This window comes from Phoenix dactylifera, chromosome 4 (genome assembly GCF_051530095.1).
Source record: "Phoenix dactylifera cultivar Ajwa chromosome 4, Ajwa_hap1_PhDact_Kaust_v1.1, whole genome shotgun sequence".
Taxonomy (NCBI): Eukaryota; Viridiplantae; Streptophyta; class Magnoliopsida; order Arecales; family Arecaceae; genus Phoenix; species Phoenix dactylifera.
The window spans coordinates 50597728-50740216 of record NC_143193.1 but is presented as its reverse complement, the minus strand read 5'-3'; the positions used below and the strand labels follow the sequence as shown (position 1 = coordinate 50740216).

Here is a 142489-nt window from a genome sequence, read left to right as displayed (position 1 = left end):
GTTGTGTAGAGATTGTTTTCTCGGACCAAGAACTTTTGTGGAATTAGTATCCTTATTTGTGGAAACCCTAATTTACAAATTCTATCATCTGGCGATGAGGATTGCTTGGTTTTAGATGCATCTCCCAACTGGCATGATGTTCTTGAAAAGTAGAAAATGTTTATGCCGAGTCTGTGGTTGCGAGTTATGGACTGACGCCATTTCAATTATCTTCACTGTTTATTGCGTTGTGTAGAGATTGTTTTCTCGGACTAGGAACTTTTGTGGAATTAGCATCCTTATTTGTGGAAACCCTAATTTTACAAATTCTATCATCTGGCGGTGAGGATTGCTTGGTTTTAGATGCATCTCCCAATATGATGTTCTTGAAAAGTAGAAAATGTTGATATTAAAGATCTTGGTTTCTTTGCTTGGTCAGGATGCTGATTATCTGTGGCCGGTGTGGGGATATTATCTGTCTAAATATTGGAGAAGTGGTTAAATTATGCTCAACTGTCATAATCTTGTACTGATAATTGTTTGCTTAAGGCTAGCTTGTTACTATTGATTTATGTCATCTACCTAATGCCTTCCTGTGCAATTTTGATTTATTCAAGAATAATATTAGGACTTACATAAAAAAAAAGAATAATATTAGGACTTCGTAGCTGCATGGCTTTTTCATGTTGATGAGTGTAATAAGGAAAGTAACCTCTTGCAACCTGAACTGTTATTGATATTTCTGTGTTTGTTGTTATACATTTAAGCTGACTTTTTTGTCATATGACAACAATAGCTTCCTGAAATCATCTGCTGTATATTTTTCTGCAGAATATTTTCTCTGGTATTCAACACTCCACTACATATGTGGCATACAAAATCTCACCGCAAGCATGGGCAACAAGTTACTTTTCCTTCTGGGAATTCCAAGGAATATAGGCAAACAGCAAACTTTATCCCTGACAATTTCAGCTCACTTGACCAGGTATTTACTTGGGCTTAGTATCTGCCCAGTTTCATGTTCTTTCTAGTCTGATAGAACTCTGTAACTATGAACTCAGATAGATTAAAAATTAGGAATTTGATAGATGGTTGACTATCTTAAGCAGTAGAAATTATCTGATCAATAGGTTGTTCCTTAATGAAGGATGAGTCCTCACGATGTCTCAAAGGCCTAAACATCTTCAACCCATTTAAGTGGAAACCTTTACATATCATAAACATCATTAGATTCAATTATCTGTGGTATCTTATGTCTTCTCCCATGCTTCTTATATGCATTTTTTTCCTGTATAAAATTCTTTTTTGAAAAAGTACAAGTTTGGCTGCCATCATTTGCAGTGTTGTCTTATATGTCTAGTTATCACCACTTAGCATGAAAATGTGCAACTTTGACATATCAAAAAAGAGAAGGTAGAACCTATAAAGGTTCTTTTTTGGTTCATCTCTGGAGGTGAATCCCTCAGCCTTGTGTCACAGTTGAGAAGTGAAGGTCAGAATCTTTCTTCTAACACAGGGCAAGTGATAAAGACATAACGGATTTGCTATGCTTTTTAATATAATGCTTCTAAGATATCAGCATTCACTCAAATATTATTGATCGACCTCATAGTGGTGATCGTATGAATATTTTGATTCATTCATATCATTGTTGATGAGCTTATGTGCACAGGTTCTCCAACAATCATTCTCAAGATAAATCTGGTTCAAGATTCACCTGGCTTTTATATTCCATTTCTAAATACCACTATTCATTGATTGACATTGAGATTTGCCATGCCAGCACCCAACTGTTACATTTTAAAACGTGGTTATAGTAATGTTAGTTTGACATTTAATGTATAACTTATTTTTCATTTTCAGGTTATTTCTGCATTGAGAGAAGCTGGACTTGAGTCCTCAAATTTAATTCTAGGTATTGACTTCACAAAAAGCAACGAATGGACAGGTGATGTGATGGATTTCTGTCAAAAAGTGGAGACCATTTTGTTTTCTGTTTTTTGATATCTTTTAAAAGAATTCATTGTTTTTTGTTAGCTAAGCGAAAGTAACATTATTATCTGCCGGTTGTAGGTAAGTATTCTTTTAGTAGAAGATCTCTTCATGCTATTGGTGATACACCTAATCCCTATGAGCAAGCCATTTCAATAATTGGGCGTACATTGTCTCCATTTGATGAGGACAATTTGATACCATGTTTTGGTTTTGGTGATGGTAAGTTGCTTTTCTCCTTTTACTTTCATAATTATATTTGAAGGTTTGTTCATGCCATTAGTTTTTCTTAGTTACTTACATAATTTACCTTTAATTTCATAGCTTCGACACATGACCACTCTGTCTTCAGCTTTTACCCTGATTGCCATCCTTGTAATGGTTTTGAGGAGGCTCTTGCACGATACAGAGAGATTGCTCCTTACCTAAACTTGTCAGGTTTGAATTGTTTCTTCCTTTCTATTGCTGTCTCTTGGGAATAAATTGACTATTCAGCATTTGTAGAAGTATAGTTTATAGTCATTCAGCACTTGCTATGGAAGGTTTTATATGTGAATTAAAACCATTCAGAATGGAGTATAAATGGCATAAAAATACAAATTGATATCTTACTGTTTAATAATCTCAAAGAATATATCTTACTGCTTAATGTGCACTTGTGCAACTATGGCGTCATGTGCTACAAGTGGTCCCACATGGACTTGATGCATTGCCCGACTTTGTGGACCATTTGTCATGTGCAGCACAACTACAATATAAAGAGCATAGGCACAAAGAAACGACACTCAATCTTAGTTGCAAGAAACTTCTTGGGTAATGTACCTGCTTCAAAATCCCGCAGAATCACAAAATCACACCCAATTCCTATGCACTTTCTTATTTCCAGTTTTGCGACATATTTGTGGTGTTAACTTTTTAAAGTTTGTGCTCTTATAAGTTCTTAGACCTTGTGTCTGTGGGCAAGAAAGTGCATGTTAGGAGGAAAAAAAAAAGGACGGGCTAGTGCATGAGGCTCCCACTATTATGGGATCTAGGGAGGGTCAAATGTATGCAGTAGTACCCCTGCATGTGGAGAGGCCATTTGCATATTTTGAAACCATGAACTGTGTAGATCACAATGGGGCAACCTAAAGATCAATTAGCAGGATGGGCTACCTTCCTTGATATTTACATAGTTTAAACTCACAAACTTAAGAGATACCTGTCAAATATTTCAAGACTTGGAATGGCAAGGTTTATACATAAAGAACTATATTCATCTTCGAGTCTTAATTATAAGCCAATACTAAATTAAGACATAACGGAAATTAAAATTTTTAATAAGACAAAGTATGCTGGAAATAAAATGTAGATAGATAATCAAGGAAATGTAAACTAGAAGAATCCAGCAAAAAAAGAGAAAAAAGTACAAAAATATGTCTTACTCTTGAAACTCATATCTAGATGTACTTAGGTGTTGCTCAACATGGCACATCATTTCATAGTATGTATCATGTTGGTGTGTTACAAGCAGATAACATTGGCATGGTACAAGTTGCATGCCAGCATTTGTCATGATGCGTGCAAGTATCGGAACCAAGGATTTAGATCACGCTTAAATGAGATAGTACCATCAATATTGTATTGTTATATCCGGAAACTAAGATCAGGACACTTGTGGGACACTAGTTAATTAATGGGCCAAGATATCCTATCCATCCAGCTGAAACTAGTCAGAATCAGTGAGTACCAAGGTCGGTTTGGCTGGTACTAGGCATGACCTACCTCATAGTGCAGACAAAGACCAAGAAATAGAGAGCAGGGGGCAGGGGGGAGGTCCACTCGCCTTCCCTTAGGTTTAGTCATGGGAGGAAATGCAGACGTTAACTGAGAAATAGAGAAGGGGGAGGAGAGAGGGGAGCGAGAGAGAGAGCGAGAGAGGAAGGGAGATGATAAAGGATGGGAAGGACGGCGCATCAGGCCATATAGAAAAGGTTTTCGACATTCACTCAAATTCTCGTATAAGAAAAAGTTTTTAAAGAAATTGAACAACAAAAATAAAAAGTTGGCATCTAGACACCATAACATCCCAAGAGTCGGAGTGGAAGCATCACAGTTCTGTCCTGATCCGAGACACAACTGGTACATGGCTCGATACTGGTATCTTGAACCTTGATTGCCAAGGCATGATATTAACCATCCATTCGACACACAACGAACAGGCGGTACTTCAATCCTATCTGATATTTGTGCAAGACTTTTTCCATGTTCTTGGTGAATTTATCTTAAATATGTTATGCAGAGCTCTTTTAGGTTTTAACAGTGAAGATAGTTTTTTTATAAGAAAAATTGTGTAAATATTTTTATTCATTAACATTGACTTGTTATTTTTCTTTGCAGCAGAAGCGTTTATCTTATTGTCTTATGTATATAGTTTATGCTAGTGATCCATGTTGATCCAGCAGTGTTGTAAATTGTATGAAAAATTACAATGCTTGGATGACTTGCGACTTTCTGTTATACTCCAACAATTTCATCACTAATTTGTTTGGCATTCATGCCATGATCCTTTCTTGCACCTGGTTTGCAGGCCCAACCTCATTTGCTCCAGTTATCCGTGCAGCTATTCAGGTTGTTGAAAAAAATAACTGGCAGTACCATGTGCTTGTCATTATTGCTGATGGGCAGGTAAAGAGATTTACATTATTGGATGTTTTCATTTGACTTACTATATCTACATTTTCTGCTTCATTGACAAGTATAGGTTACCAGGAATTCAAACGTACCACATGGCAAATCAAGTCCACAAGAACATGCAACCATAGAAGCAATAGTTGATGCCAGGTAAACCATTGAAATAAGCTCATCAACTCTATACTGTACTCCTGATACTTTATTCTAATGCATTTTGCTCATTCAGCTATTATCCCCTTTCAATCATAATGGTTGGTGTGGGTGATGGACCATGGGATGCGATGCAACAGTTTGATGATTGCATTCCTCAGCGGGCGTTTGATAATTTTCAGGTAACTGTACATCTGATAGTTTCCTTGTGATAATACCAAGTAGCTTGTTAAACTTTTTTAACTATAAAAATATTGAGTTTACGGATGTTCTTATGTTAAACATACTGCTTTGCTGGCTATCAGTCTGCTGGATATACATTATGCTTACAGAAGTCAATGCTTACCAACCATATGACCAAGAATCCTCTCGTGTTTAAAGCCAAGAAAAAGAAGGGTGTTTATGTTGTTATAAAAAGTGCATGAAATGAACAATTATTTTGTAAAAGAACCTCACTTGCTTTTATATGAGGAGATTACCTCATTATTTCACTAGTTACACAGTTATCCAGTCGTTTGTACAATATTGCAATGAACATAAATATTGAATTGTCTTCTAGAAGAGAACAAGAAAGAATTATAAATTAGCTAGGATGAGGGGAGGAAAAGTTGTATGCATTAGATGCATTAAGAGCGAGGGTAATTTGATTTGTTAAAGATAGAAAAACTAAATAAAGATGGAAAGCTTTCATTTTTGAATAGAGGTTCTACAAAAGGAATTCTTTTGGGAAGGGCCATGGTTGAGGAGTGAGGGAGTCACCTTTTTTTTTCTTTTCTTTTTCTTTTTGGAGTTGGGGAGGTTCACTTCAAATTCCAAATTAGAGATGACTTTGAGAAATGAAGCAAAAGGGTTGGGTATTAGGGTTGGATAAAATACCAACTGAGGCATGAACAAACATAGGAGAAATTAGATTGATTTCATTAGCTAGGTTATTGAGTGAGATATTTAAAATCAGGCTAATATCAAATGACTAAAGAACTAATTTGGTTCCCATACATACGAACAAAGGCAGTATTTTTTTTGAAAAAAAAACCCATCTATAACAAGTACTGTAAACCACACTATCACTTTGTTGGAAAGAAGAACAGTATAGAGCTCAAGGAAAAATGTTAAAGAACTGGTCCAAGTTTCTGCCATGAAGTTGAGCAATATATAACTTGAGCAATTTTTGCAAAGATTAAGAGACAAAAGAAAAAAAAAATTGTTTTCATCAACTTTAAGAAACATTTTTTCCTTATTTTCAATTTTCCATTTCTTAGGTTCATGTTTTTTCATAGTTTTTTTAATTTCTTAAACAATATCTGCCAAGGCATTGACTTAGTGCTTATAGCCTTGTATAATTGCAATGCTTTTGCCACCCATCTGCATAGATTAGTCGCCTATACTATGACCATTACTTATTTCATTCTTCAATATGTTCCTTTATTCATGGAGCCTATAATGGATATGTGCATGTACTGTTTGGATCATGGACTTATAGGAGGTGAAAACAAGACATACCAACTTAATGATAAAATTATGATATAATTGTTGGTTGCTGTGAGGCTTAAATCCTGTTGTTTAAATCACTTTTTTAATGCTCTAACCAATAAAGCTATAGGACCAGCATATTGTGGAAGCTGAATCTGTATGCTTTATTGATGGTCATCAACTTTCAAGATTTATAAGAAGTTAGATTATGCTTAAAAAAATTCAAAAATTTTACCTTTTTATTGTTTAAATCTTTATGAGGAATTGGAATGGATCTCACAAATCCTGTCTGCTCCTGCCCCCAGTATATATAGAAGTGTGATCCTGAAAATTATTTTAGACAGCACCTGACCAGTTGGATATCAAGGAAGCTAGGCACCTTGAAGACAATGACTTGCCTAGTAAATTGTATATAGGAGCTGAAATCTGCCATGGAAACTGAGAACTGCCCGTGCTACCAACTGAAAGCTGGGTTGGAGTATGATAAGTTAGAACCATAGATTTAGGAAGTGGGATGCAGGAAATGGTGGTATGAATTAATATAACAAAAGACAAACTTATTTTGTGAGTCTTAAAGGAAAAGAAAAGAAATGTGATATGTTTGTTCCATCAACATAGATTTGTAAGAGTTCCAGCAACTTCTAAAATGTAAATGGCATAATGTTTTCTGAATGAAACCGATCCTGTTAGATTTAGAGTACGAAGTCAATCCAAGAAGGCAGCTTTCCAGAAACCCAGGTTCTACAGGGTTAGCTATAAACACATACTGCTTTAGGATACTCTGAATTTCCCACATGGCAGATTTTGACCACGTGTGCAGATGATTGGGGTATAATGGCTACTTTGGGTGGAGCATACACTGCAGTGCTGGTCTCACATCTTTCCCAGTTACCCTGCCTGTGAGCAGTAAATAGATCAAAAGTTGATGAGAAATGAATTCATCTGCTAAAGTTTGTTTTGTGTTGCCATCTACAAGTAGTGCTGACTTATTTCTTCCTGAAGGAAAAATAAAATGGCCACATTTTGTGATAAAGGGAATTCAAGCTGACCATTGTCATTCATCATCTGTAACATACAAAACTTCAATATATTTCCTAAGTAAATTATTTCAGAATAGAACCTCATCGGTATTTTGCTCCTTTTGTTATTTACTTATTTCACTAATGCATTTTCAATGATTGTTGTCTTTTCAGTATACTTATGTGAATGTGGAAAGGGGCTGCATATTCTTTGTTCCCTCTTCTGATTCGAACTTTGGTCATTTCAGTTTGTGAACTTCACGAATATCATGTCCTCAAACATGGAAATATCAAAGAAAGAAGCAGCATTTGCACTTGCGGCACTGATGGAAATTCCCTTGCAATATAAAGCCACACAACGCCTCCAACCCACAGAGTAAGTCTGGGGAACATTCTATACTGATAGTTGTATGGTGTTGCCAGACTCTGTCAATGATCTGGGAGTTTCTAATACCAAGCTTCTGCTCTCTCACAGAAAGCAAAGGGATAAGATAGATGCCCCTAAGATTCTTCCTCCTCCAAGTGCTGTAATTGAACATGATAATGCAAGAAATTCTTATCATTGGCCAGAAACCTCCCAGTCTACTGGTTACAATGCTCCAGTAGAGCAGGTAGGGTTTTCTTCCCATCCATACGCCCTTTTTGGTTTTCAAATGGTTAACTGCCTTAACAAATATTTGCTGCTTTTCAAGGCCTGCCCTATTTGCTTGACAAATCCAAAGGATATGGCATTCGGATGTGGCCATTTGGTAAGCTTTACCTCAACCTACATGTCTAAACAAATCACATAAATGAAGGATGGTGTGGCATCAATTTATTTAATTTACTTAAAGGTGGAGATACTTTATGCTGGATCATTCTAGGTGTTCAAAATATAATTTGCTTGCGATGCTGAAGCAGTTGAGACCTGGTATAATAGTCCACAATATTTGAGAACAATCATCTAGTTTTCAACTAGAACCTAAATTCCATCTACTTTATTTTTTTTTAGGTGAAAAGTTGAATCATTATATTTCAAGAAGTTGGAAACTTTGAATAGCATTACAGGGCATTGGTATCATAAACCTGAAGTTAGGTGTTTTTTATTACTGTTCTATTTAACCAGCATCACATGACCTGCCTGCATCTTGTTGAAGCGTCATAGAATTTGTGATGAATGATGATGAAGCCACTAGTTTATTTGTTTGCTACATATGCTTGAAACAAAAAATTGATGCTATTCGGACAATAACAAAGCTCTCCAGATTCTGCAAAAATGACAAAACCTGAGAAGTATCAAATAATAATTCAGTATTATATAATAAACATTTTCTATATAATAGATATGTAATTATAAGAAGAGCAACATATTATATTGAATCTTACCTTATTATTATCATGGTGTAATGATGGAAATATATGAATGTACATATTCTCTAGAATATATGCCGATGCCAATTTTCTATACTTTATATTCACAATTATTGGAGGTACATCATATTGTATTAATTCAAGAATTCCCCATATAAAACATGAGAAAAATTAGTATAATGAATATCTCCCAACATTCTTGTTGCTGATACAACCTGTGAATTAGTTTTTTTCCAACTAAGATAATAGCATTACAGTTATAACGGTCGTATATGGAATATCTGATTTATTGCTTTGTTTGTCTATTATTAGTCTAGTCTTTGTTAGGAATTATCTGTTTAAACCTGTTAGGAGTTATATGTGGCAAACCCTATGATAATTCCCATGGTCCTAGTTAAAAATTTGATTTTTCCTGCTTAGATAAATTATTCACTAATATATGTCTGGCTTAGGAATTTTAGTGGTTCAAGTAATAAGCTGACTTCAACTTTGTTATATAAGTTGGACTATTCCAATAAGCCTTTTTATTCATATATTATGTTTTTACTAATAATGTAAATAAAAATAATTCTATAACAAGCCATGCTAGTGAAAAATGGTGCTGCCACATTTAATGTGTATGTGGGTGTGCCTTTTCAAGCTCAATCATGCATATAATCTTAAGACGATTCATTATTTTGTCTTCCAATTTCTTGGAGTGATTAAACTTGCTTCCAAGTTCCAGCATTAGTCTTAGCCCCGAGACTTTTATGGCAAATAGGCATGACATTACTCTTTTTTAGCTGAAGCATGACAGCTGAAGGTCATATTTGAAAAACTTACCCGAAAATTATTGGTACAAATTATACTTTTTATCATAGTAAAACCCTTCGTGTATGCCCTAAGATTATCTGTTGAAGCTTGTGTTGGAAAGGTGATTTGTCTTTCCTTTTTTAATTTGAGCTCATTATTTAGAATGAGGTCATAACTTTTGCAACTTCTTCCTTTCTTTGTTAAGACTTGCAAGGATTGTGGTGCAACATTATCGACATGCCCCTTATGCCGGGCACCCATAAGTACGCGCCTGAGACTCTTCGCTTGAGATGATCTGTACCAAATGATAAGGGTCATTTGTCTACCGTGTTGCTGCTAACGGGATTGGGCAGTTGTTTGGCAATGCATTACTAATTAGGATGCTGCTTAATCAATGTGCATGATACCATCGAGCTTGCTTTCTGTTAAAAAGGCAAAGGAAAGAGGCCTCAAATCTCAATGCCTAAATCAAAGAAGGCATGCTTGATATTGTAAATTATTGGAAGTGCAGAAATTGGTTATAGATTAATTAATTTTCAACAGCACCACTGTGGGGCTGTTTCCAGCTGTTCTGAATAAGTCAGCAGGTAAAAACTTATTTCGATATAAATATTCCAAGACACCTTATATGTATTATTTGTTGCATAAACCGCTTTGGTTTACAAACCTTCCTCTTCCCCAAGTTACAAGAGCTTTTGGGATGTCAAGTTTTTACAGTTTATGGGCTGATCTGAAGAGGTGTGTGGCGTTAAGATAGGTTTTCATATTTCAACCAGATTTTGAAGCCTGAATGGTAAACTACGTGCAAGACATTGAAAAGAAAAATACTTGGGTTATCATGACAATCATCCAGAGACCGAGACTGATGTATGTCTATACATCTCTATACTGTAACCTTGACCATTAAGATTCCTGAGTATTGGCCCCATCTCTATGCGGTAACTTGACCACTGAGATTCCTGACTATTGGCCCCTGCTATATTTGCAAGAATTGGACAGGTGTTGCATAGCTGGTAAATCAATTTCCCAGACTGCTTTGGCTATTCTATTTCCTGCAGATTTCAGCAGCACTTGCCAGGGTCCTTCCGATGTGTAAATCAGACAAAAGCATAGGTAATTTGCCGGACCAGTTTGGCTGCAACGACTAGCAGAACCTCTGGTTGATTTTCATGTGTTTCTGATAAATAAGGGCTGATGTTTTTGGCTCCGAATGTCTCTGTTTGATTTCTCAACAGCAATGCCAAATAATATCCTTCAAGCTGACAGCGAGTTAAGAGAGCATATTCCATTGTGGAAAGCCAATCGTACTTTACAAATTCATCATAACTACAACAAGAGATAAATAAAATATCAGCCTAGCTCCACATTAGTGTGCCCTGTGACCTGCGATTGTTCATCCCTCTTTTCTGTTGGACTAATGCACCCCAACAGACACCTTATAATCTAGCTCGATTTGCTCTTTGATCACCATCAGCAGGTGGACGTTACACTACTTGGCCGTCACACTTTGAGATGAACCTACAAATGATTGATTTATCCATCATATATTCTAACACGAGCTTGTGACTCATAACTCATAAGAAAACCTGAGGACGAAACACCGATGACTGCAAGACACTGCAGTGCTACTGCAATCCTGAAAATTGTTGAATTATCATTACCAAAAAGGTTGAAAATTGAAATTGTCAATGAACTTGAGAAAAGACAATAGCTAGTAGTTTGTGGGTTAGCCACGCGACCAACTGCAAGAGCCTAGAAACAATCTAAATTGAGAAAAATTAATCTGAAACTCACAATATCGAGGACGTACAACATTGAGAAGGGGCTCAGAAGTTCCATCGGTCAAGATGCATCTTAGCTTCAGCCATATCCTTTTGTGCTTTCTTCCTTCGATAAAAGATTGGACAATCACGACTGATTTTGAAACAAAAATTGTCAGTAACTGAGTACTTAATATAAATATAAATACGCAAACACAGAGAGAGAGAGAGAGAGAGAGAGAGAGAGAGAGAGAGAGAGAGAGAGGAGAGAGCTGCGTGTGAGACCTAGTGCACAGCACATCTTGATGAAGAGAACCTTGGCATTCTTGGCATTGTGTCCACAACCTCCCAAAAAGCAGCTCCAACTCGGAAACTGTGAAACAATGATAACAAATGACTAGAAATAAATGCACGAGCATGAAAAACAAATAGTGATAAACATTTATTAAGATGCATGACAGCCTTCTAAATAATAAAAGGGCCAGGTGCAGGTTCTAACATCTTCAACTGTAATTTTGCTGAGAAAAATATTAAAGCAATAAGAATCTGCAACGTTAAAAGGCAATACCATTAGCTACTGTTCTGCAGTACAACTCAGCTTCTCTTCCTTTGCAATGCGAGCAGAGTGTTTGTTCAGCATTACTGGCAGCAAAAAGATGGGTGACAGATTAAGATTTAAGCATATACTATGTTTCTCAGAAAGCACCACACATGTGTATGTGCTAAAGATCTGCTACAGAAGTTAAGAGCTGGATAAATAATTTATTTGCCGCCATACATTTTATTATGAAAGTATTAAAAGAGATCATGAGGAGTTTGCCGCATCTGCAAGAGTATGCAGTACAGACTTATAAATGAAAAGAAGATAATGTTCTTCGGAAACTGCAATCCAGAGGTCAAAAGAAATAACAAACTAGCAGCTTTGGTTTGCAATGCACAACAAAGGCAAGCACACTATGAAGTCTGAACACTTGAACTGAAACTCGCCACTAAAGATATTTTATAGGCCAATATCTGAAAATATTGATTTCTTATTTTTAAGGGAGGTAAAAGAATCTTGCCTGATCAGTGCTTTGCATCCAAGGCAGCTAAGTTGTCTATGAACATATTTCATCAAACCACTGTTTGAAGGAGTTGAAATAGAGACAGCTCTGGTGTGGCTTCCATGAAGAAGCTCTTTACTTGCATTCTTTAGAATTGGCTCAAATATTCGCAGAAGTGGCTGCCAACATTGAAAGCATTTGAACAGTTGAAACTTAAAAAATAAAAAGTAAAAGTAAAACCAGTTACAAAATGAATGATGCACACTGCACAAACCTTGCTGATTTGATTTTCAAGGTAGTATTGGGGGTCTATGGGGATGTTGTTCTCCAGAACATATATGGGATCTTCTGATCTTTCATAAGCCTGTTTCCAACAAACCAAATGCGTTCATTGCTCAAATAAACTCTATGCCTTCTTAGGCCATAAGCAAGACATGAATTACCTTGGCGCCTTTTGCAGCCTTAATTATAACATATGGAACACGATCTCCAACATTTGGAGCAGTTGCTGCATCTCGCTATTCACCGCCAAGCAATTCATTTTGATATAAGGCACACAGAAACATACGAGTTCTTAAAACATAAAATAAGCGGAAATGTATAGTCATATGACTATATTTTGTTACATTTCTATACATAACACAAACTGTCCAGTGGGTCTCATCTCTCTCCACCACGGCCATTTCTTTTTTTAACTCTGCCTCAACCATATTGAGGTATTGATCTCCACCAAGCAGACCTTTTTTTATAGGTCCCTTTCTTTTTCTACTCTACATGTACAATGTCAATAGTTTTATTACAATAGATACACTTATTTCTTATTCAGACTATAAAATGATTAAGAGAAAGGAACATACAAGAGAATAAGCAGGAGAAAATATCAATCTTGATTCCTGATTTACAGGCATCCAACAAACACTCAGTCTCCTACCCCAACCCATCACACCCACACATACATCAACCCCCCCCCCCCCCCCCAACCAAAAAAGAAAAAAAAAGTACAAAAAGACCTCTCGCTTGAGCATGGTGCCAAGGGGCACCAGTTTTAGCTCTTGAGACTGATCTTAACTTAGCCTAACCAATCAATGCCTAGATCTAGACGCCAAGACCATGATTATTGCACATGCATACTTTTCATGGTTATCCCAATGCCGAGTTCTTCAAGTCGAATCATTATAGTCGGTGGTACCAAAATACTTGGGATTATCATAAATTGTCCTGAATCATATGTTTAAAGACTTCCAAAGATAGAGTTTAACAGGCAGTGTTCGTCTAATACATAATAAGGTATAATAGTCTCCTCATAAAAGAAGGTGCAATAGTTCATTAATAAAAAAATTTAAATAAGTAAATATATATGAGAAAATCATCATATTGAAGCTCTTAAAACAATGGCAGATGCAACAATTAACCATGCTAAACTATACATTCCTGCTTTGGTATCATTCTGGGGAAAAATCAGAAGAATTTCCAAATCATGTATGACAAGTAAAGAGGAGGAATCTATACCTTCCGCATTCGTTCAGCAAGTTCAACATGCGCAGCTTTTACTGCATAATCATCTCCTGTTTTTGTCAAACCCTGTCAAGTGGGAAGGGTAAGTATATAAATTTCAAAGAATACAAGTTAACATCTTAAGGAAATGATTTTACAAGCCACTAAGCAGTTAATAAATCACCATTAGACTAACTTTGAATAAACAGCATTTGCCTAACTTTGAATAAACAGCATTTGCCTAACTTTGAATAAACAGCATTTGCCCTAAAAGATAACCTTTTTTTGATTGAAACGACCCATGGGCAATGAGCTACACAATGAAGGTAGCCCTCCCACAAATACCTCTAACCCCCAAAATCCTGAAGGCGGGATTCAGTCCCAGGACATTTGGTACAACTACCAAAAACTTTACCAGCTTGATAAAGATGACATCTCCTGGTAGGAAATTTTCTCAACCTTATAAACACCTCAAGAGAAAGGTTTATTAACAGGCAGTTGTCTCACCTTTGTTATAACCAAAAGAGATAAATCAATGCGGTTCATCAGAAGATCAGAAATGGTATTTTTGACATATTGAACTGCTCCAGGTACATCTTGATCAATTAATATTTTATGAAGGCACTCATTTACCAGGTTTTTTACCAATAAACAGTTGTCCCTTCTGACTGTCTCAATGCCTGTCAACCAAAAGATGATGAATTAACAACGAAAAACATAAAATGCCAGACTTAATGTAGTAGAACATTAGTTTTTACCTTTGGTATCCATTTTATCATATTTTTCAGGGTTTGTCCAAAACAATCCAGCATATCTCTTCTTGCTGATTAGTAAGTACGGATAGTAGACCTTCTCAAACTCTAGTTTGATGGGCTTCAAATACACAAAAACACTCTTTCACCAATTGTCAAGAATGATAAAAAATAGATGAAGCTAAACAGTTTAAATAGGACAACAAACTCTTATGTTCAAATCAGGTTAAATAGAGCAACAAACAAAATAAGAGATTGCATAGAGATGGCCCAAGAAATCCCAAGCATGGTGCAACGATACTTTCTCTAATTAACCGATATTCTAAATGATATGGTGCATATCAATAAAGAATTTGAATTTCAATTTCCAGAGCCTCAGAGTCAAGATGACAAGGTTGGCCAATATATTCTTTCACACCCACCAATAGCAGGTGTCTAGATAACTCCAGAAAAAAATTCCACTCTGATACCAGATTTGACATTCAGAATGCAGAATAATAACTTCAAACAGATTAGGAAGTCCGCTGGGCTGTGCATCAGATTGCATTATAAACTTGTAATGAAGCTGAAACAAACCATACAATAATTGTATAGCTGAAGCAGTAACAACTCAAAAAACAACCCTGATACCTTCCTGAAAGTTTCACTTATATATTCAGCTGCTTCTCTTCCCAATTTCATCGCAGCCTCCACAGTTGGCACCCCAAATTGCACCATAACTGAGTCAGTATCTCCATAAACCACCTAGCATCATTCATCAGTTAAATTATAATCAAGCACAAGGGTGTGTATATAGAGCATCAAAATCCAGATGAAAACCAGCAGCTTCTCCCATACCTACACATAAAAAGAAAAAAACAGCAGATTTGAGAAGGAAATCTAGATACTACAGAATCATGTGTCTTTCCCTCCATAACACTTCTCCAATGCCTAGGACGATACTGAAAATGTTTACATGGTAGATTTAAGTTATAAGACTAAGAGAAAGAAACTTGACTCAGGCTAAATGCATCAAAGATAAAGATCAAAAAGTTTTGGTTAAGGAAGATGACATTAAAGAAAGATGGAGAGGTTATTTTGATAAGATATTCAATGAAAGTCGTAGACGATTTAGGATAACTGACTAGTTCCATTGAAAAAAATGAAAATAGGAAAAATGGTTGGACCTAATAGAATCCCTATTAAGGTTTGGAAGTATTTAGATTATGTGGGAGTAACTTGATTGATTAATTCATTTAATAAGATTTTAAAAACCAAGAATATGCCAGACGAATGGAGGAAGAGCACTATAGCACCAACTTATAAGAATAAAAATAAAATTCAAACTGTCTAAACTATCTTGGTATTAAATTTATAAGCTATACTATGAAATATCAGGAGAGGATGACTGAACACAGAATGAGGTGTGACAGAAAAGTATCAAAGAACCAAGCTGATCTTATGCCCGGAAGGTTGACTATGGAAGCTATTTTCTCCACTAGAGGTTAGTGGAGAAGTATTGAGAAAAGAAACAAGATCTTTATATGATTTTTATTGATTTAGAGAAAGCATATGATAGTCCCTAGAGAAATCTTATGACAAGTGCTAGAAAAGAAAAAAGTTTCTATTAAATATATTAAAGTGATTAAGGAGATGTTCGATGGAGCAGTTACAATATGAGAACTACTCGTAGTAATACTAATGAGTTTCCAATCACAATAGATTTACACTAAAGATCTGCTCTATGTTCATTCCTTTTTGTGCGAGTTATGGATGAGCTTACTAGGTATATTCGGGACGATATACTTAATGTATGCAACTTGTGGATGATATAGTTTTTATAGATGAAACTAAGGTTGGGCTAATCTTAAGTAGGAATATGAACAAGTGCATTAGAATCCACGGAATTTTAATTAAGTAGGAGTGTAGGACCAAGACAGAATACATAGAATGCAGTTTCAATAAAATTAGAAATTGAGATGAAGGTGGAGTGAAATTGAGGATCATTAAGTTCCTAAGAGTGATCATTTTTATATTGAGATTGATTATTCATCAAGAAAGAAAGATTAAAAATGATGTTACCCATAGGATTAAAATAGGTTGGATAAAATAGAGAAGTGTAATTGGGATATTATGTGATCATAGAATACCCTATCAAGTTGACGGAAAAATTTTACAGGACAATCATACGACCAGCTACACTTTATGGTATGGAATGTTGGATAGTTAGAAAATATCGTGTGCACAAGTATACTTGAATGAAAGATAGATGTGTAGTAATATAAGAAAAAATAAAAGAAATAAAGTCATTCATAAAAAAGTGGAGAAAGAACTAATTAAGAACAACTTGAGGGAAGGATGACTCAGATGATTTGGATATGAAGAAGTAATTTGATACATATAGAAAGAAAAAAGGTAAAGGTAAACTAAAAATCACATGCAATGAAGTAGAAAGGAAGGACTTGATATCTCAAAATTTTTCAAAAAGTATGGCCTTAAACTGAGCAGAATGAAGGAAAAGAACTCATGTATCTGACCCCAACTATATTGGGTTAAGGCTTAGTTGAGTTGTGTATGAGTTTGAGTATATTTCATATCAAGGCAACAATGAGAAGTCCTATAAACCAAAAATTGTTTTTTTTATTTGGTGACATGCTTTAACAATAGAATAACCCATAACATCACCATTAAGAGACATTCTACAAGATCTCCATGGGTAAACAAAAAAACAAATGCATATCATCATACCACATCAGGATCAGACCAATTGAACAATATTGTTAATTTTCTTTTCCTTTCTTGAAAATTAGGATGGCGGCAAGCCTACATGAAATCAGGCGAGGGCGGGATTCAAACCTAGGTCACTAGCATCAACACCCAATGACTTTACCAATTAAGATAGTTGGAATCCTCAACAATAGTCACAATCATTTTTTTTGTCTATGGAGAATTTGGCTTTGGCGCTTTTGTCAAAAAGTCCTAAGACCGGCCGCATCTAGAGAGATAAGCGGAGTAAGGGCCTAAAGACTGTTTATTTTGAAAATCATTTATATCATGCTGAGCCACTTTACTTTCTTTTATTGATCTAGCCTCATAATTCTTATCTCAATTTGTTCCCAACTTTTTCTCAAAACATTTTACCAATATCAACAAAAAATTTTATGGCTGTTTCTTTTTGCAATTGTAGAACAATCCTGTGACATAATCACTTGGAACAAGTAACAAACTATTCTAAATTTGTTGAACCCTTCATTGATACACTTCAGTATCTTTCAACTATTTCTACCATCTTTTATCTTTTATGGGGTAATTGGATTGCTCTGCGTGCTATACAAGGATAACATGACTAGGAATAATTGTTCCATTACATGTAGGTGCTTTGTGGGTCAGTAAAGTAAATAGGAGATATAGAAGGCTAAAGATCCCACCATCCCTAGCAAAATGAAGCACTAACATAACCTCATGAAGATAAGATAATCTGATAGGTTGCATCAAAATTTAGAAATGAATTTGAGGACCAACATTAGGTAATTTAAGTTGACAATTGATGTACTTGTAAAGCATGCGTCGCACCTAAACAAGGACTTAATCTCTAGTATCTATGGAAATCTCTCCACAACTTTGGCCATATTATAAATAATTCTTTTTCTTAAAATATAATCTTGAAATCATATAAGCATGAGTGTCATTAAGAAAGGGATGTGCTAGATTTTTGCCTTCTACAAAAATTCCAACATATATATAGTAATGTAATGACTTGAAGTGTGATAAGGTTATTAGTTTGGACTTGTAATTTAGCTAGTTTAGTTATTCTCATGTGGCAATGCCAGTACGATCTGCACTTAGTATGCAAACTATGGTATTTTGGGCACATCTGGCAAATGTTATTCAAATCTCATGATTCACAATCCGGATCTTACGATTTGGATCAAAATGGCCCTAAACGGACCAGATACCATCCTCAGATCAGGATCAGGGGAGGATCACAAAATTTAGATCTATATGGACTATTCATTCGTTTTGATCATAGGACCAACTTGATTATGCAAGCTACATACTAAATCATGGGAATGTCTGTCTTTTATAATTTATTTGACTGTGTGGCTCTTAAATCATTTATCAACAATAAGTCCTGCGTAGTAAAAGTAGCAAGTCTGTTATTAAGGTTCATAGAGTTAAAAAAACGAGATACAAAATTTGGTATTTTATAGTCATATGTTAAAGTCTAGTCCTTGGTTTTTCTATAACAATTTATCTAAAATGGTAATTAAATTGATGGACTTTTCACAGCTATATGTTTTTCCAAAACAATTTATCTAAAACAAACATCTTTGTTTCATTAAATATGCTATATACAGGCCTATATTGGTGAAAACTAGACTTTTATATGTATGGTTTTGTATTCATTATTCATCTGCTTTCTAGTTGACTCATATCTAAAATTTCACTTTTTATGTTTTAAAAGTTTGAAATAAATGAGAGAAAAAATCTCATGATCTACAATCTAAAACCACCCATCCAATCTAGCCCCCTCTACAATTTAGGACTCAATCCCGAACTTACAACTAGCAACTTGAGAGGCATTTTTAAAACATTGACAATCTTTTGTTCTAGCAAGGGTAACTCGCAAAAAATATTCGGTGAATAACTACAATTACTTCTTTGGGAATGCGACTGACCCCAGCACAGATTCTACAAGTTAAAAAAGTGATATTAGTAAATATAAGGCCTCTAAAATCCAGTCTCCCAGCCACGCAAAACTAAGATACTAATTGACTCCCATGACAATACACAGCTAGGCCTGCAAGTTGGCCTGTTAACATCCCTAGTACCAAGCATGAGTTCAACCCTCAGTTTTTCGGCTTCATCTGCTTGCACTTCCATCCAATCATGTAACTAAGCCTCCAAACATAGAAATATCTGAAACTTCCATTGTTTGATTTATCTTTCCAAACTCTCTCTCTCTACTGACAATGAAGTGGTTACCACTATTGTGAAGATCCTATAGCAACATATTACTTCTTTTCAGGGAAAAGCCAGTTCAATTCTGCATCTGTTTAAATCAACAAGGCAACACAATACAACAGATAAGCTTTCTTTCAACAAAAAGAGGATTGATGCAAAACAGTGGGTGGCATCTGATCACTTTCCAATCTAGAAGGTAATCGATAAACACCCTATTCAATGTGGGCAAAGTCCATGAGTCCCTGTCATTAGCAAGGACTGAAGTATCACATACCTGTGGAGCACTAGCATGGCACATGTCATCCACTGCCATTCCCTGACAATGCTTTGCATGCTTTCCAAGCATTGGCACAGCAGGATGCCAACTGTTGGCACCCAGCTCAACCATGCAATTGCAGCATTCAGGTTAAGGCACTGGCATGGTATGTATCATGCCATGCTGTGCTGGGTTGACCCGCAATTAAATCCATGGGCACTACAGCATACATGCTTTGCTTCAAATATAAATCTTATGTTATTTTCAAATTTTATAATTAATAAGAATAAAAAATGTACCTCTGCATTATGATCATAACCTTCCGCTGTTGTGAACTTCTCCTCAACAAGCTTCTTTGTGTGCTCAATCATCTGCCGACCTTAACATTTAACAACAAGAAACTTCTTACATTTGGAAGCAAAAATATTTTTTTATTAGTTCAGCAGTTACTCAACAAGTCATTTGTTTGAGCTTGTAAATAAGTACTTTATAGTTTATACAAACTAATTTGTTTTTACCATAGCTTGTCACACTAGAAGATATCTCTAAACAAGGTAATTGGCCAACGGTAGCTCCGGTGAACCCATAAACAGAATTTGCGCTGATCTGAAAAAATGATGCACATTCAACAGAGCTCACAATCCAAACCGAGTACTGAATTCAGATAGAAGAATCTATATGACATAGATGGCATGTGTTTACCTTTAAAGCCAACTGGCGGCCATCTAGTACAGCCTTCTCAAATGGATCTTTGGCTTCCTGAAACACATCAGAATTTGCAGTAAAATTGGATTGAATATGCATAACAGCATCTAAATCTATTTATCATCCAAATGTAACACTAAGAAAATTAAAGTATCAGATAAGGGTTAACCTACCACCCAGCAAAAGTATGGTTGCATATTGTTCAACTTCTCAAAGGAATAACTAAATGGGGGAAAAGTACCTTTAGATCAGCTTTTGCCCTTTTACGAGCAGCTATAAGCTCTTCAAGGATTTCTGGAAGTATGCCCTGAAAATAGAAATGTTATCTTCCTGCTACAGTCACACCAATATTACCTTACAAAAAGTAATAGATGGTCTAATTGGCGTTTATGAATTCATACTGCAGTAATGAAGAAATTAATATACCTTCTGTAAATCAGGTTTAACAAAAATTTCGCCAGATGGAGTTTTATTAACACTTTCTGCAGGCAAGTTCAGTTTGCGAGCATCCTCTGGTGTCACCTAAATGGAATAGCAGGAATTTTCATTTTCAATGATCAAGAAATATCTTTTCTACTTTTGCAATTCATGATACTTTAATTGGATGCATAAAATATATAGGATTAGAAAGTTTTACCAAAGTGCAATAGCATAGATTGTATGCCATCATGATGGATGGATATAAAGAAGCAAAGTCCAATGTTGCGATGGGGTTTTCATAGAATCCAGCCTTGGCCTCCAAAACCTGCAAATTACAAAGGATAAGCAGCTATAGGTCACAATCTAATTCAGGCTTGAGTTATTCACAATCTAAAGGATAAAACATAAGAATTATTGCCCAAGCAGAATAACAGAATATGTGCCAAAACAGTGTATTCTTAGTCATATCACAAAGATGGAGTTTGGGAACAAGTTAGCCAGGTGGAGATTCAAATTTCAGGATACAGTGAAAGATATGACAAAAATAGACGTAAAGTAGGTGATATTTCTATATACAGGTGCATAATGAACAGAGAACAGCAACACAAATAAAAACCAGTAAAATAGTTATGAGTATGTGTGAAGCTATGGCTTGAAGGTAATGCTCGAAGATATTTAGTTAAAATAGCTGGCAATAGTTCAGAGGGTCCTTACTTTCCCTTTTTTTTATGACATAATGGAATGTTCCAGTTATTCAGAAACAAGTTCAACAAATAATTTGACTAATGTTAAGTTCAAGATTGGAGAATTCCGTAATATTTCAGAGTTATTGTGACTCTGGTTTCAAATAACACTTAGTCCTATGCTTGGATTTTTTTATGTCTGCAAACAGCAAATGATTACATGTGCATTTTCAGTTTATTATGTCAAGTATATCTACAATGTGTCTTGACATTTGTCAACCCAATATCTTACTGCAAAACTTAAGAATGACAATCCAGCTTCAATGGTGCACAGTAGCCAAAACAAAAAATGTTCATAAATACAAAATGCAGGGAAAAGGACCCAAACAACTTACCGTGTGGGTGAAGTCCAGGCCAAAATGAATATAAACTTAGGGTCTACCATTCATCCCGAGCCCATACTCACCCTACATATGTTCCTAGGAATGCTTGATAAGCAGATGTATACTTCCCCTCCAGTCACAAAAAACAGGAGACAAATATGATTTGTGAAGGCTATTTTCTTAATTGCAAACAAATACTACAGGCTCAAGGTTTGCATAGCAAACAGAACATGTCAATAAACCAACTGAAGAGAACACTACCTGCTGGTTGCAGTAGCCAAATTCAAGAGAAGATATATTACATTGGGAAAGACCCCACATTGTGGCACTTACAGAGGTCACTGCGGTAATGGGAATAGTAGAATGCAATCTATAATAATGGAAAACAGTATGCAATATGAGAGGGGTACCGACACTCGGTATGCCAAACCAACCCCCATACCGGGTATTATACCGACACTGTAATAGGATGGTACCGATATGGGGTCTGGCATCAAGATGGCGAACCTTGATTTAAATAACTATTACCCTTTCCGAAATCATATTTTCATTGTAACATCACAACTTAAGAAGATTGGGTTCTGCAATCGATGGTTAAGTTTAAAATATTATCTTTTCAAGCTGCAACATTCTCTCAACAACCACATGTATAGTCCATATCCAACTGCAAGCCACAAGTGACCTTTCGAACAAAAAAGAAATTTTGCATCCTCGCATACTCCTAACCTGTCAACACCCTTCGATACCCCATCCCACAGAAGGTAGAAGCATATTAAAAGCCATGCGTAAAAAAAGCATGGCTAGTTTTGACTTTAAGCATTTTAAAAAGAAAAAAAAAATAGGAATGCAAAATCTAACTATAAACAAATGGGAGAATCATAGTCGGCGGAACCGTCTCGAACCGCACAGTTCGGGGCATCTTGAGCCGTACCGGCGGCAGACCGGGACGGTTCCGGCAACGAAACTGGAACCGACGATGGAGGGGGAGAAGGAGAAGAAAAAAGAGAAAAAGAGAGAGAGGGGGTGAGGGAGGAAGGCAAAGAGAGGCCGGCTGGAGAGCCTTCGCTCGGAGGACGTGGAGGCCGAGGAGCCGACTTTTCACTTAAAACTCTGAAAAATAAAAGGGGCCCCCTTCGGGCCCCTATTTCAAACGAAACAGGAGCCTGGAGGTAGAGCCACGCCTCCGCCTCCTCCACACGGAGGCTCCCCGGCCCCGCCAGCTAGCTTCTCTCTTCCTTCCTCTCCCTCTCACTCCCCCCTCTCTCTCTCTTTTCCTCTCTCTCATTCTCCCTCTCCCCCGCCTCTACTATGTTGGTACAAGGCCGGCACGGTACAACGCGGGGCCGTACCGACCCGTGCTGCTGGGCAACCAGTCCAAAAAATCAATATGCAATATTATATCAAGTGCCTTAGTGTTTAGCCTTCTCAACCACGCCCTTTGAACCAAATTATTTCCACTTCTCCCAATCTTAATAAGTTCCACACAACTAAAAGCAATTAATTCTAACTAATTGTTTCCCTAATGATACTTTTAAAATTTCTTATATGTATTCCCTACAACACGTATCATTAACAATTCTTATATAAAATATAAGATAGTGAACTACAGATAAAAATCATGAAGACCACCATGACATTCTATCAAGTTCTGGTTTGGCACAAAAACATCCGGTCTCGATCCAATACATATAAAAATCATGAAGACCACCATGACATTCTATCAAGTTCTGATGATTGAGAATTAGGACAACTAAAAACCCAAAATTAAATCCATAAGCACAGTCCTAAGAAACAACGGTATATAAAAACCTTAGTTAACCAAAATAAGCAAATTAAAGCAATCTGTAGGGCTCAACTCATCAACCTATTTTGCCTACTCTGACCCATGGCAGATATTAGTTCAGTATGCAATGGATACCTGGACACACCAATATTCCTCAAGCCTGTCTCCAAATATGTTTTGATTTGAATTAACAAAAGTAAATATATGCAACACAACATGCTTAAATCACTTTGAGGGGCTTTTCGGTTATCAAGTTTCACTCAAATGAACTTATACAAAACCTAAATTAAATAGGTTTTAGGAAAACTCTTGCTTTGTTGCCTTCCACAAAACCTGTTTTGTTAATAATAATTAAAAAAACTGCCAGTCATTAAACCTAAAAAATGAACTTTTATGAAAGTCAGGCCTCACCCTGTTTTCCATAAACCTTCTTTTCAGAAAATCAGGTTTTTTAGAATTATCTGTTTCAAGAAACCTCACAAACAAACAAATGGCCCCTAAGCAACCAGCAGAGTACAGAGTTCCAAGGTCCGGCCAGCATACAGGTGGCAGCCCGGACCGGTACCGTACCAGTTCGGTCCCATACCAGTCTCGTACCACGCTGATCAAATGCTGATCCCATACCGGTTCCATACTGGTTCTCCAACGATAAGCTACCGGTACCGGATTCCACGCTAATCCGGTATTGGTCCCAGGCCGGCTGGGTCGGCCGTGATGGCTGGTACAGACCGGTTTAGCAAACCTTGGTACAGACAACATGTCAGCAGGTTATATTAACTTACAGTTGCACCCTCAAAAGTCTCTTGTCCAGATGCTTGCCCTTTAATATTTGGAATGACAAGATTCCTCTGCTTTGCCTTCCTGAGAAGTTGAGAAAGGACCTGAAAAAATACATGATATATCACTAATAGGAGCAAAACACTTGGCCTTTAGCAAACATAAAAACAGAACTAATAGCAGTGTCACCTTAATGCTTTGTCCTCTCGCAAGCAGAAATGAGATAGGGACACCAGTGACTCGTGCCATCTCCACATAGTTGTAGATGAACATCAATTTGTCTAAGAGCCTCTGCGGAAGATATGCATCCTGCAGTTTAAAGCGGAAAAAGAATCTGCTGATTAGGAAAACAAGGAATTTTTTTCATGAAATGTGGTGGCAGACCATGGAAGCATACATTATGTTGCAGCATATTCATGAAGCATACATTATGTTGCAGCACATTCATGTCAACTACTCTTTTATTCTTAGGAATCTGTATATGGATCATTAAGTTGTGTTATTAGGACTAAGCAGATAGTTTCGAACACATGCAACTGATATGGGATAACTTATATACAGCTAGGGAATGAAACACTTGCAACTGTATATATTTGATTTATGCCTTGATGAGAATCTTAACCCTAAGAGAAGTTTATAATTTTGGGTAATTAGTGAAGAACTGTAACTCAACAAGCATTACACTAGCCATGATTAACATGGCATCTATCACATAATATTCTTGCACATTGTTTATACTTTATAATAATTGATATGCCACTTCATGCTGCAAAGAAAAAAAATTGCTTGGCAAGGTCAATGTCTTCACAAATCAAACTTTTTGGAGTTTGTTTTTCATCCAAAAGCCATATTATATTTCTTCTTATAACGTATTGATTTGACCCCATAAGCGGGACCACCACCCACTAGCATGTTGCCACCAGAAGCAGAACCCCGTATTTCTTCCAAAATTTAAGTTTATTCTGCAATTGTGGGACTTAGTCCATGTATTTGTTATAGAACTAAACAAGGGTTTGAAATTTGAATGATATTAGATAAAAATTAGATTTTATTCTACTTAAAAAATTAGTTTCACTTACATTTTAAAGTATTATTAGTAGTGAACACTATTTACATCAAAAAACTTCAACACTAGAAACAGAAGCTATCTACAATATAAAGAATGTGAAGACCACCGATGCACCTTTAAGCAATAGACAGCGAGCCGCCTTCTTGTCTCCGAATTACCATTTTGAAGATCAGATATTATTGAATGGTGAACATCCTCTTTCTGCTCTTCAAACAACCAATATCAGCAATAAAACACGGTTATGCAAAAAGGCAAAAGGGATATGCAATTCTTTTGACCAATTTAAGGAACCAAATGATAACGTGCGAATGGTTTATCAAACAAAAAAAAACACAAAGCAATACATAAAAAAAGGGTGTCCTAATGCACAAGGCCCCCACCATTGTCGGGTGTAGGGAGGGCTAGATGTACGCAGCCTTACCCATACATATGGAGAGGTTGTTTACTTGTTTTCCTATTTCAAATCCGTGATACCTATGTCACAATGAAGCAAACTTACCATTGCACCAAGGCCCGCCCTCTAACAAACAAGAAAGACAAAGCAAGCTCTCTTATACAACAAAAAAGACAAAGCAATATGTAGGTATGAAAAATAAAGCTCTACAGAAAATACATCCATAACACGGATTATACAATATTTGTTAAAAAAAGAAATAATGGTGAAGAACTAGAAATTTGCATCCATGATACAAATCAAGATTCTAAAACTCAGTTTCAGTCTCAGCCACTGGGTTCTCCTTAGAAGACATTAACATATCTGTATGATAGGCTAGCTGCTTAGTACCAAGTATGATGGCATTCACTTGGACGACATATCTGTATCTAATTGAAAAGGTAAATAAATTTAAAAAGCCTGAGTCCACTTGATGAGTTCTGAGACATTCAACTGTCTCTATAAAAGTACAGTTACTAAAGGATGCCCAACCAAACACTGGAACCAAGAAACAAATTAAGCAAAGAATAAGCTCTCAAGAGCGAAATTATGCTCTAGAGGATAACCCTGTGCTTAAGAACACTTGATGCGTAATGGTTACACTCTAAGCAAAAGGTAGAATGTTTATTCTAAAATGTTAAAGATAAAGGGAGAAGAAATAGATCAAGATATTGAATACACAGTTTGCAAATAACTGATGTTATATAAATTCAACAGTCACAAATTTGAAATGTCACCATTCTTTGGAACTTACTGTTCAAATATTTACAGAACAAATGTAAAGAGTGTGGATTAAAGAGAAATAGTCAGCCTGTTGTAACGTAGCACAACTATGAAATAAACTCAGACTCCAGATAAGGATGGTATTAGAGTATCTATCAGAGTATAGAGCATAAAGCTATTCTCCTATGGAAAATTTGATTTGATCCTCCAATAATAATATGATATAAATATATATGGATATGGTAAAATCAGGAAAAAAAACTAAAATAAAATATAGATTCCAAGGAATCAGAGACATTTACTTGTTCTTGCAGAAAGTGTGCAGAAACAGAATTCAAAGAATATGAACTAAGCTTGTAATCCCTTTGCATAACCTGTACAGGTATCAAAAACGTTAGGTTTAACCAGATGAAGCTAACAGAAGTAAACTATTATAACGTTACGAAGATTGACATAATAAAGAAATGGTTTTATAGATCAAACCTGAAGCAAATCAAACTGAACTCTTCCCTCTACAGTTACTTCTTTACTTTCTCGCATGCCATACTGCCTGCATGACTCAAAGCGATAATGAGCATATAACGCAAAATTTAAATGGTGTTAACAGTCATTAAATTTAATTATCAAAAAGATGCTTCTTATCGAGAGTGTCACAGACCTATTATTTTGATGTAATGTGGTTCTTAGTATGATGGTAATTTAAGTAATATGACCAAAATGATGTTCAATAAACTTAAGTTCAGAGGATGACAAGAAACTTAACATCGATTTTAAGAAAATTTTAAGCAGAAGCCAAGTTGATGCAAGCAAAATGGTCTGCAGTATCACTTTGTGACGATAGATATTGTCATCCAGGTCTCAATCAGAGCACCCTTCACCAGTGACCTGTCATACATCAGTCCCTCCACCACATCAACAAATTATCGACCTAAATGCCAATTGGCATGGAATGGTAGTACAGCACATGAAGCAACAGTCTGATACGTATCGTGCCGTTGCCTTGCCTTAGAACACACAGCACGAGCATGATAACAGCTACATGTCATTACTTGGCATGTTGCCATGCGAATACATTCCAAGCACTGGTACAAAGTAGCATGACAGAGTACACATTACAGACTGTGCCAATGTCAAGCCAACACCATACTTCAATTCTTGCTAGAAATAACTATGCTTGTTCTTCTCACCTATTATCGAGTTCATTGGCAGCTAGTGAAGGTGCCAGCGTATCAAGATGGTCAAGCAGTTGGACCAAGTTACCTGAGATCAAATCCCACCTTCACTAGGGTTTGAGGGGTTATGGGTATTTGGGGGATGCTACCCTTGTTTTGTAGCTCATTGCCTACAGGCCCTTCTACTGGGAAAAAAAGGACTCCTTTCAATTAAGAAACCTACATATAGATGATATGATGCGTGCAATCTTCTAATCTTTTACAAAAGGATCACCCCACCAATACTAATTATTAAATGTTCATTATGCAGCCACAACATTAAACATATCTACATTAATCACGTCCCTACTCCTTATCTTACAAACAATTACATCTACTACTCTAAAGAGCTATTTTAAATGAACTAGTGGACCTACATGTTTAATTACAAAGGCAACATGGAAAAGTACAAGAAGTAATGATTAAGTAATATATGATGCTCCAAAAAAAATAATTGCATGAGAAAAAGGTTATCTCAATATGTTAATATGTTCGAAAAGAATACAACAACAGTGCAAGGACAATGGAAACAAATGGATGCAAGGATTCCTAGAAGGGTAAAATTAGATATGAGTTAATAATTGACAACTAACTTTTAACAGAATCAGATAAAGCAGCCTAAAAATAGGGGAAAAAAGGAGAAAAGCAATGAAACACACCATTGTTCCAATATAGGTGGTCATGGTAATTGACAAGCTGATCGTAAAGTCAGCAGGAATCAAACTGGGTAAGGAAAAATAAGAAAATCTGGAAAACAATACAGATCACATGGATATCATAATCCAAGATTCTGATATTGAGATGCTGCCTATATAACTCAGGAAAAAATTAAACATCACTACCATGCTGTGCCATGGCAACTTCTGGATTAACTTGAATAAAAAAATAATACAAAGCCAATGAAACATACACTAATGACATGGGAAATGGTTTGTATTAATACTGGCCATAACTGGTGTATATTTTCCCTGTCAACCAGCATTGAACCAGTTCATAGGAAAAACCAGTTCATACTGCTCCATACCCAATAAACTGGCCTGTAAACTCATGATACCGTTAAGTCCAAGATGGTACAAGCTAATTTGGATTGCTAGAGTACTTGAAAACTAATTAAGTGCTTCATTTGAGATCTCAATCACATTTTTTTAAGGTGAAAATGACATTGAGAGCATTCTGTGGTTTCTTTTTTATTTCAATAGAAGAGAGGCGAGAGACCAGAAGAATAGAGAGCAAAGAAGGCAATATTAGAAGAAAAATAGAACTATATCTGTTTTTTTTCTGTTAAAATAGAATTTATAAGAATTCTCATATCCAAAACATGTACATGCATAAGCATTACAACTACAAATTCATACAATTTGCTACTAGACTTGCTGCTGGATGGCTACAGAGAAGGGAGGAACTCAGTTGTTGTTTATCTTCCATGATAATTCCTGATTTCATTTTTAAATGACATTTTTGATTTTTTTTATTTTTAAATGAATTTGCCTATATGCCTAAAACAAATTTGTAGTATACCAACCAATACATGAGCATGTATCAATGTGGCATTCTGTACCATCCATTTAGAACTACCAGTATTGGTGTTGAAGATATTCAACCAAAAGCACCAAGAAACCAGCTACTTTCTGAAGTAGAATATGGTTAGTACCTTTCTAATCAAGCAATGCCTACTTTGACCATCAGAACTTTTTTCATCACTACATCTTGCATTCTCAATACTTGTATATCCACATACGTGCAACACAATATACACCTTAAATAGTTCTAAACATCATATTGGCATCAAAAATAAAAAATTAAAAAACAAAGTAAAGCATGCCAACAGTTTACATCTTAAAGAGTATTTCGTTTGATGAGTACTGATTGTGTTTATATGACCGTGCAAATCACTGGAGCAACTGATATGCAAAACATAGAGCAGTGGCAATTGACAACAAATCCATACATAAATATAAGGACATCACCAAGATATTGAGGTCTGCATCTGTTGGTATGTTCATATAGTATGGTATTCCAATCATGCATAAAACCACCATGATACCCGCTTAAGAAAATGATTCTCATCTAATCTAGGAAGAGCCAGGATGTGAAAGCCAGCAACATACAAAAACTTAACAGAGCCATTTTATCCCAGCCTTACAGAATAGATGATACTGAGCCAACAATAAGTTGATAGGCATGATGTGATAAGGCAGTCATCCAAAAGGTAGTACCTCTTACACTTAAGGTTCCAGATCGTATAGATATTAACCAAATGACAAGTATACTAGGTGGTGTAATTTTAATTGGATCAATTCACCCTGATGCATACATAACTTGCTCGTAATTTATACAGAATTTAGCCTTTACAAAGTTTGCACTTTGCAGTTCTAGGCAAATTATAATGTCACCTTCTTATTCAACTAAGACATAATGAGAGAGTTACACTAATTTAAAAAATAAAAGAAGTTCCAGGGGCCAAATTGGTATGAATTATTAAGGAACCATATAAATGGGAATGCCACATGCAAATAAGATGGACTAATCAACCTTACCATTCAAAGTTCAATTTAGCACAGGAGAGGAGATATTGCTACCCACAAAATATTAAATAAAAAAACTGATTTCATTATCATAAATAGGAAGCAAAGAATGTTAACAATTCAGTACCACTAATTATGCTCCAGCTATCTACCTTAGCACTTCAATAACCTGTTGTAGATACAATTGAATGTAAATTTCTTCTTGATGAATCATCAATGGCATTATTCAACCAAACGACAAAAATGAGGACTCAGGTTGGATCTTTCGCATGAAAGAAGGATGCACCTTCTCGCACGAATATGCCATTGGACCATCCACTGCTTGCTTTGAGATATGTGCAGGCGGATGAATAGCAGAGTTCAGAGCACTTCAATAACTGTGCGGTGGGTGATCCAACAGTGGATTCATGCGAAGGAAGGCGAATCCCAGAAATGAAAGATACAAGGTGAGTCCCAGAAATGATACTGAATAATTGTTTGCACAGATAATTAGAATTTATCCCCAGGGTTTACTAGGTCAATAAAACAGATGCTTAACAGAACCACTTGGAGGCATTCTTATACTGATAAACAGATGATCAATTTTAGATGTGTAATGATTGGGTTACGTGTTTTAGTTTTTCTCCTTGTCTTATGGCATGTTCCTTGGAAATAAATCTGTTTCCCATAGAGAATCTTATATTAATTCCTTTAAAGGGGACTTTTGAAGGGTTGCTACCCAATTGAATGAGTTTAAATTGCATGACTGATTTGGTAGGTCTCATCTTGCAACTGCAAACTGGCCTCTTCTTTGGTTTCACGTCAGGCCCTTCTCTTGTCAAATATTGCCTTGCAAGAACTTGAGGTCAAATAAAGATTGCACCTTGAACAATAAAGTCAAAACCCTATAAACAACAAAGGCATGTTTTTAAAAAGTTGAGGTTGAGGTACAGGCTACCATTCTAACACTGGTTGGAACAGCAGAATATAAAAGAGAATTTTATGTATGAGTGTAAATATGCATCAGCAGACCAAAAGAAGTGACATCAACAGGAGAAAAAGATGCCAACAAGCTTCAGAAAGAAAGCAGCGATTGTGAGAGAAAAATTTAAAAAAATATATATTGAAAAATGCTGTCGCATTCACATATGCACATGGTAACCTTGAGGAGAAAGTTGTATCCCGTACGCGAACCCGACTATTTCTGATGCGGCCAAGGATTGGAAACTCTGCTAACTTAAGGGCTTCAGCTCTCTAGAAAACAACATGATTATGAATTCTGTACTGCAACAGGGACAATTCTTAAATGAATATAAAAAAGAGATAAAGTACCTCAATGAGATATGGCAGGTCAAATTTGCATATATTGTATCCAATAATAATGTCAGGATCTATTTCACGAATGTAATCCTGAAAAATTACAATTAAACAGTGACTTCAAATATGGTCAGGTCTCTTAAATAAAAGATATCAACATTACAGACAGTAATCCATGCCAATCCATAAAATAAACAAACCATACAACAAAAAAAAACACATAACAACAACCATTAAATGAAATAAAATAGAAAAAATATGAAGCTCCCATTGTTTTCCAGGTCCATAAATGAGATAGCATGAGTAAAACATTCTGTCAATTAACAGAGTTTTCAGCATCGCAAGTATAGAACAAAATAAATGAGGTAACTAAGGAAAAAAATGATGTGCATATAAACTTAATCCTGATATGAATGAGACTGTAGTTTTCATCCAAATAAAACAAAAATCTGAAAAAGCAAAACTTATTTGAGATAATTTATGAAAATGTTGTAAGATCTTTAATAAACATGAAATTACAATCATGTCTAGCACGCACATTATACATGGCAATTCACATTAACACAAAGCATGTGATTACATACAAATTTTAAGCATCATCGGTTTGTGTGGATATTCTACGGTCATTAGAATTTATTTCTCCATAGTTCTTTCAAAGAATAAGTATGTGTTTTGATGATTTCAGAAACAGATAAATAAATAGACAAAGTGGAAATTTCTATTTAGTTTGGATTTTTTCAGTTTAGGAGATTTCTCTCCCTTCGGTCATGTTGTTTTTTTCCAACCAATATCTTCTGAAAATCCTGTATGCATCATGATTATTTTGAACTAAGCAAAAGCCAATTTTGAATGTAAAAAGCTTCCAATATTCAGACTAGTTGGTATCTGCATAGTTTCACTGCTGGCCAGCTTGTACCATGATGTGAATGGTTTTTACTCAAATGTACCGTCTTTTAATATATTGCTAATAAATTTCAGATCATAGGAGTGTTTGAGTGTTTACAATGTCATGTAGATGTTTCATTTAGATTTGCATTTCCTTATTTTTTGTACTGTGGTATGCTGGTATTCTTACTTCCATGACATGACACATACACTTTTTGATCAACATGCCTGTGCATGTATAGACTAGATAGTTCCCTGATGGGTAGAATAAGTAACACTCATGGTTAGCTTTCCCAATCTTCCTTTCCAAGTGACATGGCATTTAATCTGATTGGATTTCCTAATTTTTTTCTCAAAATAACCTGGTCTTGGAGCTGACAACCAATCTTGATCATCATCTTTGCCCAGAAGTCATAATTAAATTAGCCTAGAGACTCCATAAGTAGATACAACTATTTCAAGTGACCATCATCTTCACCATTGCAATATTTATCAACCCAGTAATAATTGCAGATCGTAAATTATTGCAAAAATAGGTATATTTTAAATTATAGAGGCATGTATTCATCACTCATATTGTAGAAAGACTGATATGAGACCAGCAAAACGACTTACCCTCCAAGCAAGCAAGACATCTCTTTCTGTGTCAAATGACATCACATCAACTCCAACTATTGGAGCGCATGATTTAAGAGTCATGACATTGCGTATAAAAGGTTTATCCTCGCCCTGAAGAGTGACTAAGTTGGCTATCTGATTTAAACAAAAAAAATATATATATATATATATATAAGAATAAGTGTGTCATGAGATATTTGCACACTAAAATAACCAAGAAGTACTTCATATAATACGACTTCTGTTTCCCCAAAGGCAATAAGAACAACCTGAATAACAGGATCATGAGTTGGCTCAGGGAAGAGTCCTTTACGACCCGCACACTCAATATCAAAACTTAAGATGCGAAATGGAGCCATTTTAGAGTATTCTCCTTCTGGAACATGGCTAATCAACTCAGAATATCTGCAGATGGACTTTAAGAAAAGAACGTAACTAATAAAGAACATGTTTTAATTGAAGATAGATGCAAGACAGCTACTCGTGATGAAAGAGGATACAAGCAATCTACTTCCAGCTGGCAATAAGAAATGCTCCTGGTTGTTTTCTTATACTTCCCTGCAGGAAGTTCAATCCAATTGCCTCCAACAATGTCACAGTCAATCATAAAACGAAGTGCAAAAAGGATGTTGCTTTCGTATGTAAGGAAACTCTTTGAACCAAGCCCTTCGATCGTTATACCCCTTTCTAGAATGCCTGCCAAAGTGATGTAACTTTAGATAAAATTTATGAAAAGCTATTTGCAAGAACATTACAGTTCAAAAGTACAGAAAAATCACGTAAAGGTGACATGTCATATGCCCAGTTTAATTTCCAATGATGAGATATCATATGTACACCAGTGACCTTGGCATGAAAGTCAGCAAGAATAATTAATACTAAAAACATCTAAATATTTGGCTTCCATCTGGCTAGAAAAAGTAAATTAATTCCTCAGTACAACACATTAGACTTGAAACAAATATTTTTATCATTTTTTTTACCACGGCAGCTAGCAACCATTGTTGGCAAAGCAACCACGATCTTGAGGAAAGGCTGAGACGGGTGCTGCTGAAAGTACATGATGTTCTTCTTCTGCACCAATTCAATCCTCTTTATAAACCTTTGCACATTACTGTTCCTAGTAGACTCCCTCATTCTCCCCTGACACAATATCACATCACGACGAGATAAGATCGCAGCAATCCAATCAAGAAGTGCATAAATTGAATTTTAAGAGCATAAAAACAACATCTGCTGTATAACCAAATCTTTATACAGCAACAGCTGTCATAATATTAAGGACCACCTCTAGGGTTTGGTGGAAACGTGAGATGTCGTCAGGGCCCATTCCCGCAGGGCAGCAAATGTAGAAATAGGGTTCAAACCCATGCACGTGACAGCATACACTATGACCTAACCAACACAAAACCCACGATTTCTCTAAATAGTTTGCATGATCAACATAAGATCGGATTGAATAAAAATCTTTTTTTTTTGTTTTTGTGGGCCGGGTTAATTACATAGATCTAGAATAGATTAAAAAAGATTACCTTCTTTAGTGACACCAAAGATCCTAAGAATTGCAGCAGGGCCAGAGGAATTTGGAAGGAATTCTTTATGTCTTTCACCGATCACATAGTCGATTTCAAGCTGCTGGAAGACTGCAATCAAGAACTAGGTAAAAACAATATCACATATCCAAGAAATTGGGACAAAGGGGGAAGGATAAAGGGGATTAGGATGGGGGAATACGGATGCTTTGGGAGAGGGAGAGGTAAGAAGGGGAGAGGGAGGGTCGCTTCCACTTGGAGAGGCGGGAGGAAAGGGCCTCATTGCGGAGGAAGAGGAGGGCCTCCTCGTCCTCCTCGTACTTGAGGAGGGTTTCCTCCAATAAGACGTCCTCGTCCAACATCTCCTCCTCCGTTCCCGCCGGCGGAGGCTGAAGGTTTGGGCTGCCGGCGGCGCTGCCCGCCTGGAGTCGCTTCGGGGGGTTGCGAGGGGCGCCCGCTGGAGGGCCGCGCCTCTTGCCGCCACCGCTCATCGTGATCTCCCGGACGAGGGAAAGAAAGGGAGTGCAGAGGATCGGAGATGGGAAAAAGAAAAGTTATAGGGGGATGGAATTGGCTTCCCGCCACTGGGAGAAGGGCTTTATTGGTGCCTAAATCACGTGACGAGCGCGTGCACCTGGGCGGAGGTGGCGCTGGTGGGGCGGTGGAAATGGCTCGGCAGGAGTTGGGAATAAACATAGCCTAAAGTTTACGTCAGGATTTCTTTTGACTGCAATTTTATGTTTAGCCTTTCCATAATAAATATTTTTTTAATTTAAAAAATTTTGAGATACTAGCTCATTAAATAGGTAAAGTTCTTGACCCTTGAACCAAGGGCCTAGTCTTTATAAGGCATTTCTTATATTAATGTGTTTGGATCATGATTGTTCATTAAATTTGATAAAATAATAAAAAAATAAAAAAAATATGGGTGCATTCTGTTTGCTCCATATCAAAATTCATAAAAAACATGAAGAATAAAAAAAGAATAATAATCTACATGAAGTTGGCCTTCACCAAAAAAAAAAAAAAAGCATCTACGGAAGATCATCACCACAATCTCAACACTATTGAAAACCATACCGGCTTTAGCATCAATGGCTATGGCAGCCATAAAATGAAGATAAATAACTACAATAATATTCCATATTTTGCTACTCAAGTAACTAGCATATTTGAATGATTTGTTTCGTAAAAAGCATTACCAAAATAGAGCTCAAAATTTCAAGGGCTTGGAATCACTCATCTAAAAAGGATAAGGCATAGGAATAGGCAACCAGAGGAATATTCTGTCATGCATATGTTCAATTCAATTGGAGCAGAGAGTTTAACCTTGAGATTATTAAATTTTTTGGATGGGAATAGGAGTTTGCTCTTTTCTATCAAATATTCCAAAGATTCAAGTATTTTGAAGATATATGTTGCACACTTATATAGCAAACTTTGAATAATACACCATACAAATATGTTGGTGTCACTCAAAGGATGGTATTTATTTTAAGCCCTTTTGAGCCGTTCCTGCTTATGGAGGGTCAAATAATATCGCGGACTTCTGCCTTAAAAAAAAAAATTTTTTTTGCATACATATCATTCTAAATATTGAAATTTGTATGAATACCCTTCTAAAATTAATATTTGCATGCATACCTTTATAAAATACTTAGTTTACATGTATACCCTCTATTTTACTTTTTTCTTGCATATATGCCCATCTCATTTAATGTCGTTAGGAAATTAGCGGTTTAAAATTAAAAATGACTAAAATACCTTTAATAGGTAGATGTGTAAAAAAATATTTGATAAAGATATATATGTAAATAATACTTTGTGAGGGTATTCATGCAATTTCACATATTTATAAGAGTTTACATACAAAAAAATCTAATTTTATTTTTTCTATTTCAACCCATTTTAGTTTTCAATGAGATCTATTAACATGTTATCGGCTTTAGAAATAAAAAGATATTTCATAATTTTAATTAATTTTTAATTTAAATAAATATAATTTTGGCTAATTATGTTAGCTGAATTATTATGTCAAAAGTATTCATATAAAAATAGTGTTTTGTGAAAGTAGGTAAGTAAATATCAATTTGGAGGGCACTCGTGGGAATTTTAATATTTCAAAGGGTATTTATCCAAAAATTAAAACAAATTTACGCACATATCCTTCTAAATATATGAAATTGCATAAATATCTTCCAAAATTACTATTTTCATGTATACTCTTATAAATATTTCTTTTTTTATGTTTATCCATTAATGGTATTGTCGTCATTTTAATTTTAAATTGCTAATTTACAACGTTAGATGGTATAGATATACACACAAAATAAGTATTTGATGAGGATATATATATATATTAATTTTAAAAAAATATTTATGTAAATTTTAATATTTAGGAGAAACTAGGTAAAAAAAACTCAAAAAAAAAAATCGGAATTCCAAGTTGAGCTGCCTACTCAGAACCGTGCGGGCTCAGATGTCCATTTCGGTGCGCTCACAGGTGAACCGAGGCACGAAGGGTCCAAGCCGCACTCGAACGCTACCGGAACAGCCAGTTGGTCTGGCCAACAGCTGTCAACTCGTAATCCACCGCCCGGCCTCTTTCGAAATAAATGCCGTATCTCGACGGCATACTTGTGAGGAGAGCGAAATCCCCCCAAAACCGCGAGAAAGAAATCTAAAAATCGAAGAATTGTTATGAAATTAGTGTGGAAGAATCAGGCCAATGGGGGGGAGGGGGGAGGGAAGAAGCGATCTCGATCGCAATCCATCTCTTTAAATCCTACTCTCCCGTTCGGAGCCGAGGAAGAGGAAAGAGGAGGAGAAGATGGAAGGAATTCCGATGGCCCGAAATCCCTAGCTATTGGTTCAAGAGAAGACGACCCGAGGAAGCTCGCCGAATCCTTCGAATCTCAGGGGAATCTGCTCGCCGAGGTATGTGCCCATCTCTGCGCATGATTTCAAGAAATTAAAAGGAAAATAACTATACTCAAGTAGAATATTAGCATAAATTTGGATTTTCCGTTCTATTATGCTGTGCTTGGATGATTGGAAGCTGAATGGACTGTTGCGAAGTGTTATAGTGAGCAAATCTCTGTGAACTAAGTTTATCCGATTAAAAAAAAGCGAGAAAACTGCTGCTTCGCGTCTCCAATTCTATAGATTTCCAGTTTGGTAACTGGTAACTCGAATAGAAACGACAGGATTTATATGGCAATCTTTGCAATCCAAATATTTTCCGGTCAAGATTTATTCCAACTATTTGGTCTTAGTTGCATCCTCAGTCCCTTCACACATTCCTTAGTGGCGATTCCTTGGTGTCAACTGGTTTCTAATTATCTCTTTTTCATATTCCCGTGTTTTTATTAATATTCTCATTCCTCTCCCCACACTGAAATACTTTTACTACATATGTTCTATTAGCTTATCTTTTTCTCAAGTTTCCTTACCTGGCAGTCTTGCATGTGTAATTGTTGTGATAAAATTCTCTTGGTGTATTGTCAATCATTCTTACTTATTGCAGCCAGCTCTTGTTATATCAAATATTTTGTCAATTTTCTCTTCACTTTTCTCTATAAGTCGTCTGATCCCACAAAGGTGAAAATTCGGCCATTAATTATACCTAGGGCATCATACTCATTGTCGTTTTCATATAATCTGAACTCATGCATCCCTCAAAACAATATCATTATCAAATAACATCCATATCGCCTTCTCCTAAATTATCAATCTCCCAGGTATCCTCGTCAAGACAAAAGATTCACTTTTTTGTTTACCTTTATCTTGACTTTTTAACACTTGCCACTACTTTTCTAACACATCTTTAAGAGTTTTGATGTGTCATTTAAATATGCATTTTTTGAGAAGAACCATCTCAAGCATCAAATGCATAAACAAATGCTGTTAATGCAAATAAAAACCTCAATGCCTGACTTATTTGTATTCGAAGTTTTGGTTAAGAAAATGAAATTTTCTTGAGTTTTATTCTTGTATCCATGAAAAGCTTATCCTTGGCTATTTTTTGGAATATTCCTGACATCATATTTTTATTTATACTGTTTGGATATTCATAACTTCTTCTCTCATCAATGCGTTAGACAGTTAAACCAAGGTTCACTGAATCGGTATCATGATTTGTACCAGTCGACTACTGGTATGGTACGGTATGGGTCTCTATAGTGTCATGTCAAAGTGTAGTTAAACAGGGAGGGAAAGAGGGAGAATGAGAGGGAAGTAAGGAGATTTTTAAGAGCCTGGAAGGGGGGGGAGAGAAAGAGAGGGAGAGAGGGGGGACATAAGAAGAGTCACCGCATGAGGGCTGCAATGGGGATGATTGAGAAGGGCTTCAACAAGGACATGGAGAGGGGGATAGGGAGAAGGAAAGGGAGAGAGGAAGAGGGAGGGAGGGATATAACCCTGACCATAGTAGAGCAAGAGAGAGGGGGGGCTTACTGGTGACCACCAATATCAAAGAGGGTTGAGCGGCTTCCGATGGTGTTGGTATCATCGAAGGCGGCACTCGGGTAGCGAGTAAACGAGAGAGAGAGAGAGAGAGAGAGGCTGAAAGGCTCTCGAATCATCAAACGGGTTGGGTTGGAGGGATTTTATATACGAACCGACCGAAGTAATTGAACCATCCCAAGCTGGCATTGTTACGATTTTGTACATGCCAAACTTCCCGGTTCAGACCGGTTCAACGATTACCGAGTTAAGCCTTAACAAATATAGCTGGGAGTAAGCAAATCAATTTAATAATTCATTATCTCTAGCAGTCATATTTCTTCTTTTTTCCTATTGGGGAGTATATTATATCTCGTGAGCTTTCCAACTATTGTATTTACCAAAATCTCTTTAAAATATTCGATTCCAGAATGGAAGGTATTGTGAAGCTCTTGGGAAGTGGGAGGCTGCACTTACCCTGATGCCTGAAAATGCAATACTGCATGAACAAAAGGCACAAGTTTTACTTGAGATAGGTGATGCATGGAATGCCTTGAAAGCTGCAACACGTATGCCCTACTTCTCTTTCTCTTTAGATTGATTTTTCATGATAATGTTTTGCACTAACACATATCTGATATCAGAGAAAGGAGTTGGGGGTAGGGGGTTTGAATATTGATGCTGGCTAAATTATTTTGTCTTGTTTTCCTAAGTCAATTGATGTTTTGTGTGTCTACCCAGATATACTCTTTCATACTTTTCTAGGAATTAGTACATGGAATAATGGACCAACATATGCAGAATATGTGTATCATTTTACAAGTGAGGTCTTACCTCTTGAAGGAAGTCACATGCGGTCTCCACTTTTTACTTTAGTGAGGCAGGCCCGACTAGATTACTTCATTAATTTTCTTTCATCTCTTTATAATGGATCCTGACATTTTCCTTTTATTTTTTCTTTTGCTTTTTTTTTTGTGTGTGTGTTTGGGGCAGGGAGGTTGGAATGGGGTTAAGAGGAGCTTCTGACAAGCTTTTTAGTACAGCTTGCATTCTATCGTATGAGTTTAGGGCTTCTTTATTTTATGACAATGGTTTTTTCATAATTGTGCCGCTACTAGAATTTGGAGACCATTTGCATGTAATACACAGAATTTTGCAGCATAAGTGAGAAACTTCTAGACTTGTTGGATCTTCTGCAATGGACAGTTGATTGTGTTTGTGTGTCTCCATCATGATTTCGGGTTAGAAATTCATCCTCTGTATAACTTCAGTTTATCATTCTTTTTAGTTATTGAGGTTGAAATTTAGATGGGAAAAAAAGATATAGGAAATTCAGATATTAATACAGTTCATTACAAAATTATTAGACATTGAAGCACTAAAAAAATCAGTGCTGATATAGAAATGTATATATGAAGATTGATTCTGGTTTAGATGGGTGTTGTCTGGAGTCTTGACCTTATCCATGATGTTGGAATCAATTATGCATATGCTGTTGGTAATGGCATTTTCAGATTCCTTTACTGTGTAAACTTTTAGGAGTGCTAATAATAGCAAATACCGATTGAGGAAAACAATTTTCTCTTGAATCTGGCCCATCTTCTGTTGACCATTATGGTGTCATATTATGAAAGATGATTTTTGGCAACGTTGTGCCATGACAGAAGGGAGCACCTGGACATCCTTATTGGATAGCAAATTAGCAACCATCCATATGTATGTATCATTTGCAAGAGAGAAACAGCACAGTCTATATAATTAATAAACTAATTTATTCCTTTAGTAGAAAGACACTAGCAAAGAATAAGTGCAATATACCAATTTGTCATTTGTATTTACAGAGAAATTCAGCACTTAGGTTTTTCATTCTCTTGCTTTTACTATTACTGTGTAATTAGGATTATGTGTTTTGAATCCTTTTTATACAGATTTGTACTTTTTGAATCTCTTTATGTAGATTTGGTTAGACCACCCAAGCATTGTGTGTCTTACTCTCAAGAGTTCCATACATTTGAGTTCCCTTTGTATATGCACTTAAAGAAAAATTTATGGTGTAGATTATGATATAATTCACCCATATGTGTTATCGTTATCCTATTTGTGTTGTTTTGCAGGAGCTACAGAGTTGGAACCCTCATGGCTTGAGGTCTGTTGATAACACTATGTCATCTTAAGAAGCTGGTGTTTCTTTTCATGATTCATCATTTATTACAATTACTACTATTACTAATTTACTATCATCATCATCATTTGTATGCATGCTTCTCTTCTAAATCTATTGATTTCAGATATTTTTCTGGATGCTAATTATTTGAACAAGGAAAAATTTGGGTGGGTTTGTTTAATGGATATTTGTTTCGTAGTGAATGGTCCATGGCCTTTTAAGTGGATCTGGTTAAATCGCTAAGCCTTTGGGTGGTCTAAGCTCAATGGCTGTTTGGTGAATTGCCGAGGCCTTCTGCAGTAGTTAACTCTTTCCTATGTCTAATAACAACTGCGGTCCACAAGAAAATAAAGTGAGTTGATTAAGAACTAAAGGGGAGTATAATGATATTCAGAACAACAACAACATATGTGAGATGATGAACTGACGAAGAACTACTAAAGTCACAGCACTGCAATAATTGATTATTTGTACAAGTTCAGATAAGTTTAAAATGACTACTTCCTGGAAAAGTCAAATTAAGTAATCCTAATTTTGATTTATTTATATTATTATACTCTATCTATATGGCTGAAGGCCATTACAGGGGCACAGCTTAATTGCACCCTACTAAATGTTTCTGCAGGTTTCTCAAATACTTGTGATGTTGCACATAACCCATGTAGAATGCCACCAGTCTTCTGTCAGATAATGAGTTTTGACCAAAGAGGCCACATTGCTGGTATCCCAATCAGTGTTCGAAATTGTTAGCCTTGTCTCCCTAATTGTTACGCTTCTGCGAGATGTACTCTTATTGACTAGCAGTTGCTAGATGAGTTTGTTATGCTATGATCTGACTCATTAGAAATAACCAATAGTATAATAAGGGTTAGCATTATGCATCAATTTTTCATTCAAGCGATCTGGGTGGAGGCATGCACAATGGTCATTTTTGAAAGAATCAGATGTTGTTGTGGCAAGCACGCACGCACATACAAAAGAAAAATTCTATGTATTTGCTGAGTTGCTGTACATGGACTCATTGTTGATGTTCAGGGTGAGATGCAATGGTGCATGTTATTTTTAAATAATATAATATTAATCAATAAGATGAGAACTGGATTGGTTGAATAATAAACTCTTTGGTAAAAATTACGAATATCAAAGCTGTAAAATCAGTAGATTTAGGATGGAGTATATTAAACGCAATCTTGGTGAAGTTAAAACAAGGTCAATCATTAAGCTCTGTCCACAAGATGCCTGAGTGTGACCTATTATGTTATCTTAGATCTAATATAGAGATTGAAGTAATAGATGTCTTAGTACTACCAGGGTAGAATGGATGAAGGGGGAAGATGCATGTGTAAGAAATCATTCTTCTTCTTTGTTAGAAGTAATCATTTTATGCCGTTGAAAATCAAGAAGGAAAATTTCATAAGATAGCAATAAGGCATCTATTGCTATATAATTTAGAATGTTGGGTAATAAAGGGCAATGAACAGAGGTCCAAGAACATAATTGTGTTTGAAGTTAAATATCAAGGCGAATGTTTAGAAGGGAGAATAGTAGGTTGAAATAATTTAAATAAAGAATGTGAAAAGTTGCATAAGATAGAATAATAGTGTTGAAATAATTTAAATAAAAATGTGAAAAGTTGCATCAATTAAGGATAAAATTGTGGAAACCCTACTAAGATAGTATGAGTATATCTATTTACTATATAACACATACTCCAAAGTGGAGTGTCTGTGAAGCTCCATGCTCCATGTTTTCACAGCCATGTGCCTCCCCCAAGCCGTACTCTTGGTGAATCTGAAATATGACTCGTCACACTGTCAAGAAAGGGAACAGTACATGGATGGTGATTGTGAGAAAAGGATTTGGAAACACTGGCAAAGATGGAGGATGTAATCTGAAAAGGAATGATGCAGAAAGGACTTGTAACTCATATGGTCTACCTTAATAGTTTATGGTCATGGTTATGGTCAATTTGGATGGAGTAGGATCTCATCAACGCATAGTTTCTCTGGAAAACTCCTTTTTTCATTTTGTTGCTTGTACGCATAACTGGATCTTCTGGAACTCTTCTACTTGACATTTTACTGATCCAGAATTTGAACAATGTTCAGTAAGAGAACTCTTAGCAGTTCTGATTTCAAATTTAAAGAATCTCAGAAATTTTCTTATCTTGATTCTTCAGCTCTTACGTCATGCCAAGAAGTAAGCTAGAACTCCATATGATTGATCCAAAATTTAAACAATGTACAATATGAAAACTCTGAGCAGTTCTGATTTCAAATATAGAGAATATCAGAAGTTTTCAGTCTTGATTTTTCAGCTCTTACATCATGCCAGGAAGTAACCTAAAACTCCATAACAAATTGCAGCTGTATATGAAGTTCCTTCAAATGTTATGGTTATATATAGCCTGGTCTGTAGCTCATCATTTGAAACATCTGTAAAAGGTATACAGTTGAGCAGAATTATTTCACATCCTCTCGTTGGCTACTTCTGCGACATGATATTATCATATATGATCTCCTCTGTATCAAGTTTTCATGTACAGCAGGCATTGTCTGGAAATAAATATCATCCATTTGTAGGTGGTCTTGCACTACTGCTAGACTATTTTCTGGGCACTTAGCATCCACAACCAAATAAATGTTTCCTCTGAGTTGCATCTCATCTTAAGAGTTTACTATCATCTTATCTTCCATTTTATCCTTTCTATCAGGGAGTAGGGCAAATTACACTAATTGTTTCCTCTGAGGACTTGAACTCGCACTCTTTTTAGTTGTATCACATTTCAATGGAAACACCAAGTGGGGGTTTGCTCAGGTATTTCAGTTAGCCATGCAAATAGACTAATTAGATGTATCATGCTTCCTTGCTATAGGCAGTGAAATTCTTCTTTTGCCTCTTCTTGTTTTGTCACTTCCAAAGTGCCTTAATGCTCCATAATGTGCCTCCTTTGTCATGCTAGTTGATAGTTTGCAGTGACATGATGAACCATTGGCTCCCGAAAGGAAATTTGCACATATCTTCTTGATCATAACCAACTTCTATGGTAGCTTTGTGACTCTATAGCCTTCCACCTTGGTGTCCCTTTCTCATAATTGTCTCCCATGCAAGAATATTAACATTTTGGTCACCATCCATTGTCTTCTTCATTTTCTATAAAAGATTCTTAGAGAGAGAATCGTTTAATATCAGGATATCTAAACATCAAAAGAGTTTAAGGATCTATATGCACAGTTAATTGCTTCCATGCTTATTTTGTCTCTGGTACTGAAAATGATATCACAATCATATTCCAAATACTACATGTTCTTTTAAATGCATGCCACTTGATATATTTAATTGCATTGCCAACTGTGCTTGGGATGTTTTTTATAGAGGCGAATAATTTAAAAGTTAACATATTGGTATTTCATTGCTCAACTACTGATGCATTTTTCTAGTAAAATATTTCATACATTGATTATAGCATCTTACATCCAATTTTTCGTATGTTGATGATTCGCTTTGTACATCTATTTCTTTAAAGTCTATGCTATTTGTAGTTATGCTTAGAATGCATGAATTCATAATTATCTTTACATCAACATTTTAACTTTATCCCCTACTTTGATGCAGTCATATGTGTATCTACAGGCTTATGGATGAATATATGTTCTTTCAGGCTTTGATTACGCTTGGTAGAGCACAGCTGAACTTTGGTGAACCTGATTCTGCAATCGAAAGTTTCGACAGGGCTCTAGCAATTAAGGTACAAAGTACTTACTGATCAATCATATATTGTTTAATTGACAATAGTGAAATTGGGAGAGTTTTTATACAAGGATTATTAATATTGTGATTGTAGCCCGATTGTGAGGAAGTTTGGATTGATCGAGGAAGTGCTTTACATTTGATAAGGAAGCGAAAACAACTACACTCATCAGGCTTGAGTACCGCTAATACCCGTTTTAAGGTTGGAGATAATTCTGAAACTTCCTGAGGCTATTCAGTTGTAGATATGTTGTGTAATTTGAGCTTAGTAGAGAGCCAAGTATTTGACTGTTTGTGAACCAAAATATTCTACAGACTTAGTTAATTAAACCTCAGTTTGTTTAAGCTAGTATAACTATTTCTGAAAAGTTTGTGCTGAGAGGCGGAACACTGCACGTCTGCACCCACCTTAAGCACATGCTTCTCATAGGCATTGTGAACACATAAAAGAGAGTAGTCTGATAGTATCTTAAAACTATTGTAACATTTGTGTGATTAAAATAAACTATAAAACCGTGCATCAGAACTTGAAGAAAGCTAAGCTGTTACTGAAGTTAATGAGCATCATTATGATGGTACTCCCAACAATCTAATCTACATGCCCAAATCTAATATTTGTAAAACCGTTATTATTCTCCGCTCCACTTTTGTTTGCTTAACTTCAGAACTTTCTTGTGCCGATTCGAGTGGAGGTCACCCGTGAACGTGGGGCTGGTCGACGGCCGGTATTGCGGCAACAAACGCCCGGACTTAAACCTAATTCCGCATGCATTGCACAGAGTCCCAGGCCCTGCAGGGCCGGCTCTCCATTGCGGCGTATCAGTCGCAAGGCAATGAGTACAGGTACGCCTATTTTCTCGAGCACCAGAACCTAGTAGTGCAGGGGGTGCCAAGGACCATATCCGTCTTCCAGAACATCGTCGTCGTGGCTTTCTTGGCACTTGTTTGGTGTGCATCTCTTGTCTCAGATCCAAACCATCGTCGTTTTGAGTCCTTTCTGGTGTTGGAGGAGAACCTAATATACTTGTAGAGTCACCGAATAAAGCCGGTAGCCAATCCAACTCGTCCAACGGATCGGTGGGAACACCCAACTCCTCCTCGGCTGGATCCTCTGTGTCTGGCTCCAAACTGTCGTCAAGATGCAGAGATTGGAAGAGACGGTGAGATAGTGTCATCTGCAAAGTTGCAATGGCTTTGGCGGTTCTCCTATTCCCATAGGGAGAGGGAGAGTGATTGACGGAGGGAAGAGAAACATATTAGGTTGGAAACCCTTCAAGAGGTATCAAGCTCAGCATGGCAAGCCACAAAATCGTACGAATAAGAGAGATGCCTGACTCGGTTTGGGTTCTATGTATCGGTCGTTATATCTTTCCAGAAGCTTCCGATGCACAGCACCCAGCCAGCACCGGATGTTACCATTTTCGGAAGAGCAATCCAAACTTTCCATGCATAAAGAACACGGTTTGGTTTGAGAGAAGGGGAAGCAAATCCCTATCGATGCACTCTATTCGCTATAACTGTATTTTGATTTTTCCCCTTTTTTTTATATTTGTAGCATATTTTTTTACGGGTGTACCAATAGTATGGCAACAACGAGCGTCGTATGATAACTACTAGCTGTACTGTATATGTAGTCGTCGAGTGTATCCAGAAATCTTTAGAAACGCTAATCCTCTTGAGCTTATTAGGTGCTAAACCGGCCCTTTTGGGAAGCCCGGATAAGGTGCAGCAGCGGCCGAAGGCGAGAGTTACGGGTTCGGGCTGTGTATTTCGCGCGAAAGCTGGATTCACCCTCTTTCGGGATGTCAGCCGTTGGATCGCACAATGGCCGCTTCGTGATCTGTGCAAGCTAAAGAAGGATGTTGGAGTGCTTTCGGATTCGTGCAAGAAGCAGGGTAGGGTTTGTGGTGCAGTTCTGCCCGAGCGAGAGGGTCATGGATCACATGCAACGATATTGGCGACCTTGTGATTCATGTGCGTGTGTTGCTTGGATATCTAGCAGGGCCAAAACGCCTGCTGTTGCACCACACCAGTTGATAGATGACCTCCAACATTTCCAGGAAGCATGTTCTTAGTTTAAGGCGGGACACTCTTTTTTTGGAGTGGAGATTCCACATGCAATGTCACCGACATGGAGAATAGAGTTAGGCACCGGATAGATATGAGATCAGACTGGCCAATAAAGGTACCGTTCGAAGGCCACAACGATAACCATGTTTTAGATAGAAGGTCGTCAGAGGTACAGTAGACGGCAAGTAGCAAGGGCCCAAGAAAGTGAGAATTTTCAGATTCTCAAATGATACCACAGTGTTCACAAATATTCATTTTTGACCTAACTTTTTTTTATAATATAATCCATAAAATTTTCACATTGAACCCATGAATGTATATATTTTTTATTTCTACCGAAATCATCAGATCTTCTTCTTATATTGAAATAACCAGATTCATGCAGAATGAGAATATACATCTCTGGAAGACCGAAGAACCGAAAAAGATGTTGGTATAATATGTGGTCTCCCCCTCCAGGATCATAAAAGGTTGTATTAAAGTTTCGATTGGTTAATAACATAGTAATTGTCCATGTCAGTACCGAAAGTAATAATAAAAGTAGGAATGTTGTCACTAGAACGGACTACATAAAAAGAGGTGATCCATGCATAGTCATTCCAGGTCCTCTTTTTTTTTTTTTCTTCAGAAGATCTACTTCAACGGAAATAACCAGTTGTTGAGTCTCATGAACCAGCAAAAATACAAAGTATTAATCTTGAGGCAGCAAACCCTTCCTAGAACAATCAAATTCATAATTACTGAGGTGGTTTTTTATTTGATTGAGATCATTAAGTGAAAAATAAGAGAGGGCCTTGCAATATTGAGGTGAAAAAGACCCTCTCTTATTTTTTATGTAACTATCTCAATCAATTAAAAAATTTCCTACCGCTGATTCTCCCAACATTGAGAGCAACAACACTGTTCTTTTAAAAAAAAATAATAATAATCTAACTGAACAATGATACAACATGGTGCCCCCCTCCAATTTTTTGGGGGGTTCAAAAAGAGGATAAAGTAACTCTGTTTGGTATAACCAATAAGCGTATCCATCTATCATATTATGTACTTGTTTGCTTGTCTGTGAAGTTTTCTGAAACAGATAACACTGAAACTTAATTTTTTATAAAACAAATTTTATGAAAAAAAAAGGAGGAATCTGTTTTTTATGAACCTCCTTTTTCGGGTTTTATGACTTAGATAGTTCTGGCAAAACGAGTTTATATAAAACAACCAAACTATTTTTGTAAAAGTTATTTATTTTGAATTTTTATAAACTATTTTAGTAAAATTTGTCAACTAAACAGTCTTTGAATAGCCAACAACCAAGAGCTCTTCATAGTCACCTGAATTTTCATGTGCCTGTATCTCATTACCATAGGTCTACTGCCGAGGATTATTCCTCTTACAATAAATGCCAAGAATGAACGAAACCAATATATCCAAAAGTTCGAACAAATGAATGCCTCCGCATTCTGTGGTTGCTAACTAAATAGCTTGGCAGAAAAAATGAAAAATCTGAGAGCATTATTTCCTTTCTCATGTAGGGTGCTCTGAACATAAAACAATAGAGGTGCCGGCTAATAATCACCTCAAATAAAATTCTTCGACGTAAGCTGACTTCAAAGTAATGCGAAATTCTTAGAGATGATCGCAGACTGCTTTTGTGAAATCAGTTGTTGATGAGCTGCCACCAAGATCGACAGTCCGGTACTTCCCTTCTGCAATGGTGCTAAGTATAGCATTGTGGATCTGATCAGCTTTATCACTGAGCTTCAAGTGGCGTAGCATCATAACAGAGCTCAGCAAGAGAGCCGTGGGATTTGCAAGATTCTGAAACAACCATGAAGAATGACATCAGAGAACTTCAATGTCAGTCTGCACAAGACATAAAAAGGAGGTGGTGTCTGAGAGCATGCCTATAGAATTGCATATACAGATCTATTAATTCAGATAAAGGATGCAAAAAAACAAGTGATGGCAATTGGATAGACAGCAACATCAGTACAACTGCACACGTGTGGACCGTGCTTCCGTATACATGCAAACGCCCACAAGCACTCGAAAAAAATCATACAACACGCTTGCAACCATACATCTCAACTCCTGTTGTTGGTGAAGAGAAATAAAATCAATGAGCAAAACTTGATGGAAGTTGGGGGGCGTCAATCACCTTGCCAGCAATATCAGGGGCTGAACCGTGTACAGCTTCTGCCAGAGCAATGCCGCCTTCACCAATGTTGCAGCTGGGGAAAGAGGAGACTGAATGAGTTATCAATGTTATTGATATCAGTGAACTGAAAAAAGGCCAACTACCTGGGAGTTAGGCCCAAGCCCCCAATCAAACCAGCACAGAGGTCACTGATTATATCTCCATAGAGATTGGGCATCACCAATACATCAAATAGAGCTGGATTTTTGACAAGCTGTTACAAGCAAGGAGAAATTTAAGCATGCGACAAGAAGTGGAAAAGAGAAACTAATTGGTTTCAAGATGTAGATTGTATTGAACAATAAAGCTTCAGGCTCCAGGTCTATTGAGCTAGGAGAATCTTATTTCTTAATCGCATTTAGATAGATTGTACCCAGAACAATTTTCACTATTTCACATTTGAGGTGAATACAACCATACCATCATACAGCAATTGTCAATGATAACTTCCTCATAAGTAATCTCAGGGTACTTCTCAGCAACCTCACGGCAACACTGCAGATAAAACAACAATTAAATTACTATCCCCAACTCAAAAAATAACAGATAGTTAGAATACGCAATGTATAGTTAGAATACGCAATGTACCTTAAGAAATAAACCATCAGTTTTCCTCATGATGTTGGCTTTGTGTATAGCGGACACCCTTTGTCGGCCATTAGTCTTTGCATAATGAAAAGCATATTTTGCCACCCTTAAACTTGCCTGCCTGGTGATGATTTTAAGACTTTCTACAACACCTCTCACCACCTGGAGCCATGCATTCAAATTTATAGCAATTAATCAGATTACGGCAATCACACATCAATAATGAGGAAAATGATAAAAAGCACATCCAGTAGAAATTTTACCTGGTGTTCAAGACCACTGTACTCCCCTTCTGTATTTTCACGAATTGTAACAAGATCTACACCATCATATCGGGTTTTGTAGCCTGGAAGGCTGTAGCAAGGTCTGACATTCGCATATAGACCAAGCTCTTTCCTCAGAGTAAGGTTTAAAGACCTGTGGCCCTTTCCAATTGGTGTAGCCATAGGACCCTTCAAGCCCACACCGTTTCTCCGCACTGACTCCAGACTTTCCCATGTTAGAAAGCTCTCTGTTCTAGGGTCTACTTTGTCGCCCACAAAATGTTCTTCCCATTCTATAGGCACTCCTGCTGCATTGAAAACCTGCACTGATATAAACTACATTACATATCTCAAGAAAAGTAATACAAACTACTGACTGCATCTTAGAATAATAGTCCAAGTAAATGGATGACTGCATCAGCATCATCTTCATGGTCTACCAAATTTGATGTGTCAAACTACACACATGCCTTCTTTACTAGTAAGTGGATGAAAGGGGAAAATTTGTAAACATCACCATCAAAAGATCCTTTTCACTTGAAAGATATGTCCTTGATGATGTATCTTTGAAGTGGGGCACTGAAGTTGGAAGGAGGTATAGACGAACCACTCCTTAAGTTTTTTTTCACCCATTTGTCTCATTAAAAATTCACACTGATGGAGGTTCTCTTAGTAATACAGATCCTTTCAGTTGCAGATTACACATTTTCATAGCAGACGTGGAAGAAAGGGGTGTTTATGAAAGCCAATTTACACCTAGAACTCAACAGGGGTTTACATTTATCAACGCCATGACACCCAGTTACCCTCTATAACTGAGGCAAACAATGATACCTCCTTTCTGATTCAATCAAGTCATTCAGATAATCTCATGGATTGAAGACGAGGACAGGTTTGAGGACTATCATAACAGGTTAAAAGGGAAACCGGTAAGTGCAAATGTGGAATTGAAATAAGTTATGCTTAATCTATTTCTGGATTAATATCTTACGAAGCTATGGACAAAAGCAACATACAGAACCATCAAAAACAAGTCTATCTGCTCGACAAGATGGAGAAATAGGAATAGATAAATCACAAAATTTTATAAATCTACGGTAGAAGAAAGTGAAGGCTATTAAAAAAGAACCTGCTTAACAGACTCCGCGATCTCAGGTCCAATTCCGTCGCCTGGAAAGAGAGTAGCTCGGATCGGTTCGCTTGGAGACGCAGCAGAAGAAAAAGAATGGCTGAAAGATGGGAGAACCCTGCTTGAGATCTGGTTGATCGAACTCCTCTGAAGGAGCCGACGGACCGCCATGACTTCAAAAGTAACGCTTAGGGTTAGGTCTGGCACTCTTTAAAAAGACCTGCGATAGGAATACGATACAATTAGAGAACTTGAGACGATTAATTGTCATTATCACCTAAACCACAAAACGAATCGGATTAAGAGTGCTACTTACCAAAAAAAGGCAACTTTTTTTTTGACTCCTAACTTTCAGCAAAATGATTCAACAAACGCTGAACCATAAATCAAATTAAAAGAACAGTTTTGCACAAAGTTGTTAAATAACGGATGAGAAATCTCAAGAAAGCACAAGAAAACAAAGAACTGGGCATAACGAAATGAACTAAATTAGCAATTTGTTCTTGTCAATTCATGGAAAGATTTCACCTTTAAGGAATTAATCTCGGTATTCCTTTATCCAAGACAAATTTAAACCACATGATCATTAAAAAAAAAAATTAAAGACCTAAATCCTAGACCTAGTTACTATAAAATATAAACAACAAAAAAATCAAAATAAAAAGAAAAAAAAAAAAGAGATTAAAAATTTGGGTTGACCTAAATCGGAACGCGAACTGGCGCATTTGAGAAATCCAGAGTTGGCCGATCGAGCCACCAGCCTTTGCTTTTACACGGCTCCAGGTCGCCGGAGATAAGCTTGGGGATGGATGCGAGCCGGGAGAGGGAGATGGGAGCCTTTGCTTTTATGAGGAACCATTTAATTGCTCTCATGTTTGAGATGATGGGCTGCGGTGAACCAGGGCCTGCCAAAGTGTGTCAAATTCTTTTATTGGAAAAAATCTTAAGTTTGAGCCCAAGTATAAATAAATTTCTCTCTTTTTAAAAAATAATTGTGTGTCTTCCGCTGCTAATATGGTTTTCTCATGGTCGTAGCAAATCTTTCAATTAGGGATCAACAAAATTAAACTTGTCCCATTTGGCGTGCCCCGTCCGACTCATACTAATAAAATTTTAGTTTTAATATCATATCATGTAAAATATAAAATAATTATATATATATATATATATATATATATATATATATATATGATATCATGACACCAAATTATGGATGAATAAAAGCGATTATATTTGTTTGCTCGTCCGGATCTGTTTTAAAAAACTCTCGGCTTCTTTTGCCCATCCAAGGTATGGCATGCAAACGGGTGGTTCTATATACACCCCCCCTATTGCTAAGGACACCCCCCAAAAACCAAAAAGAAAATACCCAAACTAACCTTTAATGTAATTACCATATTGCCTTTGAAATTTTCTCAGTACACCCCCCCTTCCTCCTTCTCCGTTTCGTTTTGAAAAGAAAAAAAAAAAAACTCCTCAAACCCCCCTTAAACCCCTCGATCCATTTACATCGTTTAGGCGATCTTTGAAGGAGATTTAAGCCCCATTCGAAGCATGGACAAGCAACTAGTGATTTGGGACGAAGAATCGGCCGCAAAGGTACGTGTTCCACCTTGTTTCGAAATTTTTTTTTTTTCACGGTTCGTACTCCGTTCGGCACTGGATCGCCGAACAAAAGGCTTCTGTTCGGCTGAACAGTGCCGAACAGAAGCCTTCTGTTCGGCAACCCTCAACCGAACTCTTCTGTTCGGCTGCACAGTACCGAACAGAAGGCTTCTGTCCGGCACTGTGCAGCCGAACAGAAGGGTTCTGTCCGGCTCTGTGCAGCCGAACAGAATGCCGGCGACGAGAGGGAGAAGGGGGAACGGGGGGGTTTGGGCGTTGGCGAGGTGCTTTGGGCGGAACGGTTCAAAGGGAGACGGAGGGGGTTTGGCCGCCGGCGAGGTGCTTGAGGCGAGGTTTTTTGGGCGGAAGGGAGAAGCCGGCGGGTGTTTTGGAGGGGAAGAGCGGGGTGGGGGGGGTTTGGGGGGTGTAGAGAGCAATTTAGGTGAGGGGGTGGGGAGGGTGGGGGGTAATTTAGGAATTTTTAATTTTTTAGGGGTGTCCTTAGCAAATGGGGGGGTGTAGAGAGTATTTAATTTTTTTTTAATTTTTGGGGGGTGTCCTGAGCAATAGGGGGGGTGTATATAGAACCACCCCATGCAAACACTATTGGCACGTCGCTTCGCTTTACCTCCTGCTCCTTTCTGGGCTCTCGCCCAATTCTACTACTCTTTTCTTGGCTCTCGCCTACTGCCTCCGGCTCTTGCCAAACTCATGTAAACCATCATTGGCACCTTCCTTTTTTTTCTTTTTCTTTTCCTCCTGCGTTCTCTCCCTTTCCTTCTGGCCTGTTCTTGTATGGTGCAAGTATTCTAAAAAAAAAAGGGTCAACTTTTTTATTGACCAATTTATATATATTTCCATGCTTCTCTAGGTACATAAATTATTTTTCTCGGATAGCATTTAATGAGAAGAAAATTTTACCCATCTAAAACATGGGGGAGTTGCTATGAGAACTAGTGTAGACATGTATTTAGTTACACATTGGCCATGCACTATATAGACAGATCTTGAGTACTTATATATGATCAATAAACTCAAATAAAATCTTTTAATTAGTATTTTTGGACGAGATTCTGCATTGTCACGAATGATATTAGAATAAATCTAGCACATGATTTATGTAGACAAGGACACTAAGGTACAAGTCCATTGGAGCTAACCACTGGCCAATCATGATGGTTGTAATTAGATTTAAATGAATTTGGACCCGTACCTTGATGAGGACATCGAGAGTTAAATAGGAGGAATATATGAGGACCAGTAAGAGTATGTGTTTAATCCCATGCAGGTTATGTACTAGGTAGAATTTGGATATTTATACAGAACCAATGAATTTAAATAATACATTTTGGCTAGCATTTTTAGATAGGGCTCTAGGTTGTTGCAACCGCTATCATAATAGACTCAACCCATATCCTATACGAACTATAGGTTGATCATGATCCATATTGGATTTGACTGGTTTAAATTTTTAGCCCGACAAGAATGCCACGACTTAAACGAAGAAAGCATGTAAGGATCCGTGCAGACGCGTGTTTAGTCCTACATCAATTATGAACCGAATAGATAGATTTTTGGTACTTATATAGGATAAAGAAATTCACATAGTACCTTTTAGTTTTTTTTTTTTTTTTAATAAGATCTTGAATTGCTACAACCATTTTCCCACCAACTAATAAAATAATTTTTTTATTTTATTCCTAAAATACCCCTAATCTAAAGACTGATGAAAATTATGGAGAATTCCGTCCTTTGATGAAAGAGGCATGCTTTATAATTCCATTTCCCTCGATTTTTCGAGGATACGATCCGACTTGGGAAATTTTTAACCTTTTCAGTTGATTATATATGAATTTACACCTTTTGAAACCATAAACAAGCAAAGAATCGGCAACCTGTTTTGAATTCATTCTTTATACACCTTCCAGAATGAGCTAGGCTAATGAAGTCCCAGCTGCACTGCTGAGAAATTACTAACATTTCTTGGATGCTTGATATTTGCTGGTCTCCTGGCAGACTTCCATATACCCAAACTTTACAGTAAATTACTATGCTCATGACTTTAAGGAATTACTACTAGCATAATGCTAATGCCATTACTATTCTTATAGTCCATCGAACATCCGGGGTTATGGACCGACCATAGACCCTGTTTCGGTCTATATTGCTAGAGCTATGTTTACTTCACCCACGCTCAAAAAAAGGGGCGTTCTACAAGATGCAGAGCACCGCGAAACCATGCATACTTTTGTTCCCTTCTTCATACAGGAAACTGATATCTTGGAGATTGAATTAATGATCAAATACATTTCTGTTAAAAGCTGATAATTTTATTGGTCTAGAACAATTTTGTATGGGCTAAAAATCTAATTTGTTACGAGAAAATTGGGCTTTAATTTCAAACATCTCTTCAAATTGGGCTTGGAAGCATAAAAATTACGATGAAATATATGGATGGATTCTAGTAATTTATCCAAGAAAGCAGTAATGCCGGTAACAAACTTCGGAGTCACTTTTCCATGCAAAAAAAATATAGATAAATTATTTTTCTAGCAAATGTTTTTAAAAATATTTATTAAGAAAAATATAGATTTCCCGCTAAGTTTTTTACCTCGAAACAACGGCGCGCCAAACTTTTTGGTCAGAAGGAATATATTAACAGTGGATTAGGTTAATCCCGTTAATATGGAGCCCAAGTTCTACCAGATATTCTACTTTGGGCCGGTCCACGTTTGGCTTGGGCCAATGTGTGGGCCTTCGCCGCCTTGCTGGGAAGGGACCTGACCTCGGATTTTCCTCGCTCCTCCCAACGGACGGCGCTCTAGTTATTGAAACTGGTCAGAATCTGAGTCTCCGCGATAGCAGAGAGATAGCGGATAGACATACTAGGGGCCATGCTGCTTCGCCTTCGTCCCATGACCGCCGCGACCACCACCGTCGTCCGCCCCCATCTTAGCCCTCGCCTTTCTTTCTTCTTCCACTCCTCTCCCTCGATTCTCTCCTCGTCGCCGATCGCCAACTTTCGCCCGCACCGCCGGAGAATCTTCCCGTCGAGATGGAGTCCTCACCGGAGTCTCACCACCGCCGCCTCTTCCGCCGGACAAGGTATCCGATTTCTCCTCCCCCCCCCTTTTCTTCATTAGCCTCTTCCATCCCTTACCATTTGCGGCCATTGTTCTAACCTTCAAGAATTTGAGAGCGAAGACATCGGGTTCTTGAACTAGATAGCATCTTGACAACGATAATTCTAGGGTTATGACTAGCATTGCACATATTCCACAGGCCAAGGTTTCATTGAGTTTTTTTTTTTTGGTGCAAAGATCACCCAATTCTTCCACCCTCCTTGGTTTCTTGGAAAATGCTCGAGATTCCAGGCTAATATTCTCGGAGTTGAATCCACCTCAGGCAGAGGTAGAAGCGATTCCTGCATCTGATGTCCTCTTGCATGTATTTCATGGGTCAAGAATTGCTTCAATCTTTTGGTAAATAGATTACACAAGTCTTCCATTTTCTTGACTTTCTTATAATTTAAATTTCACAATTCAGAACTTCACCCAAAAAGATTAGTCAGGTATTATTTGGATTCCTTAGTCCTGCGTAAGTACCTAAGATCTCTCAGCGAATAATCGATGTAGGACAAAATACACGCTCGCAGGGATCCTCACATACTTCTCCCGTTTAAACCCTGGCATCCTCGGCAGGCTAAAATCCAAATCTATTCAAATCCAATCAGAAACACCATAATCAGCTCTGATACCATTTATGAGTACCCGCACGAATTCTCATATTAAATATCCAAGTTTCGGCTCAGGATTCAAGATTGGAGATACTCTGTGATAACTGAGACTTCTTTTTTTATGGTCTAAAGAATGAAATCTACCAAACTAGACGTTAGATTCTAAGATCTTCTGGAGGATTTGGAAATGGCTCTATAGAAGGGCTACAACTAGAAAAATGAAAAAGAGCTTTAAAAAACAAGTGCCAGTAGGGAGTGCGCATAGGTTCAAGAAGAGAGTGATGGCCCAATGATTAGGAAAGCAATGCAGCCAGTCTATGTACTCTTAATAATGACTTGTAAAATTTCTTTTGGAGGTCTGTCCATCGAACTTTAGTGGGGTATTGGGTAAGAGAGCTTCAGATACTATTGGATCATTAATTTCAGAGGATGCTGACTTGCTCATATCTACCTCAACCTACATCTTATAAAAATGACGTGAACGTAATCTAGAATCAGAGGATCTAAGGGGATTGAAGGTAAAATAAAGGGCAGAAATATTTTTGCTGGCCTCGATTCTCCTCCCACTTCTCTTCTCTTGGCCATCAGAGCGCCAATTCCGTTTAAAACTCTGTCCCTTCAGTTGCTCCTTTAGATCTGCTGTTTTTCTCTAACTTCTTTTTTTTCCCTTGGCCTCTAATTGTGAGTCTTCTTTTGATGTTTCTCCTATTCATGATCTTAATGAATCTCAATGGCTTGCCATCATTTACATCAAAAAAAAGGGTAGAAATATTTTTGCTGAACCTTGCAAAGTCCATATGGCCCAAATGTCTATCTTAACACAGTTTGCATGGTAGAAGCCCGCACTAGTAGATTTTAGATCACAAAGGGCTTGGACAATAAAGGATGTACGAAAATGATTAATACTAAGTTCAGACATTGTCTTAAGAAATTTGTTAATTTTTGTGAAACCATTCATTGATCTGTTTAGCCCACCATGGAGATGGGACAGGGTTGAGTCCAAAATAAAGTATAGAAAATCCAATATTGTTACTCCTTCATAAATCTGTTCGTCAGAGTGCTGGTTCATTTATGAGATTCTTGCTATAGCATTTTCTCTGCATAATATTTAGTATTCACAAATTTCTATATCTTTGTTAATGTTTTTCACTCAATCCTTACGAGACTTGCTTCACATGTGAAGCTATTGTTTGTATGCTACCTTATGACATGCTTCAACTTCATTGCTTAGGTTATTCTTATTCTTGGCATTTGACTGCCTTTAAATGATATGCTTTCTTTGGATTCAATTGTTTTTCCAGAATTTTCAATAGATTAGTTCTGTAACATGTTGTTTGTCTTATTTTTCTTGACCAGTCAGAGAATTTTGTACTTTTCATCAATAATGCTCTTTTATATGATGTACAGACTGGAAAGATCATGCTGAAACCATTGAAGAACGATATGATGTCATTGTAGTAGGGGGAGGGCATGCAGGGTGTGAAGCTGCACTTGCATCTGCTCGTCTTGGTGCTCGGACTCTTCTTCTTACCCTCAATATAGATCGCATAGCATGGCAGGTTAATTTTTTTAGCTCTAATTTATGATTTTTCCCCCAAGTTTTCGGTCAAATTGTTAATTTCTTATGATTCCTAATTTCCTAATACCTCTGATTCCCTCTTCCTTGAGGCCCCAGAGTTTTTTTTTTCTGTTTCTTCCACCGAAAAAAGAACTCCACCAGAGTAAAATGGTATGCTTCCAATTAGGAGTCGTTAGTATTGTCGAGCTCTCATTCTCTTCTTCTGAATTAGGCGGACTTAATCTTTTCTTAGAATTTAAAAGTAAGAGATCCAGTCTAACTGTCTGACTAAGATTATTAGCTGCATTGCCTCACAAACCTATCCAAAACCCACTTTTGTTGTCACGGCGTTTCACCTGGCATAGGTATTTCTTTGTAAATTTACAATCTGAGCCTCAAATGCATTACAAGAATGGTTAGTTGCCCTGGTATCTTCACTAGTTTCAGCTTCTGCAACTACTTTCTATGTGAAGAAAAGTCGGAAAAAAAATCTGTGTCAAGCTTTTGTCTATATTGTTAGGATACTCTTTTCTCATGTTTTTATAAGGTTAGATTATCTTTTGGTTTGCTATTTCTTCATTTTCATTGTAGGCTTTTTAACTACAACTACAAATAGGTGTTCATAATGAAATTGCAATTACACTAATGTGTGGACTGGGGTTTGGGGTTAAAGGTTCTTCTTATGCAACTAAACCTGTAATGTTAGTGTATATCTTATATACACAAAGGCATATAAACATAGAGAATTTTGATTTGTTAATAGCAGGGATTTGGAGGCAAAATCAACATATTTTTAAAAGACAACACAAATAGCAGAAAATTGGATTGATGTAATTGCATTATAAAACACTAAATTCTGTCAAACACAGATTCTTAATCAATTGCAGATGAAGCAAAGCAATTGACATTACGATGGAAAAGATAATGATTTAAACTTGGGAAAAAGCATTCAGCTAGTAGGTGTTTCAAATTCCTGCCCAAGAAAACTCTTCCTTAAAACAGCATTCAGAAATTATTGAGACGCCTTAGATGGTTGGGGAATTTGTTATAACTGGGCTTTGATTTGATCATATCCATTTTGAATGCAGGCTTGAATTTATGCAGGAGAATACTGAGTGGTTCCTTTAGCATCTGTAGTTTTACTATGTTCATTCATTGTTGCAATCCTTCATAAAACCTTTATTATGATAATAGTAGGTTGGGATTTGTTCTAAATTCTAATCAGTTTTAACAGCTGGTCACAAGGTTATCTTCAAGAAATCTTAAATACTAGAGGACTCATGCAAAAGGCTTGCGGTTAAAGCCTCTTACACAAAGCCTATATTTGTGCTTCTTGGTCTTCACATTAAGGGTGACTTTTACAATTTAGAATTTTCCATATATCTTTGGAGTAGCTTTATTTGTTTTTAGTGGGAAGTCTATAAGAGCGTTATCTGTTTGTTTGATATATAATACTGCAGTAAAGATGTCTTGCACATTGGGATAATTTTGTTGATATTTAAGTCATTTTTGGTAGAAAAATGTCTCCTAGGTAGTCCGGGTAATTCTGGCATGGGGAAATTATAAGGATTGATGGAGATGAAATTTGCGAGTGCTATGCTGGTATGATGGATACTGCATAACTATAGTGGAGTGGGATAGGGAAATGAACTGTTTCCCAGTCACCACCTTGATCAGTTCTCTGGTTTTATTTGTGGAGTCTATCCATGTGCTTTGAGAGACATTGTGATAGGCTAATTACCTGCTCTGATCCTTCTGCAAGCCGTTATCTGATGTGTTTTCTTTAAGTTACATTAAACTGGCATTTAACTCCCAAAGGCTCTATGTTTGCAACATATATATGCTACCTCAAAATTAGATTTTGATTTTGTTCCTATTGTTTGAGCACTGCTTAATATCCTTAATGTCATGATGAAGAAAGCCTATTATTCTTCTGGAAGATGTAATTAAGGTTTACAATGTGGTGTATGATCTAACAGCTTTTTGATATTTAATTTCCATTTCATGGTACACAGCCTTGCAATCCAGCAGTTGGTGGTCCTGCAAAATCTCAATTGGTGCATGAAGTAGATGCTCTTGGTGGTGAAATAGGGAAGATTGCTGATAGGTAGAGTACCTAGAACTAGTTTACTCTGGCATGTTTCAACCATGCTTTAGATGGTCCTTACTCCAACTATTATCTCTGATTGCCACATCTTTATATCTTTGGTTGGATATATATAGTCAACTTATGCTGGAAATATATGGTTAACAGTGGTTAAATTTCTCAAGTTGTTCAGTTTTAGCGGAGACCTTGTTCATTAAGTTAATTATTGATTGGTTGATCATGCACATGATGATGCTTATTTCTCCATTGCTGTGTATATACATATCCAACAACCACATCTAATTTTCATATATTACTTTGTGAGAGAAATACTCTGTAGATCAAGATCTGCCGTACCGGTGGCAGCCCGGACCGGTACGAACCGGTCCCGTACCGGTCCGAACCGGTCCCGTACCGGTCCTTCAACAATAAACTACCGGTATCGGATTCCACGCTGATCCGGTACCGATCTCAGGCCGGACCGGTACGTACCGGCCTGCACCGGCCAGTACGGACAGGTACGGCATACCATGCTGTAGATATTGGCATTGTAAGTGGAATCAAAATACCTGATATACATCATCACCAGTCATCACTACTTTCACCTGCAAACTAGCATCTCCTTGTAATAATTGGTAATCAGGAAATCATCTCTAACTTTGGTGCTGCTAGCTTGTGAATAATTACTGCTTAATCACCCAAACATAAGGGGTGGATGGGAATTTTCTCTCTTTTGGTAAACATAGGGTTGTCAAGATAAAAAAAGATAAAAGTAGGTTTGTATATTAAGAAGATTATAGGCATCTTACAAAATTTGTAATACTATTCATACAAGAATATATAACTCCTATGAATAATCTAAACATTAAAAAGAAGCTCCACTCCATTGTGAATTAATGACACACTTGAATTAGGTTGAGCATGGCAAAATATTTAAGTGCATGAGATATAGCTGCATATAGTATCAAACAGCATAAATGTTTAAGGTACTGGTTTTCATATCTTCATTTTCTGGGTACGTTTATAGAAAAATGTCAATTTGCAGAGTCTTAGGTTTTGATGTGCCAATCACTGTTATGCCAAATATAGATTGTTGATACATTTCTTGTGTTTCCTTTCAGTGAAGCATGGGGTTGGTTTAGCTAAATTTTCTCTTTCCCCACTTTATTCTCCTAGCTTATCTTTTAATACATGCCAAAACAGGACACTAGATTATATCGTTCTTCCCAGCAATGAGCTGTATTTAATACTATAAGTTTTGATCTGAGATTATTGACACATATCTGCAATCAACGATATTGTTTTGAATTTGTCTCAAGCATATAATTCGAAGGAAACTTGTACTCATTTCCAAGTGGACAGCATCATGCTTTCTTCCTTTGTTTGTTTTCTCTGATCATTTTTTATTTGGGATTTACATATGCCTCTTTTTAGCTCACTCCAACAAATATAATGACAGATGCTACTTACAGAAGCGTATTTTGAACCTTTCAAAAGGTCCTGCTGTTCGAGCATTGCGTGCTCAGACTGATAAGAGGGAATATGCTATGGAAATGAAAAAAGTTGTTGAAAGGTTAGCATATTCACCAAAGAGTTGTTTTTTGATGTTGTATGTTACCATATCTATGTTGACCGCATATTTCCTACCTATGTATCAATATTGCGCATTTTGTGTTTGTTGCTTTGAGATAAGTTTAATACCTTTTTAACATTTAAATACAGATGATAAAATTAAGAAACTAAATTTTACGTTCCTTCTTGGAGGTGTCTGTGTACTTGAAAGTAATATAATGTGATTTTATGTCAGAAAATGGCATACAGGACTGAATCACTTTTCTTTGAGTTAATAAGATAATGGGACCAAGTCAAAAGAAGGGGTATACCAGAAAAACTGAGAACCAGGGCAACACTTTAGGACATCAATGTGGTTCCAGGTGAAACTTTTGGTGCTTCTGTTTTGACCTTCTTGAAGGTGCATCTGAGACATTTTGAACAATGCATCATGTTACCTATGGAATTTATCAAAATATTCTTGTACATGCGACTAAGGTACGCCGAACCAGTACCGACGGCGTACCGGTGGCGATCTGTACCGGTTCAGGCCGTACCGAACCGGTTCGGCCGGGTTTCGGCTAAGGCGCCGTTTTTTTTCGGCTGCAGCAAGCACGTGCGCAAAAATGCCACAACACAGCTACAATGGCATTAAATGCCATTGTAATGATACTGTATTTGCACTGTAGCAACACTGTAGCTGTTATAGTGGCATTAAATACCACTGTAATGATACTGTAGCTGCGTTGTAGCTGTTACAGTGGCATTTAATGCCACATTGGACCGGACTCGTCGGTGTCGGTTCGCACTGAGTCCTAGCCGAATTGGACGGAACCGGTCCGGTTCGCACCGGTACGCCCTCCGTACTGCTTGGTTTCAGCCCCAATGGGGCTGGAACCGTTTTCCACCGCTGTACCAGACCAGTCGGGCTGAATCGGCCGGTACGGGCCGGTTCAGCATACCATGCATGTGACATTTGTCAAATCCAAGCGAATGTTTTTGTAGGATTCGCTTTTATCAATGTGGTTTTGATGTTAACCATCAACTTAGAGCCCTCATTTTCACTTGAAATCATCCAACGCCTACAATAACTGGAATGGGTTGCTTATGGACTGTTTGAGCTTGAACTGCATAACTAAAAGGGAATCTTTCTCTTCCCTTTGTTTGGTAATCTACATTGCCCGGCAGTCCATCTATCAGGGGTTGACATTATATATGGTATTTAAGATAGATGCATGTATTATTATTTTGACACCCCCTGTCCTGCTGGGATTTAAAATCTTGATTCTCTTAGTATGGCCTCATTTATGTTCTGAGTATTTGTTGATGGGTCTGCACATACGTGATGCAATTATATGTACTGTGCCTGATGCTAGTCAATATTATCATGAATTCATGATACAGAAAATTTACACCTCTATGTAGAATGGGGTCACTCTTCAGTTTTAACCAGAAGAATCCACTTCTGAACATCCAACACCAATCCATTGCATCTGAGAATTTTGAGTCTGTAATTAATGTTTGATAGAAGCTCCAAGGGAGCATCACTCAAGATTGGGCAGCTGAAGTAATTGATCTAAGATGACCTCATCTGATGTCAAAGCAAACACAAAAGTCCCGTAGATAGAAAGCAGAGCTGAATGGGTTGGCTGAATTTGAAAAAGAACATGTGCAAAACTTTGTGCATTTTCATGCTGCATTAGAAACAGTTTTTTTATTTGTTTTGGTACAGGTCTTAATTGCACCAGCAAATTCCAAGAGACTAGTATTTGTGTCCATTGGAGTTTGCTTTTTAATTTGTTTATTTTACTCAGTTCCTTTTTATCTAATCTTAGAATCGGTTTAGGTCTTACTATCTTTACCCATTAGTAAGCTCCTTTTATGTCTATGACAATAAACCTTATTTTCTGTCGGTTTCAGATTTTTTAGTTGCCATCCGCATGAAGAATGAATGTTTCTAGTTTTTACTATTTGACCTTGTCCTTATAAGAGCTTAGTTTAGAATTTGAGGTGAGAGAGCTGGTAATTGATTTTTTTGTTTTAATTTGGTTCTATTTTGGAAGATAAAGTGCATAGCCTTTTTTTGTGATTATTTGCCTGCCTCCTCTTCTTCATTTATCCAAATTTCCTTCTTTGCTTTGCTTGCTTTTGTGTCTTTGTCAGGCCTTATACACAAGCCCATGTGTATTAGGAGCATGAAATTCTATTTAATTTGATTTTCCTAAAACTAAATCTTATACATTTTATATTAGTTTAGCTGAATTTGGGATCCTTCCAAATCTTTTCATACATCCTTGTAGCAGCAGTCCCTCTCCATGAAGAGCTATCATCTGTTGCTTGTGGACATTCTGCATCTTATTCAACAGTTGGATACCTTTGGTGCTTTGCACGCCTTAAGGGAGGCTGACAATGTTGCATAGTGTTTTGCAGCCCATTGTTCAGCCCGCAGAGAAGTCGGTGAAGCCTGCAATCTAACACCACCCAATAAACCTGGGTGTTTTACCATTTTTATAAGATATGTTAATGGAGGTTTCTCACTCTTTTCTAAGCTAGCGCCCCCCTCCCACCAAGAAAAAAGAGAAAGGAAAAAAGGAAAAGAAAAATAATTTGATTTCCATAAAATTTAATTGCGAATAGTTGGTTTTAGCTTATTAGATAAATTTGGAAACCTTCCGAATCTTTAAATAAATTTTTTGTAGCAGCCAACCCTTTCTTTCTATACAAGAGCTAGCATGCTTTGCCAAGAAAATTCTGCAACTTCATCCAACAGTTATGCTCCTTTTGGGCTTCCTGCATCTTTAGTGATGCCAATAGTGCTGCAGACTTTGAAGCCTATTGTGAAGTCCTCTGAAAAGTTATCCGACAGAATCTGAGACAGGTCAATATACTCGTGTGTTTTTACAAAGATATACATAGAGGGTTTCCCAACCTTCTAATAGGAGTTACAGATACTTCAAACTATATGCCCTGCTTTTGTTAGATACTTATTGGAGATAGGTACTTGTTGGATACTTCTAGGTTACATATCTGATACTTAAGTACACTATATTTCAAAATAAAAAAAATGCTCCATATTCTTCCAAGATATACTCAAGGTACTTTTCAATACCTCCAAGAATGAGGGGTGGGTTTTCTCTCTCTTTTTGTTTATGAATGTTAACTTTTTAACGGTGAGTGGTTAATTTTGGAATTTGTAATATTGATGTTATAGTATGGAGTACAGATTGGGGTTTATGGACTCAAATGATGAATTTGTACAAATTGATGCCATTGTGTAAGGCATGGATTCTGTTATTTTGATAGTGCACTATGATTATGGGTGTTTTTCACATAAAATGTAAATATATGTTCAGTGTCATATCCTAGCCATACTATGTCCTACTGTTTCAAGATTTCTTGTGTATCCGCATCATGTTGTATCTATCCACATCCATGCTTTTTAGCCCTTTTGTAAACACAAAATAAATAAAAAAGTTTTTGATTTGGATAACAACAACTATTTCATCTATGAACAATGTAAACTGATGAAAGCAAAAAAGTCAACTTCTGTGTCAGCCAATGACAATTGGAAGTTTCACCACAACTTCTACTTGCACACGTCACTGGTCGTTAAAAAGTACCTATTGCAATATTCTAACAAATGTAGGAATCCTATTACTTATGATATTAGGGTTGGTCATCTAAAAGAAAATTATTTTGTACTTTAATGTTTTGGTTAGATTGAAACAGAGCCTTGTTAACTTATCGGTAAAATGTTTTAATATATTTTGAATTTTTGTTTAATGTACTTTCCATGCTTGTTTGATGAAGAAAGAAAATGCAAACATGTTTATGTAACAAGCTGTTACAGCAATATGTTAATTTAATGTTTTAATTTTTGAATGATATTCATCTTGTATTCAATTTCTTTATATTTCAGAGTATTGATCTCTCCCTTATACTGGATGTTACAATAAATATGCAATAATTTCATCCAAAACATTCTTTATTTGACTCTCTGGGGAAATGAACGTACAAGTGCATCCTTATATGGTTTCTATGTGGCTGCCTAACTTATGCCACTGTTTCAGCACCTCAAATCTTTTCATCAGAGAGGCTATGGTCACCGAGATCTTGGTAGGCAAGAATGATAATGTGGAAGGTGTTCAGACATTTTTTGGCATGAACTTCTATGCTCCATCCATTGTGCTGACAACGGGCACATTTATGAGCGGTAAGATTTGGGTGGGTAGAACATCAATGCCCGCAGGACGGGCTGGGGAGTCAGCTTCTCAGGGACTTACTGAAAGCTTGCAGCATCTGGGTTTTGAAACTGACCGCTTGAAGACTGGAACTCCTGCACGAGTTGACTACCGCAGTGTTGACTTCTCTGGTTTGGAACCCCAGCATGGTGATGAAGAGGTATATATAAAGTAATAGGCTCAAACACGAATATAGACATTGGATTTATTTGCTACTGATTAACATATGCGAAGAATCATTGGGATCAGAGTACTATATTTAAATCTTTTGGATGGTAATGCCTTTTTTGTCTTACTGACAGTAGCTGTTCTTCTTACAAGTTTTTCTTTATGAGAGACACTTTAAAGTTCTTATAATTTCTTCAGGTCATTCTAAATCTACATGCAGTGTGTACTGCACAGCTGCTGTTAGTGTATATGTTCCACCAGAAAACTGTATATGATGGACGGCTGCGATGTTACGTTTGTAACTGCTGTCTATGTTGAGAATGATTCTAGTTTCTTATTTTGGCAACTATTTGCTGTCACTAAATCTGGTTGCTTATTTTGCCATGCTTGCCTATGTCTTTCTGGATTACTGGATATAACTCTTGGATTTTTATTTGTATTTCTTATATTTCCTAGCATTTGAGTGATCGTCAATCTTCATAAAGCTATACTTTCCCCTCATTTAATTTTAGATTTTATGTATAATTTGAATAGAACAAATATCTGGATATAACTGATATATGAAATCTTGTATTGTGAACTGCTGGATAATGTGTAATAGTTCTGTGCCTCTAGTCCCTTACTACTTGTAGGGCTTTGTTGATCTATGTTACCATTATTTGTATTATAATCATGTGCAGAACTGCTAGATCAAGGATTTGGAAAGGATTGCAACACTAGAGCTAGCCCTTAACTGGGTCAATTGGTAAATGAGGATCATAAATGTGGCCCTAAATAATTAGAATTAGGCTTGATGGTTTTGATTATAGTAGATCCTGTATCTCCATTTTTGGGTGAAGTCAAGTTAATGAAATTGTATTTGGCTCTTATTTTTTTATTTTTCCTTTTTTAAATAGAAAGGGCCTATAGGCAATGGGTGACATAATAGGCTGTATCCCTCCTACAGATACCCCTAGCCCCCCAAATCTTGATGAAGGTGGGATTTGATCCCAGGCCATTTGGTGCAATGACCAAAGATGTTATCAATGTGGTAAGCTGGCACCTTTGGCTATTAGTAATTTGAAACTGTGTAAAAAACTCCAAAGAACAATAAATCTTTGCTGGATCCATTGCAATAGAACCAGTTAGTATCAATGTAAACCACCAATGCATAGAAGTAAATTTGTGCATTTTTTTGAGATCAACTTATACTTCAATCATTTTTAGAAGAAGAGAAATGCTTGTTCTTTGCATTATTAACATGTCTACTGACCTATCAGAAAAGGAGATTTCTTTTGAGCATCTTTTATCTCTAAAACTTCTTGTGATGTCAATTTATCTATCTACCAAACCAAGCATCAGGTGGCATGGGTTGCATGTTGATCAATAATATGTTAAAATTCATCGGCTTATAAAACTATAGTAGTTTGGTTGCATCTGCATGTCTCATTGGATATTTTGAACAGGTCAGTTGGTTTAGCTTTGATCCTGAATACCATATAGAAAGAGAACAAATGTGCTGCTACCTGACCCGTACAACAAAAGATACCCACCAGCTTATTAGAGACAACTTGCATGAAACACCAACTTATGGTGGATGGGTAGAAGCAAAGGGGCCGAGGTACTGCCCGTCGATTGAAGATAAGGTACTCTTACAATTCTAATTCTTGTACCTCTTAACATGCAGATTCCTCAAGTCAGTAGTTATCATTCAGGCAAATGTATAGGTGATGAAACTTGTTTTTTTTATTGAGTGATACTACTTAAATACACTCCTTATATTTCCATCATGATATTATATCATCATCATCATCATCATGTTCATCATTCTTCTTCTTCTTATTATTAATTTCCAGTACATACGCATATACATATGCACATATACATATACATACATATACACATAGTACTGGTTGCTAACCGTAGGGGATTCTCCAATTGACAACTTTTAAGCTTTACTTTGATCCTTATGTATAAAAAGGACCTTGTGAAAGTTTCACAAATTAACAAACTCTGTTTACTGATAGGTGTGAAAATCAGTAATATGAATAGAAAAAGAATAGACTCTTATCAAGTGTTTTTCGGTCAACACTTAAAATAATTGTTTTGCTTCAGTTTGTCTAAATGCTACTGATCAGTTGGCCCAAAAGTGAAATTCATCCTATGGACGGAGCAGTATTGATCATCAAATCATGTGTCGTTTTTTCACTCTTTTGCTAGAATAGGAGTTCAGATATTAGTTCTTCAAGCTTCAAGGATTATTTAACAAAGACTTGTGTTCTTTTCAGATAGTGAGATTTCAAGATAAAGATTCCCATCAAATTTTTCTTGAGCCCGAGGGCCGAAATGTTCCTGAGCTTTATGTGCAGGTTTTTCCTTTCTCACTTTCTCTTGTTGTTTCTATTATATTTTTGGCGATTTTTAGTGGTGTAGATTCACTATTTTTTTCAGAATTAGTCTTTTATTGTGACCTATCCTGCTGCTGGCAAGGACATATGTTGCACAACATTTTAGCTGCTCACAATAAATCATGGAATTTTGTTGGGAATATTATCATGTATTCATTGCTAAAATAACTCATGTTTGTAAAATTATCTAATGCATTATATGTTGCATATGTTTATTTAATTCAGTCTAGCTTTCCTATACTAAGTTCAGTGTTCTCTCTCTTGGAATAAAATGGTGTTACTGTTTTAAAATGATTTTAACTCTAGAATGTCTGTGTATTAATAGGGATTTTCAACTGGTTTGCCTGAGAGGCTGCAATTAGCTCTCTTACGAACATTACCTGGACTTGAAAATTGTTTGATGCTGAGACCTGCCTATGCTGTGGAATATGACTACTTGCCTGCTCACCAGTGCTCCAGATCTCTTATGACAAAGAAGTTTGAAGGGCTGTTCTTTTCTGGTCAGATTAATGGAACAACAGGCTATGAAGAAGCTGCTGCTCAGGTTATACATCTTCTTTTTCAGATGTACATATGATGATTTTCATAATCATTGAGTGGACTTGAGTATTTCAGTGCCTCAATCATGTGAATTTGTTAGAGTGTAGTCTGTGACTTTTATCTACATGCTGGCAAATGTGCCTGTCTTACTCGTAGTTTTTTGTGGTCTTTCCATTTTTATGCACAGGGTCTTATTTCAGGAATTAATGCTGCCAGGCATTCGTATGGGAAATCTGTTATTATTCTTGAGAGAGAAAGCTGTTTTATAGGTACTCTAATAGATGATCTTGTTACTAAAGACCTACGGGAGCCTTACCGCATGTTAACAAGGTATCAATAGTGTTACACTTTTATTTCTTTCCATGTTCTGGCAGAACCTATAAGGATTTATTAAATTGGAGATGAGAATTGTAGTTGGAGAAGCTGTTGGTGACATACATATATTACGTTGCAGGGTAGCTTCTTAAGAGCTTGCATATTTGTGTTAGATGGTGCAGGATTAAGATGCTTCAGGATTGGTTGTATTTCTATATACAATGCATCAACAAAAAAGGATGATAGTGCCTTTTACTTTAAATCTTTCCATTTGATTATAAATTGCTAGGACCTTTCAACATAGCTGTTTATTTTGAACCTTAAAAGCTATATTTGGATGCGTGATGAAATGAAGTGCGAGTTTACAGCAGGCAAAAGTGTTGCTGGCTTGCTTGTTTTCTTCATTAAATAACAAAGTTTGAAGGAATAATTTGTTTTGTGCATATTAACCCATGTGATTTTTTCTCTCTGCTTCTGCCGGAATTCCCATGTATTAATTTCTCTCTCATGAACTATTTTTTGTTAGTCGCTCAGAATACCGAATACTTCTTCGTGCTGATAATGCGGATAGCCGGTTAACACCTTTGGGACGGGAGATTGGTTTAATAGATGACAGGCGTTGGAATTTATACCAATCTAAGCAAGCTCATATTTTGGAGGAAAAAGAACGTCTAAAGGCTGTGCGGGTTTCTGGTTAGCATTCAAGTTAGCTGTTGTTTTTCCAAATTTTGCATATAGCCATCTACCAAATCTTGCCTACGTAAATTTGAGTATTTTTATAGTGTCAGTCACTGCTTTTGGATATTATTTTGAGTACATATAGAGGGTCATCCACTGCCTTTGGACATCATCTGCTTCCTCTGCTATAATTTTTGATTTTTAAATAGGTTTTATGTATTTGTAACAGGTGGTGATTTTGCTGCTGAGGTTTCTCGTTTATCTGGACAACCGGTCAAAGACTCTTCTAGTCTGGAGAGCCTCTTAAAGAAACCACATATACAATATAAAGTTCTTGACAAGCATGGTTATGGAAACAAGCTTTTGTCCAGGATTGAGAAAGAGTGTGTGGAGATTGATATAAAATACGAGGGCTTTATTGCACGTCAGCGGAGCCAACTTCAACAGGTCATTTGGTTGATGGCTGTTAGAAATTTAGTAGTTTTTTGGGTCAATGGAATTTGTCAAGTTGGATCTTGTAAATATGCTGCTTTGCTTCTACCAAGGGTGCATATTTTATGTCAGTTGTGTTGGCCTTTATTGCATTCTTGCAGTCTATATTGCAGCTATTGATGAAAGAAGCTCTGCTATTGCGAACACATACTAGCAAATGCGCATTTAAGTCAAAACTTAGACTATATTGTTTATGCATATTAGCTATTCATTCCATATCTTGATGCCTTTAAGTAATCATATGTATGTTGTAGTGTTTACCTATTTGTTGTTGTTTTCATTTGTTTGTTCAAATTTTTGTTTGCACTTACTTGAATTGTCCAGGTGTATGTGCTCTGGACTTCTAGTGGCAATCAACACACATCTTTAGGGTCCGCTTGATATTGCTTTTGTTTTCTTTTTAATTTCAAAAACCTAAGAGAAAAAAAGACTAGACTGAAGAACATGTATGATGAACCCCTTTTTTTTCTGAAATTCTTTGTAAAATCTTTAGAGCTTTTGGCGACAAGGATTTATTGCTTTCAAAAAATAGCGGAAGTGAAGGCAAGGAATAGCATAATTTTTGTGCAAATGCTATCTTCAGCGTCAAATGTCAATATGGTATTTCACTAATTTGTAGAGAAACAAACAAAAATGATGCCAAATAGGACCTTAGTATGCAGAGCAATAAGCAGGTCTTCCAGGTTCCTAGTTTATTTTTAGCAACTACAGGCAATGTCCCATAACAACCTGTTCTGGTATTCGCCAAGTGTTGACATGGTAGGGCACAACATTTAGTAGTTTAATACTTATAGATTATTCCCTTGTGCTTGTTCATATTAATTGAAATGCAAAGGAGACAAAGACTAATTTGCCACATGCTTTTTTGCATGTATTTCCTATTTTGTGTAATTTATATGCTGCACTAATATGGTCATCATACAAGTTGCTGTGCCTTTTTGATTTGTTTTATTTCAGTAAAACGGGCAATACCTATAATTAGAAAGACAACCGTTACTAGCAAATGTTATCGTATATATTTTGGGGAAAATATGCCAATAAAGTAATGCAGTGTGGTCCCTAAGACTGGCTGAAAAGTTTTTAACTTTTCTATGTTTTTCTCGTTTTCCTAGATTCTTAATCAGCAACATAGAAGGCTCCCTGAAGACTTGGATTACCATTCAATGAGAACTTTATCTTTAGAAGCACGTGAGAAACTTTCCAAGGTATGTACCGTCTATAATACTTGTGAATATGATGCTTCTAGAAATGACCAAGTCAAAGGAAATCATGAATAATGTTTGATTCCATTTGGAGGCAAATTATTTAGATCCATATCCATTATAAACTTTGATATTCCATTTATGAGGTTTTTTTTGGCTAATCACAGGGACATTGATATTATAGAGGCTAATTAGATTGAAAATATCTTCATCTTTAATTATTAACTATAATTAATAAATATTGTTAAAGCATAAAAGCATCAAGTTATTTTTCTGTAATGCTATCACTTGTTCGGCATTGAAAAAGGGTTATAGCATATTGGTGCCCATGTTTGATAGGGATGAGCACAATACACACTGCACTTCATTGTATTCAATGTTTGCGTACCACCCTGAACTGCATGGTTCGGAGCATACCGTATCGTACCGTGTTGGAATTAGTATGAAAACATCAATTGGTATAAGCTCCATACCGACTTGTACTATTTGGAACCAATCTGAACTGCCTGGTACCAGAACCGGGGTGCATATCATACTGTATTGACCCATACCAACCTGTATCGCCCAATTTCGGACAGTACTATGATAAAAAGTGTAAAAAGGAGTCTCAATACAAGATGCATACTGTCATACCAACAGTACCATACCAAATTAATAACGGATTAGTATGATACCTGGTATTGAGATTGCGGACCTTGACTATATTGATACTTTATGTGCACCATTTCAGAAAGATACATGACACTGTCAAGCAACACACCAAAGCATGTCGGAAACTCGTACACATGAGAAAAGCCTAAATTTTGGTATCAAATATACTTTGGGTAGCATTCTAGTGGGAGGTAGACATGTTAAACAAGAATTTTATCTCAAGTGAAATTAAACATTTGTATTATTGCTAATGCACACAAACTTGATAACCTTTTTAAAGTAATATAACCTTAAAGCAAAACAATATATGATGGGAGAACTTCTAAGTGAAGAAGCTAAAAATTTGAAGACAAAACTTGCTGAGTTTATCATTTATCATTTTTAACTAAACTTAGTTTATAAATATGTATATATATAACAATACTTTTTAAGAAAAAATTAACAATTGAAGATGACACATCCATGTTTGTTTATATACATCAGTCATCTTTAACTAATTTGGTGAAATTGTCAGTAGTAGTAGTCTCTGTATGCCATCTTCATTTGTAAACCTATATGACGTAACAAAAGGAAACAAATAAGTGTAATTCATTGCAAAGACTTGATGTTTTCGTTCTAGAATTACCACATAACAAGCTGGTATTTCTTTCTTTCAATGAAAAAACAAGCTAGCATTTCATTCATCTAGAAAGGTTTGTATCTTATGCTATATTTCCTGAAACTGGAGTTACCAAATAGCGTAAATGCTATCCAAATACTTGGAACAAGTTGCTCCTCAACTCTGATAGGCCTCACTTTTTGCAGGTCAGGCCACAAACAATAGGTCAAGCAAGCAGGGTCGGTGGTGTGAATCCTGCTGACATCACAGCTCTCCTTATTTATCTAGAAGCCAGTTGCAGGAAGTCCACTGAAAAGAAAAGGCAGGAGTTGCTGAGATCCATTCCAACTGAAGCCGATGGAACTGGCTCTTCTTTAGCTACAGCTGCACAGGCCTAAATAGATGCATACATTAATTTCCTTCATATTCTATCCCCTCTTATACAGGTATGCCGCCTCAGAAGAAATATTTGAGGGTGATGACAGATTATATTTCTTGAACAAGTTTGATACTCTGGGATATCTTTTATTACTGGCAGGTGATCAAATACATTTCAGTGTGATCTCCAGTCTCCTACAATTGATGAAACTTATTCAGATTAATAGTTCTCCAGTCACATTTTAATTATATTTCCTAGCTGGCAAGACCTGGTATAATAGCCTGAATTTATTGAGTTATTAGTGACAGGAAATGCTTGCTTGGTCACCTTGTTTCTGTTTTTGAAAGTCACGTGTACTTAACTAATGTACAGAAAAGACAGTTAATCTGTATTTTTCCCACTCATTTATTGAGTTAATTAGTGACAGCAAATGCTAACTTGGTCACCTTGTTTCTGTTTTTGAAAGTCACATGTACTTGACTAATGTACAGAAAAGACAGTTAATCTGTATTTTTCCCACTCATTCTTTCCAAATGTATTTTCCCCTTCAGTGTGCACAAAGCTACAAAACCATTTAGAAAGCTCCTGTAGTTAAGTTGCTTGTTCAACATTTGTTGTCGTCGTTGTTGTGCATAAAGCTACCAAACCATTTAAAAGGCTCTTGTAGTTGCTTGTTCATTATTTTATTACATGAAGCTACAAACGCATTTGAACGGCTCTTGTTCCACATTTTATTTATTCTTAGTGCACGAAGCTACGAAACCATTTAAAAAGCTCCTATAGTTAAGTTACCTGTTCAACATTTTATTTCTTTTTATTATTGCTGCTGCCGCCACCGCTACCGAATGTAAGGGTGATCCAATTGCACTATCTTTTAAGCACTTGACACAATAGATTTTAATGGCACGAGATAAGACCTATGCTCTCTGTGAAAAACACTGCTGTTGCCTAGGTTACAGAGCATGTGCTCTAGTTGATGCTGGTTTCTTTGACCTTTTCATTTTATTGAGGTGAAAGTGGAGCGGATAAATCTATTTGAATCTATTTTGCATATTCAAATCTATCTAAATATAAATACAAATTCGAGCATCTAATTAATATCCATATTCATATTTATATCTATCTGATTTGGATTTGAATATTTGATTTTATTTATATTATTTAATTTTATATAATAATTATAAACTTAAAAAATAAATAATCATATTAATATATTATTAGTTTGATTTATTTTTTATTTCAATAATTTTTGATTTTATGGCTATAAAGTTTAACCATCAAATTTATATTTATATTTATATCTGTAGTTTTAATGTCCTATGCATCTACGTCCGCATTTATATTCGCTAAATATAAGTAGATATGAATGTCAAGATGCCTGTAATTTTAATATCCTATGCATATGTGTCCACATCCATATTCGCCAAATATAAATTAATATAGATGTCACCTATATCCTCTGTACTTGATCCATTTCAGACCTAAAATAGGACATAATTTTAACCTATATCCTCTGTACTTGATCCTATTTCAGGTGTTTGGAGTAAGGTTTGCTAGTTTTAACGGGCAAGTTTGCAGCATAAATTGTTACATCATGGCATGATTAAGCTCAATATAATATATGATCAATTTCTTTTCATATTTTTTCTTATTATCTATAGCAAAATTAACTTGATATTTTTTTATTATAAATTAATATAATTTATGTTGATATAATATATTTCAACTATACAATTAAAATATAATTCTGATATCGAGCTTAAATTATATAGATGACAGGCTCGGGACATCTCAAATTCCCCTGATGGTACACACTTTTCTCTACACCTAGACTATCAAATATGCCCAAGAAAAACAGGAATCATATCCTAATTCATATACCCTTTTATTTGTGCAACCTTTTCAGCTGAGATTAGGTATATAATCCATAAACCTGCTGATGAAGAAAAGGCTGCCGACAACTAAAGCTGCTTATTAACTAGCTAACAAAATGAAAAATAAACATATGGTGCATGCTCTCCTCTTCAAGATGCAAAATGATATAAGATTCTTCGTATAGAACTGGGCTAATTGAAATGATAGCAGCAATTATATCTGATGCAAATGAAGAATGGTCGTGATCTTTTTGAGAAATTCAGTGGTGTACCACAATCCATAGTCTAGCTCAGGATTTCCCAAGAGCTGGGAGGTGCCAACCACAGCTGGAGTAAGTTTTGACAAACTAAACCAACGCAAGTCACGCCTGGTGGATATGATTTGAATGAGATTTGTCTAACATCAGCAACGTGGTTTTACAGTGGAAATTCTCTTTGGCCAAATCTGGTGGGAATTCAATTGCTGATTTATCTCTCTAAACTTCTCCTTAAGCCTCTGTATCTGCAGATGAAAACCAATTTTTTTGGGTCAATAGAGATCTCATGAGATACCTAATATGTTAAATGCTTTAGAAGTAGATTATACCCGTTTCAACTCAATCTCCAAATCCCTCTTGCACTGCCCGAGTGAGTGGCGTAGCTGGGTGATGTCAAAGATGTTATCCAAGTCATCTTCAAATGCAGACTCTAGGTCTTCTCGTAGAAGGGCTGGCAACTTGTCAACCACCGGCATAAGGAGAAAGCAATTAAACTACAAAATACAATTGAGGAAAAATATGAGAAGGGAAACCTTGTTCGACAAACACAATGATTTACTTTTTTGGTGCGGAAGGGGAGTTGCAGCTATGCAAGTGCCTAATCAAATTTGGCGTGCAATTATGTAAGTGCCTGCTCAAATTTGTTAAGTGATAGTTTCATATTAGTGGATAAAACCTACAAGCTGTCAGACAAATTCAAAGTATTGCAGCAACAGGATAAAATGTGATCCAATTCTAAAAGCAGCACCAGCGGTTGATAGCAAGACTGATATAGTTTTACATAAGTTTTCATAGATAATTTAGGGGATGTACGAGACATCATGAACAACAGTCCCATATTGACAGCCAGCTAAACAAAACAGAGTAGAATGCATTTAAGATGGAATTTTAAGGAGATTATTAAATTACTATGAGAGATTGATATGGGAAAAGATATTAACAATTGTGTCTTAAAAGCTGTGCATAACAAAGCAAAGAATACAAAATCTGCATGATTAGCAAGGGTTTTGAAAAGGAATGCAATAGGAGAAGTTATTAGTCAAGTTTGTGGTGTTTCTTGATCTAACAATAGCATAAAATTTTTTCCAGGAGTAGAAGTGTCCTTTATGACTGGATGGAATGAGTGACATTTTACCTTCCTAAAGGAGCAGCAGAATAACATGCGAAAGTCTGCAATGGACATGCAGAGATAGTCTGACTATATGGGCTAGCAATTATGCATATATATGATAGGTGCAAATAGAGAGACCATATCAATGAAAGTAGTGACTTGGATCATCACAACCTTCCGAGAGAACTTATTAGTGGAAAACTTGATCATTGAAAGTTATAGAATATGAGAGGCATTCATTCTTCTTTTTATAAAAGAAAAGCATAGAAGTGTATAGAAGCAAATAACATGCATTAGTGTCCTAAAGGTAATCAAAGGAAAAAAAGTTCCTTGTTGGAAAGATGTACTTATAAAAAATATAAAAAAAGCATATGACAGAAGAGTTTCTTTTATTTTTTTAAAAAAACAAAGGAGCTAATAAAGTAAAGACAAACCAGTAAGGCTCATTATTCAGCATATCATGATTTATATTATACGCAGAAGATTATCTACATTAAAGAAGAAAGTGGAGACAGAAAATCAGGTACTTCAAAGAGCAAGAGTATAAAATGATGGCAAAACTGATAAAAGAGATAGAGTTAATTTTCAGAAGTTCTGAGTTGAGGATTCTACTAAAGGAACAAAATAATAATCATAAAATATCTACTAAACATCCATAGCTGCCATAATTTAGAGAATGTGAAAACTTTCTCCACAGCACTGAAAATTTCTTAAATTGCTAAAAAAATTTCACTTGCTTGATGATTCGTTAGACTACTACCCAATTATCAAGCCATCACCAAATCAAAGACAGTAGTTTTCCCATGAGTAGAACCTTCCTGTAAGCAGCCCTTTCTCCTACTATGCAGTTCAAGCAGTAGGTTTCATTATACAAATACTCTGGCTTATAAATATATGTTCAAAGATTGTTAGATTGATATACTTTATTCAGCAATCTGAACATCCACTTTCCAACCCATTTATACATCAGTAATATTTCTAGCAACTATTTGATTCACAAAGAACATTAAGAGTCCCTCAGTAATGTTAGTTCCTTGATGCATCCAATTCCGACCTTTCATTTGCGCATACGAATTCTAATCTTGATTTTGCAGGTCATAAGCCTCCTTACTCTTAAATTATTATAGATACAGTTCCCACATGAAGAAGTAATACAAAACCTAAAGCAGGATCTTATTTTACCAAAAGTTCTCATGATTCCTTCGCATGCAATGCCACTTATGCAGTATATAATGTCGTATACATAAAACAACAGCAAGAAGAAATCTAAAAGAGCTTAAAGCATGATTTGACTGCAAAATTATTTGATATGGACAATCAGAGCTAAATACATCAAGACAAGAATATAGAAAGCAGTATTAAGTATAAGGTGCAGGAAAGAAAACTCTGACAGAAGTCCATTGACCAAGACAAATAAAATGATAGATCAACATCTGAATGGGTTTTATAAGTTAGATCTTTTTATTTGCATAACTAATATGCAAGGCAAGAACACGGAAATCAGTCAAAAATAACAAAGACCAAGGAAAATGCAGATACAAACCTTCAATTCAGTAGACACCAAAAAGTGTTCCTTAATCCCATGGAAAATCTGATGTACTAGTGCAAAAACAATTCTTTCAGATGAAGGAGCCAACCTTCGGTTCCAAAGTGTGCTATCTAAAAGATCAACCAGTCTTGTCTCCACTAGGGGACTACAGGAATTCGAGTCGACACCTTGTGTCCCATGGTTAGGTTTTAAATCTGTCTTCAATCTTTCATGTTTATTGTCATTTGATCCAAAGGATGACTCTTGCAGACCACCCAAACAAGTGGAATTTCCGTTAGAAGAATGCTCTGTGCCAGAAAATGAGTCCAGGAATTGACGTAATCCAGCACGATTCTGCAAGTAGTTTATGCAAAAAAGGTATATAATAGCAACTCATGCCAAGCATATTACCGTTTCCGAGATAAAAATCCTGACCTTGTTATGGAGGGACCAAGTGACATAACGAGTGGTGCTTACTAAATCCTCCATGCATCTGCATCACATAAAGAAAACTCTTAAGTGCATGTCTTCATATCAATTTATGCACTTATTTCACAAATAAAAACTCTCTTTGAAACATTGCTATATCTAGAATCAGCATATTAACAAACATAACAACATTTTACACAAGCAAACTTGAGCTTGGCAAGCCCATATTACTATTGCATGTTAACATGAAATAGCTTGGTGGCACAAGCAGGACGAGGTGTGAAAGTTAGTTCAGGAGCTGGCAACAATAGCATAAGAATTAGGGCAGGAGCATGGGCTTCTTATTTGGTGGTCATCCTTAGCAGGAACATGAAATGTAAGTTCAAAAAGTCAAAAAAAAAGTAGAAATCAAATTTGAACTGAACTTGGTCTCATATGAAATTTGGTATCAATGGCATACGTTCATAGAAGACTTAGTGAAGAATACGTCGAACAATGTACAGGTGCTAGGTTCCAGAGCAGGTGGGGTATCCTAGGCAGATTTTTGCAAGCATTTCCTGACTGCTTGTAAGGAGGTCAAATCCAGGGAAACAGCTAAGTTGCTTTATTTCAGACAAAATAAAACATTATGAGCTGACATGTTGAGGTTGAATTAGCATGTCAGGATGGTCCTTTAACTGATACAGCTAGGCCAAATCAAGAGGAGATCAAACTATATGCCAGCATCCTGTGTGGCCTTTTGAGTCCCAATTGACCAGCAAATGGTGGTGTGACAAATTAGCTCATAAAGCTGTATGCTGTCTGAAAGGAGACAATTGAGCTGTTCCCATGTCCAAAGCCACCTCAGATCCATTTAACATTAGAAGAAGAGCCTAGATGGGCAAATATAATTTTTAAGTGGCCTAATTCAATTCACTCCTATAGGTTGGTCAGCTTGGCAATCCATAGAGAATCTTGGCTCTGGTTTTACAGTCACAACCAAAACAAAGGGATGGGTTATAACTTCTATTGACGGAAGCTTTTGAGATCATTTAAAAATGTTGGGGAAACCTAAGCTGCACTAGACTCTGATTTCTGTTTATGTACATACTACAACAACCTTACAGGCTAAATGTTTATGTACCATGCCCAGAACTTTTTCCTAGAACTTGAGCCTAGACAACGCATCTGGCTGTAAATGCCAGCCCGAGCCTGACCTAAGTCAGATCAGTTCTAGAGAACCACTGCACCAGACCATTCCATGCACAGCATGATTATCAAGTCCAAACATCAATTTTCTCAAACAAACTACAAGAGTTACTTCTTTCATTATATGAACCCAATGAAGGAATACCGTCGGTAAAATGGCAGAAAGAAAATCCAAGAAAAAGCAGAGATTGTGAAAATGATTACTTATCACGGCATGCTCGTTCAGTAACTTCGGCAAAGTTATTGAATGCAATCTCAACGCGCCTTAAAAATACTTCATGACTGCTAAGATACTCACCATCTTTCTGTTGAAAGCCAGTTATCAGTTAATAAGATAAAAGTTGAAAATCTTTACCATTATTCAGATATCAAGGGAAAATCATACCTGCAATAGATATACAGAGATGGGAAGCAACCTCTTCAATATGTATAAAAGCCTAAAGCCTAACTGTTGCAAAAAAGGAAACAGGTTAAAATTATAATATGTAAATATCAGAAATCAACATAAGCTTCGATAGAGGTCTTATTCATGCAAGTGTCAATTTGTTCTTTATTTACAAGCTGAAAGCATATTTATCAGCAGGCATATCATGTGAAAGGTATGGACAACATATTAATAGGGCATGACATCTGCAGACGTGAAAGACATGCTCTATGATTTACTTAAGCAGCTTTTTGCCCAACATTCTCAGTGTAGCTGATACCATGTCAGAAATTTATGCACAAAAAGGGAAAAAAAACAAAGAAAAGAAAATCAACTACAATGGCATTTCAAATGTACATGAAAAAATTTTAATAATGAGAAAGAATCTTTATAGACATATTATATATACTATATAGACCTATTATAAACAGTAAAAACTTGCTGGGCAATCAGAGTTTTAAAGCATGTGAGAGGAGTAAAGCATCCATATTATCAGAATAAATAATACAATGAAAGGTTATGTGGAAGGTGGTGTGGAAGAGTGGAATTAACTATATATGGTTATTTGGGTTAAAGGCACGTTGGAGAGAACAGAAGTGCAAGAATGATGAGTCAGAAAGTTTGAAATTTAGAAATTCAGATGAACTCCTCAAAATCCTGCAAAAATTACAGGAAAATCATCAAAATTTCAAATACCTAAAAATAAGATAAATCTTTTAAAAAGCAAGTTACTTGTATATACCTATAAACAAATGCATGCAAATTGGCAAACATCAGTTTTACATGGACACAAAATCTAGGTTTCTTGCCATGTTCTGACTTGTGCACTCCTAGGCATTGAATGTCCATCCTTGACACTTCAAAGCAGCAAAGCATAATGTCATCATGGTCACATATCAACTATTGACACCTATGCCCGGAAGTTTTCAAGTCCGATATAACAATTAGCAAAGGTTTTATGAATTCTATCAAATTAGAAAGCAACTGATCCAACAAACTGTTCATTATATACATCCTAGATACATGTAATATTTCAAAACCTCTCTTTTGCTATACCCAAAGATGGTAACAGGTAAGGATATAGAAATGGCCTCATCAGCACTCGCAAGGTGTGCATTAATGGGGTCCCGTGCCATCTTAAATCAGCATGAATGGTGAAAGTGCATTCAGTTACAACCTAGCTATTTTATTCACTAATTATTTACATCACTAGTAGTTAAAACATATGCCTTTTTATTGTAAACACCATAAATGGTGTCTCTTACAGCAGAGCATATTACATATAGCAGATAACAGGCAAATGAAAATCTATTTTTTCACATAAAGCATAATGCTTTTCAATTGTTAGCATTATAGATAAATTAATGCACGTATGTTTGAACTACTAATGAACAGTTTGCGGTTGGCACTTGACTGAAATACCAAAACAACCAATCTCATCCGATATCACTGCAGAAGACCAAAATAATGCAACTTATACATGCTTAATATGAATAAAGAGAATGATGTTGAACCATGAACCTGATGAAGGAAAGGCTCAAATGTGTCCCGAGCTTTTGCAACAGCAATTACGCAAGCAGTCCTAAGATTACAAGATTTTGAAAAACAAGATTTATTGCATTAAAGAAATAAATAATGCTCCCATAAATGAAAAAGGAGGCTAAAAGAACCTAGAATAATTTGTTCCATCATGGATGTCCTCAACGCCGCATGCATTTACAATCTCTTCCCTGGTAATTGGAGGACATTTGACACCTCCAACCACAAGACGAAATTCTGCCATTGCACGATGATATTGTGCACCGCCATAAAGTCGCATCCCAGCATTCTGAGCACAAAATGTCATCAGGAAGATAAAAATATAATTGTCAAGTGCATGACATATGCTGAGTAAATCTTAGAAGAGAAACCAAAATAAACAAAATATCTAAAACTTATCAAAATATCATGGCATCTATCAAAGTTAAATACCTTTTGATTCCAACAACGAAAACCTAAGATTTGCGGCTAGTCAAATATGTAACAATGACATATAGTTGTAAACTAGTACTAATGAAAGAGAAGAACTCCTTCTACCAGAAAAAACACAAAAGAGCTCCAACTTGCTAGCCCCATCCCCTCCCCCCACCAGCACACTTTAAAAAAAAGGAAAGGAGAAAAGAAAAAGGAGAAAACTCTCGTACTGCCACCCCCCTTCTATCTGTGCATATATAACATATGTATGACTGACTGATAAACAGTTCACATTTATATTTACCTGATACACTGTTTTATGTCCAAAAGGTGTTGCCCTTGCCAAAATATCACCTTTAGACACATTACTGTGAAATGCATGGTGAACTATGAATGCGTACCATATAACCAGAAAATTGAGAGTTTATAATGAGACTTTCCTCAAGTTCTCTGTACTTGGCTCAGCTGGCCGATAAAAAGAATGAGTTCTGTTCAAAGTTCAAAAGCTTGAGAGAGGTAGCTGAAATGAACAGGTAATCCTCGAACTAGTCACTGGAAATGAAATTTCACTCTATTGGAAGGATTCGGTTTCCCTATCACATGCATAAAAGCCTTATCCATTAACTAGAAAAATAATGTCAGTAGCTGTTGAGTACCATTGTTTATTTTATTTATACATGATATTCCAAACCCTAACAATGTCAAAATCCTAAAGATGTCCATAACCTTTTTCAAACTTGATTTATTATTCTCAGCTTAGTTTTTATAGTTCTGCAGAAATTTACAGAAAACTTCGTAACGACTTCAGGTGCCGTTCCGCATAATAGCGTTTCTAGTCTGAGATAGCTTACCGGCAGTTTAAATTTCAGTACCTAAACCAGATTACCACAACTTACAGGCATCATCTTGTGAGGAAACTGGAGACTGTCAGTTCCTATAAAAGTTCCTCCGCTAGTCCTTTCATCCTGCAAAGTTTCCCCTGCAACCAGAATGAAATATTGCAGATAATTTCTTTGCACAAACAATTGCTAAAGATATACCAGCAGAATTTAAATGATATCAAGCATTTTTCCTTATCCTGAAAGAAAGAATACGAGCTTACCAAATTTATCAGGAGGTGCTACCACTGTTCCTTTCAACAGCAATGATAACTGAAAGAAGATGGATCCTGCTATCAGCACAGCTTTGTAGAAGACTGATCAGTTTGAACATGTGAATAGGACCATATATTTTACCAATATAACACCATTGGACGCATACAGCAAATTTACAAAATAAGATTATTATGAACTCCTAAAATTAAACATATACTTCATCTGCTTATATCTAAATGCATAAACTGACAGAAACCTTTGTCAATAATGAATCATGGAATGCACGTCCCTTCTCCTTCAGTTTTACTTCATCCAAATTGCTGCATGCAGATAGACATACAATGAAGTGAAAAAAGCACAATAGCTTCTCCATTAACTGTATGATATAATTTAGATCTCACACAAACATAGGAGAGTTAAACCGGAGAAAAATTCAGACTTTAAACCCCATAAAGTTTTAGAGTAGATGCACAGCCCATTAATAACAGAATATCACGCACACAGATAATAAAAATTGCCATGTCAAAGGCTTATAAGTAGGAAGACAACAATATCTTAACTAGTCAAAAAGGTACAAAACTGTGAACCTGAGTTCTTTATTGACATCACTTAGCTTCCTTGTTGTGCTCCGGAATTCCTTTTCTAAAAGTGGAATAATTAGTGGAACACTCTCCAAGTACCTTTGCCCCAAAAAATTAGCATTAGCAAATTCAAGTTTCAAGCTACTCCCAGCAAATTAGATGGAACAAAAGAACCTCTGTACCTTTTCTGCAGCAATTCTTCCAAAAATAACCTAAGGCTGCTCACACCTATTCTACTTCTTTCCTCCTTTGACAATGATCTACCTAATTTTTCCTCTAAAGAAGCAACATCTTCCAGCTCTCTCAAAGAAATGGCCTGCATTGGCACTCAAAAAAACAGAGAGAAATGAAGATAAAATATGAGGAATACCAACAATATTAGGAAAGAATTGCTAGTGTACATTTTTGCATATAAAATCAATACAATACTATTATTTAATAAGAAAACCAAAGCTATGTTTTGTATAACAGGACTAAAATAAGATTGACATATAACTCTACATATATAGGTTACTTCACAATCAGCTATGCCCACAAGATAATATCTGATATTCTAACCAAGCTACTTCACCAATTCATTTTACTGTAACAATGTAGGACCTTACCCAGAAAGGCTAGCCAGAAGGTATTGGTTAGGTTCCTTGGCTTTATATGTATCCAAGGTCTACCTAGTGCATAGCTGACGTACGACTAAAAACACCCCCACTAGTCCTAACATTTACTGCTTCAAAATTAATAAATGTACTACAAAACCTAATTTAATCTCCATCTTTAGCTTTGTTCCAAATTAAGTAGTCTCTATGTCTAGTGATAGAACTGAATATAAAATCTGACTTCAAACACATTAAACTTTTCATGGTAGTGGCATAGTATTTACAACAACCTAACCTATAAGACATATGAGGAGATTTAAGTCCTCTCTTCAAGGTTCGCCATCTCGGGTACCGAACTCCATACCGGTACCATCCTATTATAGTGTCGGTACACGGTACAGTACGATAAGATTTAGCATACCGAGTGTCAGTAATGGTACCATGTACCGATTCAGTACCAACATAGTATGTTATGCTCGGTACAGCAAACCTTGCCTCTTTTAGATTAGTTGTCCCTATAAACACATGATATGGTTGACCATAGCCCATATAACATCATCTAGTTCTAGTGTCAACTACCCTTGGGTGGTGGTGCATCAGATAGTGTTTCATATTGACCTCATAATTAGTGCCTACCATGCAGACTACAAAAGTCCTTGAAATTATAATGTGTTCCCACATATGTTTCCGTGTACAGTAGTTTAACAAGCTAGTCTGTGGGTAGAACTCTAAAGACTGCAATATTTTACAACGAAATACTAAATTTCAACCTTAAAACACATTTTTTCTTATTATTTTGAAGAATAGTAAAAAAAGGTGAGTCCAGAAAAGTGATTAACCTATGGGGTCATAATTATGATCACGACCATAGGTCGAAAAATAAACCACCAAGAGTGGTTTTCTAGTCCTAAACTACCATAGCTCTTCAGCTATTTCATCTCATCATTTCAAGACTTCTCTCCACCTATCATCTCTCATAAACAACCACCTTGGGTTACAAATTGCCATGTAATTAGTCACACAAGTCTGGGTTCATGTGAAGTGACATGAATTTGCATTTCAACAAATTCAAAATGGTAGCTTATTACATGGATATCACAGCCTTTGTAGGGAATAAGAAAAATTAAATAGTTCATGATCTCTATTAGCTTCATGTATTTCAAAGTGCTTGTGAGTAATTTGATAGAAAAAAACTCCAAACTGGAAGAAGTATAAAATCAAAATTCAAAGTATTAAGATATAAAGAAGCTGAACTTTCTTAAATTCCTCGTTTGATCTGTAAACAGCTTCATGCCCAGGACCAACTCTTCCAGAGGGCACAGAAGTGAAGAAGGGTGAGTCACCCAATAAACAACCATCCAACATACAAACAGGTGGTTTAAGAAAAACTTCGACATCTGAAGATCGTGCAAATTGAGGAATTTTTGTGTCAAGCTTTGTGGAGACTATGACTGTCCTTGATAGTTCAGGATCAATCTGCACCAAATGAGGAAATGAGATATTAATTACAAATTTAACTCAAATGATAGAAAAATTGAACTTATAGTGCAATCAATTATTGATCAGTCTACTAAAGCAAGGAAAAAATTAACAAAAATGAGAAGCATAAACTGCCAAAAGGAAAGTATACTAACTTGCATAACTGCTCTCCGTGTAGTGGCATTACTCCAATCACTGCAATCTTCAAGGCATAATATGATGAACTCTTTATGTTGCATCTTAGCACGCACAAGTGCCTCCACTGCACGAGCTTGCCCCTGCATAGACTCCAATCAAGAAAATTAATAAACCGAGCGACATGTTGGCTGATGAGGTCCTGTAAATCCAACTTCTTGGTTTGACTGTTAAAAAAAACATAACCTCAGCATCCACGAACTTAAGCCCCAGCCTCTAGAATTCAAGATCAACTCCAGGGGAAGTAGAATATTAGTTGTAAAATAATTAATTAAAAAAATAAAGACACAAACTCTCGTGTAATCAAATTTTGATTCAAACAAAAGTGACGAGGCTGATCTTCTGATAGTCTAGAAAGGGGAGATGTAATATGCCCCCCCAAAAAGGGAATGCCATCAATAGAAATTAAACAGCAACCTGAATGAAAGTTGCAGCGAGGCAAAAAAAAAAAAAAACATGTTCAAGTTTGCATGCTAAACTGGGAAATGATTGCTAGAGAGACATTTTGAGTCAAATATAGAGAAAGGAACCATACATAATTATCTCCGTAACTTCTGCTTATTAGTTCTCCCAGTTGTCATTCTTACATTTAACAAACAGAAGTTTCTAATTATAATAATCATAACCATCAAGCCTTTTCCTAACTATTTCAGTTGGCTTTATGGATCTTCGTTCGCCAAGTATCCCTACTACCTTTAAAATTATTCCAAGTTTCTCTATATCCTTCCTCACAATCTCCGTTCATGTTATCATAGGCCTTCCTCTCTTTTTCTTACAAACTTTAACACAAACAAGGTACCCCTCATTACTAGAGCCTTCTTAGATTTCCATTGTACATGTACACATAATTTCAATTGATTTTCTCACTTTATTCTTAATTTATACAACTTTTATCATTCCACTAATATTTTCATTTCTTCTTTTATATTTTCTAATTTTACCATGCATCTATCTTGGCATTCTGATTTCTGCCAGACAACTCACTTGTATGTATTTTCTTTATTACCCAGTACTCTGATCCATACAGCATATCATGTCCTACTATTGTTCTATAAAATTTTTCCTTAAATTGCTCAGGTATGCACCTATGACATGATATTCTAGATGCATCTCTCAACTTAATTAAAGTAACTCTAATTCTATTACATATATCTTCATCTATCTCCCTATTATTTTGTAGAATAGATCTAAAATAATGAAGTCGATAATTTTGTGATATCTCTTGGTCCTTAATCTTAATAAGTATCATATCTTCACTTTCATTCGCACTAAGTTTACATTCCATTTACTCTATTTTTGTTCTACTAATCTTTAAACCTTTATCCTCTAAATGCTTTCTTTCATAAGTCTAATTTAGTATTTAATCTGGGCTTCTTTTCATCAATCAACACTACATCAGCCGTAAACAACAAATACCATGGTACATCTTCTTGATATTAGTATTAGCAGTAGCTTTATCCAAAATCAATGCAAAAAGATATGGGCTTAGTATTGATCCTTGATGCAAGTCTATAGTAATTGGAAATACACTTAGTGTACCTAGTACCTCCTGGCCCAACATTCACGTCTTCAATTATTTCAATATACTATTTATGTATACCCTTAGTTCTTAAATCCCACCAAATTATTTTTCTTAGTACTGTATCATAATTTTTCGCTAAGTCAGGAAGGACCAAATATAAATTAAATATCCCTAGTTGTTTCACAAATTGTTGAAAATGAGTAGTGGAGAATCTTTCTTCACCAAAAGACTTGCAATCAAATTATGATCCATACAGACGCTTTTATTCCTTACTTATATTTTCTTGCATCCTAGCCATTGGCTTGGGTTTAAATCTGCAAAATAGGAGGGGCACTACAGAAACACTACATAATATGAGTCCTACAGAATGTTTTTAGGCTCCTTTTCCTTTGGTGGTTTACGAAAGGAGTGAAAGAGTATTTTTGGGCTTTCAGGGCTAGAGCATGAGACTAAATTCAAGTGGTTCTGTTGTAGCATTTATCTCAAATTTTCTCATGGTGAAAAGATGATAGGAAGATTTTTCCTTCCAAAGTGGAACCACATAAGTTGGAACCACACATGTCTATTGATGTCTACATATCAACCTATACTGCCCCTTACCAATTGTACCATATTATACCAGTAAGATATCAGCATGATACCGAGGTTCAGTTGGCATGAGCCAAGCCGGTCTAAACTGAGCAAAATTGTCTTGTACCATCAGATTTCGGACGATACCATGGCTGGAAGTGAGAAAAATAGTCAGAACTTGTCTCGGTATGGGTGCATACCATACCGTAGCAGTAAAGTACCCATAGGGTTACCAGTTTGCGGGCCTTGGTCTCCATCTTAGTCAATGTTTGACTGTTTATTACTCCTTTATTTTATTTTTAACTCTTAATAATATTAATTTATGCAAAGCTCAACAACATTCTGACTAGATGTGCGCATATAAATTTTTCTTTTACAATTACATCATCACATTAAGACACTTCAAAATGCAGAAATCTAGTCTCATTATTAAGCAAAGGCATTGCTGAGTCTCAAATTATGAAATTGTCTCGTGATATCATTACCAAGATCAATATGTATCAATAAAAATGAAATGTTGCAATGACCAGCTAACTGAAGATATGTTGCTCTTCTGATTGCAGCTTTATTAAATTCCAGAATCAGCTGTCAACACCTATCATAAAATATTAGAATGGATGGAAGAATACTGATGCAGAAGAAGGGGAGAATGTCCACACAAACTAATCTCAAAAGCAAGCTTCTATTTACATTTCAAGATATAGGTCACAACAAAATACAAAACAAGCATCTTTAGGTACACATTTGTAAAGCTAGAACATTAAACTACAATTTGAATCATAATATACTCAAGCATATCAAGCAAGGTTGGAGGACTGGGCACCGTACCGGTTTTTCAGCGGCACGAGTCAGCACGGGCTGTGCAAGGCCTGTATCGACAAGGGCACGGTACCGTGGGAGAGAGGAAGAGAGAGAGAGAGGCTGGGGGAGGGTGGCAGACGCCGGCAGAGGCCGCGGCAGGCGAGGGCGTGGCCGATTTTCAGGGTCTGGCCGCGGCAGGCGAGGGCACATCCTCCGCCGCCCCCCCGCGGCCCTCCCTCTCCCTTCCTCCCCTGCTCCCTCTCTTTTTCTTTCTCCTTCTCCGACTCCAGCAACGGGTTTGGTTTCCGTTGCCGGAACCATACCAGTGAGCCACCGGTACGGCTCGAGACGGTCGGAACCGTCCAGTTCAGGACGGTTCCGCCGACCTTGATATCAAGCAACACAATGAGTCAAACTGCATCAGGTAATAGTATTTGATGAATGAACAAAATGCAACAATAGCAGCATACCTGCAAAATTCGATTCTTACGACCTGGAGCAGGAATGATAAGACCTGGAGTGTCTATCATGGTGAGATTTGGACAGTATTTGTACTCTATTTTGATAATGATTTCTTTCTCTGAAAATTGACAGGGATCACTCTCCAGCCTCATGTTTTCAGCTTCAATATAAGCCTACAAGCAATTAAAAACAGGAATACAAATTAATAGAGGCAATTAACAGGTTCAGTAGGACTGCATCTTTTATTCATGATAAACATTTAAGGAAACAGATGAACAATAATAGGAAGCAGAGTTAAATTGCTCCAGTATAATTATTTAAGCAATTAGGTCCAACCAAAAATTGGCACTATCCAAATTTTCTCTCAAAAAGAAGATAACAATCCAACTTTGTTACTGCAATCTCATGGGATTGATCAACTCTTAAAGAAAAGTCAAATATAGTAAACAATTTCAAACCCCTTAATAACAACAACTGGAAATGCATGTGATGTATTTAATGAAATGCAGATAAGAATCCGATTTTACAATCAGAAAAAAAAATAAAAGTCAAATTTCATTGATGCAAAATTGAACGGTTCAACCAAGTTCAAAAAAAAAAGTTTACACTGAACAATTTCCAACCAAAATTGTGAACACTACGAAATGCACGTTATGTATTCAAGAAAGTCTAATCGCGGACATTAGAAAGTTAACTAAGACGGAAAAAAATTTAAAACCCTAACAATGAACATCAGAAAATGCACATTGTTTATTCAAGAAACCCAGATAAGAATCCAATTTTTTGGCTCAAAAAATAGATAAAAATTCAATCCCGTTGCTGGATAGTGAAAGGTCTGATCAACACCTCCCAATTGTCAAGAAAATAGTTTTCTTTTTTCAACTTTCGTAATTAATATGCCTTCACATTAACACCAAAAGACTACTCGAGAAACATCATAGAATCACTTTTTAAGATAATCTGCGTTGCATTCTTCGTTCATGGAGAGAGTGGAGAGGATCGAGTTAGGCCCCTTTCTTTAGAATAAAGACGCAGATATTTGGGGAATGAGGAGAAACAATGGAAAGGACCTGGATCTCTGCGAGGGATTTGAAGTGCGCGACGGCGGGGTCGGCGTCGGAGACGAGGCGGCACCAGGGGAGCTCGCAGGTGGGGTTGTACTTCATGTGGAGCGTGATGGGGCGGCGGGTCTTGGTGCCGCCGCCGACGTGATTGAACTGGAACCCCATGAGGGCCTCCACGAGGGCGCTCTTCCCGTCGGTCTGGTGCCCTACGACCAGCACCGCCGGCGCCTCGAACGGAGTCTCGAACTCCTGCGCCAGCCCGTGGAGCTCGTTGTACGCCTCGTACAGCTTCCCCGACGACGCCCACTCCTCCTCCTCCTCCTCGGCGGCAGCGGCTTCCTCTCCTCCGCCTTCGCTCCGGTCGACGGCGCCCTTCTTCATCGTTTCTTGGGTTTCTTGAGTTCTCTCAGTCGCCCGCTCGGTGTTATGAAACTTGGGATGCGAGTAGAAGCGATAGCCCGTTTCTCCGGGCGGGATAATGAATGAGGCTCGGAGGGCTTGCCTTTATAATATAATTCTCTATTATTATATTATAATAGTAGAGAATTGTTTTGACGGACAGGGAATTTTTCTGCAGCCAAATGCGACAGTTACAATACATCATCAAGAACACGTGTCGACTGCCAGCGAGTAATGTTTGATCATTCGTAATCATTCTTGAAAGTTCGGTTCACTATAAATTTCGGATCTGTCATCCATGAGTTTTTGAAATCATCGATTTTTGAATTTTTATTTATTATATATATTTTTAAAATGTTTTATATAAATAATTTTCTAAATATCAAATTTTGAATAAATATTCTTTCAAAATTAATATTTATACGTATATACTTATATAATACTTATTTGGCTATTTTTTTATCTATATTTTTACTATATGTATCTACGCCCATCTAACGCCATTAAAAAATTAATAATTTTAAATTAAAATAACTAAATATATTTAATGAATAGATGTGCACAAAAAATATTTATAAAACGACTGTGAAGAACAAAAAAGTAATTTCAAAATTTTATTTTATTTTTAATTAAAATAAATATGATTTTTATTAAACCGTTATATTAAGATTTTTCTTCTTTAGCATCTTTTCAGAGATAGTTGAATGTGCCTAGGCTTCATTGTATTGCAAGGGAGGAGCAAAAAAAAAAAAAAAACACTCAAAGACTTCATTGCTTACTCTATGGATCTAACACTACGGGTGAATAATGGTGAAACCAAAGAATATCAAACATAAAAACCTAGATATGTAGTTAACAACTATAGAACTATGGAAGCCTTTGCCATCAAAATGAAACTGCCATGGAGCAGGAGTATCAAAATGATGCAGCAAAGTTGGCTACCAAGCTCTGGATACTTATTTCGGGGATTTTTTTTCCCAAGAATGATACGAGTGTAACAGGTTAAAGAGTGGGCGGCCCCTGTACAGAGAATAAAACACACGATTATACAAGTTTCTGAATAAATATGAAGAACACAAGTAATACATAAATAGCCAGCAATGATCTGAAGCCCGCCACAGTATTTCTTCGTGCAACCAAGAAAAATTCTTCTTATTTGGTTCCAAAAAACTTGCTCGTGGGAGTGATTGAAAGAGCTATCATCTATCACACGGCACCGATTCAACTTATGCCAGGTATAGCAAGGCATCCCATCTCAAGCAATCTGGGTAGTATCTGAAATAATGCCACAAGGAACACAAGCAATAATAGATGCATATGTGCCCATAGGGAAGTTGATTTCAGATTACAATTATGAAGTTCTTACCTCCCCACATCTAGCATTTATTTTCAAGGATACAAAATCGTCAGCCCTTGTCTCACCTATGTTGATAATTGCAGTAGGAACACCTGCTTCTTTCGCAGCTCTGCAGTTAAAAAATTGTTCAGGATGATAAGTACATTTCAGATATAGGTCACTGGACCAAAAGAAATAGCATAGCTGAAGATGCATTTACAGAATGAGTTGGTCCAGTGAGTTTATGTGCACAATTAAGAATCAACAATACCAAGACATGAGTTAGCACATAAACCACAGCTCTGATCCTCTGCAATGCATGTTTTGCACCACAAAGGGCTATACAACCTTAGATAACCGCTACGTCATCTATCTTGGAGACATGCAGCTGACGCCCAACTTGAGAATAGAGAGGGTCACGTTGGGTGCCAAACACAACGCATCACAAGGATGAACAACAGCCGTCCATTTCCAAAATAGGACAACGTGGCAGTTATCCAAAAGTCTGTACAGACCTCTGCGGTGCAAAACATGCAATTTAACTCCATAAACCAACCTTTGACACTACTGCTTTTTAGCTGGCATAGTGGGGTCAAGGATGAACTCCAAGGTCAACAATCAATCTCTGACAGTGGCAGGTGCATAAACTGTGGCACATTCATGGTGCAGCTGATTGTACACTGCTAAGTTGCATGCCAAAAGTGGTGAAAAGTGCTCACTTCATCCTGAGCTGCTTTTAGGATATAGCAATCGAAACGAACATGCTTATAATGCATATCCAGACATTAACCTATTGCAGGTTAATTGCAATAATAAGTGAACAAGAATATACATAAATAACAACAGGATAACTATACCTGGCAAGTCTGAATGCAGACATGGTCATCAGCGATGAGCCCAGAACGAGGAAAGCATCACATCCTCTTGCAGCTTCCATTGCTTTATCTGCTCTTTCTTTAGGGACATTATCACCAAAAAATACCACCTTCAGAGATTAAGAAGCGATTATAAGACCCAGAATTATTTTGGTATCTATTGCATATACAATAAGTGTAGGAAACAGATGATGCAAACAGATGTATTGAATAAGTATAGAATATCAACAAGTGACGTCAAAATCATTCTAACTTCATTCTTGCATTTTCTTTTTCCTTTCATACAAAAAGACATGTTCTCATTCTCAATTTTGGGACGTTTATCATAATGAACCTGTCCTCCAAAAGTATTGTGATAATGGTATTTGATAGGAAAATGGTATCAGTTGAAAATGATTCCACATTGATTTTACAGTCACTTAATATCACAATTTAAAAATGGTACAAGAAAGGAGGAAAAAAGGAGACACGTATATTCAATATGTACTACAGCATAAAAGAGCTAGGTAACCTGACATTTATGCCCCAGGAAAATAAAAACTGCAACTGACGATTCTAGAATGAATGCATCACCATTGTGTGTGAGCTTTTCTCTTTACCCTTCCCTACGTATAGTAACTCTGGCACCCAGTATCGTTGCTTACCCTTATATTATTTCATAGTCATAAGCAAACTTCATAAAAAATGGAGCCAAAAAATTGGACATGGTAGAGAAGTATTAACAGGCATTCATGCTCTAATTAATGGAACAACCAACCAGTTATGCTTTATCATGAATTCAAGCATTCTTAGTATTCAGTCAGATTTCAAGTGAGGTCAGGAATTGCATTAATCTCCATGCTGGTAAAACATAAATAAGATTATAAATCCAACTGCATAGAAGTACAACAAAAGTTATATTGGTACAAAAGCATTTATGGACCAACACATGAAATGCATTTCAGCTCACTGTGCTGACGTATTTTAAGAACTCCAAGATAACAGCCATTATATCAGTACTTATCAGATGCTTACATCAGGTTTTAGAATTCCACCACACTGCAGGCAATTGGGAATGTTATAATCCTGTTCCCAAAACTTCTCATCTATCTCAATGTCACCATCAGGCCGTTGCTGCATGCCAAAGCTCTTGTCTGAGCCTGGATTGCCACATTCCAAGCTTTCAATTGCTGAAGCCCACTGCAGCAGATCATGATCATCTTTATCAAGTAATACATGACACCAGATATTCACAAGAAAAAAGTGAAGAAGATTATAGTACACAAAACAATAGATGTGAAATGATCAGGAATCTCACTCAAGATAGTCTCACAAGTCCTCTGCATAGAAAAACTTACAGATTGGTCATACAATTTCATGAAAAGTTTATACATTTAACCTAGAATTATTAATTTGTTGAAGAGAAAGCAATAATCAGTCATACTTTAATATGTGGAACCGACAAATGTAAAAAAGTAAAATCAAGGACCGCCGAACCGGTCCGAACCGCCAATTGACGAGATTTTAGATATCGGTATATATATTGTACTTTAAATATATGTAATTGATTGTAATATTTTATATTTTCTATCTCACTAGTTGATTTTATGATATTTCATGCTGCTTCTTGTAGCATACAGCATTTCACTAATCATTTTATGTTTTGTATCGCTTTAAAACAACAAGATGCATCATTTAGGTTATACCGGAATCATAGAAACACCAAAAAATATTAAATTATACTTAAAATCATTGAAAAAGTTTTAAAAAAATAATTACCAATAAATAAAACCTAAAAAGCTTTTAAAAAAAATTGGCATGCCCATTCGAACCGGCACGTCTCGCCATACCATGTGTCGGTACAGTACCGAATCGGTACCATACTGAACCGTCCGCCAACCGGTACAAGTCCCGGTTCCAGTTTGGCGGACATTGAGTAAAATCCATACCTTGCAACACAAAATAACTACTTAAGAAAAATAGCTTTTACTTATATATATATATGGAAAAGATATAATGCAACTAAATTATATTTTAAGGCAAGGCGGTATTCATCATCAGGCCAAAGTTCCTACGAGCAATCAAAAATTGCTAAAAACTTTAGATTTTAGCATGGTTTAAATGTTGGAAATACAAGTATTTCCAAATACAACCAGATTTGGTATCTTATTTTTTCTTTTTTTTTCCTCCTTCTGACAGTGGTTCTTAGTAAGTTCAAGCCTCATTGCAGTTTAATTAAGCTTCTTTAAAACAAATACAGATTTTAACACATCATAGCACAATCTGCCAAGACATGACAAGCTAAATTTGATAACTAAGTCTATAAATTCTTAACATGTGTTTGGTTGGTGGTGGTTGTCTGCTAGTTAAGAGCAGGTTATCAATTTAACCAACCATCACATACCAAAAAGCGTGGGTTAAGTTTATTCAGTTACCACCCCAAAAGCAAGAATGAAATAAACCACCATAGCTCTCTCTTTTCTCTCTTTTATTTTGGTAGGAAAGAGGCATACCTCGCCATATTATTTAGTTAGTAGTACAGGATAGAAAATGTAGACACGGAGGCCATGCACTCAGAATGACATGGTTTGGAGCACCCTTTACAAAGCAAAATCAAAGTGAACACAATGCCGGATAGATAGAGCAATATCCTAACCTCCTAACATAAACACGAAACCAGAAACCTAATAAAAGCATTGCATGCATGGTTTTAGAATGCTGGCGGGAGAACAGGGTGAAATGAGGCATCTGACACCAAGGATGGTTAAAAAGAGGCTTGAGAGGGCTGAGGCCACCCCAGGACACCAATGCCTCCAAGCAGGCATACTAAATCCATGATCACTAAAGAGATGGCATCGAAACATCCTACTGGAGGGGCACATCTAATAAGGTAGAGTGAAGCCCCACATTCAACTTCATGGCACTTCACACACCAGAGTAGATGCTGACAACTGTAGGAGACCAGGCCGGACATGGTCAAACACCGCACAAAGAGCTTCCTTTGCATTCAACACCAAGTCACCTGTTGAGGAGTCCGACGGCCGCCCTCCTCGGCCCTAGAGAACATGCCCATCTTTGCTATTATGGCCATGGTTGTCTACCATTGGTGGGAGGTCCGAAGACTGTTGTGCAACATTAGCCACCGCTGACAAGGAAGAAGCAGCACCAACATCAACACCCTAGATGCATATCCAAAGCGAAAGATGTACCCCTTCTCCACATGCATATCATCTCTTCTCTCTATCCGAAGCGAAGATGTACCCCTTCTCTACATGCATATTATCTCTTCTCTCACTCTACTTTCTCACATTTTCCACAACTTATCCCACTAACCTCAAGAATGTCAACCAAATAGCGGATAACTTTAACCAATGGTTAGTTGACATAGGGGTGGTAACCAATCATTAAATCTATCAACCCCAACCCCCTCTCCCTCCCTCCCTGCCCTTTTAGTTATCGGCATCCAAACACAACCAAAATGAATTGGATTGGAATTAGAACAATCTCTCTCTCATAAAAAAAAGTCAATAAAGAATAAAATTTCTGCAATATTCAAATGGAAGCATTAAGACCCAGCATTTCCAAGTTGGAGCACATCATTTTAAATGCCCTTCAAAATATTGGGATGAAGCTTTCCAAGTTCTGGTTGGAAATGAACTGACAAAAAATTAATGCTTTAGAGAATCAAGATCTAAAACTTAGTTGGACCAAAACAATGTGCCTAGAGTGCAACCTTACTGAGAGCATGCAAAGAGCCAAGAATGAAATGAGAATTTAAAATCCAAGTTCCCAAACAAGAGTCCTCAGTACTTAATATTAGTTTTATAAAACGATTAAGGACTCAATGTGAGCACCTCTAACATAATAATGAAGACATGAAGGGAAGATCGGCCTTAAAATTGGTAGTAATAATCAACTTCCACTATCACTAAAAGAAATTCTAAATAATCTGAGGCCATTCTTAGGGACTATGGTGCAAAGGGAGGAATCCATGGGCATAAGATGGGAGAGTATAGATCCTTATGCCATCAAAACTAGCTATGTTCACGTACTGCAAATTGACTTCTAAAGCCACGGTAATTACAAACTACTTTGTTTCAAAGTTTTGCATGAGACTTAAAAACCTTTGTTGCCATCATGACATCTATTAATGGCTCATCTCCCATTAGCACCGTCCGTGATGAAATTCCAGCATTTGATGCCTGCAGTGCTTTTATTATTGCTTCATACGTATGCCATTAGTGGCTTAGTTTGAATACGAACCAATTTTTCAAAAAGCAACCTAGTCAACCAATTTATATCACCATCAGCATATATTATGAGCTCCATTAGCCTGAAAGTACTATATTGTCAACAACTTAAGATCAGCAGGTTACACATCCTCCATCAGATGTTGGACTGCAGAGATAATTCCAATCACTTTTTTTTTCACTGTTGCTTTTGGATTAGTGATCATGCTCTGCTTAGCTCCCTTATACCATATAGCTTGCAACCTCATCACCAGCAGCACAGGTGCAAATTCTGTCTCCTTATCACTTTTGTACCCCTATTGGTCATAACCACAAATTAGTGGTCGACCTTTTCAAACATTTTCTGGGCAATTTTTTGGACCTGGCACCTTGGCTCCCATTTTCCAGATGTTCTCTTACCTTTATTTGGTATTACCTATATTTTGATTTCGTGTCTTATCAGCAGATCTACTGAATCTGGTTCATCTTTTCATTGCAAACTTTTGATGCATGGTCCCCAATGAGTTTGGAGGAAGGAGGAAGGGGGTGTTAGAGAACATATACCGACTTATCATATACATGACTATTAATATTGACATGTTCAGTTTGCTGTGCACTTATTAATATTTCATTTTTTGATGCCTATAAATGGATTGGTATTGTAGACCAAGATATACATTGGAAAGACATTTGGGAATGCTATAAAGTAACTCCAGAAGAATGATGTAAAGCAAAATATCACACCTTTGGATTGAGGATCTTCACTTGGTCTTGAAATAAATCTCGGCTAATGGAATAGCCACATTGCAAACATACTACAGTATACACAGTTCCATGCAGCTCAAGTGGGTTGCTTCCAGCACGATGATGCAACCTAAAATATGACTGCACATATATAAGTACTAAGATACCCAAGCTATCATGACATATATGTAAAAAGAGGAAAGGAACCTCTTGCCTGTCAACGTTTTGTGTAACCATATAATTGACTCTACCAACTTTTTCCAAAGATGCTAGAGCACGATGGGCTGCACTTGGCTGTGCTGCAGTAAATCTTCTCCATCCAGCATAGCTCCTAGCCCAGTATCGCCTGCGGGTACGGCTTGAGCGGACAAACTCCTGTTTTCCATAGGTTTTGTTACAACAAGAGTACAAAAATATAAACTACCACAACAAATGATTAGACAGAACAGAAAAGTACAGGGCATAAATTCATGAAAATCTGTTCAAAACATGCCTAATGGAAGATACTGATCAGTTAAAACAAAATTAAAATGCACATTATTCCAGCTTGGCTTATCAAACACAAGAATCGCAAGCCTTTTGCTGGTTGGTTTGCTCATTCTAAGCATAGATAAAGGTGAAATTCTCAGTTCGTCTCCACTCAGTTTGAAATTCTAATGAACTATATTCATAACCTCATTAAGACAGTTCTTCTAAATAGGTGATGGGCAATTACATCTGCCTCCAGGCATTCAACGCTTCATTGTGGCTCCACAAGGGCCGTTTGCCAAGTTTCTGCAGTTAAATTATGTTATTATCAGCTTAAATAATTTCATTAAGGAGAGGGGCAGGAGGGTTCTTTCCTTTTTTATTTAAGCCTTAGCCGAGAGGAGAAGAGACCTTCTTTTTGAGCTTTTGTCTTTGTTTAGATAACACTAAAATAATTATCTAGGTATATGATATACATGTTTTTAGGAAAAAAATATCAGAACAACTTCTAACACCTAGCTTTTCAATGACAAAAACCATGAAGAAAATATGAAGAACTTGCTCATCTTCTCTATAAAACATGAAAAGCTTCCTAGGATGATGCTTGCTGCCCACATTTTGGACAAACATTAGTATATACTAAATTTTCATGAAAAAGAGATTATGGAAATATATACTATGCAATTGTGCTTAATAGGGAATTTTTATTAACCAACATAGATCAGTGGTTGACTGGTTGTAATCTAAACAATATCAAACAGGATCTCAGAATTTGTCAGTAACCTGATGCGTAATAGGTTTGAAGCCAGAACTGTAAGCTCCATTTGGACTGCCATGAGATAAAGTTTGAGTTAGTGTACTACAAAGAAATAAGAGGTCAAGTGAGCATTGAGAAAGCTAGGCAGTTATATGTAAAGAGGTTTGCATACCTTCTATAATCAGGAATCCCAGACTCTGTGCTCATTCCTGCTCCAGTCAACACCATAAGCTTGCGGCTGCGACAATTAATTGATAATAAGAGATAAATCACTTAGCATGCTACCAACGAATCATTGAAGGTGCAGTCTATTTCTGAATGTTTTCGTCTGCTTCCTCATCATTCCAGACATAGTTACAGAAGGTTCGCATCTTGAAATGTACCTCTGATCAAAAAATTGATACAGAATGTTCACATCTTTAGTGTTTGGAGGATCTGACCCAGGAACTATCTTCTTTTCCCTTAAAAATTGAAGGTAAGACTTATTCTGATCTTTTGCTGTGGCGTCGGAAGTAGAGTGACTGCATTTTGCAAGAAACTGCCTTATGGAGCACCTAAAAGGAAGGCCCTTCCTTGTTCTGCCGCAAACCAGATCGTACTTCAAACTAGATTGCATAGAAGTCATGGGAAAATGACACCCTGACAATTAATAAACCTGTGAGTTTTGTTTGAAATTCTTATGCAGAATAATCATGTTTGAAGAGTAGTCATCGCTTTGAAAGTTTAACATGTTAAAGCTAATCATCAAAATTACATATAGAAACCTGCCTCTAAATACTGTTCCAAGAGCTTCTGTAACACTTACAGTGATCTGCATTTCAAAAGGGACTACATGAATCAGTTAGATAAGGCTAGATACAATAGAAACATATTCTTATGATACTCAGATGTACTATATAAACACATCAATAAAAATGTCAAGATATGTAGAAGTGCTCGGCATATATTATAAAATTCAGCCCTATAAACAACATGAACATGAACATGACATGAAACGGATGCACAAAACACAGGTTGATTCAGTTTCATGGCTGCAGGAGCAATGTTGAGTTTATTGTGATACAAACAATATTCAAATTCCAACATGAACTATATATTTCTCCCCTACTCATGCCATGGCTTTCAATTGTGCTATGTTTATACAAACCCACCGCATTGTCTTTAATCATCATATCAAAACGTAAGAATAAAAGAGAAAATGTTGGGTTGGGTGATACCAAAAACACCACTTAGCCCATTTTCTTGGCCCACATTGCTTTGGGTGGTTTGGGTTTAAGTGGGGTCATATTGGAAATTCTTTACAGAAACAAAACTTCATAAGAGAGGTCTAATAAAATAACCCTAATTCAACCCAAGGTTCCAAGAAAGAAGAAAGGGCTCTTTTCTTGGCAACAAGAAAAGTGGTTTTAGGAGGTACTCTCTTGTTCTCTCAGGCTCAAGTTCTTATTATCCAAGGCTATTGGAGGTGTACCCAAGGTGTTTCAGTGGTGGATTCTCAGCATTGGAGGTGTTATCCCTAAGAGGGTGGAGCTTGTAGAGAGGTGTCCATTGTGGCGGGGTTGTACCAAAGCTAGTATGGGAGGTAATCTCTCCAATCCATTGTAATCCTTCACATTGATAGTAGATTTTGGTCTCCTCCATGCCCATGGACATAGCCTCGAAGTGGGTGAACCACTTAAACTGTTGGTGTGCTCTTCTTGTGCTTATGTGTTCTCTTTTCTACACTTTCTACCACATATTTGTGCATATCTTGGCCATTCGGCGTGGTTGTAGCTAGGATTGTGTCATCTTGTTCCTCCGGTGATCCAGTTCATAATGGTGTGCTGGAATCTTTTCCACAACAATATTGAACCACTATGAACTAGATCCCTGGAGGAACATGATGACCCAATCCTAGATATAGAAAATACTAGCAAACCATGGTCTAATATAGAAAAAAATCTCAGCGTGCATGTCAATAAATAAACCACAAAAAAAAAAGGTGCACCAGTAAAGAAAATTCATGATCAATAGAACAGCATATAATACACTGACTCATCAACAAAAGTGACTATGGAAAGATCAAATATATCAAATTCATCAGCCTCATCATGGTGCTTTATCTTTTGACTTGTTCTTTTCTCCTTTCCTATTTATCTCCACTTTATATAGAAATAAATTCAGAGTTTCTCGAAACTGCAGGACATAATGGTAAAAACCATGTCTAAGAGAGTTCAGAAATCTAACTCTACCTAAATTCAAGGGCAAGCAAATCCAGAAAAGAAGCCAGTTTGCTAGGCTTCATTCTTTCAGGGCCAATTTTTCTCTTATATTCCAGTGCTCTGATTAGCTAGGGAGGAAAAAAGAAAATCAAAGCATTGAAGCGAGCCAGAAACAAATGTTTAATGGTACAAATCTGAGCAAGACTATTTGGTCATCTACAAGGCTCCATTCACAGCCAACACCAAGTGAGAAGTGATGCTTCGATTTGCTAAAGATACTTTCTGGAAACAAAAAAGGAAAAAAGAAATCTGACTTCCCACTCCAAAAGAGAAGCAAATGCTTTGGTTTGAAATGGGTTTTATGGGCCGTGCATTGGCTGATTAACAAATAAGTCACGAATGTCCTGAGAACATTTGGATGATCATCCTTGACTCGCTAAGAAGAAAAGCTACAGGAACCAAATCAGTCCATCAAGAAAACGAGCTCATCAAATCCTAATTTATAAGCAGGCTAAATTGGAACATAGAAAAAGGAATAGGGCACACAAATTCATCGGAAGAAACGATAATCAAATACTTTGGTTTTGGCCTGTGCTTACATTTATAGCTTACCCTTTCTTCCAGGACTGCCTTACAACAGATCTCATAACAATTCGGTATCAAGAACTTGTTCTGAAACCTTGAAGGATCAAATGATACTCAGATTATCAAGAAGCGAAGCACAACAACCAAATCAATCCAAAAAAGGGCAAAAAAAAACTCCGCAAAGATCCAGCTCTATCAAGCCCTGCAATTAAGAGCCCAGACAATATTAGGGATAAGGATCGGAGAAAGAAAGCGGCTTACGATCGGGGAAGGGCGGGGCGCGGTCATCGCCATTGCCAAGTGGGAGAGGGACGGTGGAGATCGGAGCGGTGGGCGGAAGGCGAAGGCGGTGGAGATATCGGGACGCGAGCGGCCACCAGCAGCAAACCTCGCGTTCGACGTAGCCGTTGCTCCCACCATTTGTTGATCACGAGCCGGTTGAACGTTACATAACTGCAATCCATTAAGATCCGGCCCGATCCGTTCTTGAATATCCGTGAGGGCCTGGGTTCAAAACTCAAATGTTAGGCCCGTTATATATTTCGGATCGGATCAAAATTTAACAGATTTGATCCGATCCAAGCCGACCCGTCTCGTACGCTATATGCGTCTTCTTTTACTAATATTGCTCGAATTATCTTGAGGTATATCCTTCCGGTTCTGGTTTCTGATTCTCCATTTTTATCTGGAGAAAATAAATTTGTATGATCATATCTTTTCATTCTAGGGATTGAGAAAATGGTTTAGGGTATTTCTGTAAAAGAAAAAAACGAAATACTGCGAAGGATGACATGAAGGGACATTCAATCAGAATTTTTCATGCAGCAAACTGTGAAATATGATGAGTGTGAGATTTTCAAAGCCGTATATCATTGTTCTACTAACCTTCATTAGGACAAATGTATGCTACACCGAGCATATTGTACGAATTGGGCTATCGTGGTGAACAACTTCACTTTCCATTATGCATTATATGTGCCGAGTCTTCAGGAGATGTGATCTTCCAAGATGCTCCCTTACCTGTTTATATTTTCTAATATAGATGGAGCCGTAACAGACCGTTTGATTATAAGAAGAATCTTATCAGCGACAAAAACTCGTAATCGAGAGTCCGCTCTGATACCATATTTGTCACGTTCTAGATCTGGAACATGATATAGCCGAGCAACCAAGGTTACAACCTACGATAATACAAAGCCCACGATAACCGAGGGTTTAAATTTAGGGCGTGACGCGTTGAATAAGGTTGGGTTCATCATAGCTGCCTTTGCTTTGATGGCCCTCCCATTTTTCAGAACTTCAACAAGGACTGTGTTCTGTTTATAATCGGGTTAGTCTTAGCTAACTCAAACCAAAACCAATATTATAATTTCTCACTAAACCCGTTTATGCGAAGCGGGTATGGGTGAGTTGCAGCAATTGCCACCTCCACTGGCCTTAAATGTAGATCTCGGACTTTCCAACATGCCCAAATCTAGGCCTAGTATTCTTTAAGCTTAGATTCCGAGGGCCGGTACTCGCAATTTTTTAGAGGAGGTTACAGTTTTATCCTCTCAGCTTTGCCGAGTTTCATGCAAAATTCTTTTAAGCTCAAAATTTTTTAATTGGATCCTTTAAGTTAATCAAGTGATCCAATGTGATCCTTCCCTCATCTGCCATTCAATGCTATTATACCACTATCTCAAATAAAGGAAATATTTTTAGCATTGACATAACTCCAGAAAGGATCAAAACAAAAGAAAAAAAAAACAGTAAAAGAAACAAGAACTTTTACAGAGCCAAAGAAATCAGGAAAAGAAACAAGAAATATTACATCAGGAAAGAAAAATAAGATCATCTCCAAGATGAGTAGGTGGATGTCGTCGATGTGTCCTCACATCAGACTAACCCGAATCTCAACCCTGCTCACCCCATTTGGATGGTCCGGTGCATACGAGTAGAATAACGTACAGGCTTTCCAGATAACATTTTACATACGAAAAAAACTTGAAACTCACACCAATATCAACTTATTTTTTCACCACCTCTCACATTGCAGCCACTGCTTCAAACCTTGGCTCCTTCGGCTCGAACTTGTGCTTGACGTACACATCCATGTAATCCCCAAAGACAAACTTGGGGTATGAAGCAGAAGCCTCCTCTTCCATGGGGACTGTTAATGGAGCGATGATAGCTTTGAAGGAGGGATTGTAGAAGGACGCAATGGAGCGGCGGTTGCCGTCAGGAGTGGCGAGCACGCGGTGCCACGCGCTCTTGTACCGCCCATTGCTCACCACCTCGATCTGGTCGCCGGTGTTGATCACGATGGCGTTTTCTACGGGCTGGACGTCGATCCACCGGCCGTGTTTGAGGATCTGGAGGCCGCCAACTTGGTCGTCCTGGAAGAGGAGGACGACACCACCGGCGTCGGTGTGGGCACGGAGGCCATTCACGAGGTCGGGGCGTGGGCATGGTGGGTAGTGGCTCACCTTGGTGCCGAAGAATGGCTCGTGTTCACCGCTGCTGGAGAATGCTTTCTTGATGTAGCCTTTCTCCAAGCCCAGGTTCTCATCCATGGCTTCCATTACTTTCTCCGCCAGCTTCTTCACCTCTTTCCGGTACTCCTTCATGGTCTCTCTGCAAGTTAGGGAGGGATCATCAAGAACTTGTTTGATGAAGAACTAATAAAGGGATAAGTCTATACGTACGTTTAGTGATACTTAAATGTAATAATACCACATATCATACTTATTATCTATTAAGTATGATCACCATTAATTGCCTACTTAATATGCCACATTTTTTTAATAATAAGTATTTCCGACATTTTTCAAATGTCCCACAGTATTGAGGATATTAAAAATAATCAAAACTCATAGATATAAAAAGGATAGGCACATTCATCCGTTAATGCATTTTCATGATAAAAGATGACGTTTTAGTCATACGTAATTCAAAGATGTGCAGGTCACTTCACTATCTTCGTTCTACACTTATGTTTGCTGATTAACATCCTTGTAGGTTGTTCGAAAAAAATAATATGAAGAAAGTTTTTTGGAGAGAATATCATGGACCATGAAATGAAGAAGAATGGAGAAAGTAATTTTCAATCCTAATGTAATCAAAACTTGAAAGTCAATGTGGAAAGTTTCAAATATCCACATATATAAAACTAGTTTTCCTATGGATCAAATAAGAGTTAGAAAGTAAAGAATGCGTATCATTAGCTGATGAAAAAAAAATGTTAGACCAATCCTAATATAATCAAAGCTCGTCATCAGTAAAATTTTGCTATACAGATGTTACTCCTAATATGAAATATCTCAAAGACGATCCATGCAAACTCCCTAATAAGTCATAAAATGACATTAGTTAACTAAAGCAATTCTGGGGCCTAACTGGAACTCTGGTGGGTTAGATGGCCATTCGTTATCGTCCTGGAGAAAGAACACATCCTCCCAATCCACCTCGTCCAACCTCTTAACAGTGCTCCCCTCCATTTCTTGGTCCACCAACTTGTTCAGCAGTTGGACAGGTATGGATTCTTTGAAACCCTCCTCTCTCAACTTGTAGCATTCAGAGCACACCTTCTTCACACGTTCAAGAAGCTCCACCGGAATCCCATGGTTCACCAGCTGCAAATATACAAAGCCCAATGAGAACGAATGGCGGACAACTTAGTTCACTAGCTAAAACCTGGGGAAAAAAATAAACCAACCTGAAAGAATCCCCACTCTTCGCATCCATTAGCGATCTTTGCTAGAGTTTGAGCCCTCTCCTTGCCATCCAACTTCGAGAAATCGATGACCGGAATCGCCATGTCTAATAGTGAGAGATGAACAGTTCGATGGCAAGCTATGGAAGCCTCTCTCTCTCGCTCCTCTGCAATGAATGACTAGAAATGGAGGCAATGGTGGACTCTTATAATCCTCCAATTTGGATGTCAACTATTATTTTAATCTGAGGGAAGTCATATCTATATTAAACAAACGCAAGCATCATTTGGACGGTGTACAGGTCCTCATTTTGTGAAAAAATCAATGATGAGATGATAAAAAATGGAAGGTCAATGCACCCATGAGGTGATGCCCACAGCTCAAGTTTGTTTACAGGTTGATGTATTTTAATCGGTATTTCTAGATTACAAAACAGATTAGCATGGACTCCTCTGACTTGGTAAGAGGATAATTATTCAGATTAATCAGGTGATCAAGGCTAGATATTAAAGGCAAAAGGGTGTACGTCCACTAAGGGCACAAACAGAAGGAGTAGGGCCACAGCCCGACATGATCCATTATCTACCTAAATGATTATTTATAGATCTTGAGTTGCAATGGATGTTCCAAATTTTCTGGGCCTCACCCAACTCATCTTTGTTTTGATTTTCTAGATGTGCAGCCAGCTCAATTTCTAGCAACACTGGTCTAGCATTAGAAAAAAAAAGGTGACAATGATCAAGAAGCAATCATAGAGTTACCTACATTTTATGGAGTGTATCTTTATCTGTCAAGGAGGATTTAATAGGCATAAATGAAGATTCCATGATATATATGTGTTGGTACTTGGTAGATACAGCATGCACACGAATCTTAAAGCTCTAATCAAAAAGTATGAATCTTAAAGTGCGACATGAATGACTAAATCTTGATGAGGAGGTAACATGCCATTGATGCTTGACATTCTCAAAGAAAGGGCACCCTGTGATTTTAAATAATTAGTGGAACAAAGATGCATATAAATATTTTTTATGCTATTATGTTTATTAATAATACCACTAAGGGCACAAAGAGCCGGAAAAATTCATTTTTACTGTAGTGAACATAGAAAATAAAAAGAAATAGAATCATGAAGAGCTAAGACTGGAAACATTGGATTCACACAGTACGGATAAGGGTAATCAATCATTAGATAGCCCAGATCTAGCTTCTATATGGATAAGGGTAAACACATCCATTAATACGAATCTTAAAGTTCTAATCAAAAAGTAAGACTCTTAAAGTGCAACATGAATGACTAAATCTTGATGAGGAGGTAATTAACATGCCATTGATATAAATTTTTTTTTTTAATGCTAATATGTTTATTAATACCAACTTGTATAACATATATAGGGAATAGAATTAAAGTAATAGAATCCTGAAGAGCTAAGACTGGAAACATTAATTGGATTCACACAGTACGGATAAGGATAGTTTTGGCTATGACACTTGCAGAGTAATCAATCATTAGATAGCCCAGATCTAGCTTCCACATTTGGACTTTGTTGGCCGTCTTTCTGCCGACGTCTCACCTTACGGGCTGACACGGTTCCATGATCTTTTCTAGCTTCAACCCCCTTCCGACTTCTTCCACATGGGAATGTAACATGCTATTTGGTATGACTCCGCGACCAAAAATAATAACATCCCTTGATCTCAGCAGCAGTCCTCGGCTAATTAAGTAGGCCAATCCATAGAGTAAGGAGACGACTTTAATAGTTAATGGATTAAAGAATAAAACATCAAAGCAAGGTCTTTCTCCAGACCCATAACTTCTTCTTATTTTATTATTTATCTCTAGTACTCCTTTTCTATGTTTGATTCTCTCTCTCCTCTATCAATTTTTCAGTACCTTGTACCAGTCCAAGCTTCTCCATCCCCAGCTTATATATACCATGCTATACGTATATTATATAAGTGACGTGGAGCGTCTTTGTCTAATACCCATCCACCTACCACCTTCCTTTTATTGCCATGCCACCGCCACCTGGCTCGTGCGTCTTGTAACTGATATGGAGCCCACAGGTAGACTTTCATGTGTCAACTCTATGTATATGCGTGTACATACGTAGGTGTTGATCAAATTTCAAACATCTCCGTAATATATGCACACGATGTCTGTATGTTATGAGAAAATATGTAGAAGTTAAAGTCATTGTTCGTCCTAAATTTAAATTATGGAATAATAGTTGATACATACATCAGTTAAGAGGTTCCCTTGGTGAATCATAATCTTTGCATCAACAATGAGCTGCATCGCACCCATTGACCTCTTTCATCGGCGACATCGATCCTCCTTCCCTCAGCTTAGGAAAAATGATGGTTTGGAATCATCAATTAACAAAAAGATGAATAAGAAGTGTCTCGCGCATCAATTCCATGGTCCTTAGTTTGTTAATCTATCATGATCAATCTTAAAACAATAGTTGATGTTTAATTTTAGGCAAGGCTGCCAAATAATACTCCTAATACTGCCTCATTTTATACTTTGTTTTGCAAACTTTAAAATGCAGCCACCTAATCATGACCAAACCGTTAAGGGGTCACGACTGGTCCCAACTGCACGTAAAGAGTAGTTCGAACTTCATAATTCGCATATCTAAATCGATGATTGGTCTAATGGTGTCTTCATTCGAAGAAGAAGTCAGAAAAAGAAATAGAACCAATAAAAGAGCACAAAGACCAAGGAGAAGTGGGGCTGAAAGCTTGGAGGCGGTCAGGATCCATTCCCCCGCGTCGTGGATTCCGGGAATTGGCGACCAATTCATTGGCCCCCCGCGGCTCTTCCTCCCACGCGGAGTTACAGTTCTGAGTCCCCGAACGCCCACATGGGTGGGGAGAGGAAGAGGTCAAGTTGGAGAGAGAGACACCTCCCAAGATATTTAGATAATGGTTGGAAAAGGCATGGTCTCTCAGGCTCAGCATGTATACTGAGAGGCCAATAAGGCGGACTGGATGGCTATATATATGACAAGTTACTCAGAAGACGTCCTGTGGACTAGAGAGGGAGTTATATAGAATATTTTGGAACCTGTTGTTTTTTAATTTTATTAAGTGTATCCGTACTAGTAATGTATGAAATATTTATTAAAAAAAAAATCAAGTTGTAGGCCAATGTTGAGCCTCCCGGCATTAGCTTCCTCGCCAATTCATTGATGGTGGGGGAGGGAGACACCTCGGCGAGGGATGGGGAGAAAGGATCGAAAGGTACGCTGCTTCTGCTGGGTGAATAAGATTCGTCCGTTAAGATTTGGCAATCTAAGCTTAATTGTTAGAATATGAGGTTAGTTATTAGAATAAGTATTAAAGAATAATAAAGGGGGAGTGAGGATGTGACTTGTGACTCTTTGACACCATCCCTTGAGCCGCCACAACCTACTTAAGAAAAGGAATAAGGTGCACCAATTTACAAGCACTGGATTTGTATGCAGAAATCCTGAACAATACCACCTTTTGCAAAGCATAGGTTGCTTCCCTAAATTTGATGAATGCCTCGTCCTTAAAAAAGAGAGCAGTAATTTGTGGCACATGTGCATGATTCTCGTCGACATGCGAAGTATATAAGTGCGCAAACTTGTGATATGTCTCATCCTTATTTTAAGTGATGAGAGAAATCGTTCCTAATTGTTAGAAAGGAATGCTTTGTATCTAGACTTTAGGATCTAGTTTTTTATGGCTAATTGAATAGCTTTATTTTTTATTTCTTGGGTAAAGCATAGCTTTTTTTTTATGCATCCTACCTCATTCATCAAAAGTTTATAGAAAGTTATGGTCTTTCAATAACTACCTCATGTATATTAATCAAGTTTATAATTGTTTGATTACTATTCCACTAGTATTGCATAGAGACAGGACTAATGTTGCTGATGCCCATGTTTGCAAGTATCGTGCGATGGACACAAAGAGAAATCTAATGGTATGTGTGAATTACTACGCCTCAACATATTGCCGAACCTAGGACGGTGGCGAATATAGAGGTCCATTAGATCCATTCTAACATTTATACCACATACATCACATGGCAGCGCTGCACTTGCTAGCTTGTGATCGTAAGCTAAACCAAATTTGGTCTTTTTGAATTCATTTTAAATAATAATTATTCAATTATCATCCATCCTATTTAACATAAGATCAATCTTCAACTAATCAAAAAAATATTATAAAAGAAATAGAGATTGATTCATTTTGTGATAAGAATCACATATTCCCATGTTTCGTTTTGAAATAGGAGATCCAATTTTGATGAATACTTTGAATCCTCTTCCTCTCTCCAATTGTGATGAATATTTTGATAAGAAACTTGCAAAAGAATGCAGCAGGCAGAGTTGTCATGCATTATTTGCAATTTATAGTTAATAAGTTCCGAGATTATTAAGGGCGCAAACAGTCTTCGATGATGTAATACTCCAAATTCTTTCATAAAATATAAAGAATATGATGCACCACCATTTTAGTAACTAGCAGATAGAGTCAAGGAGAAAATAACACAGTCATGACTTCATAGTGATTATTTCTCTCCCTGCTACTGTCATGTAGATAATGAAGCTAACAGCTTGTCCAGAACCTGTTTTTCTCCAAAAAATTGGTAGGTATCATTGCAAAGGCAAAACCAAAGTCACAACAAAGAAATACATATTGATAAACAAAGATACATAGATAAATTTAACTCAAAGCTGAAATCTCCAACACCTGAATTGATCATGGAATTGCCTTCTGGATAGTTGGTTGGACCATTAATGGAAGAATACAAAGAAACTCGTGGGAGGGTCGGACAAACATGATTAAGATGTCTTTTGTGAAAACAAATGCTTAAAGTACAAATAGTTTAATAAATTAGTTTGTCAGGCAAGAGATTAGGTCATATTTTGCATTACAACCTTTCTATATTACAAGTCACATCAAGACTTTTGAGACCAAGACAGCCCATGTATATAAAACCTCAGCCCAACCTAACCCAATGTGCAGCTTGGGTTGGTCAAGGTCATGTTCTGGTTGAGCCTAACCAAGTTGCACCCCTATTTTCAATCATGTTGATATTCTGGATGATAATGTATGAAACAGAGACGGTTATTGGTGGATAAACAGCAATAAAAAATCAATTAAATAAAAATCTTAATCATATCAAATAAAATCAATCCATATTGATTATACTTAGAGGAGTATAATTTTGGTTGTATTATGCCTTTAAAATTGATGGAAGTCCCCGTACACATTTTGGTCAAGAAGCTGGGTTAACTGATTGCTTACTCAACTGCTGTTTGTAATTTTGAAAACTGTACAAATATGTACACTGCTGGAGACCAACTGTGCCTGCACCATCATAATGCTTTCTGATCCAGTCTCTCGTTCCAATTTAAGCACCTAATCAAGCTACGGAACCAGTCACCAGTCTGATCAGATTTATTCACAGTCGGGAGTGGGTGCTGACTCATAGAAATGCGAACAGAATCTCCTCTAGAGAGCTGCTGCCTCCTCTTGCCGTCAAAAGATACCCATGCATTACTTCTTGTGTCCTCTGGAATCTGGTGCATTCATGTGCAAGTCAGTGGAATGTTAGCATTGATTAGTAGAGTTTGATGTGTGCGAAATGTGTATACTGGAGAGCAATATATAACCACTGAACTTAAGAAGCATCAAAACTTTGTTAATATGACAAGACAGCAAGCCTCTATTTTGTGACCTAAGCTTCAACAGAGTTCCCTGTCATATAATGGGATCAGGCTATATATCCAGATGGGAACTCCATATAGCAGAGGTCAAATTTTTGCCAATATGACTGGACAAAGAAAAGCTGTCATCACTGCTTTCTTTTAAAACTTTCAACTGCACCAAGGGGAGACGGTTTACGTGGCAGAATTTTTAAAAATAAGAAAAAAAATACATCAGAAAATGCATGATCACTCTTTGTTATGACAAGGGACTTGGGAAAAGTGATGCAGATCTGTGCTCAGTGGATGGTGAAGATGGTATTCTTAAGCTGATCCAGATAGATAGGAAGCCTTGCACCTTACTGTTACAGGAAGTGTCTTCTAGAAACTAATCAATACATCTCCTTATTCTTTATTGGAACAGAATCCGTTAAACATTTTCAAATCCAGGTTGTTCATCAGATAGATGTCATGGCCATGAAAATTGGCTAGGGCAAGCAGGAACTTTTGAGTTGGTGCATAAAAAAAAATGGTGCATTCTTCTGTTTTATGGATCTACAACCATTTGCTTGTTAAAGTGCATCACATATTGACGAGTGAAACAAAAACCAAGTATTATGATATCACATCTCATACGATCCCTAGTAGACTTACACATCATAGAGCAAAAAGTATCCACACTATGCTTGTAAAGGTGGCTATCCGTTGGATAGATGTCAGAGCTTCTGACATTTGCTTTTCATGTACCCTGACTACATGCATTAGTTTAATTTCAGAATCGATATATATTTAATTTCCAGACTTCACTTCTTATATTGATTGCATTAAATTTTTATTTTACCTGACTCTCCAACATGGATTTCACAAGCATTTGACATAGGGCTTTTTGCATATATACTTCCAAATATTTCTTTTTTCTTGTATACCTGTGTACGCTTCAATAAATTTTTTTTTAATTATATAACCTTTGTTGATCTTTTGTTTATAAATGTCAGATAAGTAACATATAGCTGTAAATCTAAATTCATCTTCTAAATTTAAGCAAACATCTTTTTGATTTCCATAACTACCGACTTTAGGAAGGGATGCATTTGTAATTTTGCAGGCTGAGTTATGTCTTAACCCAGATAAATTGTATTTCACCCAACATACATAAATTGATGATAACGGTATAGCTGCATGAAAGAGAAATTTATAGAGGTACTAGATAAAATTACATGTTTATAGAAGCATACATGCAAAAAGGTTCAGAGGATATATATAAAAGAATCTTTTGGAATTATTCATGTGCAATTTGGAGGAAAGAGATTTGAGCAATAAGATGGTAAACTTTTGAAGCTTATGGAGATAATCAAGGTTCTAAACAGTGAACCAATTAGTTGTGTCCAAACAAAGTGGATGACTTTGGAATTTATATGCCCCTGTTTTCTAAAAAGTTAGCATGAAACAACTCAGTTCTACATGTGATAAGCCAACTAATTGTATTCTATAAACACATTTACTTTTTTTTAAGGAAAATATGAATTTCGTCACAAATCAGCACCAAGATTAAATCTACCTAATTTGAAGTTTTATTCAGTTGCATAGCAGTAAGATTGAATGTATTAATCTGAAGAGAAATTAATTTGTAATTTAGCAGAAAAAATAGATCTATTCAATTTGAAGTTAGATATCTGAAGCTAATTTCAGCAGCCAATACAACAAGGAAAATGATGAGACACAATCTTGCGACTAAAGATTGGAAAATTTTACCTTAAGCTCAAGCTTTGCAGAATCAGGAAGTATAACAGGCCTGAATGACAGAGAATGTGGGCAGATTGGAGTAAAGAGCATGCATGGAACATTTGGGTGCACCTGCAGGTCAAGTTATAACAATATTATTACAAAAAATAATTTATGCTAAAACCTTCCAAGGTTATAATTTAATATAAAAACCAACAAAAACTAAAGTTGCAGAATAAAATACAACCAGGGAGTGTGCTATACAAATGGTAACATACAAGCATGATTTTGCAACAGAACAGGCACAAGTTAGTTATTCCGGCAAGACTGGCTTATGCAAGGTTAACTATTTTAAAGGGAAATCTATCATGTTATTCCTGGTGTAAAGCTCTCATTATGCCTACTTCCTTCTTTTTATGGACAAAAACACCCTCAGACTTGAGTTCTTCCAGAAATTGTATCCAAACAAAAGGAAAAAAAAAACAACTTGTGGCATAACTATTTCAAATCCACTTTTTATTATTCCCTAACCAACAACAGCCTACATGTTTTCCAAAAGTAGGAATGTGAAATTGATTATAAAAATAAAATCTACAGAAAATACTACTGACCATTGAGCCTCCTGCAGCTGTTGAGTAAGCTGTGCTGCCAGTAGGAGTGGCTACTATAACCCCATCGCCTTGCACCTAGCATTTTTTGATTAATCAGATACAAAATGCAGCATTAGTTAAGCAATAAGACTGAGAAATTCAAAGTTAATAGCAAGGCATGCAAGATAGTCAAAATGCTAAAAATAACCCAGGCTGGAAAACTCTCAAATCTAGCATTCACTGCCTAGAAAACTCAGGCTTATCTTTTCTGAGAAGATGAAATTCAATTTCCTTGACCAAGTGCAAAATTTATTTTTGTAAGCGTGCACCTAAAAAATTCATGCATGTAAGATAAGGTATATGCCAGAGGAGAAACCACCACATAACTACAAACAAGACCATTCTCACAAACCTCAACAAATAAATGATGAAAAGCAATGTGTTCAAATGGAAACAGACGAAGCAAGAGCATGTAAAAGTCAGAAAATACAATGTATAAACCAAGATAATTAAGTTAGTGACTGGTTTGAACCAACAATGTATGATATAAATAACAAATAGTGATAGGCTACAGTTTCAGCCTCCATTACGAGCTTAGGTCGTCACCCATATGCCAGCACAGTCACCTATGCTGAAGATACTGATCACCTAAATTATTAGCCTAAGCAGCCCTGCCATAGCCTCATTTAGATGAGGTGTTTGGCCACATTAGCTAGTGCCCAGAAGGTGGAGAAAAATCGCTTTGGATCTGTCACTAACATCAGCTAGGACACAGAAAAAAGAAAACATAGAACACAGACAACAAATTGCACAGTAAAAACACAAAGTTTCAATGCTAAATGCAATTATAGGAAAAGACTAAATGACAGACAACATTTTTGTCTTACTTTAGTTATAAGGTGGTCATGTTCATAACATTCGATTTTGGAAAGATAAGGGTTAGAACCGCGATCAACAACGACTTCGTTCAAAACATCAAATACTTTTCCAGGCATTGCTTTTCCATTGCGAAATATTTCACATCGCAAGCGCAATCTAAGAGTTATATAAACTCCATCCAGTGAATTGTTCCCATGGATAACTGCCCTTAAATCCTCTCTGTAACCTTCAAACTGTGACATAACAGAAAGATATGAGATAGAGAAGAACCAGAGCATCCTAGAAAGACAGACTCTTACGAGAACAGATAGGAACATACAGTATGTGAGGTGAGAAATCCCAGAGATCCAAGATTGAAAGAGACCACAGGAGGAACCGCTCCTCTGAATAAGTTTGATGCATGCAGAATCACACCATCACCACCCAAACATGCCACAAAATCAACTCTCTCATGAAGGTCACTGCATTGTGAACACTTAATAGTGGTAAGCAATAGATCTTGATGTTTAAATGCTTGGATCTCTGGATGCATAAACTTCAATACCTGGTATCTTGACTATAGAAGGTCTGGACAAAGCCAAAACCTGGGATCCTTGCAAATACATCATGGACATCAGGCTCTACAAGAACATTCATTTTTTCTTGATAGTACATGAAGGATGCAACCTGCAGATCCAGAAGCAGCAATTGAAATGGCTGAAGCACAAAAAACATATACAACTTGATAAAAGAGAATATCATTATTAATATGCTCATGCTCAAGATGTTATAGTTGAGAGATTAGCCACATTGTTAGTTTCTCCTCACGTCCTTTCAATTATTTAAATTTACAAGCTCAATGTGACAGTTCTAGTTTATATAAGATAAATAAAGAGTGTCAAGTTGTGTTAGTTTACAGCTAAAGCTGCTTGAGGCAACAGAAAATAGGCCATCAAAATTAGTAGTTGTCTGATTTAATTGTTCATTAGCTTTCTGCACAAAAAAAGCCAGGAGAACTTTGGATTCACATTATTCAACTTGTTCTGAAGAATTGCTAAGTTCAAGAAAAGCTTTCCCAAGATAAATTGGAACAATCTGGATAATCTTTTTTTTTTAAACAATAAAGCATATATACTGATTTGGAATAGACTGGATCCATCCTTTACACCATCAGCGAACAGAACACTGGCATGGTAAAAGTGTGCTTACCATGCAAATAACAGCGGTTATTTTCATTCTTACTATTTCTCTTAATAAAATACTATTTCCTTTTCAAAAGTAATTTCTTTCATCAATTTTCCCTCTAAAAGAGATTGTAAGATCCAAATATATATATATTTTTATCAAGTGAACAGTGATTGGAAAAAATAAAGCTGTTATTTTTCCATTATTGCCTGTTATTTTTCCATTATAATGCCACCAGTACAGCCATCCTAACAGTGATTAATTTAATGTAAAAAATTAAAATAGTACATTATGAGGCACTAACAGCTGTTATAATCATTATAACAGTCCGTAAAGTTTTGGTGGGAGTCTATTATAATGGAATAACACCTTTATTGAAACCTCGGTCGCAGACTAATTTATTTTTGGTTAACTAATTGAAGTATAAGACTCAACACTTTGCCAAGCCTGTCCTATAAGACTCAACACTTTCCTGTCCTATAAGACTCAACACTTTGCCAAGCCTTTCCATTCAAAGATTTGTATATTAGAGAGTTCCTTCTATGTGTGTGAATAATACAAAACATCAATATTTGTCTTTCAGCATCTCCATTACTAGCTGTTCATATTAGTCATAGTTTGAACTTTAAAGGCACATAGGTAGCTAACAGGAACATATCTGACTCATTCTACAAGTGTAAAATGAATAATATTGTCACTGTTACCTCCTTTGCTTCCTCCATAAGCTCCTGCCCTAACTTTTTCAATAGCAATACAGTCTTTGGTGGAGACTTCCACATGAGCATCTGTTGCTGGGTGCTTGGATGTGTGAAAGCCAGAGACGATTCAGTTACCTTTTCTCTGTTGCAAGAAAAGCCATCAGTACGAACTAAATACATCTCTGCTTTCCTTCTTGATTGAACTCTGACAACACCAGTTGTAGAAGCACACATATTACCCTCAACAATATCCAAATCACTATCTGAATCAATAGAACCTTTACCATTCTTCCTCACATTTTCTCTTACAGAAGTAGATAAAACTTGCCTACTGAAGTTATTGCTAACATTAGTACTAGAAATCTTGGGATCAACAGCAATGCTGCAACTTTTCCCACCATGGTACCCATTCCCATTCACACTGTAAGAAGAAGAATCTTTGCTGCTGACAGATTTCCCAATGATGTCACCACTAACGGTACACACATCAGTAGGTCTCCCATTTGAATTTCTGAATTTCATCCACCCTTTTGACAGGGAATCTGCAAGGACTCCGCTGCTCAGAACAATCGATTTGTGCATCTCTCCTGAGATAGGAAATACCTCAAATCTTTTCTTCTGAGAATTAAGGTAAGTCTTAGGATAAATTTCTCTACTTCTGAAAAACTGAGACATTTCTTTCTTGGAGAAAATATTGCATGTAGGAAATTGTGCCTTGAATGGATCAGTATCCACAGAGAAATTCAAGAAATTGTTTGCCTCAGCATCTTCAGTTTTGTCATGGTGAGCTACAGCATTATGTGCGGAGGCAAGCCTGGAAGCTTCCTCTCCATTCTCGTTTTCATTATATACAGCCGAAATGCCTTTTTCTCTCTTTGTTCCACTAGAGCTACAAGGTGTATCTGAGTCAGACTGTGAATCAATTTTATCTTCCACAGGCAAATCACCATTTAAATTTAATGGGACAAAACTCTGCTTGCTTTGAGGCTTCTCACCATTGCCATTTTTCAATGATTTGCCATTAAGACCAACTGATTGTTTTGGAACAACTTGCACTGAGGAGCGTGTAACGTACTGTCTCCATCTTGAAACCATGGCAGATGTTCTATTAACTCCTTCCTGACTATGGAGATAAATTGGCCTTCTGTTGGGATCCGATACCAATGAAGCAAACCACTCAACCTGTTGCATTGAAGGTGCAGTTCCAACTTCAACTGGTGAATTTATCACTTCTATCTTTCCGCATGAAACAGCTTGATCAACAGCTGACTGGTAGTATTCATCTTTGACAGCCTCCTCCCTGAGATCTACAATAGTTTTATATCCTCTATCCAGTAACCAGGCCAGACCTTCATCAGTTACCTGACCTCCCCTCCAGAATGCTACTTCGGAATCTTCCGGCATTGCATATCGTTTTGTAGTGGAGAAGTAGACCGGACTCCAATTTGCAAATATTGTTGGACATGGATAGCCATCCTCACGTGAAAATCCAGCATCATAGCAAACGTTCTTCAACCTCTGCAATCGCCTCCAGATAATAGTGCCGCGGTTGTCTAAGGGCATCAAAAAGTTTGCAAGTGCAACTTGCAGACTCTCACAGCACCTCTTCATCTCACCTCTGAAAACAGCTAGTGGAGGAAGCTTACCATCGAAAATATTTACATCACCAGTCTGAAATGAATTCATGAAAGAAGACCTTCCAGAAAGGACATCTTCTCTGCCTTTGTTTAGTAATGCTAACATGCAGCCAAGTATTGCAACCACCTTCTCTTCCAATAAGGACATATCCTCAGAAGGGGTGTCATAGTTAACAGTACATTCTCCAGTCTCTGGGTTGCAAAGAGTATCCATTATAGAAGTATGAAGTTGCTCTGCAGCCCTAAAGATCCTACAATATGCCTCAACTTCCGCAATATCACCAGGAACAGGACCAACCCATAACAGTTGAGACATATCCATAGTCTGGAAGGTCTGCAAAATAAAATATGACCATATATCAGGTGTCAAAATAAGCTGGATGTCATCACATTTTATAGACCTAGTAACACTCTGTGCAAACTCGGTAAAATTTTGACAACGGTTTTAACTTTTAGTGGGACGGTCGGGATCCCACCATCCCAAGTGTTGAGATAGAGCACCATCCTAAGTGTAAGACAGGGCACCATCCCGAGTGTTGGGACGGGACAAAGTCATGAAATAGACCGGGATGGGATAAGACATCAGCCTTCCCCGAGTGTCAATATGCAGCAAGACTCATTCCATAGAAAAACCAGGACAATCCCATCCCATGGTATTTAAAACTTTGATTTTAACAATTTCAAGGGAAGGTGAGAGATTGTTTGAATGTTTACAAAATTAAGGGAAGATGGTTAGAGATAAAGCTGCAGTGGATGCACCGAGTGAGAATGAGATTTTTAGTGAAGTGTGTGATTGACGAGAATCAAAGAAAAGGTACTCCCTAATATTTCAGAAATATTTAATACTTCTATCCAATTAGCTTGCTGTCTTTACATCGAAGACTGTATACAGTATATACTGTACGATATGGATTAAAAACCAAAATGTTGCCAATCAGTTTCTTCTCAATTTTGATGCTTTTATGATGGATAGGCAAATGCAAGACAACTGTGTTTGCTCATAAACACCATCAATTCAAAGAGGAACCCAAGACGCAACATGTAAATTATATAATGAAACTCGAGGAAAGCTCGTAAAAGATTCTTGAAGGGGAAAAATGCAGTTAACAAGCCTTCTACCATTGTTTTAAGCCATCTGAACAGCCAGTATAATATCAGTAGTCAAGTGAACAATCCAAAGCACATATTAAAATTAAATAAATGAGCAGATCACCTCTCCAGTCACCACCCATGTCACCGATCCTACATGGCAGTCAGAGATTGGTGAATGCATGGCTGGTGAGTGGTGTCAGACGATCCTAGGTACCATTCCACCAATCGCCGACTGCCTTGTAGGATCAGTGTAGTGAATGGTAACTGGACAGGTGAACTTGAGCGTTTTTCTTAAGAATCTTTGAACCGACACACCAAAAACTTCAGTAATGAAAATATATCCAGGAATGGATCCTTCGAAGAAGACATGAACATTGGTCAAGAAACATCTCCAAAAATTCGCCGCTTTTTCTAATATCATCTTCATCCCATTAGCACCAAAATGTGATCAGAGTGGATGAATGAAAAGCACACTCTATAGGGGTTCGTAATTACACTTGTCATCACAATAGTACACCAAGATCAGTTCTTTTCCATGAATTATTCAATAAACCAAGAAACACTTAGTTCCGAAATCAGTTTGGGACAAATTAGAAAGAAAACCAAAACAAGAATCAAGATTAGATAAATGTTTTGGCTTTAGTAACAATTCAACAAAAGAAACGAGATACAAACCTCTCCTTGTAGCTTGTATTCAAGAAAACAAAATTGAACAGAAACCCATTTCGAGAGAGAAAGAGAGGGAGAGGGAGGGAGGGAGAGCGAGAGGGCGATAAAGAGAACGAACCCGAGATTCTAAACGCGAGGAGAAGAAATTGGAGAGCCGGGCTCGCGCAACAACGACAGACCTCGGCGTCTCCCCATCCGCCGCTCCTCGCCCCGCTCTCCTCCACCACCATCTTCCCTTCAACACAAGAAAACCCTCGAAACATCCGCCGTCGCCGGCGCACCGGCTCCTCTGGCCGGGAAGAATCCCAAGCTTCAGTGGGCCGTGGCACCCGCAGGCCGCCAGCATCGGATCCCAAATCCGATCCAAACCGAATGAGAGATCCCTCCGAATCCAAGATCACTGCAACCACCAAGAAGCAGCAGCAGCAGAAGGAAATATTTGGGACGGCGGAGAGGAAAGAAGAGGGGAGAAGTTTTCTTTTGGTTTTCTTCTTCTTGGATTGATTGGTGGGGGAGAAGTCCGGCGCCGGGATACCATCGTTTCCATCCACAAGTTTTTCGTTGAGATTGTGTTCAGGTTGCGGGTAGATGGCGACCGACGCTTATTAAGAGACTCTCCCAGCTTGGAATCGGATAATGCGCCGGTCTCTCTTTCCTTCTAATTTTCTCCGCCGCCCAGGCGAGAGCAGCGCGTCCCAATCGCCGTTGGGTCGTTATTTGAGATGTGGGGATGGGTCCGGGCCAGAGCCGATTGGCCTTGTACCAGAGAAATCATACCCTGTACCGCGTACACCAAAATGGTCTGAATGACCTGAGCAGAACCAACCATGTGCTGCCACGTCAATGTGAGTGGTCATATTCATGCCCATAAATACGTGACACTTAAAACTAATACATCCGCACTCCGGTGTCCATTGAAATGACAGCACTGCATGTTTATCTAGTTATTGCACTTCTACTCTGATGCGACAAGTGGCTGGTTTGCATCAAGCTCTGGCGACAAATTCACAACCAAATGGAATGGTCCTGGACGCAACCAAGGAGAACGTTGTTTGAAGCGTGTTAAAATCAAACCTGCAGGCGCATCTAGACTTCTTAGAGAGGAGACATATGTTCTTTGGGTTTGTCTCTTCCCGACTTCCTGAGTGAGATGAGAACATATATAATCGATATTGAGCTCTGACAGCATCCCCTCCCTCTCAGACATGGATACAGAAACCAGGTTTACATTGTCATGACATTTGCATGCGTGATTAGAAACCATTTTGGCCGTCGGTTCAGTTTACAAGGCTAAAAAATTTTAATGTACTACCAATTGACAAGGCTGAATAAATGAACAAGTATAATCGAGGAACTTAACAGGTACAAATAGCATGACATCCTCATGATTCTTACCATTGGGAGGACTGATTTGCATATATACCACCACATAGTGCACTTGATGTACTTTATTCTGCGAAACACAACGCAGACTAGCCTTAGCATAAAAAAAAGCAGACCGGCATCAAGGACTTTAAATTAAAGGTGCATTTTCCACTTGGCCATCCTAGCAAGTCGGATACAATTGCTTGGAAACAAAACAATCTCGCTAAACATTCTACAAGGTGCTCATACCGTTTTCATGTCTTGTATTACATGTACAAGATCTGGATCAGCCACAGCTGCTTAACCAACATAAAAGATAAACTAGTGCTTACATCAATGAACAGTCTCAAAACCAGCAGAGATACCATCATCCTTGCTCACGTAAAAGCCCGTTTCTGCTAAAGCACGAACAGGACGTATCTCTGAGCCCCATGAGTAGTACAAGTCGAAGGCGGTATTGTTTCTGTCCATCAAGAGGGCAATTTTTATAGACCTTGGGGAGACGGTAAGATTGTCCACTCAAGATTTACATTGATTTGCAATAGCAACTGCCCACAGGCACATTAAAATTCATTTCCTTTGTCTGGAGTAAGAGTCATGCTTTGAGATCTAACTCTATCAATTATCTTCTGCCTGCCCGACAAATCTTCTTCATACCCAACCACCTAAGCCACAAAAGACAAATTTGTGAAAAATGGATTTCTTCATCTTACTGAATGAGCACTAGCAATCAAAGGCCGATTACAGACCTGAGACTCTGTCTGTGTCTCACTGAAAGCATCGTAAGCACCAGGATTTCCATCATCAACTGTAGTATTAGGAACAGTATCCTGTTTCTGGGGCCTAAGAAAACGATATCACAGTTAGGCAACAAATAAGTTGTCATGGATTAAAGGATTGACCACTGTCACATAGGGCTTTTTCTTTGGTGTGCAGGCATGCTTGCTTGCATGTGAGAGTGAATGTAAATGCAATGTTAGATGGTCTTTTACAAGCCTAACATGTTAGATTCTATGCTCTGGCACCAAGCTCATTAGATTAAAGATACTGAAGAGAAGAAATGATCCAAGTATCTATGAATGGAAATATGTTTTAGGCCGCATTCCATATTATGCTAATTTAGCGATCATTCATCAGAAGCTCCGCGACATTAAGCATAAAAATACATGACAGAGTTGTAGAAGAGAAGCAATGCATGACCTTTTTAGCAAGAAAACATTAACTTGCAATTTATAGAAGGATAGAGTAAATGAGATTATTTTTTTACAGAATGTGGTTGTAGACGTAACTTGAGTAGGAATATTGTGAACAGAAGCGTTGTAGAGACCAAAAGGTATCACCAACAGAAATAAATGGCAGATAAGATGGTGCCAAAACTTCAATCCAGTAATTCTTCATTGATAGTGGAACATAATAAAGAAACCCACAATTGTTTATTACAGAATTCTAGTTATATATGCATTAACAAATATCATGACATCAGATTCCAAAAATAAAGCAATTTGCAGCAGCACATCTATGCATCACCATATATCACACTGAAAAACAATTTCAAAATAAAGCACACTGACAATGAATCCTAATAGCTGCATCTTTTACTGGAAGTGATCTCTCATTCAGGAAACAGACTAAAATACTAATATCCTAATCGCATATCAATTTTTCTTTTCTTTACACTGTGGGAAATTCTGGTCTCTTACACCAAGAACTGTGTTGAAAACTTCTAATAGTTTCTTCCGTTGTGCAATTTTTCATGATTCTAAATAAGATCAGAGGGATTTCTCACTCAAGTTACAAAATAGAATATCCACAACCTTCTAAGTTCTAACACTTCATATGCTTTCAACTTACATCAGGGAAGTAGTGTCTTTTACATCAAAATATGCCCAAAGCCTTCAATAGTTCCTTCATTTGTGTAACTGGTTGTGATTATATTAAAAATCGGAGCCTATTTTGCAAAGAAAGCCAGTTTACATAGAATTCACTAATGTGCATAAGATATAATCTCTCTCTCTCTCTCTCTGTGCGCGCGCGCATGCACACGAATGAGTGCACATGCGCGAGCATGTGTAAAAGCATGTGCATGCATGCCCGGATGGGATGCATATGCACATGTTTGTGCATGTGAGTGCACACACATGCAGGCACATAAATGGGATTCTCAAGTCAAGATAAGATATCCTTGCCTTCTCCTGCTTAATCACTATAAACTGCATCTAAGGAATTGTTGTAATGTGCAACATGTTCAACAGCTGCTGGTTTGAACCACAAACTTGCAGTATTTACAGGGAAATAATATTTCTGCACAGAAAAAAGTATTGAGCCGCTGTATAACCAAAACAACACATGATATAATTTTGCCCAAAAGACAAATGTGTTGCAGCCTACCTGCTTAACCAATGCCGTGAAATCCCAAAGGTTGAGTGAGAATTATCATTATCTTGACCAAGGATAGTATGATCATGTGAGTATATCTGGAGCTGGCTGTTAAAGAGCTACATATGCATCTACCAGTATGATTAGTCGTACACAAATGAATGCATATCAAAATTAAGGATACACTTCGATCGCAGCCAGATCTTCCAGGTGACTTCAAGTCTTGGATCTTGCAAATAAAGGGACAAAAGCATAAAAATAAAACTAAAAAAATAAAGGTCAGTAGTGCATGACTACTGAAGAACAAAAACTATATTGGATCAGTACCTTAGACGATTGAGCTAGCAGGTCCTCTATGGCATCTGCCACATCAGGAACAGCATTAGAACCACCCATGAGATTTTCTGGTACTTTGTGTTTCTTGGATGCATCAACACTACTGACACATTCTGATAACCTGGACCTTTTGCCAAAAGTACTCAAATGTTCTGGTTCTTCACAGAGGCTGTCATTCATAATGCCTGTTCAATCCAAATAGTCTTTTGGTAAAGCAATCAAACAAAAGGAAAACTTGCTCTTACTGACACATGGAGACAATTACCAGAATTCTTCTTTGAGTTATCCATTGGCCCTTGGGACTCACCAAGCAACCGAGATGGAACACCTCCTGAAACCATACAAGCTGCCTGTGTAGGATATTGACTGACGGTGCATAGGCCCGCTTCCCTGTCCTGAGCAGTAGCTGGTTTTGGACGAAATGGATCTAGAGCAACCATCATATCCTGAAAATCATTTGGAATGACTGACTAGAGCTGCTTGATAAGGTTTCAGTCTGAAGGCTACATCACCAAAGAGTGCAGAGATATACCTGTTTAATACACTCAGTAATCCAATCAGTGGTAACTGATTGAATCCCCCAATTACAGGCAGCCTCATACTTTGGACCACTGGCGAACTTACATAACAAATGGGTTACCTTTTTAGTCAGCTTTTCGGTAAATTGAGCCCCTAAAGTAAAGCACAGATTTCTCAGTAATAGCCTATCTTTCACTTCATACTGTGAGACACAGAATCGGAGGCTTTCAAACCCAGGCAGCGGAATGTGGCAGCGCAGTGGAGAGTAGATAATGTGGCTCCCAACATCTTGTAAGCAGCCCTCCTGTTCAAAATAAGTGCAGAAACCATGAGCATTTGTAGACTGATAGTGTTCCAAAGAATGGGCGTATGATTTCAAGAATAAAAGAAACTGTAAATTTAGCCAAACAATGTTATGTCAAATGTATATACAGTGAGTGAGTGAGTGAGAGAGAGAGTGCTAGCAATCTCATATATAGAAAATCATACATTCATAAGAATAATAGATACTGTTGTATGCATATATGTAACATGTGCTAGTCACATCCACACATGCAGACGTGCATACCCACACAAGAGATGCGGCCAATATCATGATAAGCATACCAACAAAAAAAAAAAAGAATAGTTAGTGTATCTGCAAGCACATATTCCACATCTACACTTCATCAGCATACTCTTTTCATTAACAATTTTCTATTGAATTTTTTACAGCATAAAACAATCCAAACAGCCATACCTAAAGACAGGCATCCTTTGAAGAGAAAGAGGGTAAGATAGGCATCATATAACATGTTGAAAATTATAATACCCTGAAAGATTAATTTGTGGAAGAACAACAGCAATCTGGGTAATTTTGTTAAAACTCGCTAATTGACATAATTGCTACATACACGGGATGTCAGCATTCACAATGATGATCCCTAGGTGAGGATGAGTTAACATTGGTGAGATCTTGCATTATTGTTAAGGCATGCAATCTATGCTTTTCTGAAAGAAGATTTATTTTGTCGAGCTTTCAACGAATATATTTGGGTGTCCAAAATACAGTTTCTGGTAGTGAAAAAAAAAAAATCTTTGAATTCTAACAGTTTGTGTTTGAAGGCCAATTTGCAAAAGTCCAAGGGCATTTTATGTTCATATCTTATGCATCAAGGATTCTTGGTCAAGGATGAGTATTTTAGAGATCAGAAGATTTCCATGTGTATAGTGTACTGAATGAGTGTTTAGGGTTTTGGTCCTTTTGGAGAATCCTGCAACCACGGTATATTGAGTACCAAAATGACTAAACCTGATTTACCCTTATTTAAAGGACCCTGCGAGGGCAAACAGGAGGTAGGGGATGGTGGATACTGCAATAGCGACAGCCTCCTTATGAAGGAATAGGTTATTTAGGATTTCAAGAACCTTATGAAGGAAAAGGTTCAGTACAGTAGCATTATCTCACAACAGGAGAACTCCATAAGGATGCAAGTAGAGAAATGAGGAGAGAAGTAATCCAATAAGAATGATGCACAGTTTTTAAGAGGTGCAGTTTGTTAAAGTACAATAAGAGACGATGAGGATAGAAAAGTACCCAACCCAAGCCCTTAGCTTGCCCTTTCTCCCTTTCTTGTTTTGGTTAATCCAAAATAACTATATCTTTTGAGGTAGTTCTTGTCTCATATGTCCCTCTGATGCATAAGTTGTGTGATTGCTTAGGTGTGCTCACTGCCACCACCATAAGTTCACTATCAGCTCCACTAAAAGTTGAGGTCTCCAAACAGAAACAAAATTATTAGTAATACGATGTTTACAAAAAGTAAAAATAAGCTAGCATGAGACGAAGTAGTCAAGGTCTTAGATTGCACAAGAAAATTCTCACCACAATGATCCAAGTCAATGAACTGTTGCATATAGCACAAAGGAGAAAATTTAGAGCTCCGTCATTCAGATGGTCCAGAAGTCCACATTTATCCAAATATTTAAGGACAGAACATGGCATTAGAGAGTTTCCAAAGTCTTGTTTTAAATTTTGACCTACCATAGATAGATTTTCTTACTCTCCTAATTTATATTGTTATTTCAAAAGTATTGAGTTTTGTGGAGTTTTGGTTGAATATGTCCTTTATTTAGTCAACCTATATTGAAAGAATCAAACAGTCATAATATGTAAGATGAGAAAATTGTTAAAGAACCAATACCCAATTATGGTCCTGGCGATCCAAGATCCTTGGGAGGCGTGGACTGGGGACAGACCTAACCTTTGGCATATTTTTTGCACAAAGTGGCTGCCCTAGGACTCGAACCCATGCTTCGTCAGCCCTAGCCTTTTTATAATTGCACTAAGCTATGGCCCCTTAAGATGAGGAAATTATTCTTTAACCTTTTTTAGTCATTTCCTAACTCTAAATCCTAGCTTCCAAAACAAAAAGTAGAAACCTCACATCAGAACACTCTTTTAACCCCCTTTTTTAATGTCAGGGCTTGAATCTGTCATGTTTTCTGTTATAGGGCAGCAAGCCATAAAGTTAGAACACCTTAATGATCCCAATTTGCTTTGGCCTGCTATACCTAACCTCTTAGAGTCCCACCAACATGATAATTTGATCATAGGTCCCAAACCATTCCATTAGATATACACTCATATATACCCAAATGACAAGGACAGCAGAAAAAACCATCAGTATCAGTAAGAAATGGAACATAGGTGGACACAACTACAGTAACCGCCATTAGCATGTCAGCAGGTAGTGCTATCTCCAGTAAGCACCAATCATGATTCTGCCAAGTTCAGGCACACCAACGATGCTCCAAACATTTCATGAGTTTTAAATTTTCCAAAGGAATGACACTAAGATCCAATTCAGCCAGACTCCAGGAGCATTTTCATTCTATGAGCCATTCTCCCGAGTCCCAAGCAGCAGGTCCTCAAACCAAATTTGACTACAGCAAGGTCTCCACTCAATCCTCTAATTTAAGATTCATGCTTATCTCTCACTGGTTCCAAAATTACGTCAAAAAATAAAATATTGTCAAAATAGCTTGAGTGGGCCACAACTTGACACTGATTTTGAACAATTCGATGACAAGACAACCAATATAAGTGATCGTATGCCCACATTTCTCCATATTTGATCCCATGAGCTGTACGTCTTAAGCTAAGGATTCCGGTGCCAGGGCCAGAGGGTGCGGCATGACAAAATAAATAAATAAAATAGACACTTTTTGGCTCAGTAACAAGTGGCACCTACCAAGCTGTATCAGACCTTGCTGAACCAGCAGCGTTGATGCATGCCAATGATACCCTACAAATCACAGCATATTACAGCACAGAACAAATAGGTTCCCAGTGCTTGCACCAGCCCACAGAGCATGGCATGTTCAACATGGATTGGAACAGATGGTCATTTGCATTATTGCTACTTAACCTCAACTGCTTCCATAATTTACCCAATCAGAATTAAAATTTGATGTTACTCAATGATCATCAACATTAATCCTATGATAACACTCATGTTGTGGGAACAAGATTATGTTACCAAGGAACTGGAGTTGGGATGTCCTATCGTCGAATTGTAGTCTTATGAACAGGAATGAGTGGACTCTTTAATCATGAACACTTGCATGTCTTTTGCAACAGATTCTTAGACTGGTGTAAGAAGCCAATGATAACAGTTTGAAAAGGTTGAGTAAATAAAATGCACCATCCAAGTTCAGGTAGCAATGAACTGAGACATTAGATAAATGGAATTCCACAATCTGCTGTCTGTAGTTACCAAACTTCTGCGATCCAATTCCAGCAATCAAGAAACAAAATGAACAAGTTTCAGACATCATATTCACTAAGCACACATTGGGTAACTCGCTAAGAAAACCTCAGGATGGATCTTGATAACATTTCAACATTTTGTTAACATCACCCAAACAAATTCAGACATTCAAATATGAGCAGCATATAGGTAAATTTCAACATATTGCATCCAGAGGAAACAAAAATGTGAAGTTAAATGATAGGAAGCCCAGCCAAAATAAACATTTTACATACCTCTAAACAACAGCGTATCCAGTGAGTGGAAACAACAGTAGACTCAGTAACATCTGGACGAATCTGCAATACACCATGGCGCTCAATGATGAAATGCACCTTCATCTTATGTTGATTATCAACTATTACACCTCCTCCTTGCCTGATCCACTCAATAATCTGAGCCCTCTGATCAAAACAATGTAAAACAACTGAATTTAGAAGATGAAATTAGAGAAGAGTATCCATCTTCAACGTCAAGATGTTGAAGGCAGAAGAGAAATGATGCAAACTGGAGCATTACAATGTGCAGTTCTTGGATTTCAACTGTTGACGGAGACAAGCATATAAGCCATTACAGATAGAACTTCATGACAAAATTAACACTCTAAGGACAAGTGGTAAATTTCACGCCAACTTATCCCACTGATCCAGCTGTCAATTACTGTCGTAAAGAATAGGCAGGATACAGAGTCGTACTAATTGGCTCTATAATAAGCTACCGAGAAGAAGTCAAAGAGTGCCATTATAATGAAGATACTGTCAGGAAGGAAAAGAAAATACTGACTAACCCGATCTTGAGGGAACGAGATTGAAAAACAGAATGTTCTTCCCCTGAATATATTTGATGATTTGATATTTTGAACATCCATAGTGCCAGAACTAGATTTGCACCTATCCTTATTCACACTCTTTGCTGCATGGAAATGGTTTGATGGTCCAGATTTAGTCGCTAATTCCTCTGAGCTGCTGCCACCTAAACCATTTTCAGTCTTGTCTTTTCCTCTTTTTCTTTCTAATAACGGTTCTGCTTCAAAATTCTTATCCTCTGAAACATGAACCACCGGCACATGGGAAACGCCAGCAAAGCTTTTCACCTTCTTGATACCACAAGCATCTGTAGATGGCTCCACACGAATGCATGTAGAATCTATGAATTCAGGAAAACCAAATCAAGGGGGAAATCAAGCTGACATTTGAGATCAGTAAGAATACCAACAGATCAAAAAGATCTACATATTTCAAAATGACTGAAGCAGCATAGAAATATCATTGTTAATATATTTTTGTCGGTAAAGCATGAAAAGCAGATGGAACTCAAAAACAACAACAGACAAAAGCTAATACCTTTTGAAAAAAGAAGTTCAGATGCAATATGCCTGGGGGATACAGGAACTTCTTTCTTTGCCTGATCACATTCTTCCAGCCAGGTAGACTTTACCACATTGATGACACCCCAAGCTGCTAAGCGCCTCACCTCTCTCTTTTCACTACAAAAAGATCAAACAGTCTATGAGTTCCGATAGTAGGTGTACTAGCTCCTAGATCAGCAAATTAAATATGGAATGTAAATGATAGAAAATTTGTTTATTTTCCAAAAAATCTAACGGCACACATAGAGAAACTTACACCTCTGATGGTGCACCTATTATAATGTGTGTCAGCTTTTCACTCAATAACATATGTCGAGAACCCCCGCCTTTACGTATCATAGTGACTAGTTTAGACAGTTCCCTTTCCTCAAAACCCACCAGAAAAATTCTGCAATCTGACAAATAAAGGTCATTATCTTCTGTTTCAGAGTCCTCAGCAATATGAGATTCAAACTTTGCTTCATCCTTTGTCTCTAAGGCAGGTGAATCAGTGCCCTCATTGTTGATCTTAGTAGCGTCCGAGAATGACGATAATATGTTTTGTGACAAAGTAGCTTCTAGATCCTCAATCATTGTCGGTGGTATAGGTTGTGAAGTTGTAGTACTGTGATCTTGGGATTTTTGCTCCTTCTGGGAACCTTTCACCTCATTACATGAAACAGAATTTCCATGAACAGGATATAGTCCCTCGTCTAGACAAGCTACATAATAGGCAAAAAATAGTCAGGAAATATCATATTGAGTCTATTGATGACTATCAAGCAAAAGTAATAAAATGCTAAGGTTTTACATAGTCAAGCGAAATCACAACTTGGTCTTCTGCAGATATTACCTTTTCGAGCAATTGATTGATCAATCCATCTTCGGGTAACAATATGAATATGACCCCATCTTCCGGCAACCATGTATTTGTCACCCACAGGAGCGTACAAATGTCAAGGATATAACTTATAAACATCACATAAAATTACCAAAGAAGACAAACCAAACATGACAACAGCAGAGACGCAGTCCTGATCTTGTAAAAATATTAACAAGTAGAAACATATCCCAGTGGTAATAATTACAAGTGCTACTGTTTTAAGGTATCCTACATGTCAATGACAAAAAGATCTTTCAGCACAATTGAGAGCTATCACATTGTGTCCACCAGGTGAGCTTCACATATAGACGTGATGTAACAGAGCCTACAAACATTGCATGAACCCCAAAAAACCCTCTTTTCTCAACAGAAGCTACATTACCAAGGGGGTTTTCAAGTGGCTCATGTCACATGTAGGCAGATTTCACCTACACAAAATCGTAGATTTAGCACTGCTCATCTAGAGAAAGGGTGTATGTTATAATATCATACAGTAATGTGCATCCTATTAAGAATAGTCCACTGCAGGCATGATAAACAGCCCATTGATAATTACTTATGGAACCAGATCTTGCAAGTTGCAGTAAAATTTAGAAGTTTTGACTTCATAGAGTAATACTTATACCAAAAAACAACAAGGCTCACTTGAAAAATAGCAGAATTTTGAATGATCAATGGATATTACCAAATATTAAAGGATATATCTGAAACCAAATGAGTGCATTTCTTGGTAAGATCAGCTGAATAATGGCCACCATTCTGTTTGATTAGCTTTTCCATCTCCTTCCTCTCATCTGAGCAAATGAACATCACTTTAAGACAGAAAGTTTAATACTAAAGTAGCGAGCACAACTTATAAACAGTCACTACCTAATTCAGCAGTTCGTAGAGAGAGAAGGGGGATGCACCCTTTTATGTACTAATACAGATCCTACCAAAACATCTTACAGTATTATTCACTTCATTATTGAATTACCTTTTCATTCAATCACAATCATTAATGTAGGTTCTGTGTGACTACTACCAGAAGATTATCTTTAAAATTTAAAAGAAGCTGTTGTTCCTCACTTTAATAAATGTATAATACAATCCAGTTGCCTACCTGCAGGAATCCTAGTGACACAAATAGTCAAGCCAGTAAAAGGGAGAATCCTGTGAGTCTCTTGAGGCACAAGACGATGTTCGGTCCAGCATTGAGTCAACCAGCTCATGTTGACAATTGGTTTCTTAAGAACATTTAAAGCCCACTGCACCATACAAAAAGGACAAATCAAAATTCTGCTTGGGAAAGAATAAATAACTAGCACTACCCATACGTTCAATAAATAGAAAAAAGAAAAAAAAGCCCAAAAGAGTACCAGTCTGTCGAAATACAACTAAAATGTGACCAACTGGTGACAGATGAAAGCTAAAAGTGTTGAAGACGATTTTAGCAAATGTATTAGTAAGATAATTCTAATGAGTCATGAAGCTTGATCAGTACAAGCTTCCAGCAATTGACACATATAAGAGTTGAAAGAACCAGCCCAAGTTCTGTAGCATATACTTGGTCAAATCATAAAGGCTGTCTGTACACTAGTCTAACCCATGTTCCAGATAACTGTGACCTGGAATACTTCACAATGCACATGGGAACATTTATTTTCCGGCTTGCACTTAATATTTTCTCATGGAACTTTTCATTCCCCCTAATGCTTCATCATAGATTGAGTTTCATCAATAAAAGGTCCATATAGACAGTTCAACTAATCTGTTTCTTCAAAAGGGCAGGAAATGGTGATAACTGTGATGCAAAAATTTGCAGAATTCAGATAAAAGTGACAAGTTGTGTTATAATATAGAACAGTAAATGCTGCACTTGTATTCAAATAAGGACATGGCAGGACAGTTACTAGATTAAAGCACTTTCTTATTTGATTAGGTTTAACCAGTTTATCCTGTTCAGCGAAATACAAAATAGTGAGGGTCAGCCACAGATGTAGAAAACATATCTAGAAAAATGCAATTTGGAAGACCACCAAGCCCATGTGCAGATGGTATCACCCTTGCACGTGGGCAAGGGGGCAGAGGTTCAATTCTGGCTGACATTGGCCCTCAACAGGCAGGTGGGTACAGGATAGAAGGATTAGCCCCTACTAATCTTTAAAAAAATAATAATAAGTTACAACATGAAAGAAGCTTCATGTTTTGATAGGTGAAAGATAAAGTTTATCATATTTAATCCATCTTCCAAGGTCCCCAAATTCAACATTGCTAAAAAATCTCACAATGCATGAGCACACAACTTTTTTCCTTTGAGGATAGGTGGGTGGGGCTGCAAGAAATCTAGCACTAAGTGGCAAAAGCTCTTAGCTTTATCTCTAAATCTTTTCATCTAAATAATGCAATCCCAAAAGATCCAACAGCCACACACACACACACACACACACAAAAGGGAGAAGGGCAAAGTAAAGTAAGGAAAGTTCCTACAATACTAGAATTAAGAAACATGCCAAAGAATAATGCAAAATTGAACAAGCAGATCAAAACAAGCAAGATATAATCATTTAATTCGTCTAATTTAATTGACAGAGGAAACACGAGCCATCCACCCCATCAAACAAAAATTAAACCTTGTTTGATGATTAAGAAGTCTTCCCCTGACTAAAACAAACAGACAATGTCGAATAAAATTTCTTGGCCAATTCTAATTAGACATAGAACCTAAGGACTATGTTGCATCTCCCAACCAACTTAAACCAAAAAGCTCTGGTAGTTCATTCCACCTGAGGGACAGGATGTCATGGAATTATGGTTCATAATTCAAAAAATAAGAGTAAGGTTCGATCGTAATGGTCCTTCCCATGAGAGCTCTTAGACAGTAATGCCTTCTGCCATCTAAGTATCCAGACTAATATTTGAAAGCAAACGTGAGATATGCTGATTTTCAACAAAAGTGATACAACACTGATCAACTAAAGCTGTATAGTCCAATAAATTAGCATTCATATACAAAATACAGACAAGTAGAATAGTAATGAAAACTATGAGTGATTTTCATAAACCTGAAACAATCTCCTGAAATATAATTCTGTTAACTGTTCAAGCATACTTTGTACTTAGCAGCCAAAACATTCTTTACAATGACAAAGTTAATATCCACAGATGCTTTGGAATGCAATGCTCCACCCATAGCTGTCACTAGCTGTTCAATCTTAACCTGTAAAAAAAGTTGATCAGATACAAAATCATTTTGGGGCACATGTAGAAGAAGCTTGATTTTGTCATCAAAAAATAGCATAAGGATTAATTCATCTAAAAAGTGAAAACTGTGGTTCATCCTTTCATTTAATTCGTTACCACTGACCACTACATGTTGGATTTGTTCGACTGAAAACCATATTACATGTCCGACATATTCAAAAGCTTAGGAAATTCAGCAAACCACTATACCAGTCAGTTTCTAGAAGCATAAAATAAAGAACTCTTTCGGTGAATACATGACATTATTGCTTAGTCATGTTAACATAATTGCAAAACTTGCATATATAATTTGTGCCCAATCTCTTCCCGGTGGAATAACTGGAGTTTAGAAAGTATAGTCCATTTGAGTCAGCATTGACTGCGTCAATCTTTATGAGCAATGAAAAGTTTCTAAATTCTTGTTATACTTGACAAAAAGAAACATAATGTCCGAGAATTAATTCACTATACCACATCCCATATGAAAGAATAAGTGGAACCAAACAGGCCCTTGTAAGAACCTGTAATAACTTTTACAGGCATGCAGAATGCATAGACAACAGATAATATGCATATCAGTTACAAGATATGCAGATCTCACACCACACCTCCCTCCCTCCCCACCCTGAGAAACCAAAAAAATGGAGTGAAAAATGCGCACTAAGAAATTAGAAGCTCCTTGTGCTCCATATGGTACCTATTCATTGATATCAACCAGATACTCAGTGAGGGCTGTGAGTAAAGCATCTCATTTAACTTTCATCTCTTGCATGAGCCACATGTCAGAAAAGGTAGTACAAAAAGGAACTATTCAGCAAAAATTTAACATGCACCACAACAAGGTTCTATGATAATCTAAAACAAAGAGTGCAGAGCTTCAAATTACTATCTTTCAACTGTTGAATTGCAATTGAAGAATTAGCACTAATTCTACATCTTATGAATCACACGGAGTTACAACACATAACTGAGCTGCAAATGACCAGAGCTGTTCATAAACAGCTTGGGATCAGCACAGTAATAGCCTTACATGGCTCAGGTCTAGTAGGAGCTTACAAAAATACATACAAGCTAGCTCAGCCCAGGAAGAAGCTTATTCAAGCTCAGCTCAGATCACTTATGGTTGAGCTTGAACACATTCTGTTAAGGTCAGCTCAAATAGCCTTTCTATATAGTAATCCAAGCCTGAGCAGCCTGCTACTCAGCTGAGCTTGGCTCATTTACATCCCTGCAAATGAACATGTTAGATGGTCTTACCAAAGCCTGTGCACTTGATATTAAGTTCATGGGCAATCCTAGAGTTATCAAGAAAGGAATTAAATCATTATAAGACAAGGTATCTTGTAATGACCAGTCATTCAAGATTCTCAAATAGAGTGCAAGATAATTAGAAATTTTCAGGTGGCTCACCTAATTTTTTTTTCTAATTCCTGTTTTGGCAAATCATTCAAGCTAACAATATGAATTAAAGTGGAATTCCTTCAATAGTTCCCACAGTTTAAAAACATAAAAAACAGGACAAGCAGGAACATTTCATCTAGGTTATCACCTTTTCTTCCTTTTCAAATCCAGATGCAAGCACTTTTACTCCATCCATTGCAAGGCAACAGGTGTAGCCTTGTTTAGGCAAAATCCGACATTCTTTGGCACAAGAGAGGATACATTGTGGCCCTGTCAAACATTATAAATGATGGAAAGGTAAATTCTGAAAGTGAAGAAAGAAACCTTAATGTGCAAATCAAAATTAAAGGGTAATCAGCATTAGTAGCCAACAGTGGTAGTCAACCTAAACTGTTTCCTTTTTTGCATAAATTTATGTCTAAAGTTATGATTTTCATATTATCAAAATTTCGACTGCCAAGAGCTCTTGCTTTGCGCAGATTTAGTTGACTTCAAATGTGCAGTCGTTGAACAAAAGCTCAGGATTAATAAATCATGTCAATTTTTTAAAAATAAAGTATCTAGCATTAACAGATTGATACTATTACTGATTACAAAAATAAAACATATCAGCATAGCTTCGTCCATTTACATGTTCATGTAAGCAATGCTATGACATGGAGTTTTGTAACCATTCATTTAAAAACCACAATGCCAGTGATTGTGCCAGTATATCAGCCCCTACATGGGTTACGAGAGGGCTATGGAGCTAAACTGTACCTTGTGCTCTGATTTGGCTCCTTATGTTCCAAAATTATGCCTAAATGATGAATGCAATTCTCCATTCATCCAGCCTTCTCTCTTTATAGGACTCTTTGCACGTCTGTAGAACCTTCAAAGACTATCTGTTGTTACCTTATTTGATATAGTTACTCCTTTTTTGGCATAGTTACTTTGGACAGAAACTGATTTTATCATGTTCGGGAATTAGTTTAATCATGTACACCTCCTACGGTGGTTGCCAAAGCTCCGAGTGAACCCGAAATAGGCCATGGACTTGGATCTACCAAATGATAAGAATGCCTCTGAGATTCAATCATAAACCACTTTGCCCCGGTTGTATGTAAACCCCCTTCACCCTTTTCTGCGCAAGCGAAGCGTCATAAATGCTTGGTTTTTAAGAGAGAGTTAGGAAAGAAAGAGCCAATTTTGGATGTTCTTGATGTTTAATTGGCCATACTTGTAAGGATTCATAAAGCAAAGTGTAGTAGGTAAGACAAGTCTTGATGGTCGTCATTGTGATTTTTTTATTCCAATCTGACAACTAAGTGGTATTTTTCCGTCAAGAATTTGTTGAATCTCGCCACAAGGCATTACAACCAAAGCAATTAATAAATTTTACACAACCTGAATTTCATATGCTTGTATGGGGTGTTAGATCTAAAGAAACTAAACTCATCATTGATGGTGGACTGATCTAAGGGAGAAAACTTATTTACATTGATTTAAGCTATTCTCTAAACTTGAGAATACAAGAAACCAGTTCCTAGAGCTAAAGCACAGTGAAGATGTCCTGATGTCCATAAACCTTCTAATTTTCTAAGGAATTAAAAGCCCCTGCCCAGCATCCTAATTGTTCTTGCAATAAAGAAATGAATAATCTTTCAATTTTCATACACAATGCATCTTCGAACCCTAATTACTGCAAGAATCATGATTATTAACGCTATCAGATTGCGAGAAAATTTAATTCAACGTAAAAATTCAGCACCTTGATGCAGCAGAATATTGTTTGCCGACGATATACAAGATAATAACACCGACAGAGCCCAAATTCAATAAATACCCCAAAGACGATATATAATCAATACGCGAGCAACAAATGTGGAGAAGAAGTGACGAGATTACCCAGAAGATTACAACCCTTGGCTCTCAGATCCTCGAACTTCTCCTGCAAATAGAAAAGTAAGGGGAGACTAAAAAACATGGATTGAGGTCAGAAAAGATGAAAGGGGACCGGAGGAGAAGATGGATTTGGCTCACATGGTCGGGGGAGGAAATGACGTGGTAGTCGTTAGGGCCGGAGCGGGAGGGGTCGCAGCAGAGAAAGACCTGGGCGCCGTTGAGGCGGAGGGCATCGTGAAGGGCGTCGAACACCTCGGGAGCAACCAAGCTCCGGGAGAGGAACACGTTCGCACCGCTGAACGTGCCCTTCCACATCGCGGACGACGCCATCGCGTTCCTCTCCCTCCTTCTTCTCTCTTCTCTCCACTTCGCCGCCTTCTTCCCCTGTGTGCTTCTGTGACGGGTTTTTCCCTCTTTATGGGGGTTGCTGGGCTCTGCGGCTTTTTATTCGGCTACCGTCGCCACGGCCGGACTCGGAGGGGGGAGCTGCTTCGGCGCTCGGAGCTTAGGCCGAAGGTTTAAGGTAACGGCCGTTTATAGCATTATAGGAACCGTCATAACGGTTGCGGGTTTCCCGTTCTTTTTTTTTTTTTTGGTAAAAGCGGTTACTCATTTCATTTCATATTGCTCTAAATTGAGTACAACCTACTAAATCACGGAAAAGTAAAAGATGCAACAAAGGATGAACATCAGAAGCTGACGTCCAAGTAAAATCCCCAGAGTGCCGAGCGACAAAAGAGGCGACCCAGTCTGCAGCCCTGTTCGCCTCCCTAAACACATGTCCTATCTGAACATCGCCCAACAGTAGCACCATCCTACGGATCTCCCGGATGAGGGGGTGACCATCCCCAAATCGATCCGCCCCTCGGATCCAGTCGATAACCACAGATGAATCTCCCTCAAGGCATACCCGCTCTGCACCAAGTACCTGCCGCACATAGGATATACCCTCCCAGGCTGCCTGCAACTCTGCCCCAACCGCTGTGAGTCCTGGCGTGCGCCTCCCTCCGGCTGCTATCAACCTGCCAAGGTGGTCCCTGATCACAAATCCAACCCCTCCAGCTGCGCCATCCACTGACCGGCTACCGTCGAAATTTACTTTGAGATAGTCAAGGGGTGGGGGTACCCAAGAAACACAGGCAAACCGGGGCGCTGAAACAGCGTAGAGAGTACCCCAGGTGTCCCTGACTATCCCAGAAGAAAATTGGACGGTAACCGCTATGATCTCCCTCGCATATAGCACAGCTCTCTCCACCACCCTCCTCGGGGACGACCGGCTCCCCTCAAATAGGCCGGCATTCCTGTCCAACCAAATGTGGTAGGCCAGGTATGCCATCAGAATCCCCACCTCTGTAGAAAGGGGGCTCTGCATAGAAGCTCTCAGCAGCTGAATCAAATCCTGCACAGAGACTATCGAGTCTGGTAGTAGGACTGGTGACCTCCTCCATATCTCTCTGGCTCTGGGACACTGCAGAAGAACATGCTCAATCGTCTCCTCAACCTCTGCACACTCCTCACAATACTGAGAGACCCCCATGCCACGCCGAACTAACAGACTCCTCGTAGGAAGGCAGCCCCAGGCCACCTTCCAGATGAATAAAGCCACACGCGGGTGAATCCGCAGCCTCCATATCCAACCACCCTCGATCCGACGAACGGGCTCCCTACCGATCAGTGCACGGAGGTCACTGGCACGTACCCTCGTCCGTCCCGTCGGGACCCATACTAGCCTATCGGCCCCCCCACCATCAGGAATCGGGAGAGCCAGAACCGACTCCGCCAGCTGCTCCCCAAAGACCTCCCGGACCATATCCTCCCTCCATCGATCCCCCTCGGCAGTCAGCAGCTCACTAACTCTGCACCCAGCTAACCTCGTCGAATCCACCATAGTAGGCATGCGACAAATCGGGATCTCGGTCACCCAACTATCCTCCAACACATCAATAGACCGGCCGTCCCCTATGGACCATCTAATCTCTGGAAGCACCACCCCTGCTCTCGTGCAAATCTCCCTCCACATCGGTGAATGGCGTCGACCAGCTCGCACCCCAGTATCCAAAGCACCGTACTTGGCCCTCATCAGTGACGACCACATACTCTCGGGCTCAAGCACGGATCTGACTGCATGTCTAGCCACTAGGGCCTCCCGCATCACCACCAGGGACTGCACCCCCAGACCTCCGTGGATAATCGGCTGGCACACAACATCCCACGCCATCAAGTGGACTCCCCCTCTGCCACTGCACCTCCCCCAAATGAAGTTCCTAAATAGCTGCTCAAGGGACCTTAGGACAGTAACTGGGATAAGAGTATTGGAAAGTAGATAGATGGGTACCGAAGTAAGAACTGATCGGACCAGAGTGATCCTACCCATCATAGAAAGTGTATGCATCTGCCACCCCTCTAGTCTGCGTCTGATACTAAGCTCCAGAGAAGTACAGTCCCTACGCCGCAGCCGCTGACTAGAGAGCGGGACCCCCAAATATGTCATCATGCCCTCCTGCTCTCCCACCCCCAGGATCTCCACTATAGCCCGTCTCTCCGCCAGTCTGGTCTTCGGACTAAAAATAATAGCTGACTTGGCCAAATTGACCCGCTATCCCGATGCTGCACAGTAATCCCGCATAATCTGACAAATAACTCGGGCCATCTGCCGTGACGACCTAGCCAAGAGCAAATAATCATCAGCAAACAACAGGTGGGAGATCGGAAAAGCCCTCACCGTCGGCCTATAAACCTCCAGCTCCTGAGAGGCCACTGCCCGTCGTAGGGCTCTAGATAATGCATCTGAGCACATAATGAATAATAGGGGAGAAAGTGGACACCCCTGACGCAACCCCCCTGACGACACAAAAAAACGAGACGGCGTCCCGTTTACCAAGATAGCAAAAGACGGGGCTCGTACACAACCCATCACCCATCTGATCCACAGCTCAGAAAATCCGAATCCCTGCAATGACTGCTGTAAGAAATCCCACCTCACCCTGTCATAGGCTCTCTCCATATCAAGTTTGATCCCCATAAGACTCCGCCTCACCGGAGCTCTACCAAGATCAAACATAAACTCCTGGGCAATAAGCACATTGTCAGATATACTCCGCCCCTCCAAAAAAGCCCCCTGCTCCGGGCTAATAAGCCTGGGAAGGACATCCCTCAGTCTGACGGCGAGTATCTTCGCCGTAGCCTTGTACAGGGACGTACAAAGGCTGATCGGACGGAAGTGACTCGGCTCCGTGGCATCCTGCCGCTTCGGTATCAAGGTGATAAAAGTCCTCTGCCAGTCTGCTGCCATCACTGCTGTGCGAAAAAACTGCTGTATAGCCGCCGTCACATAGCGACCTATTATCATCCAATATCTCTGAAAAAATAAGGGTGGGAATCCATCTGGCCCTGGGGCCTTGTCCCCCGCGAGGGACCTCACTGCCTCTCTAACCTCCTCCTCCGACACTGGTCTAGTCAATGCTACTGTCTCCCCCTCTGACACCCCAACAGAAGGCGAAGGTAAGTCCAATAGGCTCCCACCTATAGGGTGCTCTGTCCACCTGGCCCTGAAGAAGCTCTCCAAGATCCTCTGAATCACATCCGGCTCCTCCGACAACTGCCCGTCCTCATCCTTGATAACTCTAATTCTGTTCTGGTTCCTCCTGATAACTGTCGCCTGGTGGAAAAAACTAGTATTTCTGTCCCCCTCCATGATCCACTGTACCCTCGATTTCTGTCTCCAAAATATCTCCTGCTGTCTCAGGAGGCCGTCATGCAGTGTCAATAAGGATCTAAGCTCCCCCATCTCATCATCCGCTAGTCCACCCCTCTGGTCCTCCTGAACCTGTAGCCTAGCAATAGCCTCCTCAGACTCCTCCATCCTCCTGAAAATATCTCCCACCTCCTCACGGTTCCACCTCCTCAGCCGTCTCCTCGTCAACTCCAATCTCCGCGACACCCGATACATAGCATCTCCTCTAACTGGTGCACTCCAAGCCTCCCTCACCATCTCCCACGATCGCGGGTAACCAAGCCATATTTTCTCAAATCTAAAGGGAGACCGAACTGGAATATAAGTGTCTGTACTCACCAGTAACGGACAGTGGTCCGACGCAATCCTGGGCAGGTGACTCACTCGATGATCCGGAAAGCACTGAATCCACCCGGCGGTCGCGCAAGCTCTGTCAAGTCGCTCCCATACTCTGGCCTGGCCCTGCTGGTTGTTGCACCATGTAAACCTAGGGCCTGTGAACCCCAGATCTATCAGCCCATTTGTTGTCAAAAAATCTTGGAACTCCTTCACCTTCCTCTCATATGAAAAGGGTTTCCCCCCCATCTTCTCCTGAGGATCCATAATACAGTTGAAGTCACCAGCCACCATCATAGGAAACCCCTGAATAATCAACTGAGACACCTCCTCCCACAGTATCCTTCTCTCCCTGAAATCAGTACTGGCATACACTGCAGCAAGCACCCATGAAACTCTACTACCCTCCGAAATCACTATAACCACCTCCTGGGTACATACATGGAACACATCCAACCTACAAGAATCCTGCGCCCAAGTGACAATGATGCCACCCGACATCCCCTGGGACTCCACTGCATAAAATCCCCATGACTTGGGTACCGCTCTCCTAGCCTTCTGTAAGCTCCTTCCAGATAGCCGGGTCTCAAACAAAACACATATATCCGGCCTATGCTGCTGCACCATCCTGCGGAAAGCCGGAGCAAAAGCAGGCTTCCCCGCGCCACGGCAATTCCATAAAAAGACCTTCATTGGTCACTCCGGAGTCCATCACTACCCCCTGTCCCGGGGCTACAATCATGACACTCCACCTCTTCACTAACTCTTCCACTCTCCAAGCCTGCAGAGACCACTCCCTTGGCTGCTGCCTTCAACTGGGCCACCATTCGGTGATGAAGCCCTCCCTCCCCGGGTTGTGCCAAATGGCACGCTGAGCCTCCATTGGCACAGAGTCTTGCCACCAGACCCCCTGTCAATTCCCCTCCTTTCTCTGTGTTGACACCACCCACAGGCCTGGGAGAGCTTGATTCACCTGTCACCATCTTCCTCAACCCCAGCCCAGGTGCCATCCCACTGTGCTCCCGTGCCGTCTGTTGGTAGAGAGATTGATTCACCTGGCACGCCCTCTGCTTGGAGCTTTCCCCCACAGCATCTCCTTCCTCCGCCACACCACCTACTTTGCCACCCCTTACCGCTGCGTTGCAGCATTCCACCACCCGATCAGCGCCGGAGCCGGACAACCCCGCCGCCACCATCACTGCTGCCGCGGACGGGACAAAAGCCGCACGCCTCCCAGCCTTCTCCGCTCTCCCAGACAA

General features: G+C 37.7%; 11 protein-coding genes across 34 annotated transcripts in view; 3 read left to right on the top strand and 8 right to left on the bottom strand.

Moving 5' to 3' along the window:
• LOC103701349 (E3 ubiquitin-protein ligase RGLG3-like) overlaps window positions 1–10091 on the top strand; it is a 10577-nt gene extending 486 nt beyond the window's left edge. For 2 of the 3 annotated variants that reach the window (XM_008783378.6, XM_088720441.2), the window contains exons 2-12: window positions 811–964; window positions 1843–1927; window positions 2053–2193; window positions 2296–2409; window positions 4541–4638; window positions 4715–4794; window positions 4871–4976; window positions 7532–7659; window positions 7759–7894; window positions 7976–8032; window positions 9631–10091. In XM_008783378.6, the coding sequence (XP_008781600.3) occupies window positions 845–964; window positions 1843–1927; window positions 2053–2193; window positions 2296–2409; window positions 4541–4638; window positions 4715–4794; window positions 4871–4976; window positions 7532–7659; window positions 7759–7894; window positions 7976–8032; window positions 9631–9714 (1149 nt within the window). In that variant the 5' untranslated portion in view covers window positions 811–844 and the 3' untranslated portion in view covers window positions 9715–10091. The remainder of the gene's footprint in view (window positions 1–810; window positions 965–1842; window positions 1928–2052; window positions 2194–2295; window positions 2410–4540; window positions 4639–4714; window positions 4795–4870; window positions 4977–7531; window positions 7660–7758; window positions 7895–7975; window positions 8033–9630) is intronic. The other variant, XM_008783379.6, reaches the window with a different exon arrangement.
• A 604-nt stretch (window positions 10092–10695) lies between these two features.
• Window positions 10696–35297, bottom strand: LOC103701350 (DNA polymerase delta subunit 1). 4 transcript variants are annotated; one of them, XM_008783380.5, is made up of 31 exons: window positions 34920–35297; window positions 34718–34828; window positions 34474–34580; window positions 34169–34328; window positions 33686–33881; window positions 33455–33590; window positions 33183–33320; window positions 31698–31775; window positions 31528–31619; window positions 27134–27200; window positions 26953–27024; window positions 25609–25695; window positions 24615–24734; window positions 24431–24529; window positions 21017–21124; window positions 20806–20901; window positions 20621–20686; window positions 20377–20433; window positions 20193–20280; window positions 19974–20053; window positions 15105–15218; window positions 14481–14595; window positions 14230–14402; window positions 13738–13809; window positions 12672–12746; window positions 12503–12592; window positions 12247–12407; window positions 11754–11827; window positions 11471–11558; window positions 11220–11339; window positions 10696–11061 (listed from the first exon to the last, which is right to left on the bottom strand). In XM_008783380.5, the coding sequence occupies exons 1-30, from the start codon at window positions 35206–35208 to the stop codon at window positions 11252–11254; spliced, it is 3297 nt and encodes a 1098-aa protein (XP_008781602.3). In that variant the 5' UTR covers window positions 35209–35297; the 3' UTR covers window positions 10696–11061; window positions 11220–11251. The 4 variants fall into 4 exon arrangements, with proteins under 4 accessions (XP_008781602.3, XP_026658134.3, XP_088576565.2 ...); XM_026802333.4 differs by having other exon boundaries at window positions 11236–11339; XM_088720439.2 differs by having other exon boundaries at window positions 34718–34841; window positions 34920–35289.
• Window positions 35298–37304: 2007 nt separating this feature from the next.
• LOC103701416 (Tetratricopeptide repeat (TPR)-like superfamily protein) lies at window positions 37305–45419 on the top strand. 3 transcript variants are annotated; one of them, XM_008783451.5, is made up of 5 exons: window positions 37321–37654; window positions 39591–39729; window positions 41275–41306; window positions 44986–45072; window positions 45169–45419. In XM_008783451.5, exons 1-5 carry the CDS (start codon window positions 37418–37420, stop codon window positions 45301–45303), a joined length of 630 nt encoding a protein of 209 aa, XP_008781673.4. In that variant the 5' UTR covers window positions 37321–37417; the 3' UTR covers window positions 45304–45419. The 3 variants fall into 3 exon arrangements, with proteins under 3 accessions (XP_038989437.3, XP_089786394.1, XP_008781673.4); XM_039133509.3 differs by lacking the exon at window positions 39591–39729 and having other exon boundaries at window positions 37305–37654; window positions 44940–45072; XM_089930268.1 differs by lacking the exon at window positions 45169–45419 and having other exon boundaries at window positions 37309–37654; window positions 44940–45074.
• Window positions 45420–48464: 3045 nt separating this feature from the next.
• LOC103701351 (isocitrate dehydrogenase [NAD] catalytic subunit 5, mitochondrial-like) lies at window positions 48465–52267 on the bottom strand. Of its 2 annotated transcripts, none has more exons than XM_089930267.1 (8): window positions 52015–52267; window positions 51316–51535; window positions 50187–50507; window positions 49924–50085; window positions 49756–49830; window positions 49440–49549; window positions 49297–49369; window positions 48465–49001 (listed from the first exon to the last, which is right to left on the bottom strand). In XM_089930267.1, exons 2-8 carry the CDS (start codon window positions 51484–51486, stop codon window positions 48981–48983), a joined length of 933 nt encoding a protein of 310 aa, XP_089786393.1. In that variant the 5' UTR covers window positions 51487–51535; window positions 52015–52267; the 3' UTR covers window positions 48465–48980. The 2 variants fall into 2 exon arrangements, with proteins under 2 accessions (XP_089786393.1, XP_008781604.3); XM_008783382.6 differs by having other exon boundaries at window positions 48465–48956.
• Window positions 52268–55733: 3466 nt separating this feature from the next.
• Window positions 55734–74025, top strand: LOC103701353 (glucose-inhibited division family A protein). Its single transcript, XM_008783386.5, has 14 exons — window positions 55734–56025; window positions 58064–58215; window positions 60230–60321; window positions 61760–61873; window positions 65922–66252; window positions 67706–67885; window positions 68528–68608; window positions 68973–69191; window positions 69375–69517; window positions 70029–70195; window positions 70410–70627; window positions 71785–71877; window positions 73330–73569; window positions 73662–74025. The coding sequence occupies exons 1-13, from the start codon at window positions 55815–55817 to the stop codon at window positions 73519–73521; spliced, it is 2193 nt and encodes a 730-aa protein (XP_008781608.3). The 5' UTR covers window positions 55734–55814; the 3' UTR covers window positions 73522–73569; window positions 73662–74025.
• A 1572-nt stretch (window positions 74026–75597) lies between these two features.
• On the bottom strand, window positions 75598–91255 carry ARC5 (P-loop containing nucleoside triphosphate hydrolases superfamily protein). Its single transcript, XM_008783388.5, has 17 exons — window positions 90634–91255; window positions 89572–89736; window positions 86169–86291; window positions 85789–86010; window positions 84124–84257; window positions 83948–84040; window positions 83617–83680; window positions 83369–83417; window positions 83163–83245; window positions 81984–82141; window positions 81835–81895; window positions 80275–80337; window positions 80094–80194; window positions 78708–78765; window positions 78288–78626; window positions 75963–76127; window positions 75598–75878 (listed from the first exon to the last, which is right to left on the bottom strand). Exons 1-17 carry the CDS (start codon window positions 91006–91008, stop codon window positions 75780–75782), a joined length of 2352 nt encoding a protein of 783 aa, XP_008781610.3. The 5' UTR covers window positions 91009–91255; the 3' UTR covers window positions 75598–75779.
• Window positions 91256–91873: 618 nt separating this feature from the next.
• Window positions 91874–102618, bottom strand: SRT2 (sirtuin 2). 10 transcript variants are annotated; one of them, XM_088720431.2, is made up of 12 exons: window positions 102492–102618; window positions 102215–102402; window positions 100183–100225; window positions 99798–100053; window positions 99587–99652; window positions 99441–99486; window positions 98404–98564; window positions 98190–98319; window positions 94252–94416; window positions 93220–93347; window positions 92393–92492; window positions 91874–92301 (listed from the first exon to the last, which is right to left on the bottom strand). In XM_088720431.2, the coding sequence occupies exons 4-12, from the start codon at window positions 100037–100039 to the stop codon at window positions 92248–92250; spliced, it is 1092 nt and encodes a 363-aa protein (XP_088576557.1). In that variant the 5' UTR covers window positions 100040–100053; window positions 100183–100225; window positions 102215–102402; window positions 102492–102618; the 3' UTR covers window positions 91874–92247. The 10 variants fall into 10 exon arrangements, with proteins under 10 accessions (XP_088576557.1, XP_088576555.2, XP_088576560.1 ...); XM_088720429.2 differs by having other exon boundaries at window positions 100183–100242; window positions 102215–102294; window positions 102462–102597; XM_088720434.2 differs by having other exon boundaries at window positions 102228–102294; window positions 102462–102589.
• Window positions 102619–104075: 1457 nt separating this feature from the next.
• LOC103701356 (2-oxoglutarate (2OG) and Fe(II)-dependent oxygenase superfamily protein) lies at window positions 104076–106087 on the bottom strand. The gene is made up of 3 exons (XM_008783390.4): window positions 105898–106087; window positions 105579–105814; window positions 104076–104816 (listed from the first exon to the last, which is right to left on the bottom strand). The coding sequence occupies exons 1-3, from the start codon at window positions 105997–105999 to the stop codon at window positions 104228–104230; spliced, it is 927 nt and encodes a 308-aa protein (XP_008781612.2). The 5' UTR covers window positions 106000–106087; the 3' UTR covers window positions 104076–104227.
• A 5015-nt stretch (window positions 106088–111102) lies between these two features.
• NADK2 (NAD kinase 2) lies at window positions 111103–120785 on the bottom strand. Of its 2 annotated transcripts, none has more exons than XM_008783391.6 (8): window positions 120155–120785; window positions 116645–118609; window positions 115321–115442; window positions 115096–115237; window positions 114785–115009; window positions 113919–113993; window positions 113338–113439; window positions 111103–111459 (listed from the first exon to the last, which is right to left on the bottom strand). In XM_008783391.6, the coding sequence occupies exons 1-8, from the start codon at window positions 120380–120382 to the stop codon at window positions 111256–111258; spliced, it is 3063 nt and encodes a 1020-aa protein (XP_008781613.3). In that variant the 5' UTR covers window positions 120383–120785; the 3' UTR covers window positions 111103–111255. The 2 variants fall into 2 exon arrangements, with proteins under 2 accessions (XP_008781613.3, XP_088576550.1); XM_088720424.2 differs by having other exon boundaries at window positions 119489–120611.
• Window positions 120786–121548: 763 nt separating this feature from the next.
• On the bottom strand, window positions 121549–137743 carry MEI1 (transcription coactivator). Of its 6 annotated transcripts, XR_015977359.2 has the most exons (19): window positions 137300–137728; window positions 137165–137207; window positions 135426–135547; window positions 133746–133853; window positions 131757–131901; window positions 131357–131448; window positions 130625–130718; window positions 130049–130493; window positions 129767–129909; window positions 129211–129569; window positions 128660–128827; window positions 124646–124936; window positions 124379–124559; window positions 124105–124298; window positions 123962–124006; window positions 123790–123875; window positions 123588–123702; window positions 122151–122244; window positions 121549–122066 (listed from the first exon to the last, which is right to left on the bottom strand). XR_015977359.2 is itself a non-coding variant. In XM_008783393.6 (18 exons), exons 1-18 carry the CDS (start codon window positions 137489–137491, stop codon window positions 121965–121967), a joined length of 2904 nt encoding a protein of 967 aa, XP_008781615.4. In that variant the 5' UTR covers window positions 137492–137743; the 3' UTR covers window positions 121549–121964. The 6 variants fall into 6 exon arrangements, 4 of the variants coding, with proteins under 4 accessions (XP_008781615.4, XP_038989439.3, XP_088576552.2 ...); XR_003384552.4 differs by lacking the exon at window positions 123588–123702 and having other exon boundaries at window positions 123962–124041; XM_008783393.6 differs by lacking the exon at window positions 123588–123702 and having other exon boundaries at window positions 137300–137743.
• Window positions 137744–139757: 2014 nt separating this feature from the next.
• Window positions 139758–141923, bottom strand: LOC148700745 (uncharacterized). The gene has a single exon (XM_088707926.2). The coding sequence runs from the start codon at window positions 141921–141923 to the stop codon at window positions 139758–139760; it is 2166 nt and encodes a 721-aa protein (XP_088564052.2).
• Window positions 141924–142489: the final 566 nt, after the last annotated feature.

Coding starts and splice junctions, on each gene's coding strand:
- LOC103701350 (XM_008783380.5), bottom strand. CDS start 35,208: ATGAGCGGTGGCGGCAAGAGGCGCGGCCCTCCAGCGGGCGCCCCTCGC. Junction 33,321..33,454: donor CTCATGATCCTGTTATTCAG/GTTGTTCTTATT, acceptor TGTTTAAATCAG/ATAGCCAACTTAGTCACTCT. Junction 12,747..13,737: donor TTGCTGAACGAATGCGGAAG/GTATAGATTCCT, acceptor GGCGGTGAATAG/CGAGATGCAGCAACTGCTCC.
- LOC103701416 (XM_008783451.5), top strand. CDS start 37,418: ATGAAATTAGTGTGGAAGAATCAGGCCAATGGGGGGGAGGGGGGAGGG. Junction 37,655..39,590: donor AGGGGAATCTGCTCGCCGAG/GTATGTGCCCAT, acceptor ATTCGATTCCAG/AATGGAAGGTATTGTGAAGC. Junction 41,307..44,985: donor TGGAACCCTCATGGCTTGAG/GTCTGTTGATAA, acceptor ATGTTCTTTCAG/GCTTTGATTACGCTTGGTAG.
- LOC103701351 (XM_008783382.6), bottom strand. CDS start 51,486: ATGGCGGTCCGTCGGCTCCTTCAGAGGAGTTCGATCAACCAGATCTCA. Junction 50,086..50,186: donor ACAGTGGTCTTGAACACCAG/GTAAAATTTCTA, acceptor GCATGGCTCCAG/GTGGTGAGAGGTGTTGTAGA. Junction 48,957..49,296: donor CCCCTGATATTGCTGGCAAG/GTGATTGACGCC, acceptor TGGTTGTTTCAG/AATCTTGCAAATCCCACGGC.
- LOC103701353 (XM_008783386.5), top strand. CDS start 55,815: ATGCTGCTTCGCCTTCGTCCCATGACCGCCGCGACCACCACCGTCGTC. Junction 58,216..60,229: donor TAGATCGCATAGCATGGCAG/GTTAATTTTTTT, acceptor CATGGTACACAG/CCTTGCAATCCAGCAGTTGG. Junction 68,609..68,972: donor TTCCTGAGCTTTATGTGCAG/GTTTTTCCTTTC, acceptor GTGTATTAATAG/GGATTTTCAACTGGTTTGCC.
- ARC5 (XM_008783388.5), bottom strand. CDS start 91,008: ATGAAGAAGGGCGCCGTCGACCGGAGCGAAGGCGGAGGAGAGGAAGCC. Junction 89,737..90,633: donor AATCCCTCGCAGAGATCCAG/GTCCTTTCCATT, acceptor AATTGCTTGTAG/GCTTATATTGAAGCTGAAAA. Junction 81,896..81,983: donor GATGGAACAAATTATTCTAG/GTTCTTTTAGCC, acceptor TTGTAATCTTAG/GACTGCTTGCGTAATTGCTG.
- SRT2 (XM_088720438.2), bottom strand. CDS start 102,494: ATGGCGATGACCGCGCCCCGCCCTTCCCCGATC. Junction 99,653..99,797: donor TATCAATTTTTTGATCAGAG/GTACATTTCAAG, acceptor TAATTGTCGCAG/CCGCAAGCTTATGGTGTTGA. Junction 93,348..94,251: donor GTGGAATTCTAAAACCTGAT/GTAAGCATCTGA, acceptor TAATCTCTGAAG/GTGGTATTTTTTGGTGATAA.
- LOC103701356 (XM_008783390.4), bottom strand. CDS start 105,999: ATGGCGATTCCGGTCATCGATTTCTCGAAGTTGGATGGCAAGGAGAGG. Junction 105,815..105,897: donor AAGAGTGGGGATTCTTTCAG/GTTGGTTTATTT, acceptor GTATATTTGCAG/CTGGTGAACCATGGGATTCC. Junction 104,817..105,578: donor TCTAACCCACCAGAGTTCCA/GTTAGGCCCCAG, acceptor CCTAACTTGCAG/AGAGACCATGAAGGAGTACC.
- NADK2 (XM_008783391.6), bottom strand. CDS start 120,382: ATGCTGGCGGCCTGCGGGTGCCACGGCCCACTGAAGCTTGGGATTCTT. Junction 118,610..120,154: donor CCTCGCGTTTAGAATCTCGG/GTTCGTTCTCTT, acceptor TTTATTTTGCAG/ACCTTCCAGACTATGGATAT. Junction 115,443..116,644: donor TTATGGAGGAAGCAAAGGAG/GTAACAGTGACA, acceptor CTGGATCTGCAG/GTTGCATCCTTCATGTACTA.
- MEI1 (XM_008783393.6), bottom strand. CDS start 137,491: ATGGCGTCGTCCGCGATGTGGAAGGGCACGTTCAGCGGTGCGAACGTG. Junction 129,910..130,048: donor ATAGGTGCACCATCAGAGGT/GTAAGTTTCTCT, acceptor ATCTTTTTGTAG/TGAAAAGAGAGAGGTGAGGC. Junction 122,245..123,789: donor TCACGGCATTGGTTAAGCAG/GTAGGCTGCAAC, acceptor TCGTTTTCTTAG/GCCCCAGAAACAGGATACTG.
- LOC148700745 (XM_088707926.2), bottom strand. CDS start 141,923: ATGAAGGTCTTTTTATGGAATTGCCGTGGCGCGGGGAAGCCTGCTTTT.